This window comes from Mustela lutreola, chromosome 11 (genome assembly GCF_030435805.1).
Source record: "Mustela lutreola isolate mMusLut2 chromosome 11, mMusLut2.pri, whole genome shotgun sequence".
In the NCBI taxonomy this organism is placed as follows: domain Eukaryota; kingdom Metazoa; phylum Chordata; class Mammalia; order Carnivora; family Mustelidae; genus Mustela; species Mustela lutreola.
Genome location: NC_081300.1, coordinates 11,058,722 through 11,202,900, shown reverse-complemented (window position 1 = coordinate 11,202,900; position 144,179 = coordinate 11,058,722). Strand labels below are relative to the sequence as shown.

At 37.9% G+C, this 144,179-nt stretch overlaps 1 protein-coding gene across 1 annotated transcript; it reads left to right on the top strand.

Annotated features, from left to right (window-relative positions):
* The first annotated feature begins 23,823 nt into the window (after positions 1 to 23,823).
* CDH7 (cadherin 7) lies at positions 23,824 to 143,210 on the top strand. Its single transcript, XM_059140328.1, has 12 exons — positions 23,824 to 24,010; positions 35,564 to 35,969; positions 78,136 to 78,430; positions 81,931 to 82,050; positions 88,725 to 88,892; positions 91,253 to 91,440; positions 105,062 to 105,315; positions 118,105 to 118,241; positions 119,072 to 119,193; positions 119,837 to 119,954; positions 123,046 to 123,297; positions 142,656 to 143,210. The coding sequence occupies exons 2-12, from the start codon at positions 35,760 to 35,762 to the stop codon at positions 143,147 to 143,149; spliced, it is 2,358 nt and encodes a 785-aa protein (XP_058996311.1). The 5' UTR covers positions 23,824 to 24,010; positions 35,564 to 35,759; the 3' UTR covers positions 143,150 to 143,210.
* The last annotated feature ends 969 nt before the right edge of the window (positions 143,211 to 144,179 follow it).

Sequence of the window (144,179 nt, the reverse complement as noted above, 5' to 3'; positions counted from 1 at the left end):
TCCCATTCCCTCAGACTTCTGTGTTTTATAGACAATGTGAAAAATTTGCTTTAAAAATGAATTGCACATATAAGAGGAGGCTCCCCCTCTTTCATGTATGTTTGGAAAAGGGTGGAAATAATAGTAAAAATGATAATGCAGCAAACATGTTGGCATCAGATTATAATTAGATGATGTTCTAATGAAGAAACATCAGTTAGTGATATTTCTAATTTTTTTATTAATTTGTGGGGTTTTTTTTTTTCCCATCAGAGAGGAAGACTCTCTTTCCGATGTGAGGAGTGTGATACAGGAGTTTTGGAGTATCTAATTTGGAAAAGCAGAAGATGTCAATGTTGAATGATATTTTTTCTTTCCTTTTTAAATTGTTCTTCACATTTGTTTATTGTCAAGAATGCCAACTTTAAGATGAGGTATTTGAGGACAAAATCCCTCTTTCTTTTTTAAATTCTTTTTTTTATGCTATAGGATTTATCAATAACAGTATGCATAGTGAGCAAATAAGATATTCAGCTTTTCCATATGTATCTCCTTTTGCTTAAATGTGTTATAAAAAGTGTGGGAAAAGAGGTGAAAATTGCATTCAGCAATCAAATGCTATATTCAACGTGTCCACTATTCTGTTGCAACTGAATGGGTAAAGCATCATCATAACTTGGTTCTTCATCTGCCTCATTTATGGCCACTAAGTAATTCTACAGGATAGCTCAGTAATAGCTTTGTGAGTCGAGATGTTGCAATTCTAAAATAGGAACAAAATGACCCATCCAAATATGTCATGGAAATGCGACAAGTATCAAGGCATGGATAGGGAAAAACCAGAAAATTAAAGAGGCTTTAGGGGAATAGTAATCATCATCATCATCATCATCATCCTTATTTATTGAACTATGTGCCTGGTTCGGTACTAAAAGATTCATATCCCTTAACTTTACTCCCCATAATTCTGCAATAAGGGTTTATTTTTTCTGCAGATGGAAAAGCAGCAGAGTGAGGAAATGCATCTTGCCTAAGATTACCCTGAAATTCAGTGACAGAGGGGAGGTTCCAGAGTGCATTTATTATGACTACGAAATTGACTGTAAGGGAAGGTAGATATTTCATGCTTGTTCAATGTCCTACAGTTTACCAAGTGTCATCATACTGCTATTTGATCCTTTCAGGAGCTCTGGGATATACAGATATTATTACCCCAGTTGTACGGATGAATACATAAATATTTAAAATAACAATAATCACGTGCCTAATAAGGCACCAGGCCTAAGGTAGGAAAGGGTTTGGTGTTCTATCAAGTCAAACCAGTTGGCTTGAAGAACTGGTTGAAACTAAAAAATATAGGCGTAGAGAGAGAAGAAAGATAGACATTCCGGAAGCCAATTCAGATGAGGATTCATGGATTTTTATATTTATTCTTGTTCTACAGGTTACTAGAAGAAATGTGCCTGGAGGAGAACCATGGGAAGAAAAAATATTTGAGGAAATAAAGGTGGTTTACAAAGGCTTTGTGTGTTGGCAGAGTTCCGGAAGAGCTAACCCCGCGTGCAGTTAAGGGAGGCTGTGAGTTATGAGGAGAAGAGCCCTGGGCCTGAAGGCAGCTGCTGTGGGTTCCAGACCAAGCTCAGACTCTCACAGGCTGAAAGATCTTCGTCGGGGCGTCCCCATAACTTCTTGGAGACTTATTTTCCCTGCTTGTAAGATGAGAGAGTGGAGTTTCACGAGGTCTAATGGACTTACCAACAAAAAAGTTTTGACACTAGAGTTTTATTATATTTCCGGCTTCATGAGGAAGCTATCACTGATCAGGCGACAGCTCAGTGGTCTCTCCAGAGAAGGAAGAAGCCCCAGAATATCTTCTACCTGCTATCACGGTGCCCGCATCAACTTCAAAACAGGCAGCAATAGTGTCAGCCTGCTACTTTGTCCCTACGTGTCTTCCTTGTAACTCATTCAGGTGAAAAGGGGAAGATTCGGAGGAAATAGATCAAAGAAAAAGAAAATGAGAGGCTAAGGACTCCCCTTGATTTCCAACTCCCAGTTAGAGGATGGTCTGCAGGACCGCTTTCACTCCATAAACTAGGACCAGCGTATTCTTTAAGGCAAATGAGCCACATTTTTTGGACGTTATATGTTCTTCCCAAATTTTCTGGTTATCTTAACTCTGGGAGAACCCCATTTTCTCTATTCAAGTGCTGATCAGCTGCTTCTCTGCTCTTAAATACAACAAAAGAGAGGGCACTCTGTTTTTGAGACTAATTGTTAGTCACTTTCTTTCTTCTGAATGCATCACAAAAGGCCAGGATCCCAAAATAGACAATCCCTCCACTCTTCCAAAATGCATCTAAATCAATCATTTTCAGTGCAGGCACTTTGGACATCCGTAAGGGCAGTTTTGCCCCACCTCAGCCATTTATATATTGAAATAGACATTATTTTAGTATAAATTGCTTTTATGTCTCCTTTATTTTTTTGTTGGAACATCATATTGATTTTTTTTTAGTTATTATAAGTATATAGGTGGGTTTATTATCTATGAATTTCATTTCAGGATATTAAATGACCATTATAAAGCACTTATTCTGGAAGAAATAATTCAGTGTTACAGGAGTCAGGCTCACTGGTATAAAATAACTCATATTATTAACTGGGAGAAGGCCCCTTTCCAGATTGGGCAAGTGATGCCTCCCTCAGCTCCAGCGTCTTTTTACAGCCTTGATTAGCCAGCTACCCAGTTTCTTAAGTTTCGCAGGTCATCTGATTTTTTTTTGCTTGTTCATATACAGAATAGGAGCACATGGGCGAAAAAGTCTGAAATCAGTGTCGCCACCTTTCCAAACCCCGTAATAATCTGCTCAGCTAATATTTACTGAAAACATGCATTGTGAGAAACTGAATGTTCAAAGGACACATACGGTCACTATCTCAAGAAAGTAATACTTATGGTTGTGAGGGAAGAAAGACACCTGTGAGTATAAATCAGTAAGTCATGGCTGTAGTATCAGACAACAAATAACATGTTATAGAATCGCAAGAGAAACAATTCTTACAACTGTGCTCAGAGTAGGTTTCATGAAAGAAATAACATTTGAATAGAGGCTTAAGGGTCGAATGAGGTTTTGATAGAGTGGGAGAGCAAACAGACTGAACAAAGTTAATTGCCATAAAAATGTGGCCATGTTCAGGGAATAATAAGCAGCAGTCAATATGAGCAATGAAATGTGCTTCCAGAGGGAGCCGACAGGCAGGATAGGGCCAGACCTTGGGAAGCTTTTAATCCCACACTTAGGAATTTTAACCTGTCCCCATGGACAATAGGAAGACCCCACATGTTTGGAGGAGAAGGTGTTGGCATCATGCAGATTCGTTTGGGGAAATGGCTGGCAGCAGTGTAAGGGATGAAAAGGGGAGCAAATAAAAGAAAAGGGGCAGGGAGACTGTTGACGAGGGTCTTCCATAATCCAGTGGTGAGTTACTGTGGCAGGACTGACGCCAGGCACTCACGCGAGAATGGGAAGGAGGCACACAGATAGGAGAGAAAATGGTATTTCCTAATTGTGGGTGAAGGGGGCAAGGAAAATCAAGGAGAAGAAGATGACTTCAAGCCTCTTCATATGGATGATATAAATGAGTGAAGGAGAGGGGTGCCTGGGTGGCTCATTCCGTTAAGCACCTGACTCTGAATTTCAGCTCAGGTCATGATCTCAGGGTCTTAAGATCCAGCCCAGCGTCAGGCTCTGTGCTGCAGCATGAAGTCTGCTTAAGCTTCTCTCTCCCTCTGCCCCACCGCGTTCTGTCTCTAAAATAAATAAATAAATCTTTAAAAAGATAAGTGAAGGAGAGAACATCATTCCGGAGGAATGGATGTTTAGAGAGAGGACAACGGATTTGGTTTGCAAGACACGGAGTATCCCCCCAAATAAACTTTGCTCTCAATAGAGGTGATATCAGCATTAAAAAATGTCCTGCTCCCTCCTAGACATTATAAACTTGTTTTCACGGCACAGTCCTGGGCTGTTCAAAAGTCATTCAAAATATGAAGGGGGTTCTATTACGATTGACACAAGAGGAAATTGAATTCTAGAGGCATCAGTATTATCTGTGGCCTCTATCAGTTCTTGAATGAATGCTACCATTTAAAAATGTATCATGTACGTACGTCGTCTGCCAATAAACACACAGCTGTTGACAATACTCCATGTGGGGTGGTTGTGTGGCACTGTGTGTGATACTATACAGAGCGATAGAACAGAATTCACACCAGTAGAGCAGATACTAATATGCAGGTGCATTCCCACACCACTTTTAAGAAGCCACTTGTCCTACTCACTCTGGTGATAACACTCTGACACAAGGTTTTTCACCAAGTGTTAATATTTTCCTTTTCCACTGTTGTTCCTCAGAAGTAGTCAGGTGCCCCTCACTCAGACCCCATTACTTGTTTCTGTGTGATAGCCTAATTCTAAAGTCTGTAATTACTGGGCTTTTATATAACAAATGATCTACCATCTCTTCATTGCACCCATTGCTGGGAAACGTTCCTGCTTAGGGGTCTGGCACTGCTCTGGGTAGGGGTAGTAGGGAAGGAAGGGCTTCAGGACTGGGGAGACTCCCCACCTGAGCACTGGATGGCCTGAGTCAGATGTCTACATCACAGAAGCACTTTAAAGAGAAGACAAGAATACCCAGATAAGACAGGGCTTGAGAAAACAAAATAGAACTGGTCACTATATCTAGAGAAGTAAAGTCTTAATATGAAAAAGAGGTTAGTCAGAAATAGAAGAATCATAGCAATAAATAATAAGCTATTGGGGTAGATCTGCATGAGCCCGTTTTAGCCAGACATCTTTACACTTTCATTTTTTTTTTAAGATTTTATTTATTTATTTGACAGAGAGAGATCACAAGTAGGCAGAGAGGCAGGCAGAGAGAGAGGGGAGGAAGCAGGCTCCCTGCCAAGCAGAGAGCCCGATGCGGGACTCGATCCCGGGACTCTGAGATCATGACCTGAGCCGAAGGCAGAGGCTTAACCCGCTGAGCCACCCAGGTGCCCCATCTTTACACTTTCAAATCACAGAACTAACAATCCTCAATCTGACTTCCTACTCACCAAGTAGCAGCCTGATAATGATGTGGCTTCCCGTGTGGCTTGCCTGCAGGTGGAGTGCCTGGTTGCTTCTCCAATTAGATGGCTCATTATAGATTGGTAACCTGGAGTACATCATTGCTTTTCAGCATGGATGATCTGAGATCACTCCTGCTTCAATTATGTTAATACGTCAGCTTTGCAAGCCACCTAGACTTAGAGCCAGTCCTTGAACCATAATGAACTTAAGGCTGTCTCCCAATGAAACTTCTTTGGAGATAGAAATATCTTCTTTTAGGGCTCCTAAACTCTCATTGATCACAACTTTTCTGAATTAAATTTTAATACTTGTCACTATTGGCACACCAAAGGTCAGGATTAGAGAAACCACGTAGTAGCATGGTGGACCCAGAACAGTCCTATAGCCTGGGTGAGCATGTAATTTAGAGTTTATTAGCAGATCACATTCAAGAATGCAAAAGAGCACTCGCCAAATTTGAGAACAGAATTTTTTAAAAAAATGTTTCAAAGGGGGCTCTCATAAGAAATCTGTGTTATATGGCCACCCTACTCAACTCAGGTTGCTAGACCAATCTTGAGATTGAACTTGAGACTTTCATTACAATTCTTTTGTGAACCTATAATGAACCACTACCAAAAGATACAGCCTTTTCTCTGTCATCCAAGCGTAGAACCCTCTCAGAACTTCCTGGGACAGCTCCTTGGGGTTTCTGCACTTGGCATTCCGTAGCACAAGCAAACTTTGCCCTTTAGGATGACCTCCAGACCTGGTGACCTCACTTGTGCATAGATCATTCTGTAACTGCTGTGTCTTAGCTGAGGAAATCTGTTCCCTAGGGAGAAAAAAATGAAGTTCAGGTCTATACAAAATTATCAAAGATTTAAAAGTGGTTTTCTTTGGAGAGAGGACATGGGAATCAAAAGGAAGGAGAAAGATTGATTTTTCTAGTTACAATTTTTGTACTGTTTAAATTTTCTTTTAATGATAGTCTTTAAAAAAAAAAAATCACCTTACCGCTTCTAAAATTCTTACAGACTTGTGTACCTGTACAATGAAGACCTCCGCTGGAGGCCCATATGCTTCTGAGGAAAGCAGAAATTTTTTTGAGGGCTCTAGTTTTTTCAGGGCTCTAGTAGAGAGAAAAATATATGTTGTAGAAAATAATATAATATGTATAACATATTATACTATTATACTATGTGTTATATACAGAATTTTATTTTATTAATTTAGTTATAGAGATGTGAATGTGTGTCTATATAGTTTATCTATATTATATATACTATTTAATTTTATGCATGTATATATGTATATACATATATATGTACATGCATAATCAGTGTTCCTACTTCCTACTGTGTAATTTCTATACTGGGTTTCCCTTTCTTTCCTGATAGTCTTTAGTTCAGGTTTATCACTGAGAATAGTCATGCTGAAGTCCTCATGGTATGTAAAGTGAGATGTCTGGGTACAGACTTCATTTGTTGAAAAAGATTCCTCTGAGCACACTTTACAGATGGAGACAGCTGCTATAAATCATGTGGAATTAAATAGTACATTTTAAATTTCTTAAAATGGAATTAATTAAAATTAAAACATAAACGTGAATGAATAAATATAGAAAAACAATTTAAAAGTCAACAACGAATTTTTATTGCTTAAAATCAGCTCCATGTTTAAGATTGCTTTCTGTTATAATATCAATGATTGTATAGAATACATTATTAAGATTGAGCCCAAACAGAAAAGCTCCAGTGTAAGTGACTCCAACAAATATAAATCATAGAGATCACAGCCAAGAAATAAGCTGCATACATGTCTTCTTGGCTTCTAATAAAGATATTACAATTTCTGTGAAATAAATGGTCTTCCAAGCTTGCTGACTTCCAATATGTGCCCAATCCTGGACAGTTGGTGATGAGATTAAGAACACCTCCATCTAGCAGTGCTCTAAAGAATGGGAACGACTTTGAAAAGGAAGTACTAGAAGCAAATTGGGTAAGATAGATTTAAATTTAATATATTACATGTATTTCGTACATTTTTAAAACAATTTTATTTATTTGACAGACAGATCACAAGTAAGGAGAGAGGCAGGCAGAGAGAGAGAGAGGAGGAAGCAGGCCCCCCACTGAGCAGAGAGCCCAATGTGGTGCTCGATCCCAGGACCCTGGGATCATGACCTGAGCCGAAGGCAGGGGCTTTAACCCACTGAGCCACCCAGGCGCCCCTCATACCTTTTTAAAAATATTATGCTTAGCAAATAAATAATTGTACTTGTACTATACTTACAGTTAGAGATTATGAATTCCTATGACAGAAAATAGAACATGTGAAAATGAAAATTTTTAACGCATTAAGGTAGGCAAACTGATGATGGAGAGCACCCAAAAGCCACGGATCAAAAAGATAGAAGATTATTTGTCTTTCAGGTAATGTTTAGGGAAGAGAAGCAGGTTCCAAACAACAAAACCAGCCAGTGACATAGGCTGACAATGGCTCGGCCATATTTACCACATAGCTTCCAATGCCATTCTGGACATAGTCCTTTCAGACAACGGGAAGGCGAGAACAGAGGAGTAGAGGTAGGGCTTTCCTCATATGCAAGAGAAAAGGACATTGCACAAATCGGTCTTACCTTCCATTCGGAACTTGGGCTCCTGACCTTGCATAGTTCAAGGCAGGCTGAAAAATGTACCTCATTCAAATGCTTACTATAAGAGAAAGATTAATATTGGTGAGGATTTACTAGTCTTAGCCACATAGGCATAGTGGATATTTTTTCATCTTTTCCTTGTAGTATTATTACTATTTCTTCAAGGAGTTTTCATCCTTTCCTTGTATTATTATTACTATTTATTCAATAAAAATTTAGTAATAATTGGAAACCATTTCCAAATTAACCCATTTGTTCCTTTGGATGCTCAGCAGCAACCAAAATTCCTTAGGAGTAGAAGAGTTGGTTGTGACATGAAAGTAAAGACGATATGACTTCAGTTGGCATAAAGCAATCCTTGTGTGAGAAAAAATATGAGTTAGCATCCTGAGCAGACAGAGGGTGCATCTCATCTGGTGGCCAATACCAGATGTTTCACTAAGAGGAATAAACCTCCCATAATATACTTAATTTCACAATATTATACCATGGGGGGGAATATCTTCCTGACCCATCTGGTGAGCAGCTTCTGCCCTCAAGCATGAAGATTGATAGCTGGTGTAATTCTACCCTAGCTAGTGTACTGTAACTGCAGATGCCTCTCTTCCTCATATGAATCTCTAATTATCTTCAGGATCATTTTCTATCATTCTCATCCGGTTGCCTGGAGTCACACAGGTTAAAAATGTTGTTAATCATTGAATGTTATTCTAAAAAACAGAAAAGCCTTGCTTATGAATGTTTAATACATTGTTCTGTCTTGTTTCACTAGCTACAGGTCACTTGCCTTTTTTTTTTTTTTTTTTTAAACTGTTCTATTTATATTTGATATTGCCCCCGTGATTTGAAAGGTGCATCGATAAAGTAATTTTTCTCAAAAGATATCATTGTCTTCATTTCTCCTATGCCAAATGTCTTTGTTTATATTCCATGACAATTTATAGTCATGAACTAACTTCCTCGCTGCTAATTTCACTGTAAATTTCATTGTGTTACAAGATACCCTCCGGACTCAACTTTAACAGATCAATACACTGAATTTATATTTGGTATGGAGCTATTAGCACCAGTATCAGCAGGGTAATTAACTTCCCAAACAGAGATATCATTCCCCATCTTCATTATTAATAGTGTGTCTATCTTGAAGAAATACTTCTATTTGCAATTAACACACATCAAAAGAACTTGTGGCTAAGTTCCAACGTCCATGTGAATTCTAGACCTTAGGGACATAATTTCGTGGCATAAGATAATTTTAAGATCTATTAGGAAAGGAGCAAGCTGAAGAATATTGAAATTGTCAGTCATGAGAAGAGCTACACAGAGAAACAAAATATAGAAGCCACATGGAAGAAAGAACTCAATATTAAATACCACTCAGTATTTGGATCACCCTTTCAGAAATAATAGAGTCAAGCCCTATTTAAATGACCATGAAATTTACTTGAAGGTCAGCATTCACGTTAGTAAAGCAAAGGCCAATGACTTCTCACTGGCAAAAATAATTTGTTCCTCATAATTTAAGAGGTTACTACCTTGGTTGAAAAATATACTATATGCTTAGTGACCCCTGGAAAAATGTGCAATGTCTTTCATATAGTTGCATTTGTTTATTTTTGTGATGTTATTCTATCATAAGTAGTTTAACATTTAGACATAATTCATTTAGGGACTGACAGACGCATGCTATGCGAGTCTCCACTGAGTTCTTTGAATATGAACAGGCCCCATTACTCATCCTCCATAACTGCAATTCTAGCAGGGGTAGGAAGAACACTATTCTGAAGCAAAAGTTCTAACATATAAAAATTTCACCACGATCTACCGGTGCGAGATCTGGGATTAAATAAGGCTCAAGGAATAATTACCCTGAACTTTTAACACAATAATAAATGTTGGAAACTGAAAAGTGTGGAATTGGCAATATTAATTTAAGGAATATAATTCCATCAAAAAAGAAGAGGATTTCGTAAGTCAAGTGGAGAAAGACAACTATCATATGATCTCCCTGATATGAGGAAGTAGAGATGCAACATGGGGGGTTGGGGGGTAGGAGAAGAAGAAATGAAACAAGATGGGATCGGGAGGGAGACAAACCATAAGTGACTCTTAATCTCACAAAACAAACTGAGGGTTGCTGGGGGGAGGGGGGTTGGGAGAAGGGGGTGGGGTTATGGACACTGGGGAGGGTATGTGCTATGGCGAGTGCTGTGAAGTGTGTAAATGTGGCGATTCACAGACCTGTACTCCTGGGGCTAAAAATACATTATATGTTTATAAAAAAATAAAAAAATAAAAAAAATCAAGATAAAAAAAAAAGAAGAGGATTTCACTTTTTCTTAGATAATATTTACCTAATGAATGGATCAGAGACATTTTTTTAAGAGTAAATAGAACTTTGAAACATGTCCTCTTAAAATTTCTTTTTTTAATTAATTTCAAAAGCCTGGTTTAAAATGATAGTGCCATTTGAAGCAATTTATGCTGATTTTATGTAATTAATTTCTGTTATTGTTTGACAATACTTTCCTTTACTCTCTGTTTTGGGGATAGATCCATATTATTATTTTTAAGTTGCTTATACACTCTTATGCTGAAGTTGGGAGACAAGCTAGCCAACTTTGCCTAACCATCTTTGTTTAAAATCACTTCCTCCTTAATGGATTTTTTTTTTTTTTTAAATAAACATCTTCAGCCTTCTATATGTGTCTGTGCCCCTGAAGAGTTTATTATCTAGAAAGTGACCGTGAGAATTCCTCAGGTGTCCTGAGGACACAGAAATATAAGGCATTTGATAATTAGGTGTAACTTAATAAATGCCCAAGGACTGTTCTTTCCTTATTGTCATTCATGCAACCATCTTCTAATGTCTTATGTCATTATGGCCTACTTTTCAGCATGACCATGTCTTAATACGCAGTGTAGCCAATCGAATCCTGCAGTGTATTGTGGGCAGCCCCGGTTGGTGTGTTCTGAGCTCTTTCCTCCCATCTGAGTGAATGGGAGTTATACTTGTGCCCTGCTGGTGGCTTGAATCACCTCAATTTGTTCTGGCAATCACAGGCAGCTGCTTCATGTGAAAGGCATGAGGACCACTGAACACCACATTAGGATCGACCTCAAGCTGGATGTAAAAGGCTCAGTCCTTTCTGCCGGGTCAGCAGAGCATGTGCAAACAGATTTGCTCAAGTGCAAAATGGTCCAATGATTTAAAGCAAGGGTTGGTCTCTTTTCTCTATCTCTCTCTCTCTCTTTCTTCCTTTAAAAATGAAACAGGATAGTAGACAGGCTGCTATAATCTTAGCAACATCTGTTGCCTTTCACAAGTGTCTTAGCTAAGGACAATAAGTTTCAAAAGGGGACGGAGTTCCTGTTGACCGGGGTAAAATAAAAGCTCTCCACTAAAGGGAGATGTTTCCACACACAGTTGAGTCCTTTTGTGGCTTCTGTCCCAATGCATATGGAGAAACTTCTTTTTTTGTCTTTTTTATCCTGATGAAACTGCTAGGGGAAAAAAAATCTTTCCCAAATAGTGCTTAATGAACTTAAAGAACTATAGGAAAGTTACATTTTCCCCCTCCTTGCTTTTATTCTCAATACCTCAATCTTAAGCTCAGTTAATCAGAAATGTGAAGGAATTTATGCTTTGCATTCTTTCACATCTGTTACTTCAGAGCTTTTTTGAAATTAATCTTTTATACTAAGTCCAGAAGTTTAGAGAACAATTGTTAGGCATTTATTTATTTATTTGGCCAAAATGAATATTTCACACTGATTATTTTTTCCTTCGAATCTGATGTGTTCATCTTACTCCAATTATCTTATGTTGGTCATTGGATTTAGATAATTTAGATAGTACGAGTTACCAGATTTCTTTTTTTGGCAAGGTATTTTTCATAAGCAATTTTGTTCATTCCAACCATGGCCTCCTTTCACATAAGTGAGATAAGATACAGCTGATCCTGTGTATGACTCCTGCAGCCTTCTGTTTTTTAAAACAAATAAAACAAGCAAACAAAAGTCAATTCCAATATCTATACTTTAATGACCTGGTGCATGTTTTGGAATCCCTCCTCTTAAATTTGAAAAAAGGATATAGAAACCCTCAAATTCAATCCCACTTTATAATATGAAGTTGCAGCCTAGCTTGGTCAGAATTCTAGTATATAGCAGAGGAGTTAGAAATAGAGACTTGCGTGCATAATCTTCCAATAACAAATATTGGAATATACATTTTTAAAAAAAAAACCAAACAAAAACCTTCTCTGTGAGCCAAACTTGTGTGAAGCCTGGGTATAATCAGAGCAGCACGTAGATGGTACACCTTGGTTAAACAAATTAAAACATCTAAAACAGGGATGCCTGGGTGGCTTAGTTGGTTAAGCGGCTGCCTTGGACTCAGGTCATGATCCCAGCGTCCTGGGATCGAGTCCCACATCGGCTCCTTGCTCGGCAGGGAGCCTGCTTCTCCCTCTGCCTCTGCCTGCCATTCTGTCTGCTGTGCTGCTGTGCTCGCTCTCTCTCCTTCTCTCTCTGACAAATAAATAAATAAAATCTTTAAAAAACAAAACAAAACAAAAAAACAAAAATCTAAAACATTATTGATCTTACTCCTTTTTGTTTTCACTTAAGCAGGAGACTCAATCTAAGCAAATTTCTTTTTTTTTTTTTTTTTTTTTAGACTTTATTTATTTATTTGACAGAGAGAAATCACAAGTAGATGGAGAGGCAGGCAAAGAGAGAGAGAGGGAAGCAGGCTCTCTGCTGAGCAGGGAGCCCGATGTGGGACTCGATCCCAGGACTCTGAGATCATGACCTGAGCCGAAGGCAGCGGCTTAACCCACTGAGCCACCCAGGCGCCCTCAATCTAAGCAAATTTCAAGGTCAGTTCGAGGTCAGCTGTTTTTCAGAAATTTAGAAATATATATTTTGTCTTAATCTATGGGGATCGTGAATGGATAAAGGTATCTAATAATTTTCTAAAAAGGTCATGGGGCTACTTTTATTCATAGCTATATTTTAAATAAACTTATTTAGTTTTCCACTTTTAGGTGGAAAATACTATTTCATATGATAAGGGTACTGAATTATCAGTGGGGATTCTAAAAGCAAATGGCTTGCTTGCCATGAACTATGCCATTGCCTTTTTAGTCCTCCAAAATATAGGCATTTTACCCTGGAATAAGTGACTCCTTCAATTCTTATTCTCCTAAAACTATGAGAATTGTGATTTAAATTAGTATTGTAAGGGCCTATTTAGCCAGAGCAGCTCCATCCTGACCCTGCCCCTCCCCCCACTTCAGGGAACTTCTTAAAAACAAGTCCCAGAAACCAGTCCCAGGTAACAAAGCCCAAATACAAGGGTGGGTCAGGCCAGGTGGAAGTATTCAATCAGTGGGGATGCACTGTCTCCTTAGCTATCAAGAAGTATGGGCCCCGCCCTTTGGATGCTCTTTGGGCACCAATTCTGACCAAGGTGATAGGCTAGTTCAAATATCTACTATAGGGTAAATTGTAATTCAATTGGTCACTTATGTGTGACCTAGCAGGCCTGTGCAGCTTTCTCTGTGTTACAATCTCATTGGTCACCTGTGCATGGCCAGACCCAACCACATGGCCTTTTCCCTTAAAAGCTAGTTTGTAAAGACGAGAGGGGTCGCCTCCTTGCAAGAGACGGCCCTGGCCAGTCAGTTTGATTCTCGATGCTTGGCTCAAAGTAAAGCTTTGCATGACCTTCGCTTTGTATCAGTCTAGCTCCTTTGACCATGGACCCAACAGTATTGAAATAAGATTTTAGGGTGTGATGGAGAGCTATGTCAACAAAATCATTATATACATTTAACTTTTATAATTATAAAGTTAATACAGTCTGAGCTGTAAAAAAATATCACTTTAAGGGACAACAGGATCACTGAGTTAAGCCAGCATCTCTTGATTTGGGCTTAGGTCATGATCTCAGGGGCATGAGATCCAGCCCCAGAGCTCTGTACTCAGCAGGGAGTCTGTCTGAGATTCTTCCCCTCCTTCTCTGTCTGCCCCTCCCCTGCGTGTGCTCTCTCTCTCTCTCTCTCTCTGTAAATAAATAAATAACAAATAAATCTTTTTTTGAAAAAGTATCATATTAAAAATAAGAAAGGCTACAACCAATTATTTTTTCTGTTGCCTTAGAAAAGCTATGAAATTTAAACAAACAATCCTTCTTGGTATTTGAAATGCGTAATATCACATAATTAAACCCAAATATCTAGGATCTTTAAGAATCCTGTTTTGGATATTGCAGTGTGTACCAATCAGCATGCTTTTATTACTATGTTTTGATTCTTATTCCCATACCTGAAATGTATCATAAGAGTATGAACCAATCTGTCTCTGAATTTCAGTTTCATCATTGATAAAATAAGGGAATATGCTTAAATGTCTTCAAAGCTGTTTTATGTAGGTCATTTCATGCATAAGGTATTGAGTCCAATTATCCTCAGTGACTAGTGGTAATTGAGTGGCTTGCCAAGGCTCATTAACCCTTTCAGACCAGTATTTTTATCCACAGATATATTTGCGAGGAAATCTTTAAATTACTTACTACAACATTTTTTCCATCGCTATTAAATGTGAAAAGCCCTCGCTAAATAAAAATGGCATAATGAGTCCTCATTTCAACCAACACTATTCTCACACGAACACATGAATACTTGAGCAAATGGTGTGCCTTATTGTGTCTATGAAGTCTCTTTGTTTATGTGGCTCCTGAGATAACTGTGTCGTCTGAATGGGGTTGCTTCCTTATTTGATCTTTTGCAGGAAGGGGCCATCCCTTAATTCGGGCTTTAGAGTAACCATTTTGTTCAATGGGGAATGAAACAAAAGAGAGAGGCTTGTTCTAGTCATTTTTAATCACTCGGGCCTAAAAGGAGAATGTGGAATCATTTGCATGTCACAAAGACAATGAGGGCTTCAGACATCAGCTTCGTGCATGAAGTAGTTCAAGTTCATAAAAAGACTGTTGCTCTTCTTAACTATAAGTATCTTCTAGGGCAGTGGTTCTCCAGGACTTTATTAAGCATGCTTGCCTTCTTACAAATTCACCTTCGGAGAAACTGGCTCATTTCATCTCATCTTTCTTCCTGTGGTATATAGTGGCTCATATTTTCTCCTCCTGGATTTTCCTTCTGAATATGAGTTTAGCCTCAAAGTCACGGAGCTTCATGCAGCTGCTAGAAGTAGGGTCATTCCTACATGCACATTTTATGTGTGTTAAGAGAGCACTAAATATAACTGAGTGGCACCAGCTATAAAACCGACAGAACCCAGGGCACGCCAGCGCTCTGGATCTCCGTGCAGGGAACAATCAGGTTAGTGTTGCTCAGAGGAGCTCAGTGGGCATGGGTGGAGGAACAGTGTCCCCAATACAAGTGTGACAACTGAATGAATGCTGAGGGAGCCCTCTTTCTGTCTAGGTGAGCAGAGGATTACGTATAAAAATCGAATTTTATCTGAAAAAAAAAAATCCTCCATTAAATCCCTTTGCTCCCTGGAGATTATTTGAAGCCCTGTGAATATTCTCCTGATTTTCTGCTTTATCCTACTGTCACTCCACTCATCATATCCTAGACCCCAGTGAAACATCATACCGGTTGATGCTTTTAGGACTCTCCAAGAGCAGCTATTATCTTCCTCCTTTAAATGTGGTACCTCACTGAGCAAGGTTCTCTTACTGAGTTCAGCCTCATCTCTCCTCCCCTCCTTTTTTTTTTTTTTAAAGATTTTATTTATTTATTTGACAGGGAGAGAGAGATCACAAGTAGGCAGAGAGGCAGGCAGAGGGAGAGGGGGAAACAGGCTTCCTGTTGAGCAGAGAGCCCAATGCGATGCGGGACTCCATCCCAGGACCCTGAGACCATGCCTGAGCTGAAGGCAGTGGCTTAACCCACTGAGCCAGGTGTCCCTCTCCCTTTTTTTAATTGTTATAAGCCTGGAATATTCTGTAGGATCGTCGCCTAACTTTCCTTTGTGGTTTCTGCAACTTGTGGCATTAAACTTAGTAAAATAGCTCACACTCAATAAAGATTTTTGAAATGAGTTTATTGAGAAAATCCACATTTTTCAAAAAATTCTAGAGCTGAGCACAGAATGTAGTGCAATGTTCAGCAGAAATTTGCATTGTTGCTTTTTTCCCTCTAAAGGTTTTAGAAAGCTTTTATAGAACAACTATAATTCAAGAGACCGCACAGGCCTAGCTATATTATTTCTGACAATTTTGATTTGAGCTGCTTTTTAAAAAGTAATTTGTGTTCCAACCATTGTGAACCCAGAGATACAATTGCACATCAGTAGTATCATAAGCTATTTAAATAAGTAAGTGTTTTCCTTGCTTTGGCATTTAATACCAAATCCAAATCAGATATTTATCTGTTTGAGTTTGTTCTTCGGAAAGAAAATGCTAAGAAATTTGACATGTAGCAGGAGAAAATTCTATTTTTACTTTCAAATCATAACCATTGACCTGCAACAGCTCAGATCGTCTCAAGCCTCGAGATGAAGCCCCAAATATCTGGAGGAAACTGGGAATAATAGCCAGGACCACCTCCTTTGCTTAGCTCAGGGGAAGCGTGAATTCTTCACTGTTGGGTTCCAGTCCCACTATGTCATTTTGTTCGCATTTTCTTTCGGTGGGTTTCTTCTAAGTGGTTTGCGTGAGGAGTTACTACCTGCAATCTCAGAGCCAATGCAGAATCTTTGGCAGCACAAAATGAGAATCTTAATGGGAACCTTCCCTATAAGTTTTCACTTGCTTCTCCCCAGACCACGGATCATGGAATACCCTGAATTCTTATTTTTTTTTTAATTTTATGTATTTAGTTGAGAGGCAGAGCCAGTGAGACAGCGCAGAAGCAGGGAGTTGAAGGAGAAGCAAACTCTCGTTGGGCGGGGAACCTGACACAGGACTCCATCTCAGGACCGTGGGATCATGACCTGACCTGAAGGCAGATGCCCAACCGCCTGAGCCACGCATGCGCCCAACGTCCTGCAATCTTAAGGGCTGAGGCTTCTGTGAGGACTGATGCCCTCTTCTTCACACAGAGAAACTTTTAAGGAATGATTTCCTTCGACCCCATTAGACATCTCTGCATCTTCTAAATAATTCTGTGTGGACGTAGCAGCTCTCTTTCCTGTGAATATCTTTAGGGCCCTTCAACTGAGTCGTATACTGGGCAAGTATTCATTTCTGAACAGACTGACTTTCTGGATAATGAAAAGGAGCCCCGGCAAACACCCTAAAGCAACAAAACTGTTATATTAGCTCAGACTTTTGGTTCTTCCAGTCCAGTACTCTGTGAGGGATACAGTCATCAATGGGCTGTAGTTGGGGCGTGATTCCACTATACTAATTGTAGGAACACGTCTACCTTCTTTTAGAGTTCATTTATACTCCCTTGTTGATAACTGGTGTCAAGAAATCATTAAAGATAGGTAGAGAGGTAGACAGATATAGATAAATTTTCTGATTATATCCAAGAGGTTTTCACACATTAGTGCCACAAGTAGGGTCAGGCCAAGATGTTTCTTATCTGGATTTCTGGAATAATTTTCTAAACATTTCCTCACCTCCAGCCCAAGAATGGCTTTAAAAGGCCATTCTACTGAAATTTCTACTGAAATTAGAATGATTCTCCTTCATAAAACTCCTTGTGATGCCCCATTGCCCTCATGGTGCATGCCAAACATGTTCTCTCCCCGTCCAGGACTTTCTGTCATGTGGCCACTTTTGTGTGCTGCCACACTTGACATTTATTCATGCTTCATCACCATGTTTATCAAGGTATATGGAGATGGATGCAGCTCCTTATTTTCAACACAGGTTGAAAGGTTCTTAAGGATAGGAACTACATCTTAAATTCAGCTGCATATCCCATCTTCAAGAAGAGGGTCAATTAATAATTACCCAATTAGCAAATGAATATCTTGAGCTAGAATCTCTCTTATTAAGATCTTTATTTTGGGTAGAAGACATGAACAGACATTCTTCTGCAAAGAAGATATCCGGATGGCCAACAGACACATGAAAATGTGCTTCACATCACTCGGCATCAGGGAAATACAAATCAAAATCACAATAAGATACCACCTCACACCAGTCAGAATGGCTAAATTTAACAAGTCAGGAAATGACAGATGCTGGCGAGGATGCAGAGAAAGGGGAACCCTCCGACACTGTTGGTGGGAATGCAAGTTGGTGCAACCACTCTGGAAAACAGCATGGAGGTTCCTCAAAAAGTTGAAAATAGAGCTACCCTATGACCCAGCAATTGCACTACTGGGTATTTACTCTAAAGATACAAACATAGTGATCTGAAGGGGCACATGCACCTGAATGTTTATAGCAGCAACGTCTACGATAGCCAAACTATGGAAAGAACCTAGATGTCCATCAACAGATGAATGGATAAAGAAGATGTGGTATACATACACAATGGAATACTATGCAGCCATCAAAAGAAATGAAATCTTGCCATTTGCGATGACATGGATGGAACTAGAGGGTATCCATGCTTAGCGAAATAAGTCAGTCGGAGAAAGACAACTATCATATGATCTCCCTGATATGAGGAAGTAGAGATGCAACATGGGGGGTTAGGGGGGTCGGAGAAGAATAAATGAAACAAGATGGGATCGGGAGGGAGACAAACCATAAGTGACTCTTAATCTCACAAAACAAACTGATGGTTGCTGGGGGGAGGGGGGTAGGGAGAAGGGGGTGGGGTTATGGACATTGGGGAGGGTATGTGCTATGGCGAGTGCTGTGAAGTGTGTAAATGTGGCGATTCACAGACCTGTACTCCTGGGGCTAAAAATACATTATATGTTTATAAAATTTTTTTAAAAAATTAAATAAAAAATTTAAAAAAAAGATTTTTATTTTGTAAAAGATGGGGTTATCCTTGACTAGATAAAGTTAATTGAAGAACATAGACATCCTCAGGACAAAGCTAAGGATGATAGGATGAAAAATATTTTGGTGGCGCCTGGGTGGCTCATCAGTTAAGTGTCTGTCTTTGGCTTCAGGTCATGAACTCCAGGTCATGGGACTAAGCCCTGAGTCAGACACCCAGCTTAGCAAGGAGCCTGTCTCTCCCTCTCCCTCTGTCTGCTGTCCCTGCTTGGGCTCTCTTGTTCTATCAAATAAATAAAATCTTTAAAAATATATATTTTATTATCCACAAAGTTATATAGAAAAAAACTATAAACAGCCTCACTTTTTGACAGTTTGCCTTATATGGGTGCTTCTTACCTCTTGTCACATTTGTTTTCCGACCATAGGCCCCACCCCCCAATTTTAATACTACTTAGTTCTCAGTGGTTAGCTCTCTTCTGTTCTTAGCTCCAAGATCTTTGAGACTCATCTTTGGGTTTAAGGTAAGTTCAGGATGGAATGGCTATGAACATAACCTAATTGGTAATCTCATCAGAACTTTCTTATTTGTACCAAATCTGCTTTGAGAGCTAAAACATGTAGGGAAATAACATCCACACTGACAGAAAGCATGACAAGAGTTCTCTGACTTTTTCTGATTTTTCCTTTCCAAAGTATATTTCTCATACAGTGGATTTAATTGATTTAATCAAGAGTAAATGTCGATTGGAAGGAGGGTTTTTTAAATTTATTTGAGAGAGAGAGCACAAGCATGAGAAAGAGAGGAGGTGGGGAGGTGGGAGAGGGAGAGAGAAACAGACTCTCCACTGAGTGCAGAGCCCAACACAGGGCTTGATCTTGGACTCTGAGATCATGACCCGAGCCAAAATTAAGAATCAAATGCTTAACTGACTGAGCCACCCAGGCGCCCCAGGATAGGTTATTTTTTAATTTATTTATTTTTTTGTCAGTTTGTTTATTTTTGTTTTGTTTTTTAAATAGGAAAGAAAAGGGGACATTAGCAAGTTTGTACACGGCAACACATGACATAGAAGAAATAAAACCTTCAACTGAGGGGATCTGAAAAGGATTACTATATATAAGAAGGGAAATATTAGGGCACCTGGGTGGGGCTCAGTGGGTTAAGCCTCTGCCTTCGGCTCAGGTCATGATCTCAGGGTCCTGGGATCGAGCCCCGCATCAGGCTCTCTGCTCAGCAGGGAGTCTGCTTCCCAGCCCCCTTTCCCCTCCCCCATCCCTGCTGCTCTGCCTACTTGTGATCTCTCGCTCTCTCTCTCAAATGAATAAATAAAATATTTTTAAAAAGAATGGAAAAATTAAAACTTATTTGAGAATTACATGGACACACTGTGAAATTTTGTAAGTAAGCATATGCTGTTACGACTTACATTTGTATTTCACAGAATCTTAAACATTTGACACCACCTTAGGATTTATCTAGCATAGTAAATTTTTATTTGTGTTTCTCAGGAAACTAGGTTTTCTAATCAGCCAGAGTTGTAGGAAAAGAAAGGGTGGGGGAAGAAGAATCTGAAACAAAACATAACAAGTTTTGGAGCTCCTGGGTGACTCAGATGGTTAAGTCCGCCTTCAGCTTGGCTCATGATCTTGGGGTCCTGGGATTCAGCCCTGCTTTGGGCTCCCTGGTCAGTGGGGAGTCTGTTTCTCCCTCACCCTTTCCCCTCCACTTATACTCTCTCTCTGTGTGTCTCTCAGATGAATACATAAAATCTTTAAATAAATTAAAAAACCAGTCTTGTCCCTAGACTTGACCACAGCCTAAACCTGTAGAGCTCTTATTTTATTTGTCATTCCTAATGTTGGGCTTCCCCCTAAGAATAAAATATCAAATGCTTTTCAGAGACCAAAAGGCTCTGTAAATTTGTCCCTGGGCTACTACTCCATCTTGACTTTCTCCTTCCTACAGTACTCCAGGTTTCTCAAACACACCCAGCTCTTGCCTTCTGCAGAGAGTTGTCCCTGTTTATTCTGTCCAGATTATTTTTCCTTCAAATTTTCACAAATGCAACTCATTCTCATCATCAGCTCTCAACCTAAGTGCCATCTCTGCAAAGAGGCCATCCCTCATGTCCTAGATAAGTAAAAGATTGTCCCTCAGTTCTCATCTGAATCACCCCATTTTTAACCAGGTAGAGAGGCACATACCTCTTCGTCTAGGATGAATGTCTTGTGACTTCTGAGAACCAGAACTAGTATTCTGGTTAACTGAACCCATTTTACCCTTCCTAGAATCCCTGTAAAGGTTATGGCTTAAGGATTTTTTTTTTTTTTTTTTTAAAGAAGGCAATTCACATGAAAACATGTAGTTCAGGGTGGAAGCCAAATTTATGGTCTGTATTTATGGGGAAACACAAGATAAGAAAAAGAAAAGAATAAATCATGAGGGGAAAAAAAACCTTAAAAAAATGGTCTCCTAATTTTTTCCCTTTGTAGGTGGTCTTTTAATTAAAACATATATGGTGCTTACTGGGTATTTACCCTAAAGATACAAACATAGTGATCCGAAGGGGCACGTGCACCTGAATGTTTATGGCAGCAATGTCCACAATAGCCAAACTATGGAAAGAACCTAGATGTCCATCAATGGATGAATGGATAAAGAAGATGTGGTATATATACACGATGGACTACTATGCAGCCATCAAAAGAAATGAAATCTTGCCATTTGCGACGACATGGATGGAACTAGAGGGTATCTTATTTCACTAGAGTGAAATAAGTCAGTCGGAGAAAAACAAGTATCATATGATCTCCCTGATATGAGGAAGTAGAGATGCAACATGGGGGGTTAAGGGGATAGGAGAAGAATCAATGAAACAAGATGGGATCGGGAGGGAGACAAACCATAAGTGACTCTTAATCTCACAAAACAAATTGAGGGTTGCTGGGGAGAGAAGGGGAGGGAGAGGGGGGTGGGGTTATGGACACTGGGGAGGGTATGTGCTATGGTGAGTGCTGTGAAGTGTGTAAACCTGGCGATTCACAGACCTGAACCCCTGGGAATAAAAATACATTATATGTTTATAAAAAATAAAAAAAAAAACACATATGGTGCAGTCCTTGTTTCCTCATAGGATCTCATGGAAGAAAGAGCCCCACAATCAATGGGGGGTTCTGCTAATTGCTGGATGAGATACAAGCATTCACTTCTTCACTTAACAGATACTTACTATGGTCCAAATATGTGCTGTGTCTCCATCACGCTCAATCTTTCTTTCCAAAGATTTTAGTTCAGAACAATTACAAGAACTGGTCTCATCCCAGCAATGCGTCCATTAGACAAAGCAAGACCAACGCATGTAAAGCCATCAGAAAAATGTAAAGTTCTAGATTGTATGATATTAGCCAGAATAACCAAGGATTTTATTTTTTAATTGATTTTATTTATTTATTTGAGAGAGAGAGAGAGAGAGCGCCCAAGGGTGGGCGGGGGGGGGGGTGAACAGAGGGAGAGGGAGAAGCAGACTCCCCACTGAGCGGGGAGCCTATGAGGAGCTGGATCCCAGAACCCCAGGAACATGACTTGAGCCAAAGGCAGAGGCTTAACCAACTGAGCCACCTGGGTGCCCCAATTAAGGATTTTAATACAGAAAAATATGCCAAAGGCCTCAAAGATGTAGCCAAGGTTTAATATCTGGGTACCTGGAGAATGATAGTGTCCCTGTCAGAGAGGAGAACATTCGGGAAATCCGAGGTGATATCCAGGAAGAGATGGGTCTGATCTGAACATCCTGGGTTTGGGCGATGCCTGACAGTGGAGAGCAGGGGGAAAACCCCAGGCAGGCCTGGACTTGGGGAGGCTTGGGGTTGGAGCTAGAACTTTACAAATGAAGCAACGTTCAGGAAACAGCGTTGCTAGGTATCTGGAACTTAACAGGAGTTCCAAAGATACTTGCTGTCAGAATTAGGAGCATGCAACTCAGTGTTCAATACTAACTGCACGAGAGGAAAAGGCAAGCCGGCTAAACGGGCAGGACGGACTGGCTGGGAGAGCGCAAGCTTGGCGGGAAGCGGCGGGAAGCCGCGGCGCCGACACCGACAAGCCTCACTCCCACGCCGCCGGTGCACCGGGAGCCGCTGCTGACGATGGAGAAGCAAAGCAGGGCAAGTTCCACGGGCAGAAGAAGAAAAATGAAAGCGAACTACTTGGCATTCACCTTCCCAGCCCTCAGGACAGAGCATCGCGCCCTCAGGTCAAGTGTAGCACCTGAGCAGAGGGAAAGAACGCGCGCTCGGCTCTGCGGGCTGCAGCGCGCAATCAGAGCCCAGACCCCCTTCCCCACCCCGCGAGGGTCCTCCATCCCCCCCGCCCCCTGCGCGTAAATCCTACACCGCAGAACTTTTGCATTAGAGAACCCAGCAGGGAGAACATTTTCTGCAAGTAAAGAAAGTAGGACTAGGGCAGTCCGAGGAGACTGAAAGGGCAAAACGATCACGCAAGAAAACTGTAAGTTCTGATTAGTTTTATGACTTTGCCTTCATGCCTCAGGAGCTCAATTGATCACGGCTCCTACGACAGGCTGGGGGAGGGAGGGGAGGGCGCTGGGGAAGGAAAAAAAAAAAAATTCTCCAAACTCTCCTCCAGTTTCGCGCTTTCAGATGCAAATACCTGGCGGAGAGATGGATGGGCTGCGGCCCCTCCTCCTTCCCGCGCTCCCCTTGATTTCCCCGCGAAGGACTCGGTCTGCGCCGAGCTGTCAGGAGGGTGCTGGAGGAGGGGTGCGCGTGTGTGCGCGCGCGTGTGTGCGCGCGTGGCGGCGGAGCCGCTTCCTTTCCGATAGCCCTCGCTGGGTCTCCAGGAGGTACCCAAGTCTCAGTGGCTCCCCGGGCCGGTGTCGCCCGGCGCTGACAGCAGGCATCCGTCGCCGCCGACCACCGTCGCCTTCTCCGCGCCTTCCCGCCCCGGCCCGGCGCCCTCCTTCCTCCTCCAGGGCGCTCGCCCTCTCGCCCTCTCTCCGGACGCGCGCTCCCGCTCGCTCCGGACCTGGCGTCTGAGCCGCGCGGGGGAGCCGGCCGGCCCCTCGGAGCAGGTGCAGGCGGCGGGCCGGGGGCGCCCGCGGCCGGGGCAGCGGCCCCGCGCCCCGCGCCCCGCGGAGAGGGCGGTGATTGGAGCAGGAGCCCGCGTGCGGCCGGCCGCAGAGGGTGCCGAGCCGGCGCCGCCAGTCCCCCGCGAGCGCCGAGCTGCGCGCCCCGGGTCCCGAAGTGCCCGCGGACGCCCGGCTGCGAAGCGCGCGCCCCTTTCGGATGCAAACACCCGGGTCGCGGGCGCCGGACGCCGCCGGGAGGGCAGCGAGGCCCCAGGTGAGTGCGTCTGCCGGCTTGGGGCTGGCGAAGGCGCCGCCGGGCAGGAGCGCGCCCTCGCCGTGCGCGTCGGAGGCTGGACTCGTCGGCGAGCGGAGAGCGGGCGGGGGGATCCGTGCGGAGTTTCCCTGGGCGTCCCCAAGTTTCTGCGGCGTGGCCGCGACACGGGGCTCCGCGGGGCAGGACAGACGTGCGTTACCGAGCCGAGGGCGCTCGGCCCCAGCGAGCCTGCGCGGGCAGACCCCAGGTGCGGCGAGTGCCGGCGAGTCCAGGGGGACGGCCGATCGCAGCGCGCTCCGGATCGAGTGGGAAACCCGGAGTCTGGGGCGCTCCCCTCCGAGAGGAGCGCGAGTGGCCCGCGTCCACCTGGGATGGATGCGGGCCGCGCTCCGCGCCCGCTGGGCCGCCCGGCTCGGCGGTCCGAGACCGGAAGGGGGTGTGTGCCTGCGTGTGCGGGAGTCCCGGTGACCGTCCGCACTCGACTCCCGTTACGTTTGGAGAAGGTGGAACTCATCTAAGGGTGTTTTGCTTTTTCCTGTAATTAGTATTCTGCTGCTACGGTGCGTCTGCAGGGCTTGCCTCTGCTCAGCGCCCTGCTTCCCCTGCCGCCTGGCTCTACCTTAGGTTGGCGTGGGGGGAAAAGGGCGCCCTGTTTCTCTGAATGCGTGCTGGACTTCTCCGTGGGTGCACCTGCCACGCAGCTAGTTGCTGGTATTCAACCTCCGAGCGTGGATTAATGAGAGAGGACCTATTGCTGTATTGCTTTCACGTTTTAGATCGTTAACCTTACGGATTTCTTAGATATAGTTCAGGTGAGTAAAGACTGGCAGTGAGTTCACCCAGCAGTGGGCTTTTGGGAACCTGTGAAGACATCGTCAAGGAGTGGGTGTCTCAAGGCTTTGGAGATCTGCAGATTGAACCATGAATGCACGTAAAACGCCTTTTATGTTGCAAGAAATATTTTCTCTTTGTTAGATCATCTAAAGGAAATATCTTTAAGTAGGACTCTTCCTTCATAATCCCGGTAACCAGACAGGTGTTCAGGTCATTTTCCATACAGAGAACTTCATGGGGGGTTGGAGGGAGGGATATAGAAAAATGTAAGTAACATGTGAGTATAAAGCCGATACTAAGTGTCAAGTATACATTTAAAAATCAGGTTAACAGCACAAAAGCATACATTTTAAGAGTTTAGGGGCAGTAGCTCCCCCTTTTTAAAAGGAAAGTTTGCATTGATTCACTGTAAAAAACATCTAAATAGTTTTAAGTGTGTTTTTATAAAGACAAATTGGTGGTAGGGGGGAGCTAAGGAAAGAAGTAATTAGGTTGGAAGCTTTCAGTAACTCACCAGAAATTACTCCCCACCCCCCACCAAAGAACTGGTTAGGTTTTATGTTTACTGAAGCTCTTGTTATTATATGTTCAAGGAAAAACATTAAGAATCCTTTTCTTTATTTTTAGGGATATTTGGAATAGTATGAATAAAAATGCAAAAGAAATGAGGCAAGTGATGAAACTGACAACTTTGTGAAAGTCTTGCTTACATGTTAGTGTTTAATATGGAGTGGAGTGGCAGAAACAATTAGGTAGCATTCAGTGTTAATAGTCTTATCTGGTAAAGTCTGTGGTTAGAAAAATAAAGAAAACTATAATCAGTAGTACGGACCATCACCCTGCTAAAAGCTATTACAGTGTGCAGCTTTAATAAAAGGGCATTGGCGCTTACAACGTGAGGTATTATTGTTATTAAGGGCTGCAGTAGGTCATTAGAATTGTGTTAACAATCAGCTGACAAACTCACAACTCTTCTTGTCTACTTTTTATATAATAGCACAGAGCTTTTCCCCTTTTTTAATAAAAGGATAATTGTAAAGCATCTGTATTCCTGCAGTTTACCCTTGGATTGACTCTAGTTTTTAATGTCCAATGAAAAAGAGAGGGTAGGGAGCATACTGAGTTTTGGCTACTGTTAAGCCTTCCTAGATCTAAAAATCAACCCACTGTGTCTCCTCAGGCGTGATTTCTTTGCTGGTCTACCTATCATTCAGCATTTTAGTTGTTTTGATGGCAAAGCTATTATAAACTTCTCAGAATATATACTGATAAGAGGAAGTGAATACATCTTTGTGGAGAGTCAAATACTTTCTTTGTCAAATCTTTTGGAAATCTGTTAGGAAGTACCGAGCCCATAAATTGTTCAGTGTTGTGAATATTATGCTTGAGTGATCTTAACCTTCCCAGATTTTATAAGATTTTACATTTATTATGTTGGTGGTTTGTAACATATCACAGTTCTCGCTCACATACACATAAATGTCCTTTTTTTTTTTTTTTTTTAACTTGGTTGGAAGGCTTCAAAGCCTTAGTTTAAAATGGGAGTTTCAGAAACTTCTAAAATAACTAATGCATATTAGTGCATTGCAAAGGGATTGTGATGGAAGCTTTTCTCCTTGGCATGAAGGAATCAGTTGCTTCTAAATGGAGTGAGAAAGAGGAGCTGAGGACAAGGAAAAAAGACATGTGATCAGAGTCCTGTGTGGGACCATCTTCTCAGCCTCTGAGGAGCAGAGCAGATCTAGCTGTAACCAGCAATACTCGAGTGCCTCCTCTGGGGATTTGCTGGTTTTGCAGAAAGCTACCCCTGCAAACATTTCCCCCTCGTCATTCTGCAAGATCCCTCACTGACAACATTATCAGTGCAAATGACTATGCAGACATCTGTCCGTATATTCATCTCAGATGATACTCTAGCTTTTCATTCTGGTAGAATTTCTTTTAGGTTCTTTTGCAGAACGTTTATTGAAACATAATTCCTTTTATTGAAGTCACATGTATCATACCTGGCTCAATGTAAATGCTAAGGCGAATTAAAAATTGATATAGCTACGAAGTGTTGTAGAAAAATAAAGGAAAAACAATTTAAATATAATTTTACTTTTATAATTGTACATACATATGTATAGTACATATATATATAATACTACATATGATAGTATATAAATCGCTCAGATGGATATGGTTTGTCATTTTTGTTTTCTTTTTAATGTACATGGCTTTCTTGCAGTAATTATAAACTCTTTCTCCTCTTTCTTTTGCATTCCTAATACCCGTGACAGAAGTTATTTGTGCTTAGTTGAAATTGACTCTGTAATCCACTTACAGAAGTTTTCATGCCATGTCTGATAGCCAGATGCACACTACAGGCTGTGTGATTCATTTCCAGGGCCCCTGCCTGAATATTTAGGCCAGTTAACGGTAGGAGGCTTTGGTCTGTGGTTGTAACGTTATCTGGCCCAGGGAGCTAATGGATTTGATCACAGTTTCTTAACATGAGAAGTCACATATCACAGAGGGTCCCCAACCTCACTAATTAAAATGTAAAAAATTATACCTTTTCGGTAAAAAAGACGAGGGCTGTTTCATCAGTATTAACATTATTGAAGCTAATTCTAAACTTTCAGCGGTATACAGATATAACAGATCAAATGGTAGTATATTTTAAAATAGAAGCTAAAGATGGTAGTATTAAATCTAGAATGATTATAGTAAGTTAGGAGTAGACAGTCCTTTCAAAACATAGGATTTGTAGCAACAACCAGATAACTCTACATAGGCATCTACAAAAATATCTTAAGATATTTTTTGGGGTTGGTACCCTATTTCTAAAATAATGAGCTATTGTTTACATTTCAGTGGAAATAGTTACTGTAGTGTCACAGGGCAGTAGGTATGCTTTGATCACTCACCAGATTTAGAAGGGAGAGGTGATTTTAAAGTTGGAGCCTCTCACAGTGGTTTTTGTGTAACATATAAATTACAGTCCTAAACAACAGTTCCTTTCCCTCCCAGTCTCACTGTGCACTCCTGATCCTCCTGACTCTTCTGGATAGGAATCCTAATGATCTACTTGGAGAATTCAAAGTTGTGGTCCTATAGACATTTGAGTAGGAATAAACTTACTTTTCTTGGCTTCTGGAGTATATGATAAATTACAAAAAAAAAAAAAAAGATCTTTAGTGTCAGAATGAGAAATGTTTAACAAATATTTTTAGTTTTCTGTGTAACCAGTCACGCCCAGTACCATGAGGAACTTGCTGTGTGACCTTGGACATTCCACTAGAATTCGGTAGATTTGGGTTTTCTTAGGAAAGAAAGAAAGACTGTCTTACCTTAGGTTTTTCTAATGTTCTAGCTCTGTGGTTCCGCCACTCAAGGACTATTCAAACATCAGGAGCAGTGGGTTTAGGGACATCTTTACATTTTTGTTGTTGTTTTGGTTTTGTTTTGTTTTTTGTCTTTCTTTTCCCAAAATGAACCCTCCGGAGAACCAAATGATTACTTTCTTCAGCACTGATGTGACATTCTCTCTGTCCCATAAACATTATTCTTTTAAAAGCTCTGCTTGTATGTGGTGGTTGGCGGGGGGTGTGTGTGTGTGTGTGTGTCCAAACTCTTGAAATACTCCTTGTCTTGGATTATTTTCTCTATTGCAGAGTTATGACATCTGCTCATTCATGAGTGGGAGATTAGAATATCTTTTCTCTCTTTTGCATTGTCCAAATGTATTAAGTGGGTCTACTTTTAAAAATAAAAACGACAATGGGCAAGTATTATTCTTGTTACAAAGCAGACTCCTCTAACTTTGTGTAGAGAGATAAATCACAGTGAGGACCTCAGTGGTGACAGGTGGCCGCTGTCCTGGGGAAAAAACAAGGACAAATGAAAGTCTTAAAAGAAGGCATTGGATGAAGCAGGAGGAGCCTTTTCTTTGAATTTAAATAATGCTATTAAATACTCAGGGAGTATTCTAAAAAGGCATCTTTTGTCAGACTGTGCAAAAGAGCTAATATATGGAAGGCTGTCCTTAAAGCAATGGCAATAGTGTCATCAGGCCTTCTAACCACTGCTGTGAAATGGTATCATTTCCGCTTTTGAACATGTGTATTGTTCTTCTTTATAAGGATCCATTAAAAATATGTTGCTTGTCAAAATGTAGTTCAACTTTAAAGCAGTCTTGAAAATGACAGCCTTTTCCCCAAAAGACCAACAGCAAGACTTTTTGTTTTGCTTTTGTTACGACTGTGATTTTTTTGTACTGTTATGGTTTATAAATTCATGAGCGAAACATCTTAGGGAGTATCAGTTAGATACTAGAGATGTTTGGCAATCATCCACTATGAATTTTTCACATTCTCATTGATTATTTTCTACCAAGTACACTGACTCCTCAAATGTCATTCTTACAATTGTTTTCCTAGAAAATGCATATGACAACGTATTTTGGGGATATTATGTTCCACATGATTGTGAATTGTATTTATTTTTTAGAGGCAAGGCACAACTTCATCGCATCTTCTCTAAATTGCCAGTAGATGACAAACCATGTGTTCGTGTGATATACATTCAGTATATTTCCAAACAGTTTCAGACCTGTATCTGATGCAACTGCAGACACAGAGAACACAGCCACTGTCCCTTGCCTGTCCTTTAGAGACACTGTGTTGATAGTCTTTAACTGAGATAAGCCATCAGTTATTTATATTGGACTGCAAAAAAAAAAAAAAATTCTACTTTAACTTTGCCACAAGATCTAAAATAGCAATATATTTCCTTTTAACATAATTGATAATCATATTTCATAGCTCGAGTTACTTCTAGAAGGCATTTAGCACTTTTAAAGAAGTAGTTTAGCATATATAAATTAATTGGTAATTAGGCATGTGTTTAAAACCACTCTTATGGTTCTATATTTATGTGACTGGCTGAATCTGATACCTTTCACGCTACTTGTCATGTGTTTAGCATGTTGCCTTTGATTTAGATGGAACAGGCTCTACAACATTTATGCTTTTTCTGGTTAGCCATTGGCATGCTGGTGCATATGAAATATTTTTTGTTTTTAAGACAATTTTAGCCATTGTTTTTAAGTATGAACGAAAGATTGTATTAAGAGTATGATAGTCACTTGATCTGATTTTTAAAAGTGGTTTCACAGTGATGTTAAGTGGAGCAGAAAATCCAAGAAAATTTTATAATAATGAATTCATTTGGGTAAAATAATATAAGCTATTAAAGTTAAATGAATAATAAACTATCTACTTGGAAATAATTCTTTGCCACTTAGTTGAACAAAAGTAATTGGAACAAAAAAGTTAGCATGCTAAAGTGATTTCAGGTCAAATGAATGATGTTGATTTAGTCAATACTGTTTGACTGATTCTCATCACAACCTCCTCATTTTGCTCCAATCCACTTAAAATTTCTTTTTTGGGGGTTCATTTTGTATTCTCTGGATTAAGGTGTGTTGTGCTGATCACAGTATTTGCTATGATTTTCGTGAATCTTTAGTTCGGCAAAAAGAAATGTTTTATGTTTAAAAACACAAGTTTTATTTTTTGATAGGGATTGCATTCAATGTATTTGTAGATTGCTTTAGGTAGTGCAGACATTTTAACAATATTTTTCTTCTAATCCATGAGCGTGGAATGTTTTTCCATTTCTTTTTGTCATCTTCAATTTTTTTTCATCAGTGCTTTATAGTTTTCAGAGTACAGGTCTTTCACTTCTTAGATTTATTCTTACGTAGATGATGGTTTTCGGTTCAGTTGTAAATGGGATTGATTCCCTACAAGCTTTAGCTTTAAGATATCAGAGAAAGAACATTTTTTAAGTCTCACTCAGATATATAGTATATGTATTTTTAAATTTTAGGTTATTAATCCAGTAGCAACCAGCACAGTCTTTCAAACATCTGGTTGGCTCCTGTTCAGTTCTTTCCTCTTCAGAACACATTCCTGTTGTTTTTCTCCTCAAAGCTCTAATGCTGCACATTCGTAATTGTCTAGAAGTTGACTTAAATCTGTAGAAGTTACCTAAGCTGTCTATCAGTAGGTCATTGTTCTCTACTTTTTTCCTGAGCCAGTTAATAGTGAACAGGTCAGCTCTCCAGACCTACAGTGGTTCACACCCTTAAGCTTTCCCACAGAGGACACAGTGACACATGACACCATTTGGGTGCCGGGGTCTCTGCTTGTTTCTGATGGGACTTTCCCCTGATTAACGCCTGTCGATAAAACTCAGGAGGCAGAAGGAAAAGAGAAGATAAGCAATATGGGGTCCTAGCAGGGAAGGGTGCAGGGCTTGGGTTTGGGGCACAGATTTGCAAGTCAGTATTTAACCCGTTGTGAAAAAAATGACAATTGTGATTGATTGTGTGCTCAAGTTAATTTATACGGAGAAGAGTGTTATCATGGTGACTTGATCTGTGTGGACATCTGCAGGAAGATAGGAAGCCTACTTGTGGTAGGAAATCTCAACTTCCCGTTCCGATGACTTCTCTTTGAAGACCATAAATAACTTAAGGTTTTTCATAATGCATCAGGGCCCTTCATTTCTTTCATGCTGTCTCAGTTCAGGTCAGGATGAGTCGGGTTGAACTGTTGTACCGGTGTTTACCTTGGAAACAGATCTGCTTCTGAAGGAAAGCAAGGGTTTGGGGAAGCCCAATGAAGGGCCACCCGCCCTGGGACTACCCCCTGTTGCATCTGGTGTTCACTTCCAGCGGAGAGTTGATAGTTACTATCAAAAATGGTGATGAACACGTATAAAACCCCCCTGCTCCAATCACAGTCATTCACACATGAGTTTCTGATTTTCTAAGTGCTTTCTACAGTAGGCATTATGGGATCATTTATCTGCCACATAAAAGAGAATTTTATCCTCCAATAATGTACACAAGGCCAGTTAAAATATCCTTGTACACTCATAGACCTTCAAGAAAGGTAAAGAAAATTTGGCTCAAGAGCCTGGCAAGTATTTCAAATACTGCAGAGAAATATAATGGGATTTTTTTTTTTTTTCAAAGGGATTGTCACCCATAAACATGGTAGAGCTACCAAGGAATTTATATATTGACTTACATGGTTAACTTACCAAATTAAAAAAAAAAATAAGCATAATGAAAAGAAACCTTTTGTAAATGTGTTCCAAAGGTCAATTGTGTGTCTGCTTCTGTTCTAGATACTGTGATACAAAGACAGCATGGACATGCCTATTTATCAAGGTCAATGTTGATAATAGCTGCTTTTAAAACACTTCATTTTAACAGGAAAGTACAAAACTCTCTGGTCTCTTTCACAAACATTAACTCAGTGACTGCAAAGTAATCCATAGTGTGTTCTGTGTCTGACTTCTATGTTCTGGCTGGTTTGATAATTTCACACTTTCATATGGAAGAGAAAGGGTCTTCAAGAGGCAAGTCTAATTTAAACATCTCATGTTAAAATTCATGCTAAATTTTATAAATGTGAAAAAATGCTTCTTTTACATCCCTATAACTTTCTTAAATCTCTCTACCCTTTAGTCATTAACAATGTGCACTTTTTTGCAGTCTAAAAAAGCCAACAAAACCAATTCTGTGTAATTGTCAAAACAGTGAAGTTACATATATAAAAAAACATGATTTTTAAGTTTAGCTCATTTCTCTGATTTTGCAAATGTGGAAAATGAAATCGCAGAAGGATCCAAGGTCATATAGCAAATGAAGGAGGTTTTAGAGCAAAGACCCCACTGATCCTGTTCCCGGTCCAGATTATATTTCTTTTTCTTATTAGTGAACATTTTGAGTGAATTCAAATTTCTCCAATTCTGATGCCAGTTTTTGACTTATAAAAATCACAGAGGACTTAGGGTGCCTTTGTGACTCAGTCATTAAGTGTCTGCCTTCAGCTCAGGTCATGATCTCAGGGTCCTGGGATGGAGCCCCACATCGGGCTCTCTGCTCAGCAGGGAGCCTCCTTGTCCCTCTCCCACTCCTCCTGCTTGTGTTCCCTGGCTTGATGTCCTCTCTCTCTATCAAATAAATAAATAATATTTTTATTAAAAAATCACAGAAGACATGCCTTTAGGAAAGAAAGTTTTACATTTTTTTTTTTTTTTTTTTTTAGTAATTTGGTGCCACTGTTTATATTTGTATGGGATTTTGGGTTCATGATCCATATAGTTCTCTGTCACTGAGACCGGAACTACCAAGAATGTTTTCATTCAGTGCAAGAGTTGTCTAAAATGTTTTCCTTTAAGTAACTTTAAAATGAAAACATCACAAACTAACTTTAAGGTAACTAGAAAATATGATAATAGCCCCATCATCTTTAAAAAAAAAATTAGGGCTTTTAATTGTGTCAGGCATCATCCTTAATTTTTCATGATTTGCTTATTTAATCCTACAAAGTAGATGCAATTATTACCATCTTTGTTTTGTAAGTTAGAGGTTAAGGCTTCATCTCTGGAACTTATATTAGAATTTAAGTCATGTGTTCAAGAATGCATAGCTAAGACAGGACAGAGTCAGCATTTGAATCTTTACCTGATGCAGGTGCCTATAGTTTTTCCTAGTGTATAATTTTGGTAACTCCCTAAATTTTGAATTCCAAAATATCATTTGTTACTTTGTTTCTTAGAGCATGGGTACATTTCATCGTATAACAATGTTACCAAATTCACCTGAAACATAAAGTAGATTAACTAATATAACTACAAAACATTTAAAAAAAAATTGTCTCAGAGACGAACGTTATTTATTTACTTGTTTTTATGAGAAAACACATTCTCTTTGGAGGAAGTAGAACCGTGAGACTGAACTGTTCTTCGGCCACAGCTCTCACATGCTAGACAGTCCAGAACTCTTGATCCCCCGGGAATGTGATTTGCCACTGGCATGAAGGGAAGCCATGATGGCCCTCGGCATGCTGTCAGCCATTCCTACAAAGGCCACTCACTGTAAGCTCCTGGCTATGACTCCTAGCTCATTATAGACCAGTCCATACTACCCCTGTTTCCCAGTCTAAGTACCTACTTGCCTTCAACTTCTTTAACTCACTTCTCAGGTGCGTTAGCTCAGACCTCCCTGCAATTAACTTTCAACCGAATGGAGGAGCCTACATTGGAACACAAAGATATGACCCCAAGTTACTCCTTGTTTATGATTCTAGGTCTTAGAACAACTAATCCTTCCAGAGTGATTTCCAAATGGACCAGCCTGGACCAGGCTTAGATAAGATATTTGGATTTTAGAAGAAGGGGTTCATTGCATAGACTACAGTAATATGCTCCAATAACAGTTTACTGTTCTGGTGGTTCTCAGCATATATCAATCAGCTGTACATTGGATTATTCTGGAATGCCCTCTGGAATTTCAGAACTTGATAGCGATATTTTTAACATGTGTATGTTCATTTGAACAGAGCTCAAAGTCAATGCAACCTGTTTTTTAACAGTTGTGTTGACTATTTTTACATGTTTAAGACATTTCATTTTTCTTCTATTAGATAAGGCATTTTCCATAAGCAACTTTACTGTCAGAAATCATCTAATAAGTCACAGACACTCTTGTTACGGGAGAGACAGGTAGGAAGATGAGAAAGCTAATAAAATAAAGAGTTTATTTGCTGCTTTGATACGGAACAATCTTTTGGCTTCATTTCCTTAAAACTGTATTTTGCCACCACTACCCCCCAAAAAGAGCGAATGTGAACTCTCACCTTAATTATCCTATTGTTGATTTAGTTATAGTCAAATGAATTTATAAATCAAAGTACAGCATAGTGATCTCAACAAGATTTTTGCCATAAGTTCTTATTCCTCTGTGTCTTGGGGTATGTTTGGAAGTTTGTTTTATAACTGGTTTTATATCTCTTGCATAAACAATTCTTTACTGAAATATGTAGACTTTAGAATAAAAGTTGTTTTGTTTTCATGCTGCTGCAGAGGAATGCTGGGTGCACACTCAGAGTGAACAGGGCTCACAAAGAGGGTTGAGTGTTCACACCTCTTTAGTGATCTCTTCAATTCCATATCCTGAGGGAAGGAGGCCCTACTATGCACAGGCCATACTGTAAGACATTCAATAGGTATTTGAGCCAGAGTGTGACCTAACGGCATGCTACAGAGGAGACACGACAATAGGTCTGAAGGGTGGAAAATGGAGACTACTGAGCTTTGCAGCTGATCACAATCAAATCAGAACACATCAAAACAGCTGGTGTTCTGTGACTCAGAATCAATCAACCAGTTTTGAATCACCTCATACTTCTCTTTATTTCTCTTTACAGTTTCACAGAAGAGATTTAAACCAGCATATGTCCTTCCCATTTGGTTAAATCCCTGCTTTGAGCTGCTTTGCTTTCATATTCTAATACCAATGAAGGCAACTGACTGTAATATAAAGGCAAAAAATAATAAAGGCTAGCATTAAAATGATTTTTTAACGGATGGCGTTCCATTTGTATTAAGTAAACCATATGTTCAAATAGAATGCCTGGAAGAAACCCGAAGTTTTGAGACTGTGTTATAGAACGAGGATAATTCTGCCCCAACAGTATTCGTGATCTATACATGTGGCAACAGTTATTGTAAATGTATAAGTTTGTCATTAATAATTTAACGATTATGCAAATAATGATATCTTGGGGAAAACAACAGTAAGTTCATAAAGGAAAGTTAAAAGTGAGGATGCGTTTTGGTTGCTGACACTAGCTCTTCTTTGTGTTCTGCTAGGTACCTATCACACCATTCTCTGGCGAAGGTTATTCAGCAGCGGTGACCCCTCGCAATCGAACACTCTGCAAATTATTATCTCTGGACTCCCAGCGGACACCCTGCCGGAGGCAAGAGCTCCTAAGCCAACTGGAACTGTGCCTTTTCTCTTGTCAAGGTTTTTTTCTTACACAGGAAAAAGAAAGAAAAAAAAAAGATGAAGTTGGGCAAAGTGGAGTTCTGCCATTTTCTGCAGCTAATAGCGCTTGTCCTGTGTTTCTCTGGGATGAGTCAAGCAGAGCTCTCCAGGTCCGGATCAAAGCCCTATTTCCAATCAGGGAGGTCCCGAACCAAGCGCAGCTGGGTGTGGAATCAGTTCTTTGTGCTGGAGGAATACATGGGTTCAGACCCTCTCTATGTAGGAAAGGTAGGGCATTTGGCCTTTCAAAGTCACAAATGATTATTGTGAATGTTTGTGGTTGGCTGGACAACTGCTGTTTTTGCTTTGGGGAGAACATAACGATTACTCCTGTGAAATCGTTCGTGAAGTTTTTGGCCCTAACCAGTCTGAAATTATAGTCCAGATTGCTCTCCATACATCGAAGCCATAACTTAGGGAGTGATGTTTATTTCTAGAAAGAGAGGAGGAGTCTACAGATGCTTCGTTTACCATGATTGTGGCAAATTAGTAAAACTTTTATTTTCAAAATTAGAACGAGAATACTCAATAATGAAGAGTAGTGGGTACGTCTAGGCAGTTGATTTTTTAGCTTCTTTATTTTTGGGGGGGGAATCCTATTTAAATGATGCACATGCTAACTTTATGCTTATTTATCCTTTTCTGATACTTGCAACTTAAATACTGCAAAGTGAAATTATCAAGCCTATCGTCCCTCAGTTATGAGCAGTTCTGGCCCGCTTTTCTTAGTGGTGGTCTTGGTCTTGTTTTGACGGATCTGTTTTGTGTTTGTTGTTGTTGTTTTCAGGTTTTCCTTTTGGTTAAAAATGAACGGTAACAGAAGTCAGTTTCTAATTGATATTGGACAAAACGTGGGCAGTTGGTGGTGCATGTTTGGGGGCCAATTGGAATTTTTTTTTTTCTTTCACAGCTTCTTTCTATCTGAATATTTGGGGGGGGGGATTTCTACTCATGTGCTTTCTGCACTGAAGGGTCTTTTGAAAGAGCATGGCCCTACCATCATTGTATCCTGTTCCCAGTCTTTAATCTACTTCAGGTTTGATTATGTAAAGATTTTCCCCAAATTTCTCAGATTAGCACGGAGTACTGGTAAAGAGTTTCTAAGTAGCACACACCAGTGAGATCTCTCTCTCTGCCTTTCTGCTCTTCCCTTGGTCAGTGTTCTGCGTCTCTTCCTGATAAAATGAAACACAGCAAACTGGTGGTGCATTTATCCATGAGTGAATTTTCCACTTTGAATGCCTGAAGAATCTTTGCTGTTTATTCCATGGGTCATTGTTTCATTTGAATACATCTTAAGGAGGAGTGAAAAATCTGTTTTTGTTGATGGGTATCTACAGAAGTCAAAGATATCTTTATTATTATATTCCTTTGATGTTCCTATAGTTTATAAATACTGACTGATGCTGTATTATAAATAGTTGGGGACCTGAACCAGTAGAGGTTCTAGGGTGTGGATTACCGTGTTTTTGTGGCCCAGTGATAGCATTTTCTGCCCCAAAGAAAGGATATGTAAGCACACAAGGGTTTGTGTAAGATTTTTATGGCCGTTGTACCTTTATCAATAGCACCATCACGGAGACTGTGCATTTCTGTGCGTTGCTCCCTCCATCTCTCTCATTCATTTGCTTGTCAACAAAGTGAGAGCAATGATCATTACACAGTGTTATTAACTAGGAATCTGGCCCTTAATTTCATTCATTTTTAATACATATTTACAGTGTCATCAAACTTATTTTTTTAGTAGATAGGTATATACAATGAATTCATAGAGTCAGTAGTTATGAGGTGAGATCACACTTTTATGGGAATGTAACGTTTTCTAAAGGCCACTGGAATATTCCAGTTAATTTAGTTTTAAGTGGAGTTGCCTGAATGATGGCATTTTGAAATAACCATAATTTAAAATTTTAAAAAGCACCTTTATTTTATTTTATTATTTATTTATTTTTAAAAAAAAGATTATTTATTTATTTGACAGAGAGAGATCACAAGTAGATAGAGAGGCAGGCAGAGAGAGAGAGAGGGAAGCAGGCTCCCTGCTGAGCAGAGAGCCTGCTGGGGTACTCGATCCCAGGACCCCGAGATCATGACCCGAGCTGAAGGCAGCGGCTTAACCCACTGAGCCACCCAGGCGCCCAAAACACTTTTATTTTAAATTTTAAAGTTTTTGCATCATAATTGAGAACACTTAGGTTGAAATAATCCCTCTTAATGCCATTTAGAATTACAAAAATGGATATCCCTAGGTGACTTAAATTCCAAATGCATATAAAGTTACCAGACCATGCTGTTGTTATTTTTCTAAGAGAAATTGTGTGGTTTCTTGATTAGTAAAAGAGATATTCTGTGCTTTCCTTTCAATTAGAGACCATTGCTTTGTAGATTTTATGTGACAGGAAACAAGTTTGTGCTTATCTCTTGGCAGGCTGTATATTGGGAGTTCAATACTGTCATTCACAGTAAAAGAATGTCCAAGATGGTAAATAGGTTAAAAATGAAACAAAACAAAAAACAAAGCCTTGATAGACAAAAACATGCAAGTCCAGAAAAAGGACAGTAAAATAATTTGAGATGGAGAGGGAATTTATAGACACAAAAGGCTTCAAAGGAACAATTTACATTTGCTCGGAAGGAGCTGACAGAGAACTTGAATACTTTAGATTGTATATATGAGATGATGACATGATTCTCCTTAGGCTGGCAGTCTGTATAAATAGTTACAATAATGACTTTGACCTCAGTACAGTTTCAGTCACTTGGGTTATATAGAATAAATATATTTTCCTTTTTTAAAGTGTTCACAAGACCTAGAAAAAAAAAAATTTAGATGAAGATGTGGAAAAATGGAGAGGCAGATGTTCATGGGAAGAAAAGAAGGAAAGCAATCATTACTTTTGATAGTCATGTATTTAAACCTGTACTAATTAGATGGGGGGATTCCTAGTCTTCCTGACAAAATCCAGTCTTTAATTTGGAAAACATATATAATGTCCTTGGTAAACTTGAGAGCTTAATTCGATCTCATACTGGATATTATCGTGTGTGTTAAATTGACTGCAGTCTCATTGTGGATTCTACCACTTCCTACTAGTTGTGGAATTTGGGTTGGAATTTGGGTTCAATTGTGAAATATTACTAAAATTTAATTTCCTCATCTCTAAAATGGGAACAATGACACCCATAATTCAAGTCTCTTTCTGAGAATAGATGAGATCAAATATTCGGAACATGCATTCATTTAACTTAGACATTCTGTTTACTACTTTACTACATATTTATAAGATGACCGCATTTGGATGATCTGTTGTGTTATATGTCCAGTGTTGTATTTGTGATCCTTCAGGTGAAAACAGGCATTATTTTATGTACTAAATAGTATTTAAACTTATTGTGGTTACTTAGGAGAATGGTCTGCGCTGAGTGTGCTTAGAAATATAGCATGTTTTTATCTGTAGATGATTAGGCTATGGCAAAAATATGATTAGGAAGCAGATGATTCTATCTTGAATTCTAATGTCAGAGAAATGACACCTGCGATTTTTAAGACCTTTGAATTTGGAGATCATATTTATGGCTGGTGGGCAAAACGATCAGTAAAATGACGGTACAGTAAATAAAATATGGTCTTCAGGATGTTGGAGATAATGAGGCCAGAAGATGCTGTGCCCTTATTATTTTAGCCAATTTACTAGGTTTGTCTAACATAATAAGTCAAGATCAAAGCAGAACAGTCTGTTGAAGGGGACCAGGAGGTCTTCTAGAACCCTCACCAAGAGACCTTCATGGTATGCGCTTCTGGGCTATGTTAGAATCTGACATTTATCATGAGCATCCCACCTTATTCTTACGATATCAACTAATAAACTGCTGAATTGAAACATATACACTTAAGGAAATAATCACTAGACATTACTGTGGCAGAACATTTTTTTTAATATGTAATTTAATTTTTTTTTTGTATTAGTTTTAGGCATACAACATAATGGTTCAGTATTTGTATATATGATGAAATGTTCACTGCAATCAGCCTAGTCCATGCCTGTCACCTTACACTCAGATTTTTACGTGGGTTTTTTTTTTTTTTTTTTTTTTTGCTATGAGGACTTTTTAAGGTCTCTTCCCTTGGGAATTTTCAGACAGGCAGTAGAAGATTATGAACTATAGTCACCATGCCGTGCAGAGTACCGTTTTAAAGAGTAATGGTGCACCATTCCCTAAGAGTATTTCTTAATTACCACCATACCTGTTTTCTTGTCCTTTTACAGGGAGAATGAGGCGGAGAGTCCGTGCTTTTCCCTTTATGACTTAATGCCTCCTGAACTGGCCATTTGAAGTCCACAGGAAGTAGCAGCTTCTAGCCATCTCTTTGTATCACAATGCACTTTTCTAGATTAGTCTTTTCCTCACGTTGGCATTTCTCACTTAAGTTTCCTAACCATCTGACAAAAAAAAAGAAAAAAAAAATTGTCTACAGAACCACAGGGCCTCTGTTCTGGATATTAAGTGTTTTTCATCTCTCCTACCATAATGGGCTGCCAGCTGATCCCTGCGCTCTGGGCTGTTACTTTCACTGAAATGTGTGCTTCCTGCCTCTTCCGAGGTCTGCTTCTCTAGCTGTTAACATCACTCTTGCCTTTTCTGCTACTCCCCTTTCTTCCCTCCTCATTCAGGGAGAATTTATACCTGTTACCCCAGTCAAAATCAAATATATAGAAATGCAGTGCGGGATTCATTCTGCTTTAAATCTAAGCTTGATGGAAAAAAAAAAAAAAAGAAAGAAAAGTTTAAGCTTGCTGGAAAGTGTTGGTGAACATTTTCAGTGCGTTTAATTACATCGCAGCAATATCGCCTACCAAGACATTCTCTGTCTCCTGATAACTGAAGCTATGCTCAGTGTTCCAGAAACTTTCTCCTTTTTTTAAAAACGATTTTATTTATTTATGAGAGGTAGAGAAAGGGAGAAAGAACACAAATGGGAGGAGGGGCAAGAGAGAGGGAGAAGCAGGCTTCCCACTGAGCAGGGAGCCCAATATGGGACCTGATCCCAGGAGCCTGGGATCATGACTGGAGCTGAAGGCGGACGCTGAACCTACTGAACCACCCAGGTACCCCCAGAAATTTTCAACTTGAAAATTGGTTGTGTTTGAAAATTGAGTTCTGAATTAGATTCCTTAGCTGGGCAAATTTATATTAAATATACAACAAGAAAATAATCACAAATGTTAATTTCTTAGGGAGGAGCATTTTCATCATGGTAGTATTTCTATTTTGTAGATTTGGGAGGGGAAAAATGCAAAGGTATCCCATAAATACGTAGATTACTTAAAGCTGGCTCCAGTCTTAGAAGAAAGCGAATAGTTTGTTTTCCTTCTGTTTATATGGAAAGCCCATGTTTATACTATTTTTATAACCAGAGTAAATTCAGAAAACCCTTGTTCTATTTTTTTCTTTACTGATAGAAATGTGGAACCCTTGTGGCTTCAAGAAGCATTTGCACATGGATCAGCTCTATGGGATACAAATAAGTTTAGATTTTTAGAAATACTTTTTTGGCAGTTATTTTTAGTTCTTGTAATACTCCAACGTAACTATCAAGTATTAAGTGCATTTTCTTCACATGAAATCAATAATTCAAAGTCTTTGTTTATTTCCTTTAAACTGAGATGGAACTAAAACATGTCAGACTTTGCCACTAAAATGAAAAAAAACCCTACTATTAATTCCGTTTAATATTGCTCATTTTCTCTTCAAAGTTATCTTAGGTTAGAAATGAAGGTTGTAATTACCAAAGACGTTATCAGGTGAGACTACAGAGCTTAAGATGGAGGAGAGCTAGCTTACAGGTATCAACCTAATTACAGTCAAACTAGCTAGTATAGATTAGCCCTACATTTTCTGATTATGTTGATCAAAGGCATTTAAAAATGCTGTATCTTTAACATGTGTTTTTGTTTGTACATATTGTACTTGTCGTACATTTGGTGGTAGGAGAAGCAAATATTACAGTAATGTTCCTTGTATATCATAGTGTTTTCACGTTGGACGCATGCTGTGTTTTTAAAGTGCAGAAGACAGGAGATAACCTAAAAGGATGATATCGGGCCTTTCTGTAGTAAGTGCGCTGTAATTGTTGGACAAGCTTTATAAGCAGAGCTCGCTGATACGGAGTTGCAGAAATTGAAGCAGTCTCTGTAACTCACCAAGATAAATGACAGAATTAGATAAATAGCAGGACAGTCACCGAGCCTTTGCTGGTTCAAGCATATATAGATAAGAACTGTATTGGAAGAAATTTCATCCTAATCATTTTGCATGATTTATATTGATTATCTGTCCTAGTGATTATGATCAGCAGAGAGAAAGCATAGTTTGTATAAATACGCTTAATGTTATATCCCTCCCCCCCATTCTGCTGTAAAACTGTCTTGAGTTCTCTCTCTCCTTTTCTCTCTTTTCCAAATACTTATCAAGGACCTATTCTATGATAGGTATTGTGCTAGATAGGAGGGTTTAACAAAATAAAACACCTCTTCCCCTTCATAAGATTTAATCTTTTTGATAAGCCAAGCAGGTAACTAGATGACATTGGGAAGTAGCAAATTATCTACAGCTGTGGAGGTGGACAAGACCGGGAGCTAATTCATGGATCCATGAACAAATGGTTGCATGAGGATACCTGGTTTACCTCTGCGATTTCATAATCCTTTTACACAATCTTCAAATCAAAGCAAAAAAAAAAAATCACTTTCTTTGAAAGTAGGACAGAGTCTTTTAAAATTGTGTTGGGGGAAATTTTATATAGTAGAAGCACCAGTAAACAGAAACCCTAGGTTCTACTTACAAGTTTCTCATTTTGAGCAATGCTCTAAAGCATAATAAAAATTTTATCCTTACGCTATAAATTGGAGATCAAGTAGGTAAACATTTAAGACATTTTACTTTACAATAATTCAGACTTCCAAAATGTTGCTGAGTACTGTTCCCAAACCCAGCATCCCCAAATGCTGGTATTGTTATATGATGACACCTGCTATTTAAACCGGGAAATGAGCTTTGGTATAATACTATTTATTTGCCAACAAATAATACTCAACATATTCCAATTGTTACAATAAATTCCTTTTTCTGATAGGAGCCTACCCAGTACCACATCTTATATTTATCTTGTCTCCTTAGTCTTACCCAGTCTGGGCTAGCTCTTCGGCCTTTGCTTGTCATTCTTGACCATTTGGTAGCGAATTTTACAATCTGGCTTAGCTTCATATTTCCTCCTAATGGAGACGTTTTAGGTGATGTAGTTTTGCCAAGGATGCCACAGAAGGGATGCTGCGCACTTCTCAGTGCATTCTGTCAGGAGGTACAGATGTTGATATACTCATTAGTAGTGATGCTGACTTGGGTCGCTTGGTTAGGGTGCTGTCTGCTAGATTCTTCTGCTGAAAATACATATGAAAGTTTTGAAATCTTGAAGGAAGCATACAATTAGCTAAACTGTCAATATGAATTGGAATAAATACTGTAGTTCATTTGAGGGGGGCTTCTTGGCTGATGGTCCATTGTCCATTTTTAGCGATGAGGGAGTGGATTCATCTGAAACGTGGGTCAGATTTAAATCTATAATACCATCAGCTAATGTCCATAATTTTATGTAGTAATTGATCTCATTTCTCCAAAGCACATCAATTTAGTATATTTCAAGGAAATTGATTTTTTTTTTGAACCAAGCAATAATATTCTCTACAGTCCAGGATTCCAAGAAGATGTTTACTGATCTAGAATTACAACAAGAGCTTTTCCTCCATTGTTTACAAAACATAATGAACCATTTTACACTGTAAGGTGTGCCACAAATACTTAAACCTTATAATTGTACATAAACATTGCTTTAGAAAATAATAGATACTCAGTTCACTAATGTAGAAATAGCTCAAGAGAGTGCAATCGAATGTCATACATTTTAATATAGTCACAGGAGAGTTGAAATTTAAACAATGAATAGAATTATATTTAGTGTTTGAAAAGATTTAGTAATGACAATTTCTCCTAATGATCCCTCTTAGAGGCTATAAAATTTCTGTTTCATGGTCAATACTGATTAAATCTTCAGAGTTAGAAAGGAGCTGTTCTCTTATTAGAAATGAAGTTATTGATACATTTGGAAGTAAAATAAGTAGAGTAAGGGAACAATCATTAGAGCTATAATTCAGAAGAGTGAGAAAGCAAATATGGATGCTTATATCAATTCTGAGAAGTGAATTTCTGTAAAAATGTTAATAAGGTGTTTTAGGGCTACAAAAATTGTTTTCTTGTGAAGTATCAGATTCCAGATTCCATTGTGTTACTGCCAAGTTCTTTTAACATAGTTTTTGAAACCTTTGCCTTTAAAATGGCATGTATTCAAAAAAGAACAAATACATTTACAAGGCTCTCAAATCATTTCATACTACTTAGTAAAATGTAACAAGTCTTGAAACTGAATATGGTCAGAATAATAAGCAGAGGTAATAATGCAGAGATTAATGATATTTAGCCAGGACACAAAAATATTAAAAATGAACTGTAGAATTGAATTGTTCAGAATAGGGTGTGCAAAAAGAAGGAACTATTGAGCATCTGGAAAGAAAGTATTTAGGACTTTTATTCCATTTTTTAAAAACTGCCATCCCTTAAACATTCTCATCTTTGGTATATGAAATATGCAATATACTTAAGGAGTTTTAACTGAAAAAAAAAAATACCTTTCAACAAGTGGGATGACCAGTAGCCCGTTGCAGAGGGAGGTATAAAAGAGCTAAAGGAGTTTTGTGAGTAGCTGGCCGCACCTTGCAGTGCACTATCCCGCTGAGCTGCTGTGGGCCCATGGAACCTTTAGGTAGGCCTGGAGCTAGATAGGCTCTAAGTCAGCAAGTTACTTTTGCACCTCATGCCTTACTGTTTCAGTATGAGGGATGGTATGAACACATCCCAATAAGCGGCATATAGAGGAAAGGAATGGCCAGGAAAATACTCCTGTTGGACTCAGCCAGCCTTGGGTCTTCTCAGGCCAAAAGCCTGGGAGTTATCTTTAGAGCTGTCACTACACAAGCAGAAGAGTGAAGGAGACAGAGATAGAGAGCTCCAAAGATGTGTGTGTGTTGGGGGTGGAGTAAAGGAACAAGACAGTATAGCGAGGCCATCTACGTTTCTAGTCAAGTTAGAATCCCTGTCTTCTCTAAGATAAATGCAGAAGACTAATTTCTCAAGATGGGGCTATGTTACCAGAATGGTAATTACAAGAACCAAAATGATTAACATCATCCCAGCAAGTTTTGTGTGTAAACAGTGTGCAATTATATGATAAGAATGCTTCCCTTAGAATATTTACTTATCTTCTTAGTTAAAATGCTGACATGTTTTAAGGTATTTAACTGAAAACACACAATCAAGATTTGGACAACACATACATAATGCTCAACAGATGTGAGTTGGAAAGATTTGTGATGATCACTCGTGAAATTAGTCAAACTCTACTTAAATTAGATTTTTCTGATTTGTGAGTCATTTAAGGGTCCACACTGGAGCAGAATGTGTGTGGAGAGTAAAAGATTACACATGCTGCACTTGGTTTGAAATGAAGAAGAAATAAAAGTCAGCATTTTCTTTTTCATAACATATTTGAGAAACTCAGTTCTGTATCTCACACCCACTCGATCCTTGACAGAGTTTATATAATTTTCTCAACTGAATCATAACAGAGCTGAATTTAGGCAGCTAACTAATTTTGCTTATTCAGGAGAAGCAGATACTGGTGCGTTTGTTATTGGGATTCAGTGTAATTATATATGAGGAAAGTGAAGTTATCAACAGTTAAAAGTGATTGCTAAGGAATTAGGTGAGGACTGTCACATGGCTGTAGCACATGGAGAAAGTTATTTGTCATGCTAGGCACACACGGAGTCTGCAGAGAGATAGAGAGCCACATCTAAAATAAAGAATCTTGAATTGTATGGCAGATACACAGCCTTGGAAATGTGCTTTCTACAAAGATGAGTATCAAATGATAGGATGGTATGAGAAAGCTTGACATTGAAATTAAAAATACAAGCTTTATGGCAAAGGATAAGTTACCTTTTTGATTGATCATTGTAATGCTTACAAGTAGACCTTCACCTGTGGCATAACCACTCTGTTCAGTGAATCTGGAGAGCAGTGGTGCAATGTAATGATCTGAAACAAGACCACTTTTCGCCTTGATGGGATCGTTTGTTGGAACCGTGAGTCCCTTGATGGTGGAAAATATATACAAATGAATGAGGACTCAGGGTTAGGGTGACAAGGAAGTGGGACATTCTGTTTCAGATCGAATTAAGATTTCACAGTGGAACTGATGGTGAACAACATAGGGAACTAATATTCCAATTATTAACCTCGTGTAATACATATATTTTTTAGTGTTACTCTCCTCACGCTCTCTGTGGCTTCTGGCTTATGTTTAAGTTTGATTCTTCTGTAAACTCTGGGCACACTGACAAAGTCTAGTTTTTCACAGTACTCCATTTTTAACTTTCTACCCAAAGCTGAAGGATGTGTGGGAGAAAGTGAAGCTTTGAGGAGGAAGGAGTTGAAGCTGCTTCAGAGGATAGCTCTTTTTATTATTTTTTCAAGCAATGACCACGCTTGGAATTTAGCAAAAACAAATTTTGTGCAATTTTGGTTATGAAATATGCATTATCACAAAGTTTTTTTTTTGTTTTTTTTTTTTTTTGGGCATATCATATGTTTCCTTAATGAGGAAGCCTAAATATTATGTGAATATCAAATATTTTTATCAAAAAGTAAAATATTCTTTTTTAAAAACTTACTTTTGATATTAGAGCAGCTTGGGGGTTTAGAGCTCATTCACTATAATCTCTTTCTGAATTAGGAAATTCTTACACAGTATCTATGATGGGTGATCAGGTGGCCCCACGTCTATTTTAGCTGGGGCAGGAATAGTGGAAGGAACACACATTTCAGTCATGTGAACTGGGGTTGAGTACTGGCTGTACCACTTGAGAGTGGTGTGACTCTGAACAAATAACTTATTTTCTCATTCATTCACTTGTAAAATAGGAACAATGATGTTAACCTCATAAGGCTGTTGCAAGCATGAAAAGAAAGAATTAATATGAAAGCGTAAAATGAAGTACAAAAGTGAGAGAGGTTCATGCGGAAAGAGATCTCGTCTACTACAAACGTGGTGCCTGGATGTACTGGATTGGTAGCCAGTAAATGCACAGGAAACTCTCATGCCTGTGAGGTGTGGTGAGAAGAGTTTAGGACAACAAACAGTAGTTTCAGGACAACTCTAACTTTTAGGAACTTAAATTATATGTGGCTTTTAAAATATATGAGGGCGGGGTATCTGGTGACTCAGTTACACATCTGATTCTAGGTTTCAGCTCAGGTCATGATCTCAAAGTCCTGGAACAGAACTCTGCATTGAGCTCTGTGCTCTGTGGGGAGTCTGCTTGAGATTCTCTCTCTTCCCCTGTCCCTCCCCAACCCCCCCCCCACTGAACTCCCCCCAATAAAAAAATAAAGCATTAAAAAATAAAATATTTGAAGGCAGTTATTTTGCACCCCCCATTTTAAATAATGGCAAAAAGATTAACTTTATCTCAAACATTTCATTTATGATATGATGTCTAGAATTTTCCTCATACTTCACGAATTTATAACTGAGCCAGTCATTTCAAAACAAGATAAATGGAGATTTTTATTTCCCTCGGTATGAATTCTGCTGTTAACATGAGCCATAACTACATTACTTATCATTATTAGTATTATTATTATAGCACTATTATCATCTCTTGAGGAAAACAACACAAAAATTTGGGGTTTGAAATTAAATATATCTGATCATAAAATAGTGAATACATATAAGGAAGCTATCATAAAATTGAATATTATCTAGAAAAGCTAAAATTGATCTCTCCAAATAATGTTTTCCTCAGAAAAATGTTAGAGGAGGAGCCTAGCAACTCTCCTTTCACAGCACACGGAATACTTCCTCACGGGTTGCCCATATCGGCTTTCTTGTACCTTCCCCTTGAGGAGTCTCTGCATTCTTCTTTGGTTATAGGAGTTAAAACAATCTCTTTCCTAAATTCCAGGCAGAGAGACAGCCTATCGCATTGTTAAGGCGCCCCACAGCTGTGGTACCAGGACGTGGCATTTTCCTCATGCTACTAAATCTGATGCACCCAAGTGAGCACCATTTCCTTAGGGTTGTCATTGGGAGTGCCTAAAGATACCACCCATTCTCAGACCATTTCCAGGATACAGTCTGCTGGAAAGAGGTGAGACCCGAGAGACAGGCCTAATCTGAATGATCTCCCACCCTGATGACCCGTGGTCATGGATTTTGACATCTCTGTAATTCCTAAGATGGCCTGACCCTGCTTTAAAATCTACCATAAACCCAGAAGAAGGAAGAAAGAAAGAAAAAGAAGAGGTTGAGGGTAGGAGATAGGCCACTTTAGAGTTGTCTGGAGTGGTCAGTACTAAAGATAGAAGGAATATTTCAGTTTTCTGATAAACATGTAGAAAATAAAAAATAACTGAGATTAGACCCTAAAAGTAATGGCTTTACAGAGTAGGATGGAAATGTTTTTGTTCTATTTTCTCATAGGGAATTGGAAATGATGCCCCCGTTTATATGTTTCATGGTCGTGTTTAGATTTATTACCTAGTATGAATGGTAATGAATTGGTAGATTTCACAAGTGCACGGAAAGGTAGTTTAGCCTCACTGTTAAACCATACCTCAGGTTCATAAATCAGGAAGATCTGAGTGTGAATCTCAGCATCATCATTTAGTTAGAAATTAATGTTTCTGTCGGCTTAATCTCTGTTCCTATGGTTTCATAATAGGCATAATGTGATACAGTTGTAGATAAATGTAAAGTGCTTCCTGTTGGTAGCATAGAAAACATCCATTAAAGATGATCTGTGATTGTTAATAATAGTGATGCATATTTTTACTCTGTTTTCAATTTCTACTTTCTGTAAGTAACCTGAGACTGGTGTTTACATTTTAAAGAATGTATTTTTTAAAACAATCTGTAGTCTAAGGAGAAAACAAAGATAAAACCTAAGCAGGATTCATCACATTGTCCTTATTCTTTTACGTTATCACAAGGGGATGGTGGAGGGAGTCAGAACCTCCAATGGGTGACATTTGTTAAAGTGCTTTGAAATATATAAATTATTAAACTTTGAAGTTGTTTCTGATGGGAAAAATAATTGCTAGTTATATTTATAAAATATTAGGGTAGGAACAGAATTTGGAACACATATGCTTTTTTTTGGTAATTATTAGTAAGTAATACTTTGATATGTACCATAAAAATGCTTTCAGGATTTCGCTGTTGTTTTAAATATTATACATTCAGGATCAAGTCAGATTTAAAATTACATAAGGCATCTTTTCAAACCACTTGTGGAAAGGGCAGAGCACACACATGTACACACAGAGGATTGCTTTATTCTCAAATGCTTTCTAAATCCAGAAAGCTAATGACATTTTGAGAGTTTCCAAGGAGCCAGGAGATTCCAGTATCATTAGGATTCTACTGAATAACAGTGATGCTTAATAGAACTAAATAAATGAGATTGCTTGTTAATCTCTGCTAGCTTTTTTTTTTTTTTTTCAAGACTATACCTTAGGTCTGAAATTCATCTTTATTTTCTCTGAAGTTTGGCTGAAACCTGTTACTTGGGTTTACGCATTCTGTACTCATCGAGTTTTGAATTCAGAAACTGAGTTTGACTAATTCACTTTAGTTCCAAAAATGGAACCCTTTAAATATCACCAGCCTAATGATTGGGAATTAGTGCTGCTTGCAGAACATTTTTGGAGTAGTAAAATTCTGACACTTTGAAAGAATATCTTGATATAATTTCAGTATTTATTTAAACAGGTATTTTTCCCTTCATGTTATTAGATAAATAAACCAAATATTTTACAATTCTGATAGTTTCACCAATGCACAAGAGGTTGGACAGACAGCATTCATATTCGGAAATACTGCTAGCTTTTAGGAATTGCTATTGCAAAGGAGTCTGTTCAGGCAGGCAGGTATTCTAGAATATAATTAAAAAAAAAAAAAAACCCAGAGGGAAAATGAAGGCCTGAGGTTATTTCCCACCCCCCCTTTTTAAAATTAGAAAACAAAAAAAAACGAAAGACAAGATGTTGAAAAAAATCATCCAAAGAATATGTGATTCAAAGGAAGAAGGATGTCCTTAAATAGACTTCTACAATGTAAAGCTGAGGAAATGCTGCCGTAGCTAAGTATTTTTTCAAGTACAAAAATAATCATGTCTGTTCACTCCATCTGAATGAAAGCTGTGTGAAGTTTAGGGCAAATTCTGTACAATTTGACCATGAAAAACCGCAAGGTTTCTAGATAAAATGAATGCTAAACCTTCCCCAAAACTCACAGGATGCTTATTGTATGATGTTTGCAGTGAGGCTAGCTTATAGGTGAAAAGAAACACTTCTCAGCCTGGAGAAAGTTTATCCATTCAGATGGATAAGTTTTATGTTTTATCCATCCAAATTCAGGCATCTAGTTGAGTGGAGAGAGTAGCATTCTGGCTTCACAAGCTTTTCACTACAGATTGACCTTATACCTTAGGGTAATTTCTTTTCCTTTATCCCCTGCCATATATGATGCGAGAATTCTGGTAAATCATACCCTGCTCCTACCCACCACCAGAGTCTAGTGATTATTCAACTTAAAAATAAGTACATAAAATATGACACATTAATGTAAAAATAAATATACACAAGACTATTCAAGTGTCCCTTTTGTTGGATTTGTAGCAATGTCTGATTAGAGAAACAATTCTTTACTCATATTTGTTTTGCTTTTGATTAAATCTCACTGAAAGGTGTCAGCAGCCATTCAGTGATTTTAATCTGTATTTTTCAGGGAGTCGATAACTTTTCCTTTGTATTTACTTTATGCTGATCTACCATATAATGTTATAGCTAAGTGTTTGTCATTTTTATCAAGCACTGGTGCTGGGCTGATTCAATAGCACATTACATGGAATTAACATAGACCTGCACAAAGAAAACTGGTTTAATTTGGTTCCTGAGAATATGTGCCATCCTTCATTTTTTTTTTTTTTTTACTCAACTCATCAGAACTCATGTGACTGAGCATGAGTACCTCTTTAAATGTTGTGCCCTCAGTGCCTCATCCTTAGGGAAGCTCTTGCTCTCAGGGAAACCAAGGATAGCGTTTGTACTTACCTAAAACTGAAAGTGAGCTTATCCTTACATTGTATGCCCTTAACTGCCTTACTTGCTTTCCATTATGCACAGCCTTTTGGCAGAGGCAAATATAAGAACTTTCCCTGTATCTCTAATACTGATTCAGCTGCACTAGTATGGTCTCAATTTGAGCCACAAGTGGTCCTCACCAATACTTTCTGGAAGTCAGGGGAGCTAAAAGAAAGTACAAGCAAAGAACTGCTTAAGATGTGATAGAATGGGAAGAATTGACAGCCTCTTTCAGTGTTCTGGAAGGAACATCGGCCAAGCTTTAATTCTCTCTCATGCCTACACCATTGACATTTTATCAGAAAATTGACATTGAATCCTCAGATTGGATGGTGCTATTTAGTACACTTTACTCCAGTTGGCCCTGTTCAACCATTCGTTTTCTTATATATGCCTGATGTGCTGAATTTTATGGCAATGACAGTAGATGATAAAAAAAAAAAAAAAAACTGAGAAGAGAAACATTGATTTAGGTAAGAAGTCAAGTTAATAAAACTTTTAAATTTTTCTCTAAAATAGCCTAATATAATCTGACCATACATATAAATTTTATGCAAATATATGCAAATGTGCATATGATAACTATTTTTACTATAAGCATTTTATGTACTATTTGAATGTGGTTTCTTGGTACAAGTTCAGAGCAATTTTGCTGGAGAGAAAATAATTTTGTGTTTACAAGTCAGCCTTTCAGACGTTTTAGAAGGTGGTGTTTTCAGAAGGAAGGAGATACAAAATAGAATAAGCAGTTCAAGCTCTTTTTACTTTTACTTTTCCCACTTCCTTTTCTCTCTTCCCTCTAGTTCCCTTTTCCTTACACTTCTTCTGCCACATTTTAATATCTGACATTTAAGAGGAAGAACTACTTTCTTCAGTAGGGCAAAGGACCTTTTTCCTCTTCTCTTGGTTGATTTTTGTCTGTAGGTAGAAATGGAATTTAAGGATAATAGAAGTTTTAAACTGGACAGAATTTTCTGTTTTTGCATGTTTTTTTTTTTGAGTGGTTTTGCATGTTCAGTTAATTCTTATTTATGCTAATTATATTCCATACAATTGCCATGAACACTGAATTAGAAAAGACTGAGCCATTGGTCCTGGGGGAGATAAAGGATTCGGTGCTTGTTAGGCTCTGGTCACATTTCCATCCTGTCATCAACACATAATTTTATGTGTTTTTGTTTAAAGAGATTTAGAGGGAGAGGAACAGAGAGAGAGATGGATGAGCCATGATCTGTTAGGATTGAACACATGGCCAATGGCACTGTAAGTCATGCCTTGGCAAAGCTTAACTAACACAAGTGTTGTTCCCCCCCCCCCCCCCCCCAAGGCACCTTAGCCACCTTTGCCTTCTAGCTAATAGTGGAGAGCAAGCACTTCAGCAATACATGGGGTGTGGGGGGCTGTACTTTTAACAGCAAAAGTGCCAATAAAAAGCATAAAAATGTGAATATATGGTATTACATAGACTTGGAAGAGTGCATTTTACCATCTGAGAGCTGAAACAGGAAGGCAGAGTGTTGGGTACGGATGGACAAGGAGACTGCATTTTTTTGCTGCTCTGCACGTGTCCATGAATGACCATGAACAAACACATTTTAGTGAGCAGGTGGGTTCACAAATAGGGATGGAAGATCCACTGTATGTGCTCTAGCAAAGAGGAAATAGGTGGGTCTTATTTTGAGCGCAATGCATGAACAGTTTAATATATTTTTTTTAAGATTTTATTTATTTATTTGACAGAGATCACAAGTAGACAGAGAGGCAGGCAGAGAGAGAGAGAGGGGGAAGCAAGCACCTTGCTGAGCAGAAAGCCCGATGCGGGGCTCGATCCCAGGACCCTGAGATCATGACCTCAGCTGAAGGCAGAGGCTTTAAACCACTGAGCCACCCAGGTGCCCCGAACAGTTTAATATTATTAGGCAACTAATCCCCCCAAGTAAATAAACCAGAGGAAAAGTAAATTGATAGTGATGAAGATAAATTAACAGTAAGATCATTGTGAAATGAGTAGCAATAATTGAATATTCTGAAAAGCTCAAACCATCACGGACAGTATAGATCCTTTCTGAAAGATGGTATGATTTTCAGTTAATTGCATGCACATATATGGCACAAGAGGTTGGCAAAAATACTGTGCTGTTTCATGGCAACCATGTTTCTTATTGAATGCTGAGTTAGAATCCACCAATAATAACCACATCCTAACTTTAGTTTATAAATACCAAATCTATTTAGATAATAGTACTAATCTTTAGTGGTGCAAAAGGTTTCTAGGCACAATTTAATGGTATAGAAATTTCTAAGGAAATTATGACCTATCTCTTTATGGCCACTCAGGAGAACCTTGGTGGGCTGAAGACAACACCTTGAGAATCAATGACCTAGACGTTGCAAGAGTGCTCGCAAATGTCTGTCATCATATTTTATCAGTTCGGTCTTTGTGATGGAAATCCTGAGCAGAGTAAGTTAGGCAACAGGAGTATTAGCTGAAATTGTAGATGGAGTAAAACACCAAGGGTACAATGGAGCTCACACCCAGTAGGGGACACAGGGAAAATCAAATAGATAAAAATAAAGAGTGTTTCAGAAACTGATAAATCATGCAGAGAAAAATACACAAGGGGATGGCAATAAAGAGTATCAATAGAGAGGTTATTATTTTTTTTTAAAGGGTGGTCAGCTTTACTGACAAAATACTTTTGTATTTTTTATAAAGTCCAAGGGAAGATACAGAATGAACTCAGTGGACACCCAGGGAAAGTAAATTCCAAACAGAAAACAGCAAGAGTAGAGACCTTCAGCTGAGAGTGGCTGGTATGTTCGAGGAAATAAAAATGGCCAGTGTGGCTGATCCGAGTGAGCAGCATGTGACAGCAGACAAGAAAGGGGTCTCAGACTATCTGGCTGGCTATATAGTTCCTGTTAAGTGTTCTTTGGTATAACACCAGTGACCTGCAGTTCAAATACAGTATGAGAAAATAAGTCCTAGGAAACCCTTCTCTGTGCCTGCTGGAGGGGGCTTGTCCTTGACATTCTGGAATGCTTAGAGCTTAATTTGTTATCAAGTTTTGATAGCATCTTTTGATTCCTTATTATTTAATCCCCCCCTTTTTTTTTGGCACATTTGGTATTTTATGTTGCCCTTCTGTTCATTTATGCTATCTCATTGTATCTAGTATCTTTATGAGCCACATAAGTCTCTTCTAGAACAAGGTATTCAGTATATAGACAGAGAAATAGATAGTAAGGAAACTGAATTTGTGTTCTTTTTTTGATATTTGCAGCAACTTCAGTTTGATTAATGGCTTTTGGATTAACTAGAATCTGGCTAATTTATTACAACAACTCAATTGCAGCGCAGCCCATTTAAACTATGATTTGTATGTAATCTAACTTTTGTGAAACTAATTATTAGAGAAACCCTGAGTACATTCAAAATAAGCATATGTGTCATATATATGTCATTTAGAAATACACCTATTTGTATTGGACTGAAGGGACACATATATAGTTCTCTCAGAAGCAACATGAAAATTGGATCATCTCCTTAAGATATGCTGCCAGTCTGGTAGAGATTATTTACTGTCTTTAATTCAATTTAATTAAAATATGTTTGGTTAAAGTGATAGCGTGAAATTCATTATCTCATTGTCAAGGGAAGATCTGGTCATTTAATAACCACATTCTCTCACTTAAAGTACTTATTTGTAGAAAACTCAACAGTAAATTCTTAGCCAGCATTTTAAGAAAACTGTACCCAATATAGTAGATATTATATATAGGAGAAAATATAAAACTCTTGGGGAAGGAGAATAAATGACAAATGTGCTGAGGAAATATCTAAGGGTGTTTGCGGAACTTATATTTCATTTTCCTAGTGGAATTAATTTTAGGGTTCTTTGTATATATCATGGATGGAGAACCTAATTTTATTCTGATGTTGGTAGTGCTTAAGAAAACGTTAAAATTATGATGGTGAAATCCTGTGATTTCGAAGGAGGTTTATATCTGGCGTGTATGGGTGGCGCAGTCATTTAAGCATTTGGCTCTTGAGATCATCTCAGGTCATGATTTCAGAGTCGTGAGATCGAGCCCTGCACTGGCCTCTGCCCCAGACCTGGAGGCAGCTTAAGATTCTCTCTCTCCCTCTCCTTCTGCGTCTCTCTACTCAGCTCACAAGCTCTATATTACTTTCTCTAAAAAAATTTTATTTTTTAAAATTTTTAAAAAGATTTTGTTTATTTATTTGACAGAGAGAGATCACAAGTTAGACAGTCAGGAAGAGGCAGGCAGGGAAGCAGGCTCCCCACTGGGCAGAGAGCCCATGGTGGGGCTCGATCCCAGGACCCTGGGATCATGACCTGAGCCAAAGGCAGAGGCTTTAATCCACTGAACCACCCAGGTGCCCCTCTAAAAAAATTTTAAAAACAGATTTATTTCCTCCACAAGGAACCAGAACAAAGATTACAATAAAATTAACTTCTAAGTATACAAAATAAAATTTGTAATCATAAAGAGAGCAACAAAAATTTTAAATACCACATTATAGTAAGATACTGAACATTCACTTTAAAATGTGCTACAAATAATTGTAGTGTTCATTGCAACTACATGTTTCTCCTCCATTGGCATGCAAAATCTTTGGTTCCCTAAGTCCAGAGATACGACCTGGCATAAAGTCGTTAATCTGAGTTAAAGCTGCCCATTAATATGATTATAACATGAATAGGTAATGATGAAGTTTTCACTGTAATGTTTAACACATATTCAGGCTTGTGTTGTACTGTGGGTGTACCTGCTTGTATAATGGGGATTGATGAGGAAATAATTTTCAAGCTAAACATTTTGATATGACCTTTGACATTTTAAAAGCATACCTAACATTGAAAAAAAAGTGATAACCGGGAGAAAGATACAAGTTTTGTGGGTTCTAAAGCTTCATGGGGCGGGGGGGAATATATATATATATGTGTGTGTGTGTGTGTGTGTACACACACATATATATATATACACACACATATACATATATATATGTTTAAAATAGCTTTTGGATATTTTACAAAATTCTGATTACATTGCTGTGCCAACTTCTCCTCAGTGTATGCATCTTGGGAATGACTTGTATAAGTACAGAGCCCTAAATCTTAAGGTGCATTAGCTTCAGAATAAATCCACCTTTGCATAGCAAATCATAAATCTCTACTAAAAATGTTTAATTGAATATATTAATATATGTCTGTGAAGGGACTGGTTTCTTGTTCAAAATGATGTTGTAAAAGGATAGCTTTAAGGATCGATACCTCTCTGGGTCAGATAATTTCCTCGGTTTCCTGCCCATCAATGAAAACCTATTATTTCTGACACAGGCCTGTCATATATTGTTTTTACTAAAACAATTTAAGGGTCATTATCATAAGGAACTTTTTTTTTTTTTTTTTTTTTTTTTTGCTAGTGCAGGTCAAGAGCCATGCATAAAATACTTAGGAAATTTTTATCAAAAATTATTTTTAATTTTAGTAGAGATTTGATTGTATACATATGCATGTATATAGAAGTATGTAGAAAGAAAAAACTTTTCTGGCAAAACATTTTGTTTAGTTGATATTTGAATTAATTAAATTGTGCCACATATATTTAGGTGCCTATTGGGGCTAAGAAGGATCATGGAAACTTGGATTTGGAGTGGCATTATCAACCGTTCTGCATTTCTGTGGCTGCTGGGGCTGTTACCATAGTGGTCGCTGCCTCTGGCGCTGGTAAAGGTGGTTTTGGTGTCAGTTCAATGTAAAGTAATAAGAATTTATAGAGCCTTTGCCATTCCTTCTACCAGATATACAGGAGTATGCTTAAAAGCATGAAGGAGAAGAGTAGTTTTCAAATATCAGCAACAGATTTTAAGAAATTCATAATCTAAATTTCAGGGCATTTGGGCTAAGCAATCAGGATATGGAGAAAAAAACAAAATTTGAGGTTCTTCAGTTTTGAATTCTGTGCCATGAAAGACTGGATATGCTGTCCAGATACATAAAGGCAGGAACAACAGTGTTAATAAGGCAGAGCTATAATTATCTGTTTATTGGACTGGCTCTTCTCTTGGATGAACTCTTTGAGGGAGGATCTGTGTCTTTCATTTTCTGCCTTCTCAGCACTGAGCAGATGGTCTGATGTAAGTATTTTTAAAATACATTACACAGATGAATATAGCTAAGAAACTACAGTTTCTAAGTAGACTGAGACTAATAGGACTGTGCACTCAGGAGATATATAGGTAATATATTTCCTGAATAAGTTGGTGAAATTCAAGGCAAAAGAAGTAAGCAGTTAGTATGAAGAATGGAGAAGAGTAAATCACATTTGCTTTTTAGCAGGATATATCTTGGCAGGACAAAAATACTGAAGTCGTGCCTTAAAATTGCGGAAGAAGAAAGGCAGCTATTAGCTGGAAGGACTTTTGTTTTTTTGTTTTTCAATATTTTTTACAGATCTCTGTACTTTTGAACACACTGAAAATAAGCTTGTATAATCAAGAATTGATCCAGATTCATTAAGTAGACAGTGCATTAAAGTTGAACCATCTGGGCTGTGGCTGGTTAGGTGCAGAGGATCAGCTAAAAAAGGCACCCAGAATAATGGGTGGTTATTTCAATAAGCATTTATTAAGTACTACTAATGCACACAGTTCCTACCCCTCAAAAATCCGTGATCGCAGTAGAAGCTTTTATTACTTACAGCTATTTCTACCGTGAGCCAAATTCTACAGTATTGGCTCAAACCATATAAGAGGTTTAAAGACCAAAAAACATAAAAATAAGAAACTACTTGGGATCATCATCACTTAATAGCTGGCTTTTGGGTGCCTTCTGGAATCCATTGATCCTATATAACACACTTAGTGTCTGAAATTATAGAGAGGTGTCAGGGGAAGGGAGAGAGAAAGAAAGAGGCGGGGAAGGAAGAATGACAGAGGAGACCCTCTCTGTCACATTATAGGTAAAGTTTATTTGCGTAGCTGTAAGCCATCTTGTGCGGTATGAGCAGGTATTTGTATGTATTTAACGCTCCAGGTCAGAACTCATAGGGGCCATACGCTTGTCTGCTCAACTAATACAAAGTTCAAGTTTCTAGTGGTTCACAGCCTCCTGAAGTCGCTAACTCACTGACCAGCTAGACTTTTCACATCATGCTACTTGCCAGACGCTAGCACAGTGAAGGCTATTTCTGTGTGTTCTGAAATGGAAAGAAAGCGAAGCAGAGTTAGACGTGCTTTCACTAAGACGTTAGGTAGTGAGTAGTCAGAGTCTTCAATAAGAATCTACTCAGGACGGGGGCGCCTGGGTGGCTCAGTGGGTTCAGCCTCTGCCTTTGGCTCAGGTCATGATCTCACAGTCCTGGGATCGAGCCCCACATTGGCTCTTTGATTGCTGGGGAGCCTGCTTTCCCCTCTTTCTCTGCCTGCCTTTCTGCCTACTTGTGATTTCTCTCTCTCTGTCAAGAAAATAGGTAAAATCTTAAAAAAAAAAAAAAAAAAAAGAATCTACTCAGGACAGTTTCACCCTATCCAAGTTTAGATTTTACCTGTAGCTAAGATGGTTTGCCTGTTGAAACCAAACTTATGGGATCAGGAAATTAAAAAAAAAAAAAAAAAAAAAAAAAAGAGAGAGAAAGAAAGATCAATCCATGGTCTGTAATGGTCCTTTAAGAAGTCCTGTCATCATGAGATTTTTCAGGGTATGCATTAATTTGGTCTTTGATCAAACATTTGTACATGAGCTATACATTCATGTAGCTATATACTGGTGATATAAATACACAAAGAAAGATGTTTGTCCTTTCTGCGGGTCGCAATAACATGAGGAAAGTTTTACATAACCTCAGTGTTGTCTGATAGTGGATTTTATAAATGTGCAATGAAAGATTAAAGGCAAGAACACAAAAATCAGCCTGGGGAGATCAGGCAAAAATCTTTAAAAAGAAGATAATATTTCAGCTGAGCCTTAAAGGATGAGAAAGTGGTCCCTAAATAAATGGGATAAGGGAAAAAGATGTTCTTGTTCCAAAGGGGTATTTTGTGCAAGGCATGGCTTTGTGAGATAATATAATTCCTTCAGGGGTCTGTAAGTGTTTCAGATGCCAAAGAGGACAAGAGAGGGGTGGCATTCATGAATCACGAGACACACCGTGAAACGTTAATGTACTTGCTAAGGAATTTACTTGTTGGTTTCTTTTTTGTTTTTACTTGTCTTTTGGTACATTTAAAGGTTGGTTTTGAGCCAACTGGGATTCCAGAAAGGCCAACTCTGCCGGTGTTAAAGGCTTTTAAATTGAAGGAGGCAAGATGGGAGTCAGAAGACTGAAGGCTTCAATTCAGTGATGATTAAATAGTCCTGCCAGGAGATGGTGGGGACTGAGATATGGTAGAATGAGGATCAAAAGGATAAAATGAGTAACAGTTATTTGGAAATAGGTATGACGTTGATTGTAACTGAGTTGCTGAGACTGTCTGAGAAGGGGAGAAGAGAGGTTCCCTGTCTTATCACAGTTGTTTCTACGGCATCAGCAAAGGTACCGTCCACGTAGTAAGTGTTTTACAGTGAATGGTAAGTCCATGTTCCTAGACAGGAAGCATCAGATTAAGTGGCAGTTTGACATTGTTGAATTTGAAGTTGCCTGAGGGATAGCCCCATAGAGATGTTCATTAATGAAACCCTCAAGTCCCTAAACATAGGAGGTGGGTGAGAAAAACAACTTCGTGAACCTGGTTGATGATGAAGCATGGAGGATTGATGACTTCCCGAAGAAGAACTGACTTTTAATCTTGGTCATAAAAGGGCCCTCTGGGAGTGGAGGTACGGGCAAGTACTCTACAATATGCCGATTTTTACATTCACGCTCTTCTTCCTCATCTTTTCCTGTTCATCGAGGTAGTCAGAAATATATATATTTTTTAATACTGCATTAAATAATCTTAGTATGATTGGTAGAAAAGCCACTCTTATGGACTATTTATGAAAGGTGATTGATTGGTTCAAAACACACCCACTAAATTGTGAAGTACATACAGTGAGTCACTGCGGGTAATGTAGTGTATTATTTAGACACCGGGAACATGTAACTCTATTTACTAAAGTGCATTCAGAACTATGAAAAAGTTTAAAATTTCATTAATATTCTTGCTTTTGAGGCAACAATCTTGTACATTTGCAGAATGCTTCAAGAAGAATCTAATCTGGGGGCACCTGGATGTCTCAGTGGGTTAAGACTCTGCCTTCAGCTCGGGTCATGATCTCAGGGTCCTGGGATCGAGCCCCGCATCGGGCTCTCTGCTCAGCATGGAGCCTGCTTCCCTCTCTCTCAGCCTCCCACTCTGCCTCCTTGTGCTCCCTCTCTCTCTGTGTCAAATAAATAAATAATATCTTAAAAATAAACAAAAACAAAACAAAACAAAAGAATCTAATCTGAAAACTTAGGAACGGAACATCTCTTAGTCTATCTAGATTTCAGCCCTATCTCCATTCGAAACATAAAGTAAATATGAGTTTATATATGAGTGTTTTTGTATATATATGCATATACTTATATGTGCATGTGAATATTTCAGTATTACACATCTAATTAGCTTATTTGTATTCATACACACACACGTATACACACATACATACACACACACACACACACAGAGAAATCCACAAGATATTTTGGTCCTGAGACATTATCCTCTCTATGTGGAGTTTTTAAATAGCACTAACATAACAAAAACTGCTACTTATTTACTGTCTTATAGTTTGTAAGCCATATTTTTTAATACTTTATCTCACTTGAGTCTTACAAAAACTCTTTGGGGTTGGGGGAAAAGGATATCACTAGTTAACTTCCTTATATGAGAGAATTAAAGCTGAAAGTTACGAACATAGCTAATAAGTGATCGAGGCAAGCCTTAGCCCCAAGCCTTGATCACAGACTGTGTTCTGCTTTCCACCGTTAGTCTATTTAGACTGATGCCAGACATCCTGCTAGAATTCTTAGGGGCTATGTTAAATGGTATAATATATAATAGGAATTTAATGTTTGTTCTGGGAGTCTATCTAGTAAATCCTATCACTAGTTTTTGTAATTTGTTTAGAATATGACAGAATTATTGGGAAAACAAATACAAGTTGCCTCGTCTGGATTCCTTCGGCCCCAAGAGTTGAATGAATTCTTCAGTCTTCCTTTTTTCATTTGTTCCTCTTTGGCCTTTATTTTAAATTGATCTCTCTGGCTTTTAATTCAATGACATTTGACTAAATAACTTTTCTCTGTTTAGCATGCCAATTGGTTTATATGGTACTTGGATATCGAGGTTTGAAAATGACATTAACCATTTATTTTATGGGGGTATGTTACATCTTTTTCTGAAGTGCCCCTAAGGCTGATATTCTAGGCACCAAGAAAAAAAAAATGGCTCCAAGAAATTCTAGTCACACTCTGTGCAGCCCCAGCATGGCGGCCAAAGCCAGTGTTTTCTGAAGAATGGTGAAGCATATGGAGGACCTCTTGGAGAATTTGGAAGACAGACGAAAAGGAAAAGGAGGGTTATTTGGGTTTTGTACTCCCAAGGACTGAATCGATGTGCTCTCTAGGGCTCAAAAGGAGGTCAGTGTCTGTTGAGTACAAGTGTAGAATCAAATGCCTAAACCTAGAAAGAGCTCCATTGTCATCCTGTCCCAGAAGCTTGTAGATGAAGCAGCAGGCAGTATTCCACTCTAGGGCTCTGTGTTCGCCATTTTATGTTTCAATTTTCTTGCCTTTTATTAAGAAAAAACACAGATTGGAGAATATGTGTATCAGCTTCCTAAGGTAAATAGTATATGACTAATATAATATCGTCTTCTAGAATAACACATTTTATAGCCTTTTTATTTTCTCTCCATGTTGCAGCAGACAGGAGAAGGACCCTCCTTACTGGGTCCATTGCCTTTCTGTTTCCAGGACACATCTCATCCACGCAACCTGATTTTGTTTGGCCTGCCTCAAAACTCAGCTCTTGCCAATGGCCATCCAAAAAAAGGAAAAAATAAAAATAAAAATAAATCCTACAGCATTTAAAGAAAAATCTTTTTTAAAGTTAAGTGAGGCCATGGAGAGTACCATATAGGATTCTTCTTAACAGATCCCCCTCATTGGACTGTGGTCCTTGGCTGTGGCATCTCTGAGACCCTGCCAAAAGGCTTGAAGAGCTTTTCTTCTCCCTTCCTCCATGGATCAACCTGCTATGATTTCTCCTCTTTTATTTATACCAAAGGAATTACTAATTATTTTTACAACTGGAGTGTTTGTGAGGAAAGGGTGGCTATCTCTCTCTTTCCCACAAATATTTTAAGACCTTTCTTCTACATAAATAGATGTGTGAAAAATTCCAGTGAATACACTTCCTTCCATTTCATTACAAAACAAACATTTTCCCTGGATTAAAGTCCCCGAGCACAGTATTATCTCAGTCCATTCTGCGATTGGTACCCCAGAAATTAGATCAGTTTTTTTTTTCGTTAATGGTGGTAACTTGTAAAGAGCTTACCACATCAGATCCACTGTACTTGTCCCAGAAATATACTGTCACTCAGCGTGATTGCAATGGAGACTTGATTTTGTAAAGAAAATAAAAATAAGATTATCTTAAAAGATGTTCTAGAGAAAATGCATGCTGTGGCAGTACGGAACAAAATGCTGTCATTTATTGAAGCTGTTGTCATTACGTTTCTTTGAGCCACATATAATATTCAGTGCTTCATGTGCTCTTTTCACTTTTACTTGGCTTTCCTTGATTTTCATGTTAGATAAATGTAAAATATGGATAATTTTGGCATGGAATCCGGTAGGTTTGACTGTAGAAAGCCTTAGGCATGTATGCTTGCTTTGCAAAGCCTGTTGCATTTCAGAAGGGGGAGGTAGAAGAAGACCGTGGGAGGGTTCCAAGTGGGAAGGAAGAGACAAAAACCAAAAGGCAGCACATTCTGCCTGTTACAAGATGCATTCTGTTTTCCCATTTTACTCTCAGAAATTAGGATGCCAGGTACAATTAATAGCATCTTGAAATTGTGATATTTCTATTTTCGTGTGTTGGAATATATGATTATTGTGGATATCACAGTCATTGAGCTCATGCCACTGGAGACATCGAATGCTAAGCTGATCGTTAGTATGGAAAGTTGTGGGGAGACATCTTACCCCTGAGCTGGAGAGCAATAAAATGAGCACGGTGTAGTAAGAGGCATATATATGACAGCCTTGGAATACTATGCGTTAGCTATATTTAAGGAGGGGAGAACAGTTAAAAGCCCTGAAGTTTTCATGAAGTCGAATTTCTATGCTGTTAATGTATATGAAAACTAACAAAGTGCAATTCAGGGCAGTGCTGATGGGCAGATAAAATGATGAAATTGGCGGACTATGGAGGGTGGAATATTGGAAATCAACGACTGGGGGAGGGGGCGAAGGAAGAGAGATCAGAAACAAAAACCGGAAATTCCGTGGCTGTAAAGTCAAGTTTTGACTCGCTAATGGCTGGGTTTTTCATGCGGGGGAGTGCAAGGATCCCGGATCTCGCAGGCCATTCATCTCTCATAGGAGGAGATGGGTGGGCGCGGCGCCGTGTAGGTAAGAATGGGTAGAATACAGGCCCTGTGGTTGGTATGACCTAGGTCAAGTCTGGGACACTGTTGCGGGAGCTTGGGCGAAACACTGAATCCCGTTAAAGCATAGTTTCCTCACGGTTAGAATTAGGCCAGTCCTGCCCACCACAGATGGTGTCGAGAGAATTAAAGACCCCTTTACCACAGTGTCTGGCACATAATTACACTCAAGAAATATTAGTTCTCCCTATTAGCTCTTTGAATAAGAGAGCTATGAAACAATATGGGAAGCAGCGTGGGTAAAAGTCAGCATTGCAAGCATAAAGCAAAGGAAGATAAGCCTACAGGAAGGCGTGGAGGAGCTATGTTGTTTAACAGGAGTGGTGGGATTCTGAGTTCGACTGGATGAAGCCTGCAGGAAAATGCGGTCATAACTTCATGCTTGCACTGGTCCATTTCACACAGTGTTGCAGGCCAGCCCCAGCTGGTGCTAGCGATTACTGCTTTATATTTGATGCGACAGCACGTGCGTATTCTGTTACGGGATCCTTTGCTTATTTCAATCACACGCCGTTGAAAGGAAGGAGATACAGCCAGCATTCTTTTTCTCCTTCTTCTTTTTTTGGGGTCCGCAGTGAAGAAAGTTTTAGTTAATAGAAGCAGCATAGAAGGCAAGAGGGAAAGAACCACCCGCAATGACGCCCTCCAGGCAAGTTCCTCTGTATTAGGATCCGTCAGCAGCAGGCTTCTACCAGGAAATCATTATCGTCACAGCACAGCCTTGTACGCTTTCAAACTGAAATATAATAATACATCTGAACCGTGTGTCTGTAATGTGACACGGTGAAATACAGAGAAAATGTATAACATTGTGAATCTCAGGGAAAGAAAGGGCAAATGGGTTTCCTTTGTGTGTATATTTGCAAGTGATCCTAATAGAATTTGTGCGTATCAGACAAATTATAAGTACCATGAATAGTTCCTTTTAAGTAAGTGTACTTGTCCAAACAGTTGTGTTTAGGTAGCGTGTTATTTTGACATGCCCTTTAAAGATACTTTGTGTATGTTCTTAACATAGATTTTTAAATTAAAAACTAATTCTATTGAATTATTTTAACCAAATTGCAAGCCGTTATACATATGCAAAACAGATCCTCCCAAGTGCCCAGAAATAAATGTCTTAATGTTGTTTTTCCCCCATGAGCCACTCTAAAACAGACATTTTAAAATTATAGTAAAGAATCTTATAAATCTATGGGATTTTTCCAAGGATACAGTGGTCTGAATGTGTTCTAAAACACCATCAACTTTCTCAAGGTGGCATAACTACACAATTCTTATATGTTATTTTATAAATTAGTGCCAGCTAAGGCATTATCATACACCTAAAAGTTAGCTCTCACGGTCGCATGATCTCCGTGGAGTAAGACAGGACATACTGGGAATATGGATGGACGGCTGTGGTTCACTCATGTTTACTTCAAGGAGATGTATAGAGTTTTAGGGATAAAAGGGAAGCTCTTAAGACCTCCTAGCTCAATCCATTTTGTAGATGAATGAACTAAAGTCCCAAGAAGATACCAGTCCTTCAGGGTTGTCCGACACGGGCGTGGTGTCCACAGCACTGGCTCCATTTTCCCTGGTTCTTGTCCTGTCCCTGTGCCGGGGTGCTGGATACAGACCTGAATCAGTTTCAGTATGATTCGGATTCCCTCTAGCAATTGTGATTGTGCTGCCAAAGAGCTTATTTTATTCATTTTAAATCCCAGTTCTGAGAATTAATGGATAGCCGAGTAGGGCTCTACTCTTTGATACTCTTTGGAGAGTCATCGTATGAAATAAATGGCTGTTCAGAAAGTACTCAGATACCATTACATTTTCCAAATTAGAATGTCATCCATTTAAAAGCTAAACAGAGCTGCAAAAGTCATTCTTAAGCAATATAGTCGCCTATCTTCCTTTGCCTGAGCCTTAGTAGGGGGAACGTGGCTCACTCGTGCTCTCTCTCTCTCTCTCTGTATCTCCATGATACTACGGGAGTCCTGCTGGTGATATCAGAATAACCTGTATGCAAAGCTAGACAGCCACCAGCAGTCCTCCTGGGAAAACCAGTGGTGGCTTTCCAGCCTCTGCGCGATGAGAGCTGTTTGAGGAAGTCTCACTCTTGTGTCAACTAGTTATTGACTTTGCTTTATTGTTGCCCATCCGTTCCCCTCTACTCTCTTGCTCCCCTCTCCATCCCCACTTTTTTTTTTTTTTTTTCCCTTCTAGACTTACTATTCCTACTGCATTTGTTTATGGAAACTTTAATCCTTAGGGCATGTAAACACTGTACTCAAGGTGGTCATTCCTAGGAAGTCAGGATTTTGCAGTCACTTGTGGTTGGGTTGGGCACTAGCTAAGAAGGCTGAGAAGGAACTTTGTTTTCCTCATTTATTTCTAGATGATATCTTGCTTAAGAGAAGAAAACATAGCTTAGCTCTTCTTAGGACACCTGAGCCAGAATATGGTCTTTTTTATTTCTTAAACCTGCTATATTTCAGATGAGGCAATTACATATCCCATGGAGAGACCTGTCATGTGAAACAGGTTTATTTTTTCATTTAGGGAGCTTTTGTGTTTATTGAAATTCTGCCAGGGATTTTTTTTTTTTTTTTGAGGTATGATTTTAAAATCTGCACCCTTTAAGCAAATTATTGGCTTAGCTCCACAGACAGGCTTATTTTCTCTTTTTTTAGCTTGTTAATAAACCTATTTTTTCTCTGTCCTTCAAAACAATATTATCAGTAAAATGCAAAAACATTTCCCTCAGCTTCATCTCTCTCTTTCTTTCAGGCCCATGATTCTTAATAGTGGGTGTATAATAGTATGACCTGAAGAGTGTTTTTTTTTTGTTTTTTTTTTAAAAAAAAAAAGCCTGGGCTCATGGACTCCTATTCTGATTGAACCATTCTGTAGTAGGTCTGGGCATCACACGACTTGAGTGAACATACGCCACTGGCCCTGAGTGCGGAGAACAAGGGCGTCGAATGAGGAGAAATGCACGCGCACTTAGCTCTGGGCTCACTGCGTTAAGAGCATTTTGCTGCTGCTGCTTCTTAGAGGAGACCAGCCCAGTGAATCCTCCTCTCTCTGGTGACTGGATCACTCATGGGATGAAGTTTCTAGAAATCAAAGCAGTTGGGAGCATGGAGGAAAAAAAAAAAGGTGTGTGTGGGGGGAATATCAGGTGTCCACCAAAGGAAACACGCAGCACTTTGCTCAGGGTTATGTGTCTTAACGTCGCCACCAGCAGCTTCTTGAGCTGCCGCTGCTTCTGATCTCCAAGTACGTGGCTCTCAACAAATTATGCAGATGTGCTGCTCACTCTCCGAGGCCTCTGCAGGAGACCGCATGGTGTGCGTGAGGATGGACGTCCGCAGAGAGCCAGGCTCTGCTGCTTGTTAGTGACTGAGCTCCTTACCTGTGTGCGTGCAGCAGGGCAGGTCCCCAGAAACACGCTGAGACAGGGATTCGCCTGGAGGGCGTTCATTGCAGAGCATTCTTGGAATCATTGCTTGGGAGGGAGGGAGGCAGGGAAGTGGGATCCCGCAGACGCAAGTGTTGCAACCAGTTGTAGCCTAGATCATGGCTAAGCTTTGGGGAGCTGTGGAGCTGGAAAGGATCTTCGCCTAGGGGAAAAGGAGGAGCTTTAAAGCCTCCCCCCTCTCCCCCCGCCGTGTGCTAGTTTGGATACGGGATACCCCCAAGAAAAATATATTACCTCTGGCAAATGTGGCTCTTTTTTTGGCAGTTTGACACCTTGCCAACTTTGTAAATGTCTCAAAAGTGACAATTTAGGGGAAGGACTTAGCTGAGAAATGTCAGCCATCAACACTTCCAGTGTTTCACCGGTTTGGGAAAGGAGTGGGGCTGCCTTGACAACCCCTAGAAGGTCCCCCGTCCCACCCCACTCAGATCCCTTCACCTCATGTAATCCATTCAGAGAGCAGCTCTTACGGAAACAGGTCACCCTCTTTTCTTGGAGGAGTTTGCAGGAAAGTTAGAAGGATGAGATGCAGCCCCCCTATGGTTGTATGTATGGTTGATTTTTCAGGTTATGACTGATACTCACCCCATTTCTTCTAACCACCCAGTCTTCCGTAGGCTGGGGACTTACACTTGCCCACTTACCATCAAAATGGAGCAAGGGAGTATCAAGAGACTCCCAAATGTCCAGATGTGAAACCTAGTCTTCCCCATTGTGTGGGAGAAGCTCACCTCCTTCTGGTGAGCAAAGCTGGTGCTGGGAGTTCAGAGATGAGGAAGGAGCATGAACTTGGTGCCATCACCTGGACTGGGAAGCCCACAGTGCACAAGTGGGGCAGGAGAAGGGAGGGGTAACATGGACACTCCCACTGCCACCCCTTTATTTCCTGGCCTTATCTACTCTACCTACCCAGGGAAGCTCTATAGCATTAGATGAGGCATTTCTCTCCAGTACAGAGCAAGTTTTCATAAAGCAAGTAGAAATGGGCTGAGAGAGGATCCCAGCATCTCCAGCAGCTGAGGAAGAGTTTCAGTCCTTAGGGGGAAACTTGGGAGGAATGACCCCGGAGGTTAAACTGAGATCATACATATTTTCTTTCTACCATCAATTTCTTTGTTGGCTCTAATATATCCAACCTTTTAATAATAAACATACAGTAGTCAAAACTATTAATTTTTTTGAGCAGACATGAAGTATTTCTTTAGGAAAAAAATAGAGTATACCACCAGGATGTCTGATTCCAACCAAAGTAAACATGCGGAATATAGCAGGAGGTTTTGTCATTCTTAGTTTATCTTTCTGGGCCCAGAGGGATTCCCAGAGCCTAACATCATTTCTGCATCTTGATAATATAATAAGTATCACAGGGTATGAGATGGATATAGAAATGTATATTGTTTGCTTTTCCCTTATAACTTTGGGTAGAGAAGGGACAGTTCCTTTTGAGTAAAATATATAAACAAATCAACACAAAATTTTATTCAGTAATCTTATATAGAATAAATTATAAATACAAATTAGCTGAAAGTGGTGAACAATTTTAAAGCCATGCTGTTATTGGCCTAAAGAGGTTTGTATGTAACTGGTTATATTTGTTAGGCCAGAGTTTTCTATCTGGAATGCTGGCTGAAAATTTATATTCCTGGTTCCAACTCAAAGAGATTCTGATTTTTTGGACTTAGGACCAAAGCCAGAAATTGGCATTTTTAACCAACGTCTCGGGTAATGTTGATGCAGGAAACCTACATTCTGAACTTCAATAAATAATAACTTCGGTATCCAAACAGCAGGTTAAGATCAGCGAACCGTTCTGTACACTTTAAAAAATTTTTAATTATCTAAATAGATGTTTACAGAATATAGACTATGATATATTTACACTGTAAAGCCTCTTTTTGTATATCTCATGCAAAAAGTGCTCTCTATTATAAATTAGTGGATCCTGTGTATTATTCAGCCTGAAGATTCCTAAAAAGGAATTTATTCCATGCTTAGTCAGGTGCCTTCCTGGAAAGCAAGTTCTGCCGTCCGTCAGACGGTTTCTTAGTAATAGGTTTCTTGTCTCAACTTAAATATCATTTCTTTAAAAAGCAATTCCCTGAACCTCTGAACTTGGTTTGATTTTCCTGTCAGATGATTTCTTGGCATTCCCTGGGTGCTTTTTTTTTTTTTTTTTTTTTTTTTAATGGTCATCAGAATTGCAATTGTTTGTTCAACGTGGTTTGCGGACAACCTTTCTCTCAGTGAGCTCATGAAAGGGCCACAGCGTGGCTCCAGGCTTTAGGCTACCCTTCTCCACCCCACGTCTCTTGTCCCCATTCATACACTCCTCTCCGCCTCACCCGGAGGAGAGACTCTGTACTCACCTTTCACAGAAGGTTAAGATAGATTGTTTCTAGATGGAGACAGAAACAGACTGATCCAACCTCTTTTTCCAGGACAGTGTAGCTTGAGGGCCAGGATGATGCCAGTTGTATCCCTTTTGTTCAGGTGTAATGACTGAAGTGCTGTGTCTCTCTCTCTTTTTTAAGATTTTATTTATTTATGACAGAGAGAACACAAGTAGGTAGAATGGCAGGGAGAGGGAGAAGCAGGTTCCCCGCGGAGCAGAGAGCTTGATCCCAGCACCCTGAGATCATGACCTGAGAACCAAAGGCACGCGCTTCACCCACTGGGCCACCTAGGTGCCCCTGAGTGCTGTTTCACACCTGGTACTTTAAATAACAACTAAAAAGATACTTGTGATTTTATAAAGATGCTAGAAGGAATTAGCTAGACTGACATTAACTACTCAGTGACAGTATTTGAAACCAAGTTTACCAAATAGTTATTACAGATTACAAATAAGTTATATACTTACTGTGGTTTTAAAGTTTAACGAGCAGCTCCCCTTACTAATATCTTATTAATAAGCGTGAGTATGACCAGTTAATGTCTGTTCTGCTCTTGGACTAGCTCCTTTTCTCTGTTTACTCTCCCACTTGCATTTATCTCTGAAATACTGTGTTTTTCCGGATCTTGTATCTTTGTCCCTGCACTGGCTTCTATCAGGTCACACTGGACATATAGAATCCTTGTATCAGAATTGGTTCAGATAGTGTAATTCTCTTTTTAAATTATACACGCATCGAAGTTTTCTCCCCCAACGTAGACTCCAGAATTATATTTCTGTGAACCATGATTGGTTGTATTTATGAATGCGCAGGGCAATACCGTGCAAATGACTTCAGGAAGTATTTGGCAAACATACTACGCTATTGTCCTCTGCCACTTGAACCTGAACGCCTTCTCCAAAAGGCCATGTATGGAGTATCTGTGCGAGTCTTAAAGATGGTCTCTTCAATTGCCCTGTGCCACCCTGGTAGTTAGTAGCTTCATGTTTTGCTTAATGTTAGGGCAGGAAAAGAGTTTTGGTTTGTTCATTGCCTAGAAGCATTCAAAAGAGCTTTCACATAGGTTTTAACCAGTGGCACAGTGCTTCTCAACTCATCTGCAGTGAAGAGCCAAGTTTTCTTGTTTATTTGCAAACTTAAGGGTTTTTAAAGAACACAGAACATACTTTTTTATAACCTCCTAATAATTGTTCAACTATATTAAAAATGAATTACTTCGAAAATCCAGTCCTCATTTCTTTCCATTATTATTGGGCTCAACAGACATTAAATTGCTCTATAAAATGACTATGAAAACTGCTAAGCCATTCCTCTCAATTTTCTGTACTTACCTGGACTTGGGCAGGTGGTACCCCATGTTGAATAGCCTGTGTCAGCCTCCTGTAACGGTTTCGGCTCAACCAGCCCCCATTTAAAAAGTAAGATTGAAAATTATCCTCTTGAGCAAAAAGCTTGATGTTTCCGGGGCTTTGCTTTTTATCTGCTTCTGGTTGACTACTTGGAGTTCAGAACTAAGTGAGCAAGGTACTACGGGGGAGCCCTGAAGCAGGGAACTTGACGTGCTCACAATGACACTGGATGAGGAGGAGTTGGACGAGGAGGAGTTTTGATTAGGAGGAGTTTTGATCAGTTACAATTTGACTCAAGGCGGATTTCCTAAGTTGTCTGAAAGTTCTGGATGTGGCCTGGAGACAGCAACCAGAGAGAGGATGAGATGAGCAGTGTGGAGATTTCTTTAGTGAGGCATGCGTAGCTGTGTGGAATAGAGAATGGTTTTGAGTTGTTACCACCGGGTCCCTGGGACAAAGATGCAGCTCTTCGTGTGAAGTTCTGAGTAACCATGCCATGGGCATAAATGTAGAACTGTTGCAAATAAAAACAAGAGTCTCTTCCCTAGGGGATGGAGATAATTCTATTGTGCCCCGATAGGTGAACTAATAAATATGGATAGAAAGTTAAGTTTTTGCAAAAATTCCCAAATGCATTACTTTATTGTATCCTCACTTCAGTGTGCAAGGCCACTTGTACCTTTATGGGTGCCGATCTATAGCAGACAAATGAACTGTGATTTAAGGGTTACCCAGGGCAGAGCAGAGATCCAGTAGCCATGTTTCTGACTCCTTTGCCCTGGTGACCTCACAGTTGTACCCTTCAACTACTAAGTAAGTGAACCGGGACCCTGGAATGCATGTTCATTGCCGCTGAATTAGTGTGAACTTTTTCTGAGGGGAGAAAAAAACAAAAGCAATCTGAATAGTTCCTCCTTTTTACCTATTGTTGGCTAAAAAAAAAAAAAAAGAAAGCAATGAGACTTTTTTTTTTTTTTTTTTTTGACAGTTTTAACCTTACCTAAGCACGTCCTGGATTGTATCACTATCCTGTATCACTCGATGTGTCATAGTAAATACTTTTATTTTTTAAACCATGCATCTTCATCAGAGATGCGTCACAAGTAAATTGTGTTCCATTACCCTGGACCACAATGATAATTATAAATTAGAAATACTTCAACCAGAAAGAAATGACTCAGACACTTGTTTTCATCTATAATATTTCTTCAGCAACTTGATAATTACATGGTATCCAGTGGCATGTGGAAAATATCTATTAAAAAGCATAATGAGAAAAGAAAACTTGCGTGGAATGTGTGTATACGAGCAATTTTATTTTAACCAATATTGTTTAAATCTGTCCTCTGTACTTATAATTTGAAACTTGGGAAGTTTAGTAAATCACGTGAGTTCCAAAAATCTGTAATGTACTTTTAAACTTTAAAAAATCGGGCATCTGTAATAAGTAACCCAGTGGTAGGAAAATCACCTTAGAAATCCTTTGCTTATATTCAATATAAATCATTCTCAGGTTGATTAACATGTAACTCAGCCATCATTACTCCATTTTTGTATACAGAAGTAGTAGTAGTAAGAACTTTTATATTTTTGTCATGATAACTTTTACATCTTTCTTATTCAAATGCTCATTACAAGGGAAATTGAATATAAATTGTAATTATTTTCATCTTTACCGTATGTAGGACAGTGAGGATCATAGAGATCTTTGCTGGCTTTAGTTTTATTTTTCAGTGTCAAAGCTTTCATGATAAACATTATCTCTTTCCAAATAGCTTCCTCTTATGTCTAGATTTACTCTTTTTTGGTCAGATGAAAATTCATTATGCTACGTGACAAAGTACAATCCTGATATTATCGTGCTTTTACCTTCATGAACTGTGTTCTACTACATCACCTCGAGTGGTTGTTGTAAGTGTTCACGAAGTCCCAGTATTTTTTACTTCCATTTTGCAGAGGAGATGACTAAAAGACAAGGTCATCAGTACGATCAAATAACAAACAATTTCACATGGTCATGGAGGGAAGAAAAGCTGATCAACATATTGACTTTTTTTTTTCTTACCTTATTCTTTGCTAAACAGATTTATTCACTGTATTCAGACTCTTTAAGCAGATAGATTGACAGTACTAGACCAGGTAGTTCGTATCAGGCCCTATTTGATTAAATAGATATAAGAAAATTGTCAGAACTGCAGTGTATTGATCTGTTTTTAGTTTTGCTCTTTATAATCTTCAATTAAAAACTAAATAGTAGATAAAAAAAAGTTGATCAAGGACATCTGATTTCTTCCATTCAAGGGCATCCAGAGGTCTATAAAACCCTCCACCAGTACCTGTGTGTGTGTGTGTGTGTGTGTGTGTGTGTGTGTAGAGACTCAGGAAACAGAGAAGAATAAGAAAGAATGTGTGCCCCTACAGGTTTCTGTCTCCTGGGGAACGCAGATGCATAAATGTGCGAGTTCAGAATAATGTGCCAAATGTTACCAAGGGCATTCGGAATGAGGTATCTGAGGTCTGTCTATGCAGGTCAGAGGGTTAGGAAGAACAATGCGGAGATATGGATGTACTTTGTTTAGTTTGTTTTCTTTTGCTGATGGTATTAAAACTTAAAAGGATAGAAATTGAAGGAAAACAAGCACTACTATTTTACAAACTAGATTATAAATTTACTAAATTTAAGACAATGAACTGTTTATTGAGAATGTGGAATATGGTGATAAAAAAGGAACGCGGCTTATAAGGAGTTTATAAATTCAAAGGTTGGATGAAAACAACTAAACCAGATTTTCAATATAAAGCAGAATCAAAGGCATCCTAACCGAGAAATGCAAACAGCATGCCATGGGGGCAGAACAGGAAGGTTGTAAAACTTCAGTACAAGGGAGCTTGCATTAAGCTGAGCTGGACGTCAGTAGGCAAGATGAGGACAGACTTGTGTTGGGAGGGATGGCACACCTTGCCGTGTTCGGGCAGTGTGGTCCTCATCCAGCATGCCCGGAGCGCATGCCTGATACGAACTACCTGGTCTAGTACTGTCAATCTGCGCTTCTGAGATGTGATGGAAAAGAGAGACCAAAGAGCTAGCAGACAGCTGCATGGAGCCCCAGGCTTAGAATTTGGAGCAAATCCCTAGACCCTGGGGAGCAACTAAAAGTATTTGATGAGGGGTTGTGATATAATTCAATGTGCATTGTAGCGAGGGAATTTCTGACACACAAAAAATGGAGAATAACCGGAGAGTTTTATAATAGTTCCAGGGGAAGATTTTAAGATCCCAGATTAGGGTTCTTGTTCTGAAAGACTGAAAAGGAAGAGTTGCTCTATTAGAGGTCATGAGTAGGTATTCTGTCAAGCAGGGGATGATAGAGCCATAGTGGATTACTAAACATACGACAGGGGCACTGGGTAGCTCAGTAGGCTCATTGTCTGCTTTTGGCTCACATCGTTATCCCAGGGTTCTGGGATCGAGCCCCCTTTCCAGCCCCATCTTGGGCTCCCTGCTCAGTGGGGAGCCTGCTTCTCCCTCTTCCTCTATGGCTTCCCCCTGCTTGTGCTCTTTCTCTGTCCAATAAATAAAATCTTTAAACACACACACACACACACACAAACCTACTACATTTTAGGGTGCATATAAAGTATAAAGGGTGCTTTACATTCCTGGGCTGTGTAGCTGATGAAGATTGCAAGATGGTGTGATATTTCCTTACACAGTTACCATTAACGGTGCTTCATAGCAACATAGAGGAAACATACAATGATTGTATCTCCTTCTCTACTGATTCTTTTGTCTTGAGCTAACCCAGCTAAGAGGTATGTGTGTGCTCCTCGTTGTTGTGTGTACTTGCCAAATATAGTAATAATGATGATGATGATGGTGATGTAAACACCATTTGTTGTTGGAGTCACAACAAATATTTTGAAGAGGATTTAGGAATCCGTGCAGTAAAGGTGGGTTTTGTATGATGATTAATGAACCAAGGTTTTGTCGTTGTTACGGTTTAGGTGACTGACAAGACCACACTTATAAGGGTCTTTGCGAATGAATTAGATATTTGTAAGTTCTACTCTGCCCAAGAGAAGAGTACAAATATTTGTTTTCACTTGAGTATTTTATTTGTTTTTTATTCATTTGCCATATGGTGGGACCATAGAATGCTTGTTTCTTTTTTTTTTTTTGCACAGAGTTTTCACTGTGGAGAATAGTGCTTCTCTCCTCTGTCATAGTCATTCACAAAGATGGTGTGTACTTGTCTGTGTGTGTGTGTGTGCACCTGCACAGACATGCTTCACTTAAGGTTGCTATTAGGGAGTTCTGGACTGGCAAGTTTTTCTTTGCTGAACATTTTTTTTTTTTTTAAAGCAGAGGAGTATAATAGTTATCCACTAACAGCATGGGTTTCACTCTGCCTATTAAGATTAGAATATTAGTGCGCATAGTCTCACAGATTAAATGTCTGAATGCATCTGATAATTAGGTATCCGTCTTAGCATTTCAAAGTTGGTCATCCACTTTCAAATACAGATGCTTGCACTAACCTTGCAAGGACACTCAAAGTAATTTCCTGCTTGTGAATTCTGACAGTGATTACAAGCCTAGTGATGGTCCTAGCTGGCAGAAGAGTATCAGTGATGGGAAGGAAGATGAGGTTTAGGGCTCCAGAGACAGAGGGTGCGTGTGTGTGTGTGTGTGTGTATGTGTGTGTGGTGGTAGTGGTGGTGGTGGTAGTGATGAGGGGTAGAAAAGAAAAAACCCGATCTTCAAGTGTCTTCAAATTATTAGAGAAACAAGTAATAAGAACCTTTTTTTTTTCTTTTTTTCTTTGAGCGCTCATGCTGTCAGTGATGGAGAACAATTAGCAAGGCCACATAACGTAAAATACAGGGTCAGAGCTCAGGTTGACGGTCAGCTCAGGATTTAATGTGTGTCACGAAATGAAAAGGAATGTGTCCTCTCTGCCTTACCTGGATCCTATAGGAGCGCTGGATCACCATGGGCTGGAAACAGCAACTTGTTGATAGGGATTCGTTAAATGAATTATAAGGGCTGGTTCCAAAAAGGGTAGTCCCTAATGAGACTTAGAGACATAGCAAGCCTTTGATTAAAGACACAACCTGGATGTCATTTAAGTATTCCTATGGTCATTGGATCGTCCCCTATTGTCTCACACCACGGTCAGTGGTAGTGTGCAGACTCTTCTAATGGGGAGAGGCGTGGACGGGGTCAGGAGGATGGCTGTGAGAAGTGTGCGGAGGGCAGGCTTGTTTCCATCCATCATCTGCACTTGTCTCGGGGGTCGAGTTTTTTGCCCCGTGTTGTTGAAGGTGGCAGAGTGTTTTATTGTTCCTTAACGCTGAGAAAGGACCCTTCTGTCAAGTTGTAAAATATTTGATGGAAACCACTCAAAGCACCGAGCTTCTTTAAGACTTGGGAGCAGTCGGGGGTGAGGGTTCCTGCACCTTTCCTTCTCTGAATTGTCCTCTGCTGCAGCTTTTGATGTCCCCACTTCGCTGGGCCACAGATGTCTCCAGAGGCAACACCTCATTAGCAGGGCATGGAGATCGAGCTTTCCAGCGGCTCCCATTTTTCGTAATCCTGGTGCAGCCACCGAGCACGGGGCACGTGACCTCAGGCGAGGCACTCAGCCTTTCTTTACCTTAGTTTCCTGGCCTGTTGGTAGAAATAATGAATTCATTCAATATGGGGATGAAATGAGCTGCTGTCTAGAGAACGTTAAGACTAGTGCCTGGCACAGAGGAATCACTCAAGCAATCCAAGCCGTAGTGATTTTCAGCTTGTTTTCTTCTTTCAGGGAGCTGTAGATGCAACAGTAACTCTGAGAGTGACTTAAGAAAATTAAGCAATTCACCATATTTCTAGAACGCAACCTTTCCAGATGGGTGGGTCAAGTGATCCACTAGATAATTCCACATGGAACAAAGCTAAATTATAACTCATGCCAGTAACTAATTTTTTGTATTACTGAGCCCTGATTTAAAAAAAAAAAAAAAAAAAAAAAGTACAGAAACTAAAGGAGAAATCAGGTCCTTAAGTGTTCTGGAGCAGAGTGTAAACACAGCTGTTACCGTGCAGGGGAAGAAGCGCTTAGAGAAACCGTGATGTAAAGAGTGGTACCATCCACACCTAACACAGAAGGAAGAAAACGTTCTGCGGGCACACCTCCCTAAGTCGTGTTCAGTATTTGCTGTTTGTAGCACCTCGTCTTTTAAAGAATGCAAACCCAGTTCTGTAAGACCGTGAGCAGCCTTTACTATTTTGCAAATTGGGTGTTTGCATTCGTCTTACTCAAAGTCCAGATGATGGCAGTAATAGGGGATGAGCGATTGTGGAGACGACAGATCGAGTCCCGTGTTTTTCAGGTTAGGAAGTTCGGGAGAATGTGTAATCATGCCTGAGTTTCCTTAGGTTCTTCTGTTCAACATAATGTTCTGACATACAGCAGGGACAGTTCGATACGGAATGAGACGAAATGCAAATCAGTAGGTGCTGTCCCTGCTGCCGATTGCTGGGGTTAATCATGCAAATCTAATGCAGTTCTTGGTATTTCAAGGAAGGTTTGAGTTGAAGTCTCAGGCATATACTGATTTAAAATTCCTACTTCGGAGAGCAGTGTAATTTTTCTCGGCTTCACATTTTAAAATACAGCACAGGATCTGGAGGCGGATTTAGTGAGTGGACATCCATCCATACTTGTTAACCATGGGAGGCGGTGGGAGGGAAGGGTGTCCTTAAAGAATGGGGGAGTTTCTAAGCATATTAAATACTTTATTAGATCTAAATTTGCAAATGTTCTATAGCAAGTCCCTTTGCTTGGAATAAGATCAAATCAACTGATTATTCGTGTTTACTGAATGCTCTGTTCCAAGAAGATGGCTAAAACTGGCAAGGACAGACCAAATAAAAATTAACACCTCCACAAGTTCCTAACTTTGGGAATGGTAGAAAATACCTTTGGAAATGAGACTGTTTACAGGAAGAAATGAAATTGTCTTGCTCCCAAGTGCAAACTGACACATTCTAATAGCCTTTCTGCTGTGCACAGTAAACACCAGCTTATCTTTCCAAGAACAATAAAATTTCATGTACTGCTGCCTGACATAAGAATTATTTTTACATATCTCCATATCGCTGACTCTCTTGTAAGTTAATCTCATCTCACATGAATTTTTCACCAGCTTCACTCTGATGTTGATAAAGGAGATGGTTCCATCAAATACATCTTGTCAGGCGAAGGGGCAAGTTCCATTTTCATTATTGATGAGAACACGGGGGATATTCATGCTACCAAGAGACTGGACCGGGAGGAGCAGGCCTACTACACGCTCCGCGCCCAGGCGCTGGACAGGCTCAGCAACAAGCCTGTGGAGCCCGAGTCCGAGTTTGTCATCAAGATTCAGGACATCAACGACAACGAACCCAAGTTCTTGGATGGCCCGTACACGGCAGGAGTTCCCGAAATGTCTCCTGTGGGTAAGTAAAGAACGTGCGGCTTTGGCACTGTCTGGTTTTAGGGGGTCTGTAGTTAAAAGTAGATCATCATAAGTACTGAAAAAAAAAAAAATCGCTTCGGTGTTGCTACAGCAATGCCTAGTGAGGATGAGGGGAAGTTTGAGGTGCCTTAGGAGCCGGCGTCCAAGTCTGAGTATTCAGATCGTTGTTTTGTTTCTATGGAAAATTAAGAAAATGTTCCTTTCCCACAGCAATCTCAGTGTCTTTAGTACATTGCTCATTCCCCTTTTCAATGTAATATTTAATTTTAAAAAAATGATGAAAAGTACCCCTAGGAAGTTAAAAAAGAAAATCCTTGCAGGCCCTGGCCTGTTGGTGATGTTTTCTTTCTCCTGATTAGTATTAATGATTCACTCTTCGAGGAATCCTTCAGTGGCCAAGGTATCAGGCTGCCCATCTAATGTTTAGATGAGGTGGTCTGTTTGTTTGTAGAGTAGGCTTGAACCCACAAATGTCCCTCCATATGCCACCACTAAGCTTTTTGTAATTTCTCCAGAAACTTAACATGTGTGGAAATTTATATTGAATTGATAATGGTAAAGTGATACTTTGTTTGAGATATATAAAAGAACCATGAGGCCTGTTTTATTCAGAGGGCTTTTCCCCCTGCCCTATTACCAGAAACACAGAAAGCAAAATACTTCCGGTATATGCTTTATTTCTATCAAATGATAAAAAGTCAGTTTTAAATAATTGAATCAGATGTCTTTGGAATAGTTTTCAGCCAGTATGTAATTTTACATGATCTTACAATACAAAGCAAAAAAAATATGGGGCTTAAATAGACCAGTTGATTTATATATATATTTGCTGTCATTTTTTGTCCTGAAGTAAGACAGTTATTTAAAGTAATAATTGAATTTGTATTTTAACAGGTGAACATTTTACCCAATGTGATTTGTTTTATATTACATAAAGGTCACTTCATTCATTCCAGCATTCAGCCAACAGATCGACTGTGTTAGGAAGGGGAATTGCAAAGACGTGTATTATGTGTGCCCTTTAGGAGAGCCACAATTTAGTGACCCTAAATTCCTAACAGATGGGAGCGTAAAAATTATTTAAGGTACCATTGCTCTAGCCAGAAAGAAAATAGAAACAGAAATAGAAACAGAAAATGAACCAGAAGAATGGATGCTTGTGGTCCGGAAAAATTCAGAACCCCAGAGGCAGCGTCTCAGTGAGTGTTTCTTTGACCAAACAGGCTTATTCACACTTTCTCAGTACTGCCCCACATCTTCAGGGCTGCTCCCTGTTGCTTAACAACAAGAACAACTAGGAGACAGCTGCCACAACAGGATTTACAGGTTTTAAAGAAAAAGGGAAGGTACTTTGTCCTCCCACAACTAGTCGTGCTTAGAAAAACAAGCAGCTTTGAGTTGTGTTTGAGGAGGTCAGCCCAACTCCATAACTTTCATATGGGCATGTTGGATATTCTTCATCGGCTTGTTACCATTTTGCTTCGCTACCCAGAATGTAGCCATGCAAACTGGATTAATGGGAACTTAGTTCTTCTAGAGGTGAAATGATGCACACTAGTTTGGGTTTTAATTGTACCGCTCTGATATCAAACAGCATGATTATTATGCACACATGCAAGTTAGTTAATTGATCAATTCCAGCAGGTTCAGAACTTTTTAGAAAATCATTTTCAGGGGCCTTCAGGATTTAACTGACATTAATTGAGAATTCTGGAATAACAGAAATTTAAACTAAGATCAATGGAAGTCTACATTAAATACGTAATGTGGACTTATAGTGAGTTGTAGTTTATCAGAGGGTGTAATTCTAACCAAGTAGTTGTAGTAGCCACTAAATAGTATGGCATATATAATACAAGCATTCAGTGTTTAATATTCAGGGCTATGTTTTTCACTGGAGGCTCACTGCAAGATTGAAAACACACTAATAAGCCCTTAGGATAGTTCATTCATTTCCAGACGAGTGTAGATAAGCACGGACAACTTAAAGTCATTTAAAAATATGTGTTCATGTGTGTCGTGCATGTGTATGTGTATGTATATATAAAGTGAATTTCTTAGTGAACACTTCAGGAAAAATTATATACAACCCAATTTACTAAAGTAGTTTTGATTATTTTGTTTAAGGCACTTTCCTTTTCAAATGAAGGAGGAAATCAGTACTTAAGCATGTCACCAGAGTAAATACTGCTGTAAAGATGGTGCATTGTGAAGAAAATAGAGAATATTAATGCCATTAATTTTAATATTTTAAAATAATCATAATTTAATTTTTAAAAATATTTTAAATATGCACCATTTACTATTTGGTCCTACCAGGCATCTACAGGGTACAATCAACTAAGTCTGTCAAATTAAAAAAAAAAAATCAGAATTTTAAAAACAGTGCTAATATACAAAGCTTCATAATATGCACCCGTTTTTAAAGAAAATGGGGTTGGTAAGGAAAAACATAGTGCTGAAAAGACAATAGATTTGTAACAAGATGGACATTAATGACTTATTTAAAGGACTTAGGGAAATCTCTTTAGAAATATATTGAAATGAGATGTTATATTAAAAATATTTTCAATAAATTATTAGAAACAAATCCAAACCTTGGAAGAATTCAGAAAGAAAAAGACTTGTTCCATTCCCATCAATCAGACATAAATGGTAAAATAACCTGTGCTTAAAATATGTAAACTAAGTAAATGCGAGTAACATTTTTAAGATTCATCTCCAAATGGAAATAGAAAGAACACATCACTATGAATGCTCTCCATGGGGAATAACTAAACACATAGTCAAATGCAGAAGCCAAAAGGCTTTCTATCACATGCAATATACAGAAACAAATAATAATGTAATTTTTAAGGTTGTCATACTTTTCCTCCTTTGGGAGGGTGGGGTAGATTTTCATTTTATGCTTTTATTTTTCAATCAATTCATAGAAACAAATGAAAACTAAAACTATTCCTGAAGAGATGCCACCTAATAGCCAGTTAAGTGGATCCATCATTAACTTACTCAGTTAATGAAGTTTCATTTTCTGTCTGGCTCTACTCAGCTATAATAGTGAGATCCCTTCAGTGACTTGGGTGTCAAGATGCTGTTCCTTGTCACACTGCCTTCTGGACAATAATGGAGATATATAGCAATTGCTTTTGATAAAAACTTGTTACCTGACCCTGATGGATGAGATGCCTAAAATTTGAGTCCCTTCCAATTCTGAGGATCCTCCTAATGGCCATCATCAATCTTATTATTTTTTTTGCTAACATATTTTTGTAGCCCTTAAATCTTTCTGAGGGCTTAATTAGCATTTATCTTCATTTTGGGTTTGTCTTTTACGAAAAATATGTCAATTTTTCATATGCCTTGAAACATGAAAAAAGAAAGTAATTAAAAACAAAGGTAGTGTGTTCAGCGTTTTGTGAATCATTCTGTGTTGTGGCATTTGGAAGTTTTTAATTCATTGGTTTTGGGATTGGCACGTAGGGACCTCAGTGGTACAAGTGACAGCAACAGATGCCGATGACCCTACGTATGGTAACAGTGCCCGAGTGGTCTACAGCATTCTGCAAGGACAGCCATACTTCTCAGTGGAGCCAAAGACAGGTAAACATTGAAATGTGACTCTTTTTATAATGTCATCACATGTGTCTTGGCACAGAGTTAGTTATTTTTATTTGATACAGTTAACGCTGATAATAGACGCTGCATGGCTTCTGAGCTTCTCTCAATATGTGAACTGTGGTAATAAACACATTATTTATTGAGGCGTTAGCATCTTCCAAGAGTATTTTATTAGGTTTATCAGAACTTCTACCAAATTTAAAGTATTCTGTGTAAAAAAAGGATTTCGGTTGCTATCTCCTGACTGTATAAGAAAATATTATTGACATCATTTTCTTTTTTGTCTCGCTTTAACTAATTCATGTAGAAAACACACACAATTAAATTTAAATCTGAAGCAGGAACCGCCCTGACATGCAGTAGGATAGGTAGTTAAGTTCAGGTTATCCTCTAAGTCAGGTTTACTCAGGAGAATTAGTTTAAACATAACAATTAGGATGATGGTCTGCTAAATGAAAAACTAAATTAAGTGATTTAATTTTAGAAGAAAAAGACATATTTTCTATGAGTTGCATCACTGCCTGGATAAGTTGGTTGGCTAGGTGTTCTGTTTTGCTTTAAAGCTGAAATAGTTTACAGTAAGTAGGAAAGACTCCAGAGCGCTGTTAGCATGATTATAAAGTAACATTTGATCTATTCTGCTTTTCTGGTTCTGGGTGGAGGAGGAGGGGTGAGTGTGGAGATGGGTGGCTTGTGCCCCTGGTCTTCTTCACTGTGAAATACAGAGTTTATCCATATTGTAACGATTTTTTCTTTATTGTAAAGAAAATTATTCTTCAAACAGCCAAGTTTATGATTATTGGATAGGACCTGTGACCTTAAATGGTTATTTTAATGATACTTAGACTATTTTCCACATAAATGGTAATAATTCATTTTCAAATCCCTGTGGAGGATAAATATTTTAAGCATCTTTTGAAAATGGTGATAGTAATGTGCATGAACGGAAAAATAAATTCAGTCCTACCTCAGCATTAGAGTTTTTACAGAGATATATTTGCATATTTTATACCAATATAGTGTCTGGAAGCCACCTGGAAAGTCTAACAGAGAAGAAACAGTTCTGATTAAGCAAGTATTGAAGGAGAAATAAACAAAAGTATTTGATTTATGATATGAATCCTGTGAACGTAGAACGTGTGCTTGTGGTTGATTTAATGATAGATTTGAGAAGCATAAATCCACCCACCCATTCCCTTATAAATCGACTCTTCACAGCCTACAAAGACATTGACAAGTTTCTGACAATTTGCTCACAAATTATACACTCCTGCATTATATAACCTGTCCAGAAATAGCATGCACTCCTCCCTAGGGTTAAATATTTTGCTGGTACTAATGATTGGCTTTTGATTTTAGCTTTGTGGTACAGTGATCATTTTTCCTTAAAGTCCTGTGGAGGTAAGGTAAGGCCTCTGACTGAGCAAGCCGACAATCGTCCATGTCATGGGATCATGTTATTAGTACTTCAAATTAATTCTAATTTCAGAATCTCAAGGACTGTGTATTGTAGGAGAGGAAGAGTTCAGTTTAATTTTGTTTTGTTTAGAGTTTATCATATTGTAATTATGGTAATCATTGGGACTTCTCTTTGTACAGTCATTAGTGCAGAGACATCCTGGAAATGTTTGTCCTCTGCTAATTTATAATATGGATAGTGTATTATTTGCAAAACAAATCTATTTTTTTCATAAAAATGGAAAGTTTTCAACCCTTAAAGGCATGGATACCTGTGAGTCAAGTTTGACTTGTCTTCATAGTTGGTGTCAGTTGATTTTTATCTATGTGAGAAATAACATGAATTTCTAAATCTTTAAGAGTTTTTTAAAAAGAAAGTAAAATTTTTGATAGGAAAAATACTGGAAATATGCTAAATCGGGATTTTGTAAAAATAGGCACAGGGAGGGGCGCCTGGGTGGCTCAGTGGGTCAAAACCTCTGCCTTCACCTCAGGTCCATGATCCCAGGGTCCTGGGATAAAGCCCCGCATCGGGCTCTCTGCTCAACGGGGAGCCTGCTTCCCCCTCTTTCTCAGCCTGCCTCTCTGCCTACTTGTGATCTCTGTCTGTCCAATAAAGAAACAAAATCTTAAAAAACAAACAAACAATAGGCACAAGGAATTACTGTTAGGTGCATTTCTATAAGTTTAACTTCTGATTTTTTTTCTAATATTAATACCTATTACCATTTAGTAATCACACATCCTGAACCTAGTATGGCCACAGCTTCCGGTCACTTATTATACCTGTAGCACTACTCACAGCCCAGATAATCAGGGAGTAGCTGTATTTTCCACCTTATTTCTCCATCAGGAAGACAAGACTGTGAGTAGCTGCAAAAGCCAATGTTAGCAGTTTGTGCTAATAAGCAAACACAATGGGACTAGGAGCACGATAAGGCAGCATTAAAAGGACTGCAGAGAGTCCCATCGCCCATCTCCACAATGGCCGCCAACTGCTGGGAAGCTGGTGGTTGTTTATTCTGAGGTTTCATCCACTCTGTAACCTGCAAACAAATAGACTCCGTGTTTCAGTCTATTCGATATATGGCAGGACTGGCTACTTAATTTGCAGTTCAAAATGGAAATGCAGGGCCCGTCTTCTAAAATTAACAGGACTTCAAGAATTATCAACAGAGCGAGAAGCAAGCCTGGGACCTGCGACCCCTGCACAGGGCACGTGGCCATAAAGCTGGCCCTGAAAAATGGGTTGAATGATAAAACACCACTTGTCATTTAGGAGTTCCTTCTTAATATAGAGGTGTGACTACGCAATACCTGCATCCTATATTACATACCCACTTGTGACACCATAAGTTTATGTAAGTAATATAGTCATAACAAAGCCCCTCCCCCATGTGCCCTTGAAATGCATTCCGTTCTGTGGTGTGGAGGACCCTCCTTCCTGTCAGGCTTGCTGATGATGTCCTCTCAGAGATTACAAGACTCCCTTCCTCAGAGACTCTTCATTTGATGCCAACTCTGAAATTCTTTAGTGTTCTAGAAGCATCCATGTTTGCTATCATTGGTTCTCCTCTGACTTTTTATGGTTTTATCATATGCTTCACTTACAGAGGGACAAACCAAATATAAACACAGTTTAGATGTCAAATTTAGAAATATAAACTAATAGGAAGAGATACACCATGTACATCTAATGTGTCTCAGATCCACATGGCATGAAGCCCTGTAGACTTGTGTTACCTGGGTTGTGTGGTTGCCTGGACCCCTACACCAGTCCAAGACCTGAGTGAGTAGATGCCAGGCATCAGGGATTCTTTGGATCCCTAAATGGGGTGGATATCAGAACCAGCTATTATCTGTTACCTTTAGTACATATTTACATTCATGAGAAGTTCCATGGTAAAACAGTATGCTTTAAAACAATCATAAATGGCTGTTAGGAAATAAAAGAATCATCTGAAAATTTGTTCCCAGACTGAAAACCAGACAGTTGTTGAGCAATAGTGATGATAAATTAATGTTTCATATGCAAGTATTTTTTGTGCCATGGATTATGCATAAATGGAAAGTTCTGGGTTATTAGGTCAGATGATACATCTATAGAAAAATTATTATTCAGGAAGCTTAACATCTGAACTAATCTCTTTTCTAAAGAGCTATTGGAAATATTCTTATCATAAGTAGCTTAAAATGACTGATACTGAAATCAAATAATGTTGTTGTCTTCCATGAAAATCTCAAAGAACTATAGAGATCTGGCTAGACAAAACTGGCCTTTACTACTTCAGAGATGTAGTGTTAGCAATTGGCTGTATGTGTGTTTCTCTATAATATATAGCAAAGTGCAAATCACATCCACTGCCTGAGAACTCTTTGCCAAATGTAGACAGCTTTGTTTAAAACCAAAGAGCTAGCAAAAGTCATGGGGCTGGAAATCTATTATTTTTGAATGTCCTTATTTAAATTCATTTCTCTCCCAATTATCCCATTCTTGTCAAAAATATGTTTAATATTTGAGGTATTTGGAAATTACCTTTGCCACCTGGTTACTTTGCAAACTTTGTGATGATTTTTACTTTGGAAAAGGGCTATTTATAGGATCACTTGTAAAGAAACAATTAGAAGTGTGAAAAATAAGTGAGTAACTTTGACTACCAGACTTCTTTCTTAATAATGTTACATTTCCTTACAAAAATAATGCCACCAAGCAAAACCTTGAGAGGATGAGGCTGCTGTGTTTTCCTTGCTGATTAGTTGAGATATTAAGGCCTCTCTCCATCATTATGAAGGCATAAGGATGAAAGCTCACTTGGACCTATTGATTTCGGAAGGAAAAATAAGAGATGCCCAGAAGTTTAAAAAAAAAAAAAAAGTGAATGAACAGGAAATGATTATAAACACAGCTCATTAATATTTTGTCATCTAATGACACACTTAATGATCAAATATTAAAGAGAGCCAATCCTCTATTTTTTTTTAAAAAGGAGTTACAAATAAATAAAGAATGGTTAACATCTGAAACAAAAGAAAGGAAAAAGAGAGATGTAAGTCCCAGAACTCTTAGACAAAGACATTTTATGCTCAGTAGCAACATTACTGAGATCAGCACTTATTGTATCATAGAGTTAACAGAAGTATTGAAGAGCAAATATGAAATACATGTGGAAACATTACGACACTAAGAAGAATAGGTAGTAGACACTGATCAACCAACCAGACCAGTATGTGACTCTTTCTTATGATTTTCATGTTTCTTTGATAGTTCACATATTAACTATAAGCAGTGTGTAAATAGCCAAAAGAATTCAGGGAAGGAGTTACTTAAACTATATTTGCTGTACTTGTAGCAACACTGCCTGATGAGAAAAAGTGGTCAAAGTTTAGAAACAAAACAAAACTGTCCTAACTTAAGGAAGTGTAACTCAAACACTTAAAATACGGATGTGTTGTTGATGTGTGTATATGTGTGGGTGTATTTGTGTTTGATGGCGAGTGCTCAGACTAAACACAAATATAGTTACTTAAGACAGGATGAGTGTTGTTTAACTTGGAATCTTGGAAACTAATAACAAATTGCTTAAATTTTTCCTGTGTTAATGAAGAGCTTTTCTCATCTGTTGCCCACCCCTAGAACAGTTACCAAACTGTCGAATACTATGAAGTATAGAACAGGCCTTGTATAGTTTCCTGTAGGCTTATTCTTGGTGCTGAAATTAACATGCACTATAAATAAAATATAACACATATTATAAATCGAATATAGCACACCTTTATGACTTGTGTACATTGAATCATCAGCCTTTAAATTAGCAGCTTTTAAAAAATATAAATCTGGAGGATATAACATTTTTATGCTAAACATGAAGAATGAAAGAAGCTTCATCCCAAATTAAACAATTATTTGCAATTACTTTATTCCCGAAGAACCATCCTCTATCAAACAAGCTGGGTTTGCTGTCGTTTTGCTACTGAAAAGTCCATAATACAAGAATTTCTCATCCTTAGGTCTGAGTCAATGAAGATTTAATTCTTGACCTCCCCATAAAAAGTAGAATCTGTTTAATAAAATAGATTAGACATCTTTCAAGCTATGGTCCTAGGTGGATAGGTAAGACATTGTTCTTGCTCGAAAAGATGAAATTACAAGAAATAATTAAGTAGGAATCTGAGCTCTTTATATTTAATTAGTAAAGATGACCTCATATTGCTAGTTTCAAGGTCTATATATATCAATGTGAAATATATTCTTATCTGATAACCCCTCTATGTACATGTACTAAGTATATTAGGTAAGTATATCATTTTATATATTTACATATGATGTTAAACTAAATTTCCTCCCATTTTTAAATATTATTGCCTAATATACTTAGGCAGTAATTAAATAGTTATAAAAGAACTAATTTACTGTACCAATGACTACTGTGTCAAGTTTCGCCATCAATCAAGATGAAAGTCTGAAATCAATTTCTCCTGCATTTTAAGCCTTAAGGGTGATCAGTATTCAATGCAATTGATTCCAAACAAACAGCAATAAAACCCATGAATGTTTTCAATATCGCTGATTTATATTAACATAGTCATTCTCATCTTTAGTGCTTTTTCTCAGATCTGTCGATACAGGTGACACCATCGTGCATCATAACAACCATCACAACCATAGCCATAGTTTAAAATGGTGTTTTTTTTATTAAACATAAATCACTCTCATTTTTTGCTTTATAGACTATTTCAGCTATTTTTTCTCAAAGAGAGGTAATGGGAACCATAACTGAAAGGTTACAGTGATTTCACATCACCTGGGAATTAAGTGGTTAGAGAGGGTGAAAGAGAAGAAAAGGAGCGTTTCATTGTCATGTACCTGCACAGGTTACTACCCATTATTTTAGATGAGGACTTCATGTTATTTATTTATAAGTTGTTATTTCTGAGCCATATTTTCATAAAACCAAAAGATAATCCTCTCTATCCAATATTGAGAAGCCCCAGTTTTCCCTTGTTATAGCGCTCTCTGTGTTCTGTAATATTGTATATAACTACTATGTCCCTTTGGTCTTTAGTAGGTGGTAAGATTATTTAAAATAAAACAACGAAAGGCAACAACTCAGGAGTGACTTGCTACCTATATCAGTGTTCTTTGCTAGTATAAATGCAATGATTCATGATGCGTTTTACTGGGATTTGAAATTTTACAGGAGTCATCAAGACCGCCCTTCCAAACATGGATAGAGAGGCTAAAGACCAGTATTTGCTTGTTATTCAGGCAAAGGATATGGTTGGTCAAAATGGAGGACTCTCAGGAACTACGTCAGTCACCGTGACCCTAACTGATGTCAATGATAACCCACCTCGCTTTCCTCGAAGTAAGTTATTTTGTTAAATACTCCAAGTGCCCTAACTTCCCTCACCAGTCTATAAAATGTCTTTTAAAACGACTCTTTCCAAATACTTCTCAAACAAGTGACCTTACTACATTCTCTCACAGTTTTGTTTCATGAGGGTCATGGATTTTAATTCAGAACTGTAGAATATAAAGTGTATTGAAAATGAAAAGAGGCAATCATATCTTTGTATTACTTCTGTCTTCAATATAATATGGTTTTTCTTCGGTTCATATTTTTAATACCAGACAGTTATTAAGTTCATTTATATAATCATCTTTTCATTCTAAGATATTCTTTATACATGTCCTGTAAGTTACAAGGTTGTTGCCAATGGTAGCATTCAGAAAAATTTCATGCATTCTGAAAGTATTGATTTATTTTTAAAGATAAAAATGGAAGAGCACTAAACTTTTTCATTTTTTACTGCATACTTTTTTTTAGCCACTTCATGCACATTAAACATTCCTTTAGCAGTTCTACCATCTCTTTCTTGTGCAAACATTCAGTGTTTCAAAAGAAGTCAATTCAAAGAACCACAAAACCACATGCCCTCAATTTAGTTTCTGTGACCAAAGTGGCTTTTGACTTAGCCAAGAAAAAAGGGGGGGGGGTGGAATTCTAGGTAGAAATGTCTTGATTATAGAAAAGCATTTCATCTCACTCTCTTTTAGTTTTTTTTTTTTCCTTTTGTAAGTATATGTGATATTTCTTTACAATGCTCAGGAAAATAAGGAAATTGTATAGACTGTTATGTCTCTAAAATGTTTGTTTGATAGACATGAGTAACAAAACTTCCTTACAAAAACAGATCTTAGAAGTGAACAATGTCAAGGAAGCTTTCTCTGCGAACATGAAAGACACTGTTTTCCTGCAAATACTTCATCTTTGGATGTTTCATTTTTATTTTAGACAGTTTTAATATGTAATACTGTTATATGATATCGCTATACAACAGACATTTTAATATTAATTGGGAGAGGGGAGGAAGGTTGTAGAATAAGAAAAATAATAACATAATTATATTGGGCTCACAATAAACTATTTTTCTTTAAGCCTAGAGTGGTAAGAATTGATACTTAGAATTTTTGTTGTTTCGGTTGTCATGATTTGATAAGATACAGTACAGGTTTTCTAGCTTATTAGATGCTCTCTTACTTATTAAAGTGAGGGAAGCCAGGATATGTCATTGGATTTTTCAGTTTTGCGGGATTCTCTCTACCATGTGTAGTTAATATTCTATCCTTAAAATTTCTGGATTTTACTAAGAATGTTTTGGATGTGTGAAGGGGGTCCATCAAAAGTCATCAGCATATCTTTTCATTATTTTTTTAAATCAGTGACTGTTCACAAATTTTATAAAATTGCTAACAATAATAATTTTGAGCTGAAAATATGGTCCCTTCATATGGTTACATTTTCCTTCTTCAGTTCCTTCGAAGAGGATCTGAAAAAGTGAAAGTGAAAATATACCACATTTAACAACCTGAAGGGAATGGAATAGGTGGAGGAAGCCGGAAAAAAAAAAAAAAAACCAGATGATTAGAGAAAAATGGTTCTGAGGAGTTTTCTGGTTTCAAAGGGATGATTCATGGTCATCTGCTTTCCAGAGTTTTTCAATTCCTTGACTTGCAGGATGGTGAAGAGGAATTTTTACAACAGAAAGTTAGAAAGCTTCTCTTTCTATCTTACTTTTCTTTTCCTCTGTACAAATAATATCTCCTCTGCTCTTGTGTCATTGTGTCCCAAATCAGTTCCACATATAACCCACGGAAATAACTCTTATTTCTGATAAATTTATGAGTTAAAACAAGGCTAATCTGATCTTTTGTCAGTTGTCCTTGTCCAGTTGTCTGAAACCTTCTTAGTAAAAGACACTGTTACATAAATCCTAACAATAAGTAATCAGAACTATGTAGTCTTCTGTCGCCCATATGAAGCCTAAGCTCTGCTGTTTTCATTTTTTAATATTAATGTTAATATTAATTATATTTTAATTATTTAGATTCAGTGGTTACAGGCTTAATTTTATGCATAACTATGTTAAATTTATTTATTATTAAAAATAGCTTATTTCTCACCAGTAGAAATACAGAAATGGAGACTCTTATCATGCCTTTCTCAGGCTGTTTCTGCTGTCACATATTAATTATTATTAGATCATCGCCAAGGAATTTCTGGAGTCTATATGAAACCTGTCCTTTATCTCATATGCCTTAGCGTATTTTTTTAGTAAAATACAGAACCAAATTAAGCAAAGATGATGCAAAACGGCCACATAGTTAAGTATTTTGGGGTTAGCTTTTGTGTAATTTGTTCACTTCGTGATGTGAATTTCACAGGGTCTTACCAGTATAACGTCCCAGAGTCCTTGCCAGTGGCCTCCGTTGTGGCCAGGATCAAAGCGGCTGATGCAGATATAGGCGCTAATGCTGAAATGGAATACAAAATTGTGGATGGTGACGGACTGGGGATTTTCAAGATTTCTGTTGATAAAGACACCCAGGAAGGCATCATTACTATACAGAAGGTAATATTTCCTTTACTTTTAAGTTCTGTGAAGGTAGCACCACAGCACATGCAAAACAGGAAGCCATGTTTGCTTTGATAGAAGAATGTATTAGACAAAATAAATGACCGTGTGGAACTATTATTATTTTGACTTTAGGAAGAAAAGGTCCGTGTTTATTTTGAGGTGTCAGCATCATAGAGAATCATGAATGACATTTGTAATCATGCTGTGACTAGTCTCTACCACGTAATCCCACAGCCCTTATCTGTAATGCTAAGACAGTAAGGCACACTGGAGATGTGCTGTTTTAAATGACCTCTGTGGAGAGGTGAGTATGTTTCTTTGTTGACTATTCCAGGCAGGAAACCCCTAAAATCAACTAAAAGTCCTTGTTAGGAAGCTAGACAAACACTCCATATATGTGAAATCAGTGCAAAGTTGGAAATAGAAACCAAAATGTTGAAGACTTGCTACATTATCAATTATTCCTTTTTACAGTTTATACTAATTGAAGTGTTTGAGGAATTCATATGGAGCATGAAAAGTTGTGAAGCTTATCATAATCCCCTAAATATAAGTGCAAAGGAGATAGAAAATCCCTATAATCCAAACTAAAGACTCTGTCATGGTATATTTAAATTAGCTCCCAACACTGATTAGATAAGGAGGAAAATGAGCTATTTATTCCTTCTGCTTTGTATAGACATGATTTTTGACAAATGTTAAATTTAAAAAAATTATTTGAAATAGTAAAAATTAAAATATGTGGAAAATCCCCACCCCCTGAATAATGGAATTTTATGTCAGTCTGACAATCCAGGTGTATAAATCTGTAATTAACATTCCTCAATAATTAACACATGTCCATAAAGAAAGTTATATTTTAGTTGTTACAGGAAAACATATGTTTGATTTTAGGCCAATGGGCAAAACATTTCTGCAATTATTTCCAGTGGACAGCTGCTATTTTAGCTCAGCTGGTGACAATCTGTGTAAAAAAGTTTTAATAGCTAGGATAGGCCAACTGTTGGCAAACGTTTTGTTTTGTTGTCTAAAATAAAAGGAATGTAATAAGGTACGATGTTGCTCAAGGTTTCAAAGATTCATCTAAAACCAGTCTGTTCCTATTCTAGAATTGTAAATATATATTGAAATTATTTTTATTGAACACATACATTTCATATATTATAAAGAGCATAAAGCATGGAAGAAGCATATACACAAATACATGTATTTGATATATTTAGTTCAGTAATAAAGTTTATCTTCAATTTCTTAATGTTACTTTTTAACGTTTTAGGGAATTAACTGTTAATTCTGGTCACAGTCAAATAGCACACTTTTTCTTTTTTTCAAGTTTACAGCTTTGTAGTCATTTCTACTTTCTTGCTCCTCCGTGATCCATAATAGCTCTTGGCTGTATGTTTTTTTTCTGTTCTCTTTAGCATTATCCTGAAGTTGGTTATCATGGCTCACTCCGAAACTATTTTAATAGTTCCTGAGTTCACAACCTGTTTCTAGCCTCTCAAATCCACCACTTCTTTAAATTGCTGTTCAAAATTCAACAATATTATTACTCCCAACTAGATTGAAAGCGACCTACCTTATCCTATGGGAATAAGAGAGAAGGCTACCACAAACTAAAATGAAGCAGTAAAATAATCATGAATGAGCTTATATGCTTAGAAATTCCCAAAGAATTCACTGAAGGACTGTTAGAGTTAGCAAGACTTTTCAATAATAATGGCTACAAAAGTAATTTAAATATCAGTAGCTTAGCTGTAGCTCCTAAGAACTGTTGTATGAACTTTCATCTTCAATCCAAGGACAGCGGCTTCTACTCATGAAAAATAGAATATCCATACTTGGCGCACTACCCCTAAAACATTCCATCTTCAGGCAGTGTAGTCCACTAGCCTCATAAGGGCAGTCTTTAACGCCAAATACAAGTGTTTTTCCATCATGAAGACAGGAACCCAAGTCTCTATTTCAGAAGCTTTTGCTTAACATTTTCTTTTAATTTAATTAGTCTCTTTAGAGAGCTGTTTTTGTTGTTGTTGTTTTGTTTTGTTTTGTTTTCAGAGCGAAGGAGGTCTATCCTTAAGATTTTCTGATTCCCTCTGTCAGAACTAACAATTGCATATGGCCCTCAAGGACAGGATTTTGATTTTCAGTTTTATGTATCACGATTTCAGTGAAATGGGGTTCTATATTTCATTCCAGGTAAAATGTTTCCAGGGGTTTCTCACAGCGTGTAGAGTCAGCAAAAACATGTATGAGTCCCATAAATCCAGTGTTCTTTCTGTACTAGGGAGTAGTAGAATCATCTATGAAATCCAAAATGGATTTCTGAATCTGAGTCACAAGGGCACTCCTACTAAAACTAAGAAATTCTTAAGGAAAACAAATGAAACATTCTTACATTGTTCTTAGAATATTTTTAAATTTTCATTTAGATGTACAGTAGAATGCTATGGGCGGTCCAAAAAAATGACCCATTTTTTGATGGGTTTTCTAGTGTCTCCTAACTAAAGGAAAATGTTTACCACCAGGCACTGCTAGGATGTTGACATACATACTTGTTCCACTGCTTATTTATATCATCATTTCTCTTGGAAATAGGGTATTTTGTACCTGTGGACCTTGCTTGATAATCATGTGAACTTATTCTCTCCATACTCTATAGTATAATAAATCTTTAGTTCATTGCTTTGTCATAAACAATGCACTGTCATGGTTATAATGAGATTTATTCTGGTTTGAGCAAACTTACCGTATTTTGAAACATTTACATATGTTATACTTTGCATAGAGTGAACTTCAGAGCAGAGAGAGACAAGAAAACAATCTTTTTAAAGATACGTTAGAAAAAGAGAAATTAGTACAGAATTGTGAAAGATAACCTTTACTTATGTTATTATTCCTCCAATGTCTTATATAGAAAATGTTTATAAGTATGACTAAAGAGGCGGAATCCCAAAGGCTAAAGGTTTTTGTAGATATTACTACAGAATTATAAACATGATTATGTAGTTTAAATACTGTTTCAATACAGCGTTTCACAGTGAAAACTGCTGCTTTGGCCATTTGTGAATGATTTAATGAAACTTCGACAACCTGTTACACGGGGCTTCCAAATTCACAAAGTGTAAACATCAGTATTATCCGATGTGAGCGAAAACTGTTCTTTCTACCTAGAGTTTTTTCTGCTTACATTTCTGCATCGTAATTTACAATGTGGGAGCTTTTGTTTCCTATTTCTCCTTTGAGAGATGACAATCTTTCCTCTAATGCACTTCAGTTTTCAATATAAGACCTCAGTAGGGATTAAATATGGGATTTTGCTTTTATAAAATACATTACTATAAAGTAACAGTACAGTAAAAAATGAACATTTTCAAGATGCATTTCCTGTGAAGGATAAGTACACATTCATCTCTGGCATATGGAGTGTTTGGAGGCTCACATTGTCACTGTCAAACAGCATATTTAAGCTTTTCCTGGCCGATTCTAGGCTATCTTTATAATCTCCTTATATTCCTACCTTTAAAATTCTGAATGAGGCCAAAGCTATCAAATAATGGAACATTATCATCAAAGTATTGATAAGGTGGCCCACATCCCTTCACTGTGCAGGAGGAAGAGTTAGAATATACAGTTTCCTTTCAGCTTTCTCTCTGCCATGAGGATTTCTAAGTGCTAGGGTTTACTATCTTGTTATTGAAATGGGTCCTTTGTCTACGACTTGCAATAATGAGGGGCTAATTCCCAGAGTCAAGTATGTATTTCAACATTTCATAAAATGCTACTGATGTGTGGTGGAGGTCTGTCGAACTGGCAGCATTTCCAATTTATTTTTCTTCTTATCATTACATTTTTCTTTCAGAGATTTTATTCAATTAATCCTGGTGCTGTGGAGGCACATTTCTCAAATGGAACAAAGATATTTCTCTCGGACTGTGGAAAGGCATACATTTTGAATTATTTTATTTATTATTTTAGTTTTTAAGGCTGACTGTGATAAGATTAATATAGTAATTGAAATGTAGTTAACTTGTAAATTTCAGACTATATTTTCCAATTTATCCAGCCCATTGTTACTGTGTATATTTTAGCAAATCTTTATGATACTTTAATTATTGTGCTTATGTATGCATAGAAATAGGTCATCTGCTTATTAAGGTATATGCTTAGCCGTGTTTGAATAGCCAAGATTATAGATGCATTTAAGGGCTTAGAAAGGAAATAAGAAATTGACACTCTTTGAAGGAAGTTGATAGTAATGTAAATGTCAACACATGATAGTCTTGATCAAAGAGACAAAGGCCATGTTCGCTTACGAGTATTTTCTGTTTGCTTTGATGTTGACAGTTACCAGAACAGTGTTCTCAGAATATGTGTATGTCAAAGACATTTTCCAGTGAGTCCATCACTTTTTTTCTTTTTGCTTAGTACAAGTCACAGATAATGTACAAACTTTTCCTTATTTCTTTTTTCCATGGCGTGTTGTTTCCTAAATTAGTTTCAATGGGTAAGCTTCCAAGAAAGACATATTTAAGAAAGAGATATTTAAGAAAGAGATAAAATTTAATGATTGTATAAGAAAGTTGAAGAGAGAATTTAAGGACAAAACTTGATGTTTCTAGTATGAGTAACTGGATGAATAATTGTGTCATTTCTTTAGAATGGGAGTGTGCAGATGATTAATATGGTTTTGAATAATAAGAGGTGCTTGTGATATCTGGGTAATAACATCTAGGAGGTCATGAATAAGGAATAGCAGCTCCAGGCAGAGGTCTAGAGTACAGACTTAGGTCTGGGAAGCATTACCATCTGCATGATAATTAAAACTAAAGGAACACTTGAGAGCATCACTAAAGCATGTATATAAAGTAAGGGGAAGTGGTGCCTCGCTGGCTCAGTCAGTGGAACATGCAATTCATGATCTCATGGTCATGAGTTCAAGCCCCGTGTTAGGCACAGAGATCACTTAAAAGGCATAATAAAGTGAGGGGAAGAATGCTTTCGACATTACGTGGCGAAACTGAAAATTTTAAGTCAGCAGGGCAGGGAAAGATTCAGAGAAGGGAAATTGTTTTTTCTTTTAGGTGGAGTATTTTAAGAGAGTTTATAAATAATTGATCAACAAAGCAAACTTATAAATATATTTGGATCAATAAAAGAAAAGGAATTGCATGTATTATCAATAGCGGAGAGAACTGGTGGATCCTGGAATCTATTTTAGATAATAAATACAGGATATAAACCAATAAGGAGTGATTAGAAAAGTCAAAGGCCCGGAATTCAAAGAAATTCGCACGTCTAGATATGACCCCTCTCTCGCTGTTTCATTTGCTCATTTCGAGTCTATTTTGGTTCATTTTCACTGGAGGTGCTGCCATCACATATCAGAACCTAAAACCACCAAACTTTCATTCTGTTTCTCTCCACAGCTGTGTCAGCTCTTCATTGCCACTTAACAAATCACCCCCCCAAAAGATGACTTTAAACAACACTATTTGTTTACATCATGATTTTGTGGGTGAACAATTTGGTGGGCGTTCAGCCGGCTGACTTTTCTGCTGGTCCTAGGTAGGCTTGCACATGGATCAGTGGTCAGCTCCTGGTCAACTCGGCGGCTCTGCCTCTGCGTGGAGGTAGCTGGTTATCTGCTGGCACCAGGGGGTATACAAATGTGTCTCATAGCATCCAGTTGCTAACTTGGGTTTGTTCCAAGAATGGTGAGAACAGAAGCTACAAGGTCTCTTGAAGCCGATATCCAGAATGGGCACATCTCTGCTGCCCCATTACATTCATCAAAGCAAGAGAGGCCCCCTCAGGTTTGAGAAGAGAGTGAAAAGAGAGGAGCTGTACAATACTGTGGATGCTGGGAAAGTAGAAAAAAAGACTTTGAGTCCCAGCTGTGCTCCAAAGAAACTAAAAAGTCTTCAGGTTACACATTATATGGAATGGCAAAAGTAAGACAGAATCTTAGGTCAGCTGACTGTAGACTATAGTCTTCTGTCCTGTTTCAGCGTTGCTCACAAAATAATTGTGTGGATCAAAATAAATTAATAATTAAATAAAAAATGAAATAAATTAATATCTGCTGCTGTTTGATAAAAGCTCCCAGGAAAATAGGAGCTAAACTGCCTTTGGGTCATAATCTGGATTCAGCCTGCCTGAAAAGGTGTGAGACTTTTCTACAGGAAGTCACTGGGTCTAGTCAATGGTGCATGCTGGGAAATAGGGGCCTCTGCCTGAGCTGTTGTGTGATCTTCGTTTTAGACACTGGGCAGGAATAGAGTCATTTGGAAGGCTTGTTTTCTATTTTCTGCTTGTGAATAAAAAAAGCCTACTGAATTCACAGTAGGAGGTGGTGGTGCACAGAATCATGTGCCCCCTCCCCCATCCCTGAGATATCCATGTACTAATCCCTGGAACCTGTGAGCAATTTACCTTACATGACAAAAGGAATATTGCAGACGTGATTACGTTAAGGGGCTTGAGATGCAGAGATTGTCATGGATTATCTCCTAGGGCTCAGGGTAATCTCAAGGTCCTTACATGAGGGATGCAGGAAGATTCAGTCGGAAGAGTAGAGACCTGGTAACAGAACCAGAGGAAGATAGAAGGAGTGGCTGTGAGCCAGGACTACAGGTGGCTCCTGGAAGCTGGCATGATTCTTCCCTGAAGCCTTGGGAAGGAGCATAGCCCTGTCAACACCTTGATTCTGACCTCTGAATCCCAAAATGGTAAAACAATAAATTGATGGGTTTTTTTAATCCACTACATTTGTGGTGGTTTGCTACTGCAGCAGTAGGAAATTAATACAGAAGTCCTAGTTGAACATTTCTGTGAGCTGGACAGCTAATCCAGACAACAGAACATGAACAAGAAAGCCAGACATTAATTAACTAGGTATGGATAAGAATCTGGGTAATTGCTGATTTAGGCGTTCCGTTCTCAAGTTGGAAGACTATGTGATGGCAGTAGACAGTCTGGTGATGAGAGCCCTCAATTTCTCTCTCACCACTGCGGTGTGGACTGCTTATTTCCTACATCAGTTTGACATGGTTTAATCCCACTTTCTTCCTTTGTCATCATACTGAGATTCACTACTACTCTTTTTGTTTGTTTTAGGTTATCGGATTCCTACGTCCAATTCATTCTTAGTTTGTGAGAACAGAGACACTGAGGCCACCCTGTGTGATTATGAGCTAGGAACTCAGTCTGTCCTTGGCTCAGTTTCCAGATTTGTCAGAAAGATCTGTTAAGAGCTATATTATCTTAACAGTATTATCTTGTGAGAACCAATGAGTTGTAGCAGTTAATAAATTAATATTGTAAATGCATTGAATGATAACCTACATATGGGAAGGACTATATAAATGTGCATTGTTAATGGGGAATACATTTAGCAGTTTATGGTTCTGCCTCTTTGTAGATAAGTTCAACTAAAAATCTGAAACATATATGCATTTAGTTGACGGGTCTTCGAATTTTTTTTAAGTTAGAAAATACCAAATTCAGTCTGAAGTCAGATGAGACAGAGGGATGTTGAGTTAAGAGCTAGAGTGTATGGATGGGGTGGGGGATAACAGCATTATCTAAAGGCAAAGTAAATTTTCTTGTATCTTCATGACAGGAGGTAGTTTTACAACTTGGAGCAAGACTCAGGCTGAAGGTTGGCCCCTACTCTCCACAGCAGCTCACAGGTAGAGGCTCTGTCTTCCTTGATGATGACATTTCAAAGAAATGACTCCCCTGTTTCTTGAGGAAGACATTCCTAGGCTGTAAAAATGACAAAAAACTTTTTTTAAAAAAAAATTCCATCTCAAAGGGGCAGAGAATGAACTTACAATACATGCTCTCTATACTAACTGCTCTAAGAAATGGTAGGTCAGGGGCCAAGAGCAGGAGCAGAAGCCTGTCTAAATTTAGGCAAGTGGGGGAAACCTTAAGGCTTTCTCAGGCACAACCCAGGGAAGGGAGAAGACAAAGGCAGTCGCATAGTTGCACATAATGAAGGGATGCTTTGCTTTTGAAAAATAGTTGGGGGAATCACTTTAGAACTCTTGTTATTGTATTTAAATGTACAAAATTATTCTAGCAGAGAGAGCTTTGAGCTCAAGATTGTAGGTCACTTTTAAGGTTCTGGACAGTAGATTTATGTAGAGTAAAATAATTGCAAAGGGAAAATTGTAATTGAGGATTATTTTCCCATAGGTATGGCCTCATTTAAGCCCATTTACTTAATGGGGAAAAGATGTGTGTTAGTTTGATCAACAAGGAGGGAAGATATTGAAAGCAACAGAATATACTTTGATCCAAAAGATAGCTGGAATCTCTAGAAAAAGAAGTGTTCTTAAAAATGACAATAGTCTTAGTGCTTTTATATAAAATCAACATTAAACATAGACACTAAATATAGAGTCAGGCACGTGTGTGTGTGTGTGCGCACACTCTCTCTCTCTCTCTCTCTCTCTCATCAGCCCTTTTGGTACGATGCCATGGTTAGAAGAGCAGAATGAACAATTTCCAAAAGAAGAGTTTAACTTGGATCCATTCCTAAACATCAACACAAGCATTGCCCAAAAGTGCAAGATCTAAAAGGAGGCCACTGAGCTTAATGAGAGCACATTTGGCTGGAGACCAGAAGCCAAGAGATATGGAGAAAGAAAAATGCAGTGCAGTGATTTTATTAAATGGATTCAAGATGCCGTTTTCACTTAGGTTTTACTATTTAAAAGGCTAAAAATGGCAGGGACAACTATGCATATCCCACTATTAATGATAGTTGGGGTGTTTGTTTTGTTTTGTTTGTTTGTTTTTAATTCAAGCCACCATATTATAAACTGACTGCTGAAGATATAGGCCTAGGTGTCATGGGGGAAACATAGGGGAAGAAGGGGTGGTTTTAACTTTCATTTGATTTGCTTACAATCTAGCAGGAAGTAATGGCACTAAGAATAATGTAATAGTAACAGAGTGAATATTTATATAACAGTTACTCTGTCAGTCAATGTTCTAAGTGTTTTAAATTTAGGAATACTTTATAGCAAACCTATATGTTGGTGAGGTGGGCAGTACCTAAATGTGATAATGCCATATAATAAAAGACCCTAATTGCTCTTGGATTCTGCTTTTTATAGCAGGAAGGGAATGGGTGGTGGGTGGACATGGCCTTGACTTCACATAGTGTGTCTTCCCCCTCTACACATGTAACTTTGGACTTTCCCTGGAACTCTCTGCTGTTTGATTTTCACATCCATTAATAATACCAGCTTTGCATCTTTTAAAATGCGTGTTAAAGATGTGTGTAAAACGTCATTTATGGTTAGCTTTCCATTTAAAGAAGTTTTATTATCCGTTAGGCAAGGGGATTATGGGAACATTAATAAAGAAGGTGATGGTGGGTCTCCATATTTCAGTACGACAAATGGAAGACAAAATCACATGAAAGCAGGACCATCAGGTGATAAGAACTGGACGACAGTGTGCTCCTTATAGTGAAGAGTTCATTTTAATTGTGCTGAAAGGGATAGGAGGAAGAAGGGTGAGCATCTAATCTGGAAAAATAAGCTTATTATCTTGGGCTCCTTAGATCAGGGGTTGACAAACAACTGCCTGTTTCTGTACAGCTCAAGGACTATGGATGGTTTTATATTTTTAAATGATTGAAAAAATGGGAGGAAGACGGATGTTGTGTGATACGTGGAAGTTACGTAGAACATGCGTTTCATTGCCTGTACGTGAAGCATTATTGGCACATGGCCACACTAATTCATTTACAGGTGGCAGAGAATGTACAACCTGCAAAGCCCAATTATTTAGTATCTTTCCTTACAGGAAAAGGTTGTTCACCCCTAACTTAGTTACAGTGCTTATTTTTTAAATTGTTTTATTTTAATTCTAGCATAGTTAACATAGCATTGTACTGGTTTCAGGTGCACAGTACAGTGGCACAGCGGTTTTGTGTGTTATTCAGTTCTCATCAAGGACGTGACCTCTTTCCTCATCCCCCTCACCTGTTTCACCCATCCCGCACCTGCCTCCCCTGTGTGGACCCTCAGTTTGTAGTTTTGGTTTTTTTTGTTTGTTTGTTTTGTTTTGTTTTGTTTTAGATTTTTTTTTTTTTAAGATTTTATTTATTTATTTGACAGAGAAATCACAAGTAGACGGAGAGGCAGGCAGAGAGAGAGGGAAGCAGGCTCCCTGCTGAGCAGAGAGCCCGATGTGGGGCTCGATCCCAGGACCCTGAGATGAGATCATGACCTGAGCCGAAGGCAGCGGCTTAACCCACTGAGCCACCCAGGCGCCCTGTAGTTTTGTTTTTTGTTTGTTTTTTTTTAATCCTGCCGTTCATCATTTCTGATGGCAAAAAATGTAAACAGCCCTATTTTGTAGTCTAGGAATATATACCAAACAAGCCGCTTCTCTCTTTCACAGTCTCTGACATGCATGTTGCTGGACAGATGAAACACACCTTGTTCAGGTCTCAGAATGGCTCTGTGGCATCCCTGGCTTGGGTCTCATGACTCCCGTTTGAATCCAGGTTCTCATTCACCCTACCTACTGCTTGCTATTGTGGGCCACAGGGTGAAGAGTGTTTTGGTTTCCTTTCCAATTATATATCATCTCCAGTGACATGTAGTTCCACTATGGGATAGAATCTGTTTAGACATTACCTTTTACTTTGTGTTTCCTCAGTTGTTATTTTAACTTTCTTTTCCCCCAAGTAAAACTCCGTTCATTAAATCTAATAGTTATAGAACGTATTGCTTAGATAGAAGTCAATAAGAAAGAGAAATAGAATTAAAATTTTATTGCAAAAGCTTTCTCTTCAATGTGGTTAACAACCCTATCTGTCACACCACACCCCTCTTTGAAAACTAGATGTCTGGCTGATTCTGATTTGCCCTGAAAATCATTTTGTGTAGCAATTTCTTTTGTCTGTAATCTTGATTCATAGCCTTTCATATGAATTATTTTATTGCTCTATTTTCATAATAGCTCTTAGGCAACCAATCATCATGCAAGATATTGTGTTTCATTATGACTCAGTGGCATCCAGATGTCTATACCTCATGTTGTTGCCTTTTAGACATATTAAAAAAAAATTTTCCCATAAAATAGTTGCATTCATTTGTGCAGTAAATTTTAAAGTTTTCTTCATATGCCAGTCAAACTTTTACTTGAATACAGAAATACTTGTTATCCCTTTTGATAGAGCTGAATGAATATCTTAAAAGTGGTTGTGGTTTTGAATTGATTTAAAAGGAGATGGTAAACAGGATTTTTAAGACATTCTGTGATAAACAGAAACACACTATATAAAAGTAAGTTTTCTCTTATTGGCCAGTTTTATAAGTAATTTAAGAACAAAGTACACAGGTTACTATCCAAGCTATGTGTGTGTTTAGAGTAAGTGAATGCACTTAGGTAAATATATATATATTTTTATTCTTAACAATACCCAAATTAAATATTGGATTACATGTATGGACACCACACAATGTTAACACGGAGGTCAGCCTTCTTACAAGAGGCTTTGCATCACAATTACCCAATGAGCCTTTTAAAAATACATACGCTTCATCGTGGCTCTGCTGAATCCGAATCTTTGAAGGGGAACAGGTGTGTCAGAAAACCCCTGGGTAGTTCGGATCCCCACATTTGGTTGAGAACCATTGGTCAGGAAACATTTTTAGGTAATAGAAAAAAAAGGTAGCATCATCAAAACATCAGTGAATTTGTTGATAAGTTGGTCTTTAGGGCACTGTGTACCACGTGCCCCTGTATTTTCAGATGAAATCTCAGAATGAATTAAAACTGCCTTTTCCTGTAGCAATTCTAAGAAGTCTTTTGTGGTAAAGAAAACCAATATACTTGACTGTTCCTTCCCCCACTCCCTCCTTTTGGTGATCAGGATTCCCTGGGGCAAATACATAGTTCAATTTTAAGGCTGTGTGTCCTGGTTATCTGTGGTCTAGTTCTTTCTAATTCAACAAGAATTTATTGGGTCCCCTTCTATCTACTGAGTTCATAATGGGCCCTGGGAATGCTAGTAATTAACAAAACAGTCTGGAGCTTACAGTCTATTGGATGAGACAGATGTGAACCAGTAAAAATTTCAGTAAGTGCTCCCTGATCTAGATATTGTAAACCTATTTTTGAGTATTGATTTATATATTTTCCCCTCAGTATTAACCAGAGATGAGCCATGGAAATGTTTTATGTAACATATAACTGCAAACACACACATATCTATATTTATTTTGTATGTACATGGGTTTCTGTGTGTACATGTTATGTTTTATATCAACAGTACAGATATATATCCTGCTTGTCATATAGACATATATGCAGTGTATATATACATATAGTGTGTGTATCTATATATCCTATTTTCTATTTATACGACTACATTGTTTATTTTAGTCAGCATCACACCTTTGGGGAAGGCTTGGAATATATGCTTTCCCACATACATGCACACACCTGCCCATGCACATGAGATGAAGTTGGATTCCAATTCTCAATATTACATTTTAACTCCTTTTCTCTAATACATATTTGTGATGTAACCATTAGGTAAAAATTACAATTAAGTAAACCATGCTTTATATTTGGTAGCATTTCGGGCCATTTCTTTACTTTTTTAAAAAGGGATATTTTTGTTTTATCTCCTTGAGTGCAAGGAATATTTGGGCATAGTTTTTCAGTGGTGAGATTGAGCTTGAAAGTCATAAAAATCTGTGACTCTTTATTTGCAAATAAGAGAAAGCGTTTCTCTTTCTCTTCTCTTCCTTGAAAAAGAGAGGCATTTTTATTGTCACAAACAACTTCAGCATATTGTGTATGTAATTCTTTTTTTTTTTTTCACAGATGGTGCTTTCCTAGGACAACATTTAATTGCCCTTACAACTTTTTAAAGCTACCAAATGGTTTAACTGGGGTCACTGTTTTTGAGTTAAGTGTTGGCATGCTAATCATCTTGGAAAGTTGCAGGACTATTTTGGAATGTAACTCTCAGCCATCAGACACAGAGACACAGAGTATACTGGTAGAGGAATTGTGGAGAAAGAAACAATGGGTGCTTCTTCGAGAACTGGCTGTGTTTTCAAATGGCACAACATTCAACATCACACCTATACTGTGTGGCTGCCTTGGACCACCTAACAGCTCAGGATTGTAATGGAGTCCCTGAAATCAATAAAGATGACCTTTTAAATGAGAAATCCAGTGGAAAGTTATATTTTTCTTTCTTTTTAATGCACACCCTGGATAGTGCAGTTAAATTACATGGTTGAAGGATATTATATTGATGTCCCTGTTGGAAAGAGTTTTCAATCTTATCAGTTGTCTTTCAAATAATATTCTAAAGACTTGCATTTGCCCATGCAATGTACAGCAGCAGAGTGGATTAAGTTAGCTCCAAAGCACTTACCATTGTCTATGAGCCAGAAAAACCACAAGCATTCTGATTGGCATTATTATTTATTATTTGTGAATGCTGATGGTGCATTTTCATGGCGGAGTCCTTTCTATGCTTATTGGCATTCATAAATGAAAAGGCTCTGCTTAGCTGACTATTTAATTGGTAATTCAATTTCCCTAATAACTTTCTTTACAGGACCTGGATTTTGAAGCCAAAACAAGTTACACACTCCGGATAGAAGCTGCAAACAAAGATGCCGACCCTCGCTTTCTAAGCCTGGGACCATTCAGCGACACGACAACGGTGAAGATAATTGTGGAGGATGTGGACGAGCCCCCCGTGTTTTCCTCACCTTTGTACCCCATGGAGGTGTCAGAAGCTACCCAAGTTGGAAATATCATTGGCACTGTAGCAGCTCATGACCCAGATTCTTCCAACAGCCCTGTGAGGTAAAAAGCTCATTTCTCTTCTTTCTGGCAGTTTGCAACAATGTGCTTTATTCACAACTAGCAGGTTTCTATATTATGATGCTCTTGATTCATAGCAAATGAAGACCAGTTTTGTCTCCGTATTGAGCCATAGCAGCGGAAGTGAAACAGGATCAGAACAACTCGACATTTTACTAATTTAAAAATGTTTCACCTGATTATCCAAGGCCATTATCATGTAGCGATATTCTTAGGCACTCATTATCATCCACAAGCCATAGCTGATGTTCCTATTGAACCAATTATCCTGAGCTCTTTCAAAGCCAACTGTGTTCAAAGATGAAGTGATGCATGTCCTAGTTGTAAGATACAGACATATATGAGAAAGCTAATTTTATAAACAATTAAAATTAGGGATTAAATTTTAAACAAATCATATTTTTTACACACTGACCTATTTGGATAGCATATTTTTTAAGTTTATTATTTCCACTTACAAAAAAAAAATACTGTATCTATATATAAGGACTATTTTTCAAATGTCTTATCAGTAGTCCTGTACCAAGACGAGACACATGGTTCTAAGCAACCGATCTCTTTATGACCAACAGAAAGGTGATAGGTAAGCCTTAGAATACCACAACAGTTTCACACTTTCAGTTTTACTTCTAAGGTACAACGTAATATTGACATGAATGTTTTTGCGTATGTATGTGTTAGTATGTGTGTGCACATGAGACATCTTTTTAGGTGAATAGTCTATAGAGAATATACTTGAAATCACTTTGTATTACATGTCTTAATTTGTACTCATAAGTAAAACTTTAATGGGACATTTTGAATTTTGAGTACAAAGTTTAATAAAGTACAAAAATCACTGGATGTTTTATATTCAGATATATTCAATTAAAAGCTAGCCACAGCTTTTTAGATTTAACTGCTATCTAGCAATGCTGAGTGCTTTTGAGGTAACTTCTGAGCTAAGTTTGGACACTGACAACAAAACATTATGAAAAGTATTTGTAATTTAGACAATAATTCTTAGTTAAGAAAAGCATAATCTTTTACCTTCCTAAAATAATAAACTTATTTAGGCATATGTAACTGCTCTGCTTTGCTTCTCTTTTGCCTGACATTAGTATCATAGTCTATGAAGAATTTGCATAAAATAATTGTTCAGAAATGAAGTCATACTCATCATTTCCCTATGTGATAAATTCAGGTTATATGGGTGGCTGTATTATTTTTAACAGAGTGATCATAAATTACTCCTAAGAATATAAGCTTCCATGTGATAGAACATTTGAAAGTCACAAATGTACCAGAGAGAACAAGCCTTCCCCTTCTCCCTGTCGTAGCCCAGCCTTCATCGTCAAAACAGGTTCCTGGCTTAAGCTCAGCTCCATCCAGTGAGTCTTGCTGACTTGCGAACACTTGGATTTGGGTTTTGTTATAGCATCACATCTCTTACTGAAACACGTTAAGTCTCCTCCCCTTATGATCAGACACAACGTGATTGTATGCATAGATCAGCTATTGGGAATAGTCTGACTTCTGCTTAAATCATTTCATTTCATGGGGAAAAAGAGAATTTTTTCATGAAATTGGGGATATAAAAAAAGGAGACACTGATCCGTAACATAATTGAGTACTTGAATGAGAGAAGATAAGAAATCTTGTTTCTTCTTTTTCCTTTACCCATTTCCTGTGCTTCATCCTGTGAAAGCCTCTGACATAAATATTTCACTTTTTGTAGTATTTTATTTGAAACAATGCAGCATTATATAATAATGTGGGGAGGAAGGAAGAGAAGGACCAAGCAGCTAAGTGCCTTGAGTTAGAGATGAAGTGGCCTCCTGGTCTCCTCTCTGATGCACAGAGATGGAAGGGTCATGTGTGAACTCCCTTGATTTTGGACATAAAGATCTCTGTGGCTTTTGTCAATGAAAGAAGCTGAAAGAAAAATTTATTTTTACCTCATTTTCATTTTCTTAATGCTAATGAAGGTGATCTGAAAAGTTCAAGTTAGTACTAACTTATGTCAGATTTTTAAACTTTTTTAAAAAGATTTTATTTATTATTTATTTGACAGACAGAGAACACAAGTAGGCAGAGAGGCAAGGCAGAGAGAGAGAGAAGAGGAAGCAGGCTCCCCGCTGAACAGAGAGCCCAATGCGGGGCTCGATCCCAGGACCCTGGGATCATCACCCGAGTAGAAGACAGAGGTTTAACCCACTGAGCCACCCAGGTGCCCCATTATATCAGTTTTTGAGCCCAAGTCTCACAATTAAAGGTACAACCTTTGTTCAAAGGGACTAAAATATTGTTGGTGTGTGTGTATATATATTCCTTTTTTTTTTTAATTAATTTCATGACTTAGTATTTACTACTTGTATTCTTGAAACATTTTTAAAAAATATTTTATTTATTTATTTATTTGACACAGAGAGAGAGAGAGATCATAAGTAGGCAGAGAGAGAGAAGGGGAAGCAGGCTCCCCACCAAGCAGAGAGCCTGATGTGGGACTCGATCCCAGGACCCTGAGATCATGTCTGGAGCCGAAGGCAGCAGCTTAACCCACTGAGCCACCCAGGCACCCTCTTGAAACATTTTTATACTATTTTTTTAAGGTCACTCAGTCATTCATGGCTGATTTTTTTTTTCTGGGTTTATCTTTGATATATTTCTCCTTTTGTATTTATTTGTGATATTGTTTAGGAGGCCAGGTTCCTCGTCTTCTAGTTTGATGAGTAGGTATGCATGCCTGCACATTTTCTAGAAGACTGGTTCTCTTTTCTCAGCACTGCTATTTGCCGAGTGACCTAGGGGATGCCCTTTAGCCAGCTAAGTTTCTGTCTGCCCAGTAAAAAGGAAAGGCACACTCTATCCCTGATTTATCCCAAGTTTTTAAAAAATTAAATGATAAAGGGAAAGTAACTAATGATTTTTAAGTGAGAATCATGACTTAAGTATTAGAAAGTATTATCATTGTGCATTGCTATTATTATAGTTTATTGGGTTTCATCCCGTTTTTGTTTCAAGGTCAGTAAGTCAGCAAAAGGAGGCATACTTTACAAGCAACTGTATTGGCGATCTGTATTGTGTTTTGTATTCACTTATATTCCAAAATATAGATGATATTATGTAGTTTAATGGATACAAATATGTGCTTGCATTGGGCATTCAAGTACCTATCAAAATGTAAGCTCTCCTTCAACAAAGGCCAGTGGATGGGCAAGGGGACATGGTCTGCTGAGATCCTAAGATGAATGAATTTCCAAATTGAGATAGAAACCACAGAGTCTTAGGGCTATGAGTTTTATGCTCACATCTTTAGAAATATTGGGATTCTTAGAGGAATGGAAAAGTAGTATTTGTTTCATTGTAATGGCTTAAAATTAGGCCAATAGTATTTGAATTGTAAACCAGGATGGGAAGTTGGATAATTAATATTTAAATTTATTGACTTTTTTTTGTAGTATAATATTAAAATTGAGCATATGCTATTTATTTATTTTTTTTGAGCATATGCTATTTATAATTGGAATGTTTACCAATATGTGGAGTGAGAGACTAGAATTCTAGAAAGAAATACATTTACTTTTCTCCAGAAAAGCAAAATTGAGATCCTTTTCTCATATGATCTCTGACTTGCTCAGCACTTTTTATTTTTACCTACTTTTGATGCCAGCCAAAGCTATGAGTAACTCTTCTCTGTGCCTCTGCCCTTCCTTTAAAAGAGGACTGAGGCACCTATGTCATCATAAAGCATTTTGGCCACCAAGAAGCATAGTAGCAGTAGGTGGAAAGATTAAACAAACTCAGAGCTCGATGCTTAGCCAGAATATAATGCCATTGTGAGCTGTTATATCTTCACGATCGCTTGTCTAGCATCCAGGTGTGTTATGTCTCCCACCGTGTCATATATACATTATCTTCCTCTTCCCATATAGAAACTGGAAGCCAAAAGTGGGAATTAGATGGTAGTTGAGATTACTTAGCCAGGAAAAAAAATGAGAAGAGGAGGCTCTTTCTAAAGCAAAAGTAGGTAATTGAGATCTCACGATCTTTGGGCTACCTTTATGTTTTCGTAGTTGCTTAATGTTTCATGTAAATATTTACCCCAAATAATATCAAATATCAGGGCTTAGCTATTGAACTTCGAAGGATGGGTCATGTTCTGCTGATGATTTTGATCGTCTTTCTAAGGGGTAGAAAGTTCCCACCTGTGTTTCTCATCGGTGAGGACAGACACTGTGGGAGCAGCCTAGAGTCTAGAGCACTCTTCATTCCTCATGTCAGCGCTGGGAGACGGAGCAGTGCAACAACACACGTTTATTAAGAACCTGCTTTGGGCCCAGTGCTGTGGAGAATATTGACAGGAAAAACAGAGATGAATAAAACATGTCCTCTGACCTCAAGGAACTTACAATCTGCTTGAAGACATAAGATCCCAGAAAAGTTAAACACAGCAAGGGGAGAAAGCATCAGAACTATAACATGGCCAATTGTGAGATAAATTGCAATCACTCGAAGCTCACTGGACAGGAGGCTTCATTTGAAGGAGAGAGAGCATCAACAGGGCTTTGAGGGGTGGCACGATTTGGACAAACCAAGAAAACATTATGCAAAGTCTGTTTATGTTTTATTTAGTTATAGCCTAAGAGTCTAGTGCTGTTTTATGAAATCAGCAGATTGGCTTCCATAGACAGCACAAGCCCAAAATCCCTATGCTAAAAATAGCCAATGGATTGAAACATGATATTACTACAAATAAGATCAGATGTGAAGAGGGTTTCATAAAAATTAATGGGGATGATTTTCAGCATTTCCAGCAATTTAAATACAGAACTACATTTGTATTTATGCTCAAGGATACCACAATAATAATACTTACCTGTAGGCTTTTTTGGCACTCCTGGTATTGTATGTTCTCAGATCAAAGGTGATAAAATAGTATCAGATATTACATTATGTAGTGTGACTAGTAAGAACACATTTGGATGTTTGAATAATTCAGTGTGTAGTTTTTAAAGGAGCTGGTATGCATGCATACATTTGTACCTATTATTTTAATCTAAATTATTTGCTACTTGTTACTATTTGATTTTCTAAGAAACTGAGCCAGTAACATAGAGAAAAATAGTGGTTTATGTGAACAATAGCAGAAATCGATTCTATCAGGAAGACATGAGCTATAATCCATTTCAAAATGCTGCCCAATTTAATGTAACTATCACTAAAAATGAAAAAAATATAAATATCTCTGTTCAGGTATGGTGAATTTTTTTTAAAATCTATTTTTTGTTGTAGTAATGTTAATGTTAATATCCAGAGGTAATTTTTTAAATGTGTTAAGTAGGAAATTCCTAAGATCTTTGATCCATTTTTCCATCTTTTGTTATATTCTGGAATTACTACTCTGCTCAAGCAAAGGTCTTCTGAGTTAGCTTTTTTGAAGACTCCGGGTAAAATGAATTTACTGAAGATTACATTTCTCTTGATTTGTCCCTTGTAGTATTTTCTACGTTTGAAATGCTTATTGAAAAGCATGATGAATAGAAGACTATAAAATCCATAATGTTTGTGGTGTGAGTCTTTGGGAACTGTACACGAGGTGGAAGGAATAAGGAGCTCTATTTACCTTGAACTGTACTGTTCGCATTCTTGAGTTACAATAACAGAAATTGGCATTGGTAACTGAAAAAAAGGAAAAGGAATTTATTGAAATAATTGGGGGTAGCTCACAGAGTTAAAGGAAAAATTGAATAGCTGGTCCTCACGAAAGAGAGGTTTTTGTTTTTTGTTTTTTGTTTTTTTTTAATAAATATGAGTTTTTTCTATAAATATGAGCAGCAAGAATGAGCAAATAATCTTTCGAGCATGCGGCAGTGGGACGAACCCGTGCCAACCCTTTTCTTTTCTCGTGGCCCTCTGTTTAAGGTTCACGGTTTCTTGGAAAGTTTTTTGGCCTGTCTTAGGACGTGTGTCCCGTCTCTTACCCAGGAAGTTCTGGGCATCTTGATGGTGAGTACCATCAAGATTGCATGAGATTGGGAAGGTTTAAATTGCCAACGGAATATTGAGTTGCCATTATCAGAAAGGGGTGAGGATGTAAACAGTGGCGTCTATTGTTTAGCTTTGTCAATGTATATTTGTCACATTACCTCTTGCCCTTTGGGGAGTAGCAGTGATACATTCGTGTTAATGTGGCTCACTCACCCAGAGGTCCTATTTCAGAGGATTGACATGCATATCAATAGCTGGACAATAAGAATGCTACTTGGGAAGAGCACTTAGATATTTTGATCGATCTCCATAGCTTACGGAACAGCAGCAATGATGATAATAGGTGCTTATTAAGGAATTCATTTTATAGGCGGTGTACAGAGCACTGAGCATCTACAGATATTTAAGATGTGGTCCCAGGCCTTTGCCATCTAGCTGTAGGAGATACTGTATACGAAAACCTATTTTTAAAAAAATCTAATATTAAATCTGGAAATGAGAAACCCATCTCATAAAGCCTTCTCATTTTGCAGCTAAAGACACAGAAGAATATAAATGGTGACTAGAAAGCTCAAATAAGTATAGTAGGTTAGGGGCCAGGCCGTGACCATAAATTTTGTCCTTTCATTCCTACGCTGTGGTTTGTAGTAGTGAGCGCAAAGCCCACAGATCCTGTATACTGCCAGGTTTCTTAAAAAGGCATAATTTGTAAGTTATTTTCATTTTAGTTTTTGTTTTTAGTTTAAATTAAAATAAAATGTATTTTTTAAAAAGTTGTAAGATCTGAGGAACAAGGAGATCCAAATATATGTCCTCCAACTGTTCACTACATTAAAGAATTTCAGTGACAGCCTGTATTCTTTATACAAACCAAGAAAGGACAATTATGGATTATATGTGTTTTATTTTTAAAACAGAATGGCTTTAATGAACTAAACTTTAGAGATTTTCCTTTGACTAAGAATTTTTTTTCCTAGCAATATACTATGGGTACATCCTTGATTTCTTCATACTAAGTGCCCTAATTTTTGATTTGATCCTAGGGAAATTACAGTTACAAAAATATGCAGTGACTATTTGTGATAATGTAGGGTAATCGCTGAGATCAGACACAGAAAATTTTGGAGATCTCTATTTCAACTCACTTTACTGATTAATAAACTTGAGCTGAAGGATTAAATAACTAGGAGTTCCCACAGGTAGTCAGAGCAGGCTTGGTGCTATTATCCTAGAATCTCCTGACTTCAAATCCTGGGGTCCCATAGTCCCATCACATCATAATACATTATGATAGTCTCCAAAATTATTCCTGGTGTGATGTAAGAGAAGCTCCATACTGTGGGGGAGGTGGATGGATGAAGGTGAAGAAAACTGTTAGGCTGACAAAAATGTATAAATCTTAGCTTTTTGGTTTAAATCTTTATGCTTCTGATACTATTCTTAGGCTTTCTTTCTAAAACCATTACCCATTTTCTTCAAAATGATGTGTGGCAGGACCCTGTCCCATGAGCCTTGCTTTTCCTCCCAAATAAACCAACCACATTCTGAATGATTTGTTCTTCTGCACAAGCAAAGACCCTCTGAGGCCTGAGGGTCTCTGATCTTAGGCAGGAGTGCAGTTCCCCGGGATGGCAGTTAAGTCTCAGGTGTAAGGCTCGAAGGGCATTCAAAGATGGGAAAGATGGGGATGAGTTAGAGAAGGCAGGACAACCTCCCCAACAACCTCTGTGCCTCCCCCCATCTCCAGGACCTTGGAGACTCCCTAAGTATTTAAAAAAAAAGTAAAGAAAAGAAAAAAAAAATTTTTTTCTTAATGTAATTAGAATGGCTTACTGCCTTAATGCCAGAGGACTATCTTTAAGGAACACAGAACTGAAATAATTGGAAAGGAGAAAAAATGGAGTATAGGAGGACCAAGATGAAGAGAGGCATAAGAAATGAAGATACACGTTGCCTTTTCATTCATCAGTTAAGACATCAGTTTGACTTACAGTTTCAGGTAGGAGAGCATTGGGAAAAAGTAGAAAGAAGCTGAATTGGAGAATCGTTAAGTGGCAGGGACCAAAAGCTTATTTATAGGTAATGTGGTATGTAACGGACGGACGGCTCAGATGACGGCTCTGAATCTTGGCTCCATCAACAACCAACTGTGAGACTTTAGTATCCAGTACTGAAATACCATAATAAGAGTACCTGCTTGCCCTAGTTAGAAATTGTGCTTGGCTAGTAGCAACAAAGCTTAACACTAATGACTTCCTAATGAGAAGTCTGGAGCTATACACCCAAGGACTGACAATTTGGCAGTATAATGTCATCAAGGGCCTTGGCTTCTCATATCAAGCACTCATCACCTCATATTTACAAGATGGCTTTTGGACCTCTTCCCGTTGTGTTCACGTCCCAGGTGAGATGGAGGGGAAGGGCTGAATTAGCAGCTCTGTCCTACCATTTCAGGAGTTTTTCAGTGATGCTTGACTCAACAACTTTCATCTCATTTGCTACCACTTCAAGACACCAATACCACATCTATATAGGAGACTAGCAAATAGAGATGTTCAGCTGAATACATGCTGCCTCTAAACAAAAGCAGGTTCTAGTAATAAGAAGTAAGCGCAAATGAATATGAGATACGTAAATAGTCGTCTTTGTCACACATGACCTTTCAGAGTTGAGGATGCAGGAAAAAATGCAAACTAGGCTTTAATGCTCAAGTCCTTCTGAAAATGGGAAAGTTCTGAAGGAGGGATAGACTGGGGAAAGGCTGATGCATGGGCTTTCGGATACACTGACATTGACTTTGAGCTGAAGATGCTGCAGGTACCTGGAGCAGTTGGTAGCTCTCAGGAACAGGATTGAGGCTAGATACTAAGATTTTCAGCTGCCTGATTAGGAAATGGGTAGACCAGAAGCTTTAATACTGTAGTGACAAAAATACAGAGGTGACCTCTCTAGTTGGTTACTCCAACATACATATATATATGTATATCTATCTATCTGTCTCTCTCTCTATATATATATAGACACACACACACACACACACACACACACACACACACACACACACACACACACACACACATATATATATATGCAGAGGCAAGTTTTTCTTAGGCTGGAATTTGCAGAAACTAGAGGGATTGTTGTGAGTCCACAGCACCAGAAGATGCACTAATGTTCACTCTGGCATGTGATCAGAGAAACATCAATCCTCTCCCTTTCTGCTAAGCCTCTAGTTGACTTGGGCCATCAAACATCTCAATGCCCAGGCCAGTGGGTACAGAAGTACAATAAATGGGCTCGTCCAAACTTCATTAGAGTCTTACTTTTCTTTTAGCTCCATCAGTCCTCCTGTGAGACATGTGGTACCTCTGACTCAAAAGAGTACCCATATTCTTTATTTTTCTTGACTGAGGGATTGTTTTTCTCAGGTAACTTTATATAGTATTGAATGCCTCATATCTAAGATCTAGTTTTTTTTGTATGTCTAGAGGGACTAGACATAGAAAATGAAAATAGGGAAATAGAAATAGAAAATAGGGAACTCCTTTAATTCTGGGTGACCCCAAGTCCTTGGGATTAAGAAGCATAGCCACCATCCAGAATGTTCTAGACAGTTTGTGTCCTCCATGTCCTTGCCCAATCTCCCATCTCTTCTCAAATGAACAGCTTATTCTATCCCTACATCTGCTCTGACTCCCTTTATCATTTCTAGGAGACCAATTTGTTGGTTTTCTCCTATGTATGTTGATAAGGAATAAAATGATGCAAGATTTAGGCTACAATGTGTGGTCCTTGGGAGTTTTGGAGAAACTGGATGCAAAAGTAAGAAAAACAAGTCACCAACCAATTCTAGCTTATTGGTTTGAGCAATCAAGTGATTGGTGGTATCATTTACTTGGAAAGAGTGGAGAAGGTGAAGGTTTGAGAGACAGCAGGAGTTGTAACTTCAGTTGGGACATGTTACATTTCAGTTCATGTTGTATAACCATGCGGTGATATTAAGCATATAATTCAATATATAAGTCTGGTGGCCAAGGAACTTTAATGTAGATTTGGGAGCAATCAAAAGTATAGGTTACTTAAGCTATGGGACTGTATAAATTTCAGAGGGAAAGCATTTTTATATAGAGAAGAGAGGAGGACCACACAGGAGAGTTTTCAGAGAGTTTAAGTAAAGAGAAGTTATGAAGAGGAACGTGAACCAGCCAAGGTGACTGTAAAGCACGGGCAGTGGTGTAGGAACACAGAGAATATGTGGTACTGACAAAGGCAGATGGAGACTATGTGTTAAGGAGGAGTCAGTGGTCAGTCATAGTATATTTGAATGAGAGAGTAAGAAAAGAATAGAGGTGAGCAATGGACTTGATGATATAAAGGCCAACAGTGAACTAGACACACATGAGGAAATGTGTTTTTTAAAGTAGAAAACATACTTGCTTTCAATTCAAATAAGGTACAGAGGAAAATATCTTATTCCAAGGAAAAACATTTTGAAAAGGTCAGAGCAGATGGGATGTGCAGAATAAGTCTGATTTTAATACAAATAAAAACACTTAAGCTATAATAGAAGGATGGGAAAAAAAGAGGGTATAGAGGAACTCAAGTAAGATTTATTTTTCTCATACCCTGTATACCACAAATCTTAGAAGTGTGAGTACATTTTGTTTGTACTGCATTATCATTTCAAACAATTTAATTTTGTTTTTCTTCAAAACCCTCAACTCTTCTGTGGAATGCATCATCAGAATCTTCCATGTTGCTATCAACCACTAAATATACAGTTATCACATTAATTCATTGAAGATTTTAGTTTCTGGATCATTTTATTCCTGCCCATAGTAACTCCTGACATGGTGATTGGTAACTGATTGAATTATACCAATGACTCATTAAACATGCTGATCTTTCACTTTCTTGGTCTTCTTGACTCTGGTGATCTGTTCCTCTGCCTTGATTTAGTCTTAGGGTATTTTTTGTTGTTTTGTTTTGTTTTGTTTTAGTTTTTGTTTTTTATTTTTATTTGACACAGAGAGAGAGAGAGGAATCACAAGTAAGCAGAGCAGCAGGCGGGGGCGGGGGAGTGGGGGAGCAGGCTCCCTGCTGAGCAGACAGCCCAACTCAGGACTCTATTCCAGGACCCTGGGATCATGACTTGAACCGAAGGCAGAGGCTTTAACCCATTGAGCCATCCAGGCATCCCAGATTGAGTCATAGGTTTTTAAAAACATACTCTTGAGTTGTCAGTCATCTAACATACTCTACTACTGAAAATTTACCTCAAGGATCTCATTCTCTGTCTACCACTTCTCACTCCAGCAATTCTGCAACCTGATGCTATCAGAATCTTCTCGATATCAGTCTGTTTCCCCTTATTTCCTTAACTCTTCCTTATGAACCATACCATGGGCCTTCATTATTAGCACTCCTGTGTACATGCCCCTATCATCTGTACCCCCCCTTTCCACTGTCCATGACTAGTCAAATCCAACCCAGTGCTCTTTGTGCACCTTCAAACACATGTATGACAACAGAACAAGACAGATAGGCAGGATGACTGGTCTCGCATTGAACTGATGAACATAAAATGCAAATTGGCAATTCACAATGCTTAGCCATCCCATTATACATCCCTTCGTCTGTGTACACGTGTGTATTTTTATATATATATATATTTTTTTTTCTGTCCCTTCTAATAAATGACTTCTCCCTCCTTCTCAAAATGTTTTCTCTTCTTTGCTCTCTCAGCTGATAATCTTATTTCATGTGCCATCAAGAAAGTAAAAACATCAGAAAATAAGCTCCTAATACTCTTATCTCCTAAACACCTATTGCTGGACAAAGACAGTAGTTGTTGGTTTATGGTTAATTTTCTAATATTTTCTGATACCTCCTATCTCCTTGCTATGTTTGCTCTGTCTAGAATTTTATAATACAGCAGACTAGAAGTAGATGTTTCTATTTAATAATAGTAGTTGGAGAACTATGGAAACATAAAATACATTCTTAAATTGGATATGTGTTGGCTTATCTGTTCTTTTGTGTGTTTTTAAATAAGATTTCTTCACTCAACTAGAACCACTGGGGGTGAGGGTGTGGTGGTTTGACATAGTCATTAATTAGAGGTGGATGAATTTTGTGTATGGAACAAATAACAGCATAATGGAGTTAGAATATAGGTGGAACAGTCATTTTTTCACTAGTATTTGGATAGCAGATATTTTGAGAAAATGCTTCTCTACACCAAAATATTCATGTAATTTTAGGGGTTCTACCTTGAAACATATCAATGGAATCCCAGTCAAGATCCTAAATGAGAGATTTTTTGAAAGTTAGGGGATTAAGATCAGACTGGTGTTGTCAAGACAAAAGATGTTGTCTGTTGCCTATATCTGTTGCTAAGTGTATGTGAATGGGCAAGATGCCTATATCTGTTTCATTTTAGAAGGACCTATGAACGTGACAAGGGCTACTAAATCTATTGTAAATGATTTTGCAGAGTCAAAATAATAATAAAATAAATTTGAAGTTTATTAGTTCAACAATCCACTGTGAAGATAACTATACTAAGGTTTTATTTTTTACTGACAGAAAAGCAAAAAGTTTACTGACAAGCAGTTAGGAACTGAGTATAACATTGGTGAAATTTTAAACTAAGCATGTATTTATGTTACTAATATGACAGATTGTGGAATCAGCAGGATTTGGTGGTTGGCTATGCAATTAATGAAATAAATTTAGCAAACTGTAATCAAACAAATATTGAAGGTTTTTTTTTTCTTTCTTTTTTTAATGTTCAATTAGGTATTCAATTGACAGAAACACAGACTTGGAGAGATACTTTAATATTGATGCCAACAGTGGAGTTATTACAACTGCCAAATCTTTGGATCGAGAGACAAATGCTGTTCATAATATCACAGTTCTTGCAATGGAGAGCCGTAAGTTGTAAGGTTGAACATTAAATGAGGATGGAGGACTTTGAGAGTACAGAATGGGCTGTCGTTGAGGTGGTAATTTCCACTTGAGTTCTATTACGTGCCTATCTGAATTGATCAAAATCTTGAAAATCCTTAATTTCAAGCTGAGAAATATATTTATATTCCTTAACTTTATTTGCTAATACGCACAAAGTTAAGGAAAAGAGATTGCTATAAAGTAACAGGCCTGAGTTACCTTCAGGGAGCTCACTATTGTTTCATAGTTTTATTTCATAAGCTGCATTTATGCTGGTATAGAGTTAGTCCAGTAGCTTACAAAAAGTAATAACTTGATCCCTAACAATACACACATATATGCATATTGATATTGAACTAATTTTAGCCCCTGATAAGAAAAATATTGAAAGAGGGATGCATAGATATGTTATGCATATTATCTCTATATATAGTATATGTGCATGGATAATATGTATATATGTGTATAGTCATACAAATTTGTACTCTAGCCTCAAAGAATATTGAAATTCATGGTTTATTAGTCCTCTTTTCAATGATTTTCTCATCAGGGACTCAAATAAAGCCACACATGTACTATACATACGTATGGCGTTTGGATCAAATTTTCTGTTGCTCCCTTTGAAGTCTTTAGTGTTATGTTTCTAGATTTCATTTATGGTTTGGTCATTTTCTTATTAGAATCATGATTTAGAGAGGCAAACCATTTCGGCTGAGGCTAATTGTTTTTCAAAGGAGTTGCTTGAGGAAGACAGCAATGAAATAATAGCTTTACTCTCAGAGTACATGATAAGACAAATTTTCCTCTTTATTAGAGAATCCATCTCAAGTCGGAAGAGGCTATGTGGCCATTACTATACTTGACATCAATGACAACGCCCCCGAATTTGCTATGGACTATGAGACCACTGTGTGTGAAAATGCCCAGCCAGGGCAGGTAAGAGCTTTCTGCACACCAGCTTCCTAGCTTGTGGTTTCTTTAAAAATATCCAGTAGCAGTTACCTTTGAAATTCTGCCAGCTTTAAGATAAAATGTAATCAGCACATCTCAGCAAAACTAACACTTTGATGTGTAGCATAAACTAATATTGAAGGAACTTTAAAATTCTGGTTTAATTGGGATGATGAAATTTCTCAGGAAGAAAGGGCAACATGGTGAAAGCCGTGGTAAACGGTAAAGGGCTTTGATTCCTTTAAGGAAAAATCTAGCATATGATGCTTGATTGGCCTGCCCCCTGTTTTACACAGCAGGAGTTATGTACCTTGAACTTCTAAGAACTAAGTAGGGTTTAATCTTGGTGTGGCTTGTTCTGCTCATCCATTCTGTTTGGTGTTTTGGGGCATGTGCTGGGCTGGTACAGCTTATTTCTCAGGTTCATAAAAGTAAATGCAAACATGAAATTTCAAAGGGACATGATTGGTTTTTCAGAGCCCTTTTTAGATTGGGTTCATAGTAGTACATCTGGTCCAACCCCCAAGGAGGATGGTATTTGTTATAAGGTATAAAATTGCTCTGTCCTGTCATACAGAACAGCAGGGCACAGCAACATGCTTTCATGCTTTTTAATTCTCTATCCTAGGTTATCCAGAAGATCAGTGCTGTGGATAAAGATGAACCATCCAATGGACACCAGTTTTATTTCAGCTTGACAACTGATGCAACAAATAACCACAACTTTTCATTGAAAGATAACAAAGGTAAAGTATTATTATTATCACCAGTGGAGGCAGCAGGTACAGACTCTCTAAGCAACAACTTTTTCTTGCTCAGGAATGCTGATTATGGACACACACACACACACACACACACTAGCAAGGACATTAATTAAAGGGCAATGAGCCCCTCAAGTAATTTTTATCTATGGATTTGCTGTCATGAAGAAGCAGCTGCTAGTTAAATCATTTCAGGCCTAAATCCAAATAGGGGAGAAGCCAGATCCATCTCTCTCTGACTTTTCTTCTAGACCTTTGAGAGCCAGCTAAATTTGTTAATAAGACTGTACTACATAGTATAACTTGAGACATTAGGAAAATAATTGGTATTTCCTGTTTGATATCAACCTAAATCTTGACTTAAGATTTTCAATAGTAGCATCAGTTATACTTTTGTTTTTAACAAAAAATAGAAGTAATCCATGCAGATAATTAAAAGATATATTCCTGATTCAGGGAAGTAAAAAAAAAAAAGAACAAAAGAATTTCCTGTCACCCTAAATTCATTTCTCTGCTTCAAAAGTAAACACACACACACACACACACACACATACATACACACATTTTTGCTTAAATATGTATTTATATGCACACACACAGAGACACACAGAATAGAATATTTACATTTTATAAATATATATAGACTGACATAGGCATATATATTTTATATATAAATATATGTAGATAATTATATATATAATGATATCTATATATCATCATATATCAATATATATATCATCAATATATATATAATCAATAAATCTATATATATATCATCATAGGCAACACATGGACAATTATAAGAACTTTTAAAGTAGGAGAACCTGCTGTTCTATAATTTTTAATTTATATATTCAGAGGTGTTTTCATTCAAGGTATTTATTTTAACAAAAGGGCATTTGCAACTGAAAAATATACAGAGAGAGGAGTATTCCCCAACAATACAGAAAATGTAATTCCTTTGAGTTGAATATGTGAGTCAGCTTTCAGGATAAAAGAAAACCTGTAGAAATAGATTTTCTAGTCAAACACCGGCTCATCTAAAAAAGACTTATTCAGAAGGTGGATATTATAAGTGCTTTTTGCCTGAAGCTGCCATCTTCTTTAGTGCAGAAAATCCAACTTTGACCTCAAAAATTCAATCTGAAAATAATAGTTTTCCTGACCCCACTCTCTGCTTAAATGAGAATACTATCTTGTCCCTTTAGTAATATAAAAGGAAGAGCATTCTCTATGTGGGTAATCCCAGACTCTCTGACTTAATCATATTTGGGACAATTCTCAGCACTTTAATTCATCCAGCACAAGTGTAGAGAGGGGATTTTATGACCTTGCCAAGAAGAGTCTGAATATTTCCCCCATGTGTCATCCTATCCAGTACCACCACGATGGTTGGACAGCACATGCACTAAAATGTATGGATTTATGGGACATCCCCACTGCTGCACAATTGAAAGATTTCCCTAGGTCAAGACCAGAGCTCTGGAGCATGTACCTTGGAGGAAAACATGTAGGAAGAAAAAGAAGATCAGTTCTTATATCGGCTTCCATGCTAGGAACTGCGTAGATAACATGATGAATTTTATGATCTCCTTCCCAAACATAGGGCTTTCTTTCACATATTGGGCATTTAGGCACATGTTCCACAATCCAGTGTGTGTGTGTGTGTGTGTGTGTGTGTGTGTGTGTGTACCTGCATGCGTCTATTTGATACCAATCATGTTAGATTACAATTCAACAGCTCTGAAAAACTTTGTGTATCAAAACATGAATACATGTATCGTAATGATTGGGATGCAAAGAAATAGACGTGTGTATTACTATTAAGTGTATAGAAACATACTGAAAACAATATCCTCCAGCAACTCCCTGTGTAGATTTTTAATGAACACCACAACTTTAAGTCTTAAAAGATTTGTTTACAGAAAAACTTACCAGATGGAACCTGAAAATCAACAGTTTTATTCTTGCCACTTCTATAACTGAAGGTTATATGTTTTCTCCAGGGTCCTGTGAGCTTCCTGTTTTGTGCTCTTTGGACCAGGTAGATTTCAGTTTGCTCTTTCATTGGAGCATTGTTAATTCTTTTACGATAAACACTGGATAAATATCTTTCTGATAGCTTGGAAAGGAGGCACATATTAAAGTACACTAGATGAAACTATGATCCTATTTTCCTTCTTCATGTTTTAATTGCTGTAAATTTAAAGAATCACATAAATTCTCTAATTAATTAAGATGTAGCTGGGTAAATTGCTAGTAGACAAAAAAAAAATTATTTCTGGTATAGAAATCACAGTTATGTGATACAGACTTACTGAGCACTGATAAAGATTTCATAATTAAATGTTAGATAAAATAGAATATTGAATATAAATTAAACACAAATGACCTATTTTATCACTGATAAAATGTTTATATACATGGGGTGTGGGTAACAATATATACCAATATGGACTTTGAAAAAACTACACAAAATTCCTTTCCTGAATATCTATGTTTATGTCATTCAGATAAAGCTGGATTATGTTATTTTTCTTATTTCTATATTGGGTTTGGAACTTGTCAAGGAGGGGATGGATTGGGATTTTTTATTTTTGCTATCTGATGATGCTGCAAAAGTATTTATCCTTTTAGTTTGAATCATCCTCTTTGTAAGTGTGTGATTTGAAATTTAGGAGAAAAGGGTGTACTCTATATGATTTTTACTAAGTTGCAGTTAAGTGATGAATAAAAATTTTCATATTCAGACTCTTGCCAAGTCTGATCTCATATTCAGTTTTATTTGATATCTGTTTCCTTTGGTCATAACTGTGTAGCATGATGTAAATACATTAAAATGTATTAAAATTAACAAGTACTCTGTAGTAGAGCTCTCTGACAAGACACTTAACAAAATGACTTAAATCATATCAATTTGTGTGTGTGTGTGTGTGTGTGTGTGTGTGTTTCTTCTAGAAGTTTCTAATCCCTTTCACCTATTTCGCCCAGCTCCCCACCCCCTTAAATCAGGTAAGTTTGGCAGGACTGAGTCCATTAGAAATCTTGTGTTACACATTTATTTTCTCTGTCTTAGACAACACAGCTTCCATTATCACCAGGAGAAATGGCTTCCGGAGACAAGAACAATCTGTTTACTATCTGCCGATCTCCATCGTCGACAGCGGATCGCCTTCCCTCAGCAGCACCAACACCCTCACCATCCGCGTCTGCGACTGTGATGCCGATGGGATCGCTCAGACCTGCAATGCCGAGGCCTACGTTCTACCCGCCGGCCTCAGCACAGGAGCCCTGATTGCCATACTCGCCTGTGTCTTGACATTGCTGGGTAGGTACTGCTTCCAGGTTGCGCCCTAAGAGCAATCGCACCGACCATACAGCATGACCTTCTCTTTTCTTTTGCTGATGGTACCTTTTTGAGAACATGTGCGAGTGTTCTGTTCGATGGTGTTTCCTTCAATGAGCCATGTTCCTTGGCCCCACTTTCCAATGGTATATTGAAAATACAACTCGGAAAAAATAATTTCATTTTTAAAACAATAGGGAAGATAAGTGACTGTTTAAATTTGATTTTTTTTTTCAAATTTACCATGTCACAGCTATTTGTGTTAAAATACCCTACAAAGGAGATATATTAGACCAGAATCTTTTCTATGTTGTTTTGATAATGTGATTACTTCAGAAATTATAGCTTTATATCCCCCCTCTTTTCAGAAAAGATTTAAGGTAGATTTTAAAATTATTCACAAATTTGAAAAGATTGTAATTTTAGGAATGTAAAAGTTATAATTTCCCAAGAATTAATATATTTAATTATATTCTCCATGATTACTTTATTGCATGGGTAAATAAGATTTATAACTTATGTTAGAATTAGTTTTATAGGAGATTATGCAGTACCCTTTTAAAAATTGGGAGACATCCAACACGGGCATTGGGTAATGGGTTTATGGTTTATTCCTTAGCTACATTGTCTTTCAGAGTAGAACTTCTTACATCAAGGACAACAAGCGTTTAGTATTACATCTGAGACCATATCGTGTGTTTTCTTAGGGTCTAATATAATTTGTGAACCCATTTATAACATATTTTTGTAAAAGCTGGATTTGGCAATGTGAGTCTTCACTGTGTAATGTTTAAAAACAAGTTTTATGAAGTTAAGTAAACCTAACTTTTATTACAGCTCCTAACATACACTAGCTTTTCACCAGAGGAACATTATAAAGCTGGCTACTTAATCTAGAAGGGTAAAATAATAGAACTAGACTGTAAGGTTGTTGTAAAAGTTAAATGAGATAATCATGTGCCTACCATATAGCAGACATACAGTAACTTTTAAGTGTTATTGATGAAGTGAATTCTCAATCTATTAACCAAGCTAAGACTTCGTCACTAATATACTGTAAATGATTCCTACAAATGGAAATGACTGACTTCAATAACCAGCTAAACAGATAAATCTAGGAAGGAAAAAACTTTTTTTTTTTTTTCCTAATACCTTCACACAGGTGGCAGAAAGTCTCAAACTCATTAGAACTGGTAAGTAATTCTCAGTTAAAGCCTGATTAGAATAGAATACAAAAGACTGGAGTAAGTTTTGAAAAAGATGGAACCATTGCAAAGGCAGATGGTGTCTGGATGACTTTTTGAACTTAACCTGGCCAGTTATCACAGACAATTTAGATTACGGAGTACTTCAAATGAGTAAGATAAAATTGAATTCCTCACAATTTAATCATACCCAACAATTAATTACCTTTGATTTCTTTTAAAGTTGTCTATCTAATGACGCCTACTTCATTGTTAGAACATACTTTTACCATTGACCTAAGGATTCCTTGCAAGTTAGGTTGCTTGTTGGTTCTAATTAAGAATCATTACTTAGCTGTCCCTGAAAATAAGTAAAATAGTCTTATAGATTTCATTCTTACATATGATATGTAAGACTATGTGATTGTGTGTGTGTGTGTGTGTGTTTGTGTGTGTGTGTACACATTTGTCTCAGGGTATGATCATAGGTTTTTGTGGATTTCATCAAAATTTAGTTATATTTGAGCATTTCCCTCCAACAGATATCAGATTAGGAATATCTCTTCCACTTCTTAGGACAAGGTGTTTATGTCTTATATTTTACTCATTTTTAAAAGTTTCTCCAAGTCTACAAAAACATAAGTCAAAACAGAGCCTACTGTGCTTAAATTCATTTGTGAACTACTGGCTTTCATTTCTCAGTGAGGACTTGGCTCAGTAATCAGTATGTTTCTGTTTAGAATTGAGTCTTTTTATGTCGTATTTCCTGAGTCTTTAGAAGCAAAGGATCAGGACTTTGCATTTTTGTTAGGTTCTGTCTCTTCAATTACAGACTCTGGGTTTTCACACAAAATGTGCCAAAGCCAGCATGACTGAGTGTTTGGGTGGGGGTGGTTGGGTAGGAGACACAGCCTCACATGGGTCATGACTCCTAGTGTACACAGGACTCATACTTTATACCTTAAGAAGTGAGGTGGATTTTATTCCTAGACACTAGATAACAGGATTTGTAACTCAACCTTTTAGGCTTTTAAATAAATATTGCTAGAAAAAAGCAAGGTGGGCTGCCTTGGTTCAGTCGTTAAGCATCTGCCTTCAGCCTAGGTCTTGATCTCAGGGTCCTGGGATCGAGTCCCACATCAGGTTCTCTGCTCAGTGGGGAGCCTGCTTCTCCCTCTCTTTTTCAATCTCCTCCCCTGCTCATGGTCTTTGTCTCTCTCTCTCTCTCTCTCCCAAATGAATAAATTAAAAAATGGTTTTTTAAAAGGGGGGGGGCAATGTAAAGGGGTGGAAATAGGGCGGGACTACTTGAAAATCTAGTTCAATCTAAGGATGAAACTAGAGAATCTTGGGCTTTGAACCCCTAGGAAAAGGTGCTTCCCTGTATGCCAAGTTTGTTTTCCAGTAATGTTGCAAATCAAAGCTATTTGTAAGAGAAGAGAAAGGAATGCCCTGAAGTTTCCAGAATATTCATGCTGGAAGGCATAGAAATGAATTCTAGCCCAAACCTCTGCACTTTTCAGAGGGGGAAAAGGAAGTACAACCAGGTTCGAGGATTTCAGGAAGTCATATACCAAGTTAACGGCCAGGTTGCCTCCTTTTCATCAATCACTGTTTTTAGATGAAACGACAAAGAAAATACACCTTGAAAATGTGTTTTTTTCAAAATTGTTCATATGTAGTCCTTTCTCAAAATTGAAAAAATCATGTTATATGAAGCTGGTCATGTCAACTTCATGTTAGTTTCCTTCTAACTTTATGGGTGAACCCTTTCCCGAGTTTTCTCCCATCCCAAGTTTGTTCTCACCCTTTCAAATTTATTTGTATTCTCTAAATGGAAGATGATCCCAAACTGAGAACCCAAAGTTTCCTTTACTTACATTGAATACAACTTGAATGGGAGAGATTGTGGTCATAGTCAATGTTCATGATAAAGTTATCAGTCAGATGAAATTATTTTGCAAGTAGACACATTTCATCTGTATATGGCAAGATACTTTAGTATTCTAACGTTCGACTAAATATTTTGTTCGGACACCAGTCTTTAAGATTTTATTTATTTATTGAAGAAGAGAGAGAATGCAAGCAAGGGGAAAGGCAGAGGGAGAGAGAGAGAATCATAAGCAGGCTTCATGTTCGGCAAAGAGCCCAACATGGGACTCCACCTTATGACTCTGATATCATGACCTGAGCAAAAATCAAGAGTCAGAGCCTTAACAGACTGAGCCCCCAGACTGAGCCCTACGCCAACACCAGTTTTTTTCTGCATGTTTATCATATTGAATTCATAATTGTGAACATACATGGTTATTTTCCAACCAATCTGAATGTACTTCAGAGAAAAACAAATCCAGGGCACCTGAATGTGGCTCAGTTGGTTAAGTGCCTGCCTTCCACTCAAGTCATGAACTCTGGGTCCTAGACCAAGCCCCCTTGTAGTCAGGCTTCCCACTTAGCAGAGGGTCTGTTTCTTTCTTTCCTTTTGTCCCTCCCCCCAGTTCTTTTGCTCTTCCTCTCAAATAAAATCTTTAAAAAAATGTATGAATGACTAACACTAAATCATTACTTCAGTGGATTTTGAGAAATGAGCAGAAAGAATTTCAGTTTTTTTAAATGTTTCAATATTAAATATTGCACATCGATCCAGAGAATATTATAGCTGTTTTCTTTGTTAGTTTCTTAGTTAGCAGGTGCACACTAAAATTGTCACTGAATTTACTATATTAAGTTTTGTTTTTCCATATTTAGACTTTTAGTTCCAAGTAACTGATGTCATATAACATCCCCTCTAGCTCTCTGCTCTTTAGCCACAACTGGGATTAGTTAGACTGGCCCCACTTCAGGTTTAATAAATCATTTGTGGAAAACACTGCTTGCTACATGGGATTCAGGTTCTTGCCCTGTGTCCAGGGTGACCAGCTTGACATTCCGCTGTCATGCATCTTTGCACTTTTCTTTTCTTTTCTTTCCTGGTCCACAGAGTGCTGAATCATGTTTGCTCCTCTGTTACTATGGCCACTCATGATTATGTTCAACAGGAAAACATTTTCCTAGTTCTCTAAGTGATAGTATTACATATATATGTATATTATATATATGTATGTTACATGTATATATATTTACTTAGGTAATACTAAGTATACTAATACCTATTATACTAATAGGTAATACTAATACATACATACACATACACACACACACAAGATTGATCCCCATCATAATCTATAATGATAGTCCTAGTGATATTAAAGGACAGAAGTGGCTAATTTATGGTAGCACATATGTTCCTCTTTCAAACAGGTATAAGCTAAGTAAAAATTAATTACATTTAATAAGCTCATACTAAGTGCTAGACATTAGCTAAGTGCTTTATGAGCATGGTCTAATTTAATTCTCACAACGTCTTTCCAGACAGGTATTAAATAGTATTATGCCCACTTTTTATACGAGAAAACTAAATTAGAGGAAACACGCACAAAGTTCCAAGTTGTCACAGCCAGGACCCAAACACAAGCGGGGCTGCCTGCTGAATGTCCTTTATAAGGTATTTTTCCGTATGTGTTTTCTAATAGGAGAGACTTGTGTGTCTCTGGGAAATGCCTGTTGATCTGCGGGTATCACAGCCCAGCACTGCCAAAGTAGAGCTGGCAGAATCTTTGATCTGCTTTACAAAGCAGGTTGATCACTTCTTTGGCTCTGAATGTCTAATTTGCAGTATCCTCCAACTACTTCCAACCTTGAGAGAACACATCAAGAATTATAGATGATAAATTTGAGATTATACTTCATTACGACCAAAATATATGCTATACCAATTCTCTTTGGACACACAATATTCTTTATGCTTAGGTCAGTTTTGTGTCTGTCTTGACAATCAAATTCTAACTGCCACATTTAATGGAGAGGAAATCTGTGATACTTTTCTGGGGCAAGGGGAAGCTCAGTTTTGTTTGTAATGTAATGTTTTGCTGTCTCGAGACATGGAAAGCAGCATCCCTTTTGTGCAGATGATTCGCAGAACTCTGGGATGGACACATTCCTCTAACAGACTGCTGACATTAGAAATTTGAGTAGAATTATTAAATCCTGAACAGTTTTCCTACACCCTTACCTCTCCTCCTGACTTAGTCCCCACTTTCATGTTTTTGAAGGGGAATCAATCACACTTTACTTTTTTCTTCCATCTCCCACAGCCAATCGGTCTCCCTAAAATATGAAATTTTACTTTGTTGACTCTTGAATCTGTGCCATGCTCTCCCTTGATGCCGCACCTGATTTTGACCCAAGTCTATCGTTGCTCTCCTGAGCTGCCCATCTCTACCAGATCCAATCTACCAGCGTCCCAGGCAGACTGAGTTTCTCCACAGCAAATGTGACTGTGACACATGCCAGCTTAAAAGAAGATTTCCATGGCCCCCGTGGTCTACAGATGAAAATCACAGACTTTCTATGCTCTAACTGCCCCCTACCATTTCAACCTGCAGCCACATTGCAGAGCTGCTCTTTCTCAGACTCATCCTGCTTTTGTCTTACCTGCTCGTATGTGACTTGTTCCTTTTGCCTCGAACACCTTTGCCCTGATTTTCTTCAGTGTCCAGGTTGGGTGCTGTTCCTGCATGCCCCAGAGCACCTTTTGTATACCAGAGTGTCCTTCGTGGCTGACTCACCTGTTTCATTAGTTTGTATATCTGCTCCAGCAGACTCCTGCTTTTGGAGCCAGGGGCTGAGTATTATTTTATCATTATGTACATAGCCATAAAAGGCTGATGTGACATGGAGAGGGCATGTTACACCTACATTCTGAATGAGACCATGGATGATTTGAATGTATTCGTTAGCAGGAAAGAGGGTTTGATTTTATTTTTGTCCTTATCCATAAATAGTATCTCCATTACAGCCAGACTTTCCCATTTCCTAAGATTATATGATTTTAGGGCATTTTGTCTGAAATCCAGCCTCTTTATTTTTTTTCTATAAAGTAGATATGGCACACAATTAAAATACTGACATTGTACTTTTGAGTTAATAGCCCTGCATATCTACAAGGGCTCAAGAAAAAATAAATCTGAATATATGATTTTCCAAATCTATCTAAAGGTAGAGAAAATACTGCAGTATTTCAAAGTTAATGCATTTGTTGTTAAAATTCAGCTTCAATTTTAGTCAAAAATGCTATAGTTGTTATCTACTTTACCTCATGCCCATGCTTAGATTGTATCAAATATAAATTTTCATTTATTCTTTGGGGCTATAAATAATAGAGTAGGTTCATAAGTACAAGTTCAAATTCTGGCCTTTTGTGACTAAGGATCTGCATATATCTCCGATTCTACAGCACATAGATCCAGACAAAATGACAAGTTGAATTCTCTCACCCTTTACATCTTAGCTTAGATGTCACTTCCAATGACATCTGTCTTTGATCATCAGACTGCACTAGCACCCCTGTATTTTTCCTATCATTTCACTTTTTAAAACATAGATTATTTCCTTGCTTGAGACATTTCAGAAGCATCAAATGTACTTACATAAAATCCAAATGGTTCTCATGGCCCACAAAGCAAGACATGTTCTGACACCTGCTCACCTCTTGAAGGTATCAGCCCGTCTAATCCTTCACTCACCCTGAAGGAAGAGCCACATCGCTGCCTTTCCCTTAGGTTCCAACATGCCTCCCTGTTACAAAAAGATTTTTCCTGAGTCCCTTCACCTGTTGGGCTCACACTATCCTTTTAGACCAGCTTCAGTCTTACCTACTTGGGGTGGGGAATGTCTCATCTACTAATTAGATTAAGCACAGTTCACCACCATTAGTCTTTGTCTTTTTAACTGAAGTATACCTGACATACAATATCCTATTAATTTCAGGTGTACATCATAGTGATCTGATATTTTTATATGAAATGATCCTCATGATAAATCTAGTTACCATTTATCACCATACAAAACTATTACAAAATTATTGACTATATTCCCTATCCATTACATTTCCAGGTCTTAAGGATTATAACTTAAGGATTGGACGACTTAGTCTCTCTTACCTATTTTGCCCACTTCCTATTAACTCCCTACTCTGGCAACCCACAGTTTATTTCCTGAGTCTGTTTCAATTTGTTTCTGTTTTTGGTTTTCTTTCTTTTTTTTTTTTTTTTTTTTTGGATTCCACATATAAATAAAATCATTCAGTATCTGTCTTTCTCTGAGGATAATACACTCTAGACCCATCCATGTTGTTGCAAATGACAAGATTTCATTCTTTTTTGTGGCTGAATAATATTCCATTGTGTGTAGGTAGGTGTATATTTACATATACATGCATACATATATATGTATGAGAGAGAGAGAGAGAGGGAACACAAAGTATGGAGGTACCTCAAGACATGTATGTCTTTGAATTGGTGCTTTGGTTTTCTTTGGATAAACAACCAGAAGTGGAATTACTCGATTTTATGGTATTTTTAACCTTTTGAGGGAACTCTGTACTGTTTTCCATAGTGGCTACACCAATTTATATTCCCACCAACAGTGTGCAAGTCTTTTCTTTTCTCTACACCCATGCCAACACTTATTTTTTTGTTGTTTTTTTGACAGTTGTCAATCTGACAGGTGCGAGGTAATCTTATGGATTTGAATCTGATTTCCCTGGTGATTAGTGATGTTAAGCATCTTTTCATGTTCCATGTTCCTGTTGGCTATCTGTATGTCTTCTTTAGAAAAACTACTATTCACGTTCTGTAACCATTTTTAATTGGGTTGTTTGCTTTTTTGTTTTTGATATTAAGGTATGTAAGTCCTTTGTATATTTTGGATATTAACTCCTAATCAAATATATGATTTGCAAATATCTTCTTCCATTCAGTAGATTGCCTTTTCATTTACTGATGTTATCCTTCATTGTGTAAAAATTTTGATGTATTCCCAATTGCTTCTTTTTTTTTTTAAATTAATTTATTTATTTGACAGAGAGAGAGATCACAAGTAGGAGGAGAGGCACGCGGAGAGAGAGAGGTGGAGCAAGCAGGCTTCCCGCTGAGCAGAGAGCCTGATGTGGGGCTTGATCCCAGGACCCTGGGATCATGACCTGAGCCAAAGGCAGAGGCGCAAGCCACTGAGCCGCCCAGACGCCCCTCCCAATTGCTTCTTTTAGGTTTTTTTGCTCTTGCCTTAGGAGACAGGTTCAAAAACATATTGCTAAGACCAGTGTCAAAGAGCTTACTATGTTTTCTTCTAGGGGATTTATGGCTTCAGGTCTTATATTCAAGTCTTTTAATCCATTTTGAATTTATTTTTGTTTATGTTCTAAGAAAGTGGTCAGTCAGGTTTTCCCTGCACCATCCTCTGTAAAGATGGTCTTTTCCCTGTTGTATATTCATGTCTTCTTTGTCATAAATTGACCATAGTTGTGTGCATTTACTTCTGGCCTCTCTTTTCTATTCCATTGATTTATGTGTCTGTTTTTGTGCTAGGACCATACGGTTTTAATTGCTATAGCTCTCTAGTATAGGTTGAAATCAGGAAGCATGACACCTCTGACTTTGTTCACTTTCAGGATTGGTTTGGCTATTTGGGGTCTTTTGAGGTTCCATATACATTTCAGGATTCTTTGTTGTAATCCTGTGGAAACTAACATTGGTAATTTCAAGGGATGACATTGAATCTGTAGTTTGCTTTGGACAGTACGGATATTTTAAAAGAATATTTTTCCAATCCATGAGTATGGTTTACCTTTCCAGTGACTTGAGCCATCCTCAATTTCTTTCATCAGTGTCATAGTTTTCAAAATACAGGTCTCTTACTTCCTTGGTTAAATTTATTCCTAGGCAATTTTTTAAAAGATTTTATCCATTTATTTTGAGAGAGGGAGAAAGAGAACAAGCTGGGGGAGGAGTAGAGGGAGAAAAAAGAAGCAGACTCCCTGCTGAACTGGGAGCACAATGCGGGGCTCAGTCTCAGGACTCTGGATCAGGACCCAAGCCGAAGGCAGACTGCTTAACCATCGAGCCACCCAGGTGCCCCCTTAAGTAATTTTTTTAAATAAAATTGTAAATGTGATTGCTTTCTTCATTTCTCTTTCTTGGTAGCTTGTTATAGTATAGAGAAATGCAGCCTATTTCTGTATTTTGTATTCAGTATTTTGTATTTATATTTCTAATTTTGTATTCTGTGACTTTTACTGAATTCATTTATTTGTTCTGGTAGTTTTCGGTGGAGTCTGAGGTTTTCTGTATACAGTATCATGTCATTTGCAAAAAGTGACAGTTTCATTCTTTTCCAATTTAGATGCCTTTTTCCCCCCTTGCCTAATTGTGGTGACTAATTGTGTTGAATAAAAATGGCCAGGGTGGGCATTCTTGCCTTGTGTCTTAGAGTAAAAGCTTTTAGTTTTTACCCTTAAGTATGATGTTAGCTATGGGCTTGACATACATGACCTTTCTTATGTTGAGGTGTGATTCTTCTATACTCACGTTGATTTTTTATCATACATGGATGTTGAATTATGTCAGTTCCTTTTTCTGCATCTAATGAGATCATATGATTTTTAGCCATCATTTTCCTTAATGTGTTATATAATGTTGATTGATTTGCAGATGTTGAAACATCCTTGGCATAAATTCCACATAATCATGGGGCATAATTTTTATATTTTTAAGATTTATTTATTTATTTGAGAGAGGAGAGGAGAGGGAGGGGTAGAGGGAGAGGGAGATAAGCAGACTCCCTACTGAGCAGGGAGCACATTACAGGACTGGATCCCAGGACACCAAGATCATGACCTGAGCCAAACTCAAGGGTCAGACGCTTAATCAACTGAACCATTCATGTGCCACGTGGGGTATAGTTCTTTTAACATAATGCTGAATTTGGTTTGCTAATAGTTTGTTGAGGATTTTTGCATCTGTTTTCATCAGGGTTATCGACCTGTAATTTTTTTTTTCAATATCTTTTGTTTTGGTATCAGGGTAATGATGGCCTTATAGAGGACTTGGAAGCAGTCCTTCCTCTTCATTTTCTGGAGAGTTTTTTGTTGTTGTTGTTTTTTAATTACTAATTCAGTATCGTTACTTGTAATTGGCCTATTCAGATTTTCTGTTTTTCCATAATCTCAAAAGTTTGCATTTCTAGGAATTTATCATTTTTTTCTAAGTTCTTCTATTTGTTGGTGTATAATTATAGTAGTCTGCTATGATCATTTTTATTTCTGTTGTATCATTTTAACTTCTTTTTCTGATTTTATTTGTATGGTTGTGTTTTTCTCTTGAAAACTCTGGCTAGACGTTTATCAATTTTGTTTATCTTTTCAAAAAAACCAGTTCTTAGTTATGCATTGATCTTTTCTATTTTTTAAATATCTAATGTATTTTCACTCAGATTGTTATCATTTCCTTTCTCTTCTAATTTTGGAATTTGCTTGTTAATATTCTACTACTCTTAGGCATAAAGTTAGATGGTTTATTTGGGATTTTACTTGAGGTAGACCTATATCACTATAAACTTTCAGAATTGCTTTTGCTGTATCCTGTGGATTTTGAAAAGCTGTGTTTTCATTTTTATTTTCATTTGTCTCAAGGTATTTATTTCCAACTTTGATTTATTTATTGACACATTGTTTAGTAGCATGTGCTTTAGTCCTCCACATGTTTTGTTTTTCTAGAAATCTTTCCCTGATTGATTTCTAGTTTCACACTACTGTGGTTAGAAAAGATGCTGGATATAATTTTAATCTTCTTGAGTTTATTGTAACTTGTTTTGCAGCTTAACATGTGATCTATCCTGGAGAATGTTCAATGTGCACTTCAAAAAAAATGCAGTCTGAAGTTTTTAGATGAAATGTTCTCTATATATCTGTTAAGCCATTCGGTCTAATGTGTTGTTTAAGGCCAATTTTTTTATTGATTTTCAATCTGGATGATCTGTTTTTTGATGTAAGTAGGTTGTTAAAGTCCCCCCGCTATTTTCTATTACTGTCAGTTTTTCCCTTTATGTCGGCTTAAATTTGCTTTACATATTTACGTGATCATATGTTGGGTGCATAGGTATTTGGAAATGTTAATATTGTTTATTTCATCTGATATGAGTCCTGATCCAGCTTTATATCCATTTTCATGGAATATCTTTTTCCACCCCTCCACCTTCAGTCTGAATGTGCCTTTAGATATAAAGTGAGTCTCTTGGAAGCAGCATATAAATGGATGTTGTTTTTATCCATTCAGCCACAGTATACTTTGTGATTGGATCATTTAGACCAGTTACATTTAAAATGTATTGATAGGTATATGTTTATTACTATTACTTATTGCTTTCTGATTGTTTTTGTAGTTCTCTGTTTCTTTCTGCTTTTGATTTCTTGTGGTTTGATGTTTTTCTTTATTTTTGTGTGTATGTATCCGTTGTAGGTCTTTGGATTTGTTAGATTCTTTTGTGGGTTTGGTTTTGGTTAGTATGAGGTTCGTGTATACCAACATTATAAATGTAGCAGTCTGTTTTTAGCTGATAGTCACTTAATTTCCAGTGCATTCCAAAAAAGTACTACATTTGTACTCCCCCCCCCCACATTTTATGTTGTTGATGTCATATTTTACATCTTTTTGGTTTAATTTAGCACACAAGATTTTTAAGTGGCCGATCCATTGCCTTTATTATATATTTGGCTTTATTAGTGAGTTTTTTTCTTTCATGTATTGTATTTTTAGTTATGGCCTTTTCCACTTAAAGACATTTTAACTTTTCTTGGAAGTCTGGTTTAGTGGTGATGAACTCCTTTAGTTTTTGCTTGTCTGGGAAACTAGGGATCTTGGGGAATACTGGGCTGCGGCTGCTTTAGTGGGATGCCCGGAGCTAGAGCTAGACCAGGTGTGAGTCAGTGTTTTAAATGTGGGTTTAAGTGGGGGATTTGAGGTACACTTCAGGAGTTACACACTATGCAATAATTGGTTCATTAAGGTAGTGAGATGAGTAAGAGGTAAATACAAGGAGGAAGTGAAGTTAGAGTTCAAGATGACCTGGAAGTTTCTGGTTTGGGTATTATTTTGAGAAAACACAAATTGAAACAGATTGAAGTTAATGGGTTAAAATCTGGGAAACTATATTTGGGTAGAAAGTTGTCTTTTTTTTTTTAAAGATTTTTTTTTTAATTTATGTGGCTGAGAGAGATCACAAGTAGGCAGAGAGAGAAGGGGAAGCAGGCTCCCTGCTGAGCAGAGAGCCCCATGTGGGGCTGGATCCCAGGACCCTGGGATCACGACCTGAGCTGAAGGCAGAGGCTTTAACCCACTGAGCCACCCAGGTGCCCCTGGGCAAAAAGTTGTTATAGTAAAATAAGTGATAGTAATAATTAAAAATTATAGTTTCCATGTATTAAGTATTTACTATATTCTGAGCAGCCCATATTGTTTTTGTTATCAGTAAAAATTACGACTAATCATTAATGTACATGGGAGATTTATATGTCAAAGACCTCACCAATTGTCATATACAGAAAATAGTTGAATTTTTGGATTTCATTGAGCTCATGTTGAAAGAGTATTGGGTGAAAAAGAAAGAAGCCACATACAGAATTTGAGAAATATTTACCCTAGGTACTACCTAGAGAAGAGCAGCCACCAGAGCATGATTTGAGAGGAGAGAGTAAAACTTTTTTTTTAAATTGTAAGAATTCCTGTAATAGTCTATTAATTCAAGAAAACTCACTTGTATTATTTTTCCTGGTTGAAGATCTATGTCATATATGATAGACTGACCCTGTAAGCTAAGGGCTGACTAATGCCCTTTGGATTGGGCAGATGTTAACAAGACCATTGATGACCTTAGTCTTGGAGGAATACTCCAAAAAACTCAGATTCTCTGGCTTCAGGGCAATCAGGATATAAGAATATAGAAATGTGAAATAGGCTTTTATAAAAAAGAAAAGTCAGTAACATTGAGTGTAGTTGAAGATAAATCATGGATTGGAAAATTATCACTTAATGACCTATTTTTTTTGGTGAGAATATAGAACTCTGGTGTAGCTCCAGGCATGGAGAAAGTGGTGGGAATTTGGAAGTGACCCTGAAAAGAGCTGAAATATTTCTGTCATGGCTGTTTCTGATCTGAAGCCACCAACGTTCAAGTTCAAAATTAAAGAAAATTAGTGAAACTTAATTAGTGGCAAATGGAGAAAATTAACAGATTTTTAGTAATCTTTACGCAAATCAACAAGATCAAAAGATAGTGAGGAGTTGAAAAACAAAGGTATTGAAGGGCTAAGTTCTGCTCGCACATGGATGTGGATAATTATTTATAATAAATTATTCAACTTGGATACAGATTGTACTAGCAGATTTTTCATTTAAAGTAGGTCATTTTTCAGTTATACCTAATAGACAGTAATAATTGTAGTATAATAGTTACTTTGCTGTTCAATATGTCATTTGGCAATAAAATTTTAGAGCAGTATACCTTAAGATCACACAGAATTAAGATTTCATTTAGTCCAGAGAAATATATTATGATTCACAAGGGTTAACTACATATGTAATTTTAAAACTTCAGGTAGCCTCATTAGCAAAACTAAAAAGGAACAAAGGAAGTAAATGCTAATAAGATATTTAATGCAGTATTAACAAACCTATAATTTTAACATGTAATCTATAAAAATATAGTTTACATGAACAGTTTTAACATGAACAATTGTCTTGAACATCACGTCTATTTTAAACTAAAAGCACATCTCAGTTCATGTTTCAAATAGGGATGGCCACACTTCAGATGCTCAATAGCCACGTGTGGCTAGCAGCTACCATGTTGGATAGTGAAGATTTAGACAGCCATGTTATTGACTAATAAGAAAATCTGATTATTCACAGAAACAGAGAGAAAATGGTATTTCTAGGTGACAGTAGCTTATCCTTCAAGTCTTACTGCATGTCATCTCTTTTGTGAGACTTTCTCTGAGCAACCTGGCCAAAGCATACCTTCCCATACATATTTACCTAGCATACATTATATTGCTGTATAATCTACTGCATCATATACGAGTTATATTTTCTTATATAAAATACTTAACTTCACAATGGCAAGAGTTACCTGCATATCTCCAACCCATACTATATTTAACAAATATGTTTTGAGTGCTTATTTATTATCAAGTATTGCTTTTTGTGCTCAAGATATATCTGTGGGGAATAAAATCACTGACCTTATAGGGATTACAGTTGAAAATCAATGCCCAGTAAAAAATGTTGAATCAATGTTGAATGTTGAAATGTTGAAAATCATGTTGAAAAATGTTGAATTAAGAGAAATTTGGGTTTTAACTTTTGGTGAGTCTCTAAATAGTAGGTTGAACTCAACAAAGTGATATTTAACAGTATTTAAGGTCTTGCAATTTGATTTAAAGCAAGAACTTTTTATAGAGTTTTAGGTTGGAAAAGAACTGTCTTGATAGTAGTTCACATAACTGAGTGGTTTTAAATGAATTAATTCAAAATTTGAAATAAAGGGAATAGTTTTTCTTTATTATAAGAAGACTTATCTAGCCGTAGTACCAATTTGTGCCACATCTGTGCAAATGTTCTGGGGACCAAAACTGAATATTGAGCATTCAGACATTTGCAAGCTTAGATAATTCATTGCCGAGGACTCGGGATAACAATCGGGCATTGAATTCAGCAGCTGAGAATACACTATAAGTACTTCTAGAACAAACCCGAATGACTTTTCAAGTGTCTGCTGTCTTCAAGAGAGTAAGACATTTGACGATGGAAGTTTGTTGGAGAGGGGGCCTCTTAATAATCATGACCAATAATGCTATGGTTAACCTCCAAGAAGTGTGTTAAGTGGGACTTGAAATACTTTAAAGAGGATTTAAGTAAAAATGGATGTGTATCTGTCACAGACTACAGTGATGCTGAGAATAGAAGGGTCCACTGCTGTAGAGTGTGCTGGTGTGTTTTACACATCTGTGTTTTTCTTCGTCTTCCCTTTTATTTATTTCCGTTTGGGAGAATGGTGCTGTTCTGGTCTACAGGCTCCTTAGTACCTGTGTACCTGTGTATGTGTGTCCTCTCTCTGAGTGAATTACATCATGATTTATAATACATTTATCTTTGTAAATACAGAGCGACCACGTTTGAGCTGCTTGGATGCAGAGATCCTCTCTGTTAAACAGTTTTGCCAATCACCAGCACTATTGTCTGCAGGACTGGGAGACTGAAAATGCTGAATGTTAACGAACTGAATTACAACACAGAAATCGCAGTAGCATTGTAATTGCTTTCTTAACATCTTCTTTTCCCTTCTTCCTGAGTTCAGTCAGTACGATTTTTTAAGAGCATAGATAATCACGGAGGCGGTCCTCAAGCCACATTGGTTATCTCCCACCTCGTTCTCTCCTCCTCAGCCCTGTCAGCTCCAGCCTTTGCTGACTGCTTGTTTGTGCCAAGTATAATCTCCCGTATCACCTAGCCTCAGCCTGCAGGGGCACGTAAATCTGCCTTGTGTGGATCTGTTTCTTCTACTATAGACCTTTAAAAGATCATATTTTCTTCTTTGGGAATAATTATCATCGTTTTACTTTTACATTTAGTTCTTGCTATTTGATTAATAGCCTGCCCATGTCATTATAAGTTCCATGAAGAAATGTGCTTTGCCTGCTTCTGTGTGCAACTTTACATCATCACACCCAATGCCTGTAATAAATGGTTAACACACATTTGTTAACCGTATATAAACTCATGAACAACACATTATAAGTGCCACGCTGTCTAGACTAGGTCTTTTCTGTCTTCACTCATAAGTATTATCCATATGACAGAAAAGACATATGAGAAAAACCTCTTAAACTATATAATCTTGTGCTTACTTAAGCAGAAAATATTCTTTTTAATACAGGGATTATCTCCATAGACCCTGAAGAGCACTTAATACTTGTTCTATGTAAAGGTTAAATTTTATTTTTTATATGGGCTCATGCAGTTAGAAATTAATATTCTCCTAAGTCATTGAAATGTTAAATTTTCTAACCTCCTAAAACACTTCATTTTTCTCAGCTTCAGGCAAGATTGAGAAATAAAATAAACTCTATAAGATATTAATATCCTTAATAGGTACTGAACCTGAGGGCTGACACACCTATGGGTTCTTTCATGTTTCACTTTTACTGAGCACTATGCTTGAGTGTTAAAAGTAAGTTTTTCTGTAGCATGAAAATATATTTACAATAGAACATAAGAAATATGTTTTATGTTAAAATAGCATATAAAACAAAATGTAACATAAATATATATACCTATATATGTATAAGTAAAACGTGTGTGTGTGTATATATATATATATATATGAAAAGATTCATTGTAATTATATGAAGGAAAGAGAATTGGAAATTTTGACATTTTTGCCTAAATTTTAAATTAAAATTTTAAATTAAATTTTTTAATTTTTAAATTAAAAGATTTTAAATTAAAAGAACAACTAATTATTACATAATATCTTACTCTCTTCATAGCCTCATTCACTTTTATGCCCATTCTTTTTTTTGTTTTGTTTTTAAGATTGTATTTATTTATTTGATGCAAAGAGAGATCACAAGTAGGCAGAGAGGCAGGCAGAGAGAGAGAGGGGGCAGCAGGCTCCCCGCTGAGCAGAGAGCCCCATGCGCGACTCATTCCTGGACCTTGAGATCATGACCTGAGCTGAAGACAGAGGCTTAACTCACTGAGCCACCCAGGCACCCTGATGCCCATTCATTTCTTGTATCCTCTTGCACTCATTTGGATATTTGCTCCCCCTCAATTCTGCTTCCAATGTGGGTGACAGATTTCTCTTATTCCTGCCTCTACCTGTCCACCCATCATTCTGATGCTTACCTTTCCATTATCTCTATCTGACTTCTGAGGAAATATTACCTTGTCCCTCTGTTGCAATGACTTTTATTTTGGGCAGAACCATATAAAAAGTTTCAGAAGCTATATATATACATAAATCTAAAATATTATTTATCCATATGTCTTAAAATTTACTGGCGTGTCTTTCTCTGAACTAGAAAATTGTCACTTGAGCTCTCAGCTTGTATTTCAATGACCTTATACAGAGCACTAGGCTCATAGTGTTCTAGAAAGCGCAAAGGCTTTGGGGCAGTTGGAAGTAGAGGATACTTCGTTCCCACCTATTGCATTTTATTCATTGACCACAGGCAGGATGTTTCACATGCCTCAGACCACCGTCAAACAAGAACACACATTCCCCAGAGAACTACCCTGAGGGCCAAATGATAAGTCGTATTTGCAGACCTTCATTTTTCACCTTTACTGTCTTTTCTGTCTCTCAGTCAGTCTTTAGTACATGTGCCTTGCCATATGTTTGCTACACCTTCTACTTTCTTACCTCATTTCATTGTTTTTCTTGGGTCAGAGGAAAAATGTTGAGTTCACGTTCTCGGTCAGAGGATAACAATGAAAATTTCTCTTTGGCACACAAACAAGTACTTGTCACTCTAATACCTCTCCTTACCTTATTCCCCAATCTCTCTAATTTACCCTGGAAACATTTGTCTGTAATTATCTTATGTGGCTAGGCTCCATTAGTTTAAATTACTTGCCCAGGATCACACAGCTAATATGTGAAAAGGCTGAACTTTTATCCAAGGCCATTTTGACAACAAAGCTATATATTTGTTTTCAAGGCCCATGCCAGAACATTGCAACAAAAAAAGGCCTTATTTAAGTAAGTGCTTAGACTTCTTTTTTTTTTTTTTTTTTTTTTTTAAGCAGATTGAGGTAGGGGATGGAGTATGTCTCTTCTAGTCTTTGTTTTTAATTATTCTGAATTACACTGATGTCCTTTTTGGCTTTATTTCTTTTATTTTCAAATGTATTTTTTTTTTCCAAAGATTTTATTTATTTATTTGACAGAGAAAGATCACAAGTAGGCAGAGAGGCAGGCAGAGAGAGAGGAGAAAGGAGGAAGCAGGCTCCTCACTGAGCAGAGAGCCCGATGTGGGGCTTGATCCCAGGACCCTGGGATCATGACCTGAGCTGAAGGCAGAGGCTTTAATCCACTGAGCCACCCAGGCACCCCTCAAATGTATTATTAATGCCAAACTAAAACCTTATAAGACATTTTAAATATAAATATTTTAAGTGTCTTTCAAAAGCAGGCTGAGAGTAATGGTCCCTCTGGGCCTTTCAGATCATCAAAAAATATATATATTTGGCTGATGTAACAAAAAGGAAATTAACAATAATTCTCTATGTATTTTGAACTCCAAAATTCAAAAATACCTTTTTTTTAAACTTAATTCAAGTGCCCATGAAATCTGATATGTTCCCAATTCAGCTAGCATTCAGTTGCCCATAGCCTGAGTGAAACAGAATCTTTCTTAGTAGTGTATACTTATAAAAATACGAGTATATTCAGATATTTTAAACCCAAAAAGCCAGTGTATTTGGTGTCCATTGCTTTCTAATGCAACCATATGCTTTATTATTTATTAATTGTGATAAATCTATCTTTGACTAAGCTGAAAATCTCGCAACTTCTCTCCCCAGGTAGAATGTGTAAAGAATGTGTAATGTTCAGTATTTCATCCTGAAAGCGAGACTCAATTTACTATAGAAAAGCTTTTGATCTTCATATATGGCCTGACATACTGGGTTTTATTTAACAATGGAATTTCTTAGATAAGTACCAGGCATTTCTTCAAAGAACCTGACCAAATGCTAAAATCCATTTCTTCTAAAATTGCAATAGTTAAATTAGACCTAAAACATTTATGAATGTCACTTTGCCTTTCCCGCAATTAAGGAGTTCAAAAACAAAAACAAAACAAAACAAACACAAAAAAACCTTTGTGTTGCCCAGCTTTGAAATTACTGTATTTATCCTGAAATGGCCCTTCAATTTGCTCCAACAAATACTTTGGAGGTTGCCTTACAGAGGGAGACCTCAGTTCTGAACAGGTGTGGAAAAGAGTTTCTTGATGTATAAAAGTGTCCTATTTTAAAGGCGTTTTAGCAATTTTAGCACATTTACCGCTGTTGAATTCCCATGCAGGGAGGCAGTCAGTTCATTTCCCTGTAAAGAGCAGGAAATCTGTAAGTCAAGGTCATAGGCCCAATTTCACCATGGTGGGGGCAGCTGGGGATTTACTGAAACTTTCCCTTTCCTGTCTCCTTGGTTTAGTGTTGATCCTCCTGATCGTCACCATGCGAAGACGGAAAAAAGAGCCTCTCATTTTTGACGAGGAGAGAGACATCCGAGAAAACATCGTGAGGTACGACGACGAGGGGGGCGGAGAGGAAGACACGGAAGCGTTCGACATGGCCGCCCTGAGAAATCTGAACGTCATCAGAGACACCAAGACTCGGAGGGACGTGACTCCAGAAATTCAGTTCTTGAGTCGACCCACTTTTAAAAGCATCCCAGACAACGTCATTTTTCGAGAATTTATCTGGGAAAGACTGAAAGAAGCTGATGTGGATCCCTGTGCGCCCCCCTACGATTCCTTGCAGACGTACGCGTTTGAAGGAAATGGCTCCATGGCCGAATCCCTCAGCTCCTTGGATTCCATCAGCTCAAACTCTGACCAGAATTATGACTACCTGAGTGACTGGGGGCCTCGCTTTAAACGACTTGCAGATATGTATGGAACCGGCCAGGAGAGTTTGTACTCATAGCCCCGGGACCTTAATTTGAAATGTACTGAATAAAAAGTAAAAGCAAAAAAACAAAAACAAACAAACAAAAACAAAAAATGACAAAAAACCCCACTCCATAAAGAAAACAGGAACTCGACTTACTAGAGAAAACGGTTGTAAATATCTCTCCATTTTTAACTGTTTAGGTTTTTGCCTTGGTGAAGCATAACTTACTTCATTTGACTTATCCAAGGGACTGCACTGACCACAGACTCTGAGCATTGGAAGGCTTTTTGATAAAACGAAATGCTCAGTGGTTTGTGAATAGATAGCAACTCTCAGATACCTGCAAAGCACCTAACCTCGATGAGTAAGTAGTGGCCTGTGTTGTCCGTGAACCAAGCGTACCCTGTACCTACCTTCACGGCACTGCCCATAAGAAGAACACAACTCGATGAGCCATTGAAAAGTCCTGGAACTTCTTGCATATCAAAACTTGGGACAAATTTAATTTACAGTGATGCTTTTAGCTTGCTAGATTATAGAATCCAGCAGCATTTTATTGCTGTTGGGTAGCAAATATATTTCATTTAGCAATATATAAATTCTTAGAAAAATCTCCCCAAACCTCCAACACAAGCCAATAAAATTTGGTGTAAGGCAACATCAACTGTTGTTTTGCAAACAAATTATGAAGTGTTCCAAATAAGAAAAAGGTAAACCATTCTTAAAGTTTGCCATCATTTTGAGATGCTTGTGTAGGTATGAAAAAAGTTGCTGTCTATTCATTGATGTTGATTATCTCTTCTGATTTATACAGGAGACTATCTTTCCTTTCTTTTTTATTTGACACGTGGTGTTCTATTTATTTTGGAGCTCCCATCTCCACTGAATTCAGGTCCATCTGACTGCCTCATAGCATTCAACTCGTCAGAACATGCTGATTTTTCTCCAGTCTGAGCTACATGAAGGAAAGGAAGCATGGAAATGGAGAACAAAATAGTCGAGCGGTTGAGCTTTGCCGCTGTTCACATCTCAGAGAGGAGCGCAGCGACAAGGACATAGCAGT

Excerpts from the sequence above, each read along its gene's own strand:
- CDH7 (XM_059140328.1), top strand. The coding sequence starts at position 35,760 with ATGAAGTTGGGCAAAGTGGAGTTCTGCCATTTTCTGCAGCTAATAGCG. Across the intron at positions 78,431-81,930 it reads TCCCGAAATGTCTCCTGTGG|GGACCTCAGTGGTACAAGTG; the intron begins GTAAGTAAAGAA and ends ATTGGCACGTAG. Across the intron at positions 82,051-88,724 it reads CTCAGTGGAGCCAAAGACAG|GAGTCATCAAGACCGCCCTT; the intron begins GTAAACATTGAA and ends GAAATTTTACAG.